This window comes from Panthera pardus, unplaced genomic scaffold (assembly GCF_024362965.1).
Source record: "Panthera pardus isolate Hobbes unplaced genomic scaffold, ASM2436296v1 HiC_scaffold_26, whole genome shotgun sequence".
NCBI classification, from domain to species: domain Eukaryota; kingdom Metazoa; phylum Chordata; class Mammalia; order Carnivora; family Felidae; genus Panthera; species Panthera pardus.
Window position 1 is genome coordinate 40912567 of NW_026526832.1, and position 143848 is coordinate 41056414.

The window sequence follows — 143848 nt, forward strand, 5'->3', positions numbered from 1 at the left end:
ATATAAACACAAACTGTGTTTTTTTCACAGTGAAGAGCAAAAACAGATACTATATCATACTGTACTTTTAGATGGATATTAGTGGATGTTAGCCATTCATACTGTAAAATAAATGTTTATCTTGAAAAAAAAAAAAGAATCAGGAGGAAAAATGCTAAACAGAGGAATGCCTGGTGATAAAAGCCCAGACTGAAGCCTCCTGGCCAGCAGAAAGACTGAAACTGAATGCTAATTAAAGCTCCATTTAAAGGGAGGATAAATTAACAGAGTGGTTACCATAGCAACGGAGGGAATCTAAGGATCAGTGTACCCGCATAAAAACAGGTAACATTGTGGTTGGTACACTTGGCGAGTGAATTTATCTTGACAGTTCACTGGACAGACTCTCACCTGATCACATATCACTCTGTCTGGGTAAGACTGGGCCACACAGGACCAATGCATTTTTCGCCAATTACATTAAGAAATAAACTAAAATAAAATGGTCAATATGTGTAAGACAGATTAATTTTGTTGGCCACCAATGGGCACTGAGATTTCCCAGGCAACCTCAGCCCAAAGATTCATTCACTTCACTGAACGTCAGTGACACCAGTAGGCCCTGGGGACTTGGGTGACCTTGCTCCTGACCAGCCTCCTTTACTTCCCAGATGCTGGGTCTCGGACGGCCCTGCTCAGGCCCCAGCAGTGGCTCAACCAGGGTAGCTTCAGCTATTACCTTTGCCTTAGTGGTCCTGTGGGTGGCACAGCCCCTCCTCTGTCTTTACCCAGGTGGTTCCCCAGGAATGCTGTTAACCACTCAGATACCCAACTCTTGTTTTTGTTTTTGTTTTTGTTTTTTTATAAAATAAGTCTATTTATGTGGTTACCTTTAAAAATTAGCATAAGAAACTATGGAGCCTAGTGGAAGAGGCTCTGGACTACACATCAGAAGCCTGAATCTTGGCTTGATTCTGCTACTTGATAAGCTGTGTGATCTTAAGAGACTTAACCTGTCTAAAGAAACCCTACAAAGGGGACAGCATGAGAAGAGATCAGTAATTTTCAACTTTTATTAAGCAGTGAAACTTCTACATTTTTTTGCTAAATGTAAAATCAGGCAGAAGCCCAATTTGAAAACGAAAGCAGGGTTGTTCTAACTTAAGCAAGGGGGATTGGGGCCCTAATACCAGAAGATGCAGACTTCCCTGGAAATCATGTGGTTCCTTGGGGCACTCGAGACACGGGCACCAGCTGCATGCAGTGCCCTATGATGATCAGTTAACTCAAAACCACGAGTGATAAATGGAGGTTTTCACACAAAGACACGTCAAGCACAAAAACCCTGGTTTCTGTAAAATGGAGGTGCCTCAGTTCTTGATGAAAGACGTAAAAAGACAAGAGTAAGCTGTGATCTGTGTGCGGAATAACCTAGATTCACATCCACAGTAGCAGCCCCCAATCACCCCAATTGATTGGCTGGCAGGTTGGTTCACTGATGCATTAAAGCAATCTCTGGTAAGGCCAAGTTTGAATGAAGGGACCAGGAAGGCCAGTGGAGAGGTGGGGAAGTATTTTTGCGTACACAGGCTGGCCACGGCTGTGCCACCACTCAGACAGCAAGCCCACACCACCACCAAGGTCCTGCTACTTCTCTGCTTCACACATTCCAGGTTTCACTTTTGCCTTTAATGGCTTTGCTTGGAGCATAAGAAACATGTGTGTAGCTGATCCACAAGGCCCCACCTCCCTCACGTCTCAGTGTCATTTACTGAAGATGCACAGGAGATGTGTCCTGCGGGTAGAAAACAGCTTCTCTTTGGCCTTCTGATAGGCTCTGCATACTTTCCCCATGTCTGCTCCAGTGGACTGAACATAATCCCCTTATGGTCCCTTCCTTCCAGCCTCTGGTGCCGTCCAGCCATCGGGAAGCCCAGTAAGACATCAGACGGAGGAGGAAAATTCGGGTAGGTTACTGTCCCCCTGCTCCCTCCCCTTGAAGTCCCCTCGGGCTGATTTGCCTCTCACCTAAGTTCATACCCTTCTCATTGTTGTCACCCTCAGCCTTTGGGGTGTAGGGGTGGGAGAAGGCCCCGGGTACTGCAATCACCCTGTGATTTCCCTATAGCCTGTCCATAACTTGGTAAATAATCATGTCATCAAACTCTCCCCTCCTTATTCTTTTTTTTAATACTTTAAAAAAAAATGTTTATTTGTTTGTTTTTGAGAGAAAGAAAGAGCATGTGCACGTGTGGGAGGAGGGGCAGAGAGAGAGGGAGACACAGAATCCGAAGCAGGCTCCAGGATCCGAGCTGTCAGCACAGAGCTGATGCAGGGCTCGAACCCATGAACCCTGAGATCATGACCTGAGCCAAAGTCTGAGCCACCCAGGTACCCCTCCCCTCCTATTCTAATGGTAAATAAGAGAGTAAGTAAATAGCCATCTCTAGCATAGTGCCCCCTAGTGACTGACCAACTGGCCCTCATGAGCATTGCTCTCCAAAACCTTTACCAAATTCTCACCTGCATGTTGCTTTCAGTCCAAAGTCCTCCTGAAGACCGTGGGGCTCCACCAAGCCACTAACCTTTTAGCTTAAAGGGCAAAACTGCCCTGGAAACGTATCCAATACGCACTGGGGGCAGGGGCAGGAAGTGCGAAAGCACACAGTGAGCTCCCAGGCTACAGAGGGAGCTGGCCACATGCTACAGACACTCACCAGTACCCCATATCAGATCTCGCTTGAGACGATTCTCTACCTGAGAACGGGGAGAAAACAAGAAAACACCGTCAGTCTGAGGCAGCCAGCTTGTGGCCATGATGAAATGCCCAAGGGAATGACACCCTTGAGCCACTGACTAAGGCCAGAAGCTGCTAACCTAACATCTGTGGGTGTGGAAGTGGGTGTGCCTGTAATCGTATGTAAACATAGGTGTGGAAGTGTATGCATGTGTGTATATGTGTTTCACATATGTACTTTCACACTGCTTTTGGGTTTTCTATAACTTACTACAAAAATCATTGCTAAATCGTTCACTGTCAACTTTTGGGTCAGCTCGAGCCAGACACGATAGACTCATTGGTGGTTTGATCAGAACGTATGAGTTGCCAACTTTGAAAGTAAAAAGTGGAGGCCTGGACGCCGAAGTGGGGAGGAGAGGGACAGGGTGGAAGGTCGGGTATGATCTGTACCGAATGTAAGATCAAGGCGCACGTGTCGTGGAATTTCCAGTGGCACCAACGGAGGAGAGAAGACAAAGAAACACTACGTTTGCCTCGAACAGAAGGGAGGAGAGTTGGTGAGGATCTTTTGCACACCTAGAAATCAACAGACAATGTTTAACGTGGTCTAATGTCCTGAAAACAAGGTAAATTGGTGCTTCTAACCTTTCATGTGAATGAGATGTTACTAAAACACAGACTCAGACTCTCTAGGTGGGTGGGGTTGGGAGGGTTCCCAGAGGATGCCAAGCTGGTCCAGGACTGTGAGGAAGCAAGGTCCCGACTGGCGTCAGCAGCAGCCGCAGGAGAGGGGTCTCAAGAACTGAACGGCCTCTAAGTCACACGCGGAACGTAAACTGAATCAGGGTATGTGTGTGTTGGCTTAGGTCTCTTTGAGTCTCGTTGATTTGATCTGACTGATACAAGTCAACGGTTTTTGCAAAGGACAGCGTATACATAGACAACGTGTGCATAATGTGGACGGGGTCTCTCCTCCAGAGAGGATGTTACAGAAAATGATGGTGATGATGATGATGGTACGGGTGCATGATTCTCGAGCAACGGAAAGGAGGTACAGTAGACGTTTCCATATTTTTCCCAAACCCCTTACCCTCACTGTCCTAGTCAAGTCTAGCTAGAGTCTGCTTGTGGTGAGGAGGCTCGAAAATGCAGGATTCCACAGCAGTGAACACAACATCCTTGTTCATCTGCAAATATCACAATGTTCTTATACAGCTTATTATAGCTTAAATACTAGCTTTTAAATAACTACTATTGAAATGTCAAGACATTATCAAAATAATTCTAAAGCGTCCACAAGTGTTTTAAAAATCCATTTCTACAGTGACATAAATTTAAATTTACCAAAAAAAATGAACAGTGATTTTCCTTATGAAGTGTTTATTTGCTTTAAAAATTAACCACAGATTCTTTAAATGACAAACATCCTCAGCATAGTTAAGATTCAGGTCAACTTAAATTTCACCCATATTCTCAGGAATATACATTAGCAATTACAAGCATATTCTCAGGGTCAGCCCCACAAAAACACTTTATAAAAAATTGAACCAGACATTCAGATGGAATTTCTGCAGATGCCAAACATTTGGAAGCATCTGAGTGATTGACTCCATTTTTCACTTTTCATCTAAATGTTTTTGCCTTTTGCAGAGTAGATATTACCATAGCATATATCAGTTTCTCAAAATTAAATGCATTTTAAAAGATGGAGGGAATTATAATCGCCAAAACCTACATGTGGGACTGTTCTTTGACAAAGCTGCTAACGTAAAGGTTCAAATAAAAGTCAAAACTGTAAAGAGCTCTTTTACTTCTTGTACATGCAGATTATACTAGAAAACAGCGGGACCCAGGCAAGGCTTTGGGATTGGCTTATTTTGTACCCACTGTATTCCATCAGTCTGATTTCAGTGTGCTGACAATGAAACAGCGGTAACAGCAGTCATGAGGTCTGAGACCTGCCCACTACTTCAGCATCTATTTGCTAGTTTTAGCAAAACAGATCCCTTGAAACTGTGTACTGCTAACACTCCAACTAGAAATGCCTTTCAAATGACAGCAATCGAGCCCAGGAGTGGCTGTGTCAACCTAGATCTTCATTGGATCGGCTATATCTTCAGGAACATTATGGTTATTGATAACATTTGATAACATTTGGTGAGGGCCCCATCTGAAGAAAGTCAGATATCAAAGATTCTAAATAATGACAATTACATTTACTTTCTGCTATATATACATTCAGCTTTTATTTTATAATATAAATGAGATATAATATCAATTATTAAAATGTGCAAGGTTTTGATCTTAGTAAAGTCATAGCAATTTGAAGACCCGAAAATAAAGTGCCCTTTTTAAAGATGGGATCTCTTGTCAAACTCAAATGTTCCCACTCTGTGGGGAGAAAATAATCACCCAATGCCATCTGCCAAAATCCTGTTGTACAAGATAGTGTTTACATTTTTGCTAGAACACTATTAGAATAGGCCCTTCTTACCCTACTCTGTTTAATGGGCGCTTTTATAAACAGGTACTAACAGTGACGTGTGAAATGACAACAGTATAATACATTGCGTTGCATACATAGCAGCAAGAGTCATTATCACAGCATTCGGCTTCTCAGGAAAACTTACCAAGAAAGTCAGGACGCCAGTGAAAGCGCATTACGCCCAACTCATGAACCAGGCGTCCACTAAGGATGGGGGGGGAAACCTGTTGGCCTTTCGACCCTTTGGATCTTAAAGCCTTCGAAAAGGATCCATCACAGGCACTGTAAGTACCATCTGACTGAGGTCGTTTGTTCATACAGAGGAGAACAGGGTCTTTTCTGAACACCCGAACGCGAGCTGAGTGGGGCCACAGCACACCAGTTACCAAGATTTGGGATCCACGTGATGGCAGAAGTTCCAAGAACTTAGGAAGACCTCTCTGTCTTCACTCCTCTCTGACACCCGGGTGTTGGAAATGTGCCACGTATGCCTGCCGGTCCCCTTCCCATCCGCACTGCCCTCCGCCCTGGGCTCACCGAGAGGCAGCAGCACCCACACGTTTGTCACCCCGATGACATGGAGTCTTAGAAGACACGGATTCTCCCTCTACAGCCTGCACATCTAGGAATGCAAACCAGCGGCAGCTGAATGTGTGAGCGAATCGAGGGTTCTCAGCACCCTCCTTGGCGGAGAATAGAGCTGCTTCTGTTTGACGTCCATTGAAACTCGGAGTTCTGTCAGAAACAGAGCTTCACCTGTGTCTGAGGGCTGCTGAGTGTCCTGAATCCACTTTGCCTACTGGATCGCACGGCGACAGTGGCAAAAACAGTCAAATGTTTCCGTGATCGTCAGAGGTTCTTACGAGTTCACATCCCTAACCAGCCATACATATATCACTTCACCCAGAAGCAGGTTGTGTTCTGCCTCACATTCCAGCAGTAACACCCCCCCCCCCCACTGGTGTGAGCCCTCACATGCTGCTCGGAGCCCTCACACTGGTGTAACCCCCTTCACTGGTGGGAGCCCTCACACTGGTGAGAATCCACACTCACTGGTGTGAACCCTTACCAGTGCTCTGAGATCTCACTACTCTGATCGCCAGGTCTGTGGAAAAGCATATTTTTCTTACTCACACCGATTCCAACCTACCTGTTGTGATAGAACGTGCTTGCTGAGGGGCACTTGGCTGGATGCTGACCAGGGGCACAGGTCTGGGTGACACGGGCCATCCCCAGCCTTGGCCTCCAGGCCTTAAATAATTTTAATTTAATTTAATCTAATCTAATCTAATTTAATTTAATTTAAATAACCTTCCCCCCAGGCCAGCTGCAGAGGACCCATGGGGACCTCCAGGCTCTTAGAAAGGGCAGAGCCTGAGCGACAGCACAAATAGACCCCTCCCCACCACTAACTTGAGGGAAATTAAGTTTTATTTCATGAAGCCAGTAAAATGTATGAATTGGTTGATAGAGTAGTTTTCTCACCCCCAAACAACTACGACTTGCTTTGAGAATACCTTTGGAATACAGCACTTTTATGGCACTTTGAGAGTGCCTACATGACAGCAGTCATTACATATGTCACTTTTGATCAGGATATTAGGTGCACAGAGAAAAAATACATGGAATGTGGGTACATTGGTGTGTTCCTCGGCATATATGACTCCATTTTGGTCATATATTCCCAGAGGCCATTTGGTCATGAATTTGAGATGGGCTGTTACCAAATAGGATGCTCTGTTTTCCCATGCTGGTGTAGGGTGTGGACGTTTAAATGCACTCCTGTCGTTGCCACCAGAAGGTGTGATACTGGAGCCTCAAATGGCAGGTAAGTGTCACTAAGCTTTAACACCTCTTCTCTAGCTGGCTTTCGTGACTAAACCAGCTCCAGGAACAGTCAAGGCCGTGCTCCCTTAAAGCCTCCCCGCTAATAGTCTCTTCCTCTTGGCCATGGGACAAGAAAACTGAGCAAGAGTAAGCCAGTCAAGTTATAGAGCACCCCAAGCCTTCATACAAGACCTTTGGCTCATCTCTTGTGGACTTGTACTGCAGTGTGGCTTTGCAGACGCAAAAACGTGCATCGGAAAATGAAAGGGGGGGGTGTGCTTCCTCTAGGTACGAGGGAAAGAATTTAGTAGAGGGCTGAATTGCATTCACCCAGAATAAATTGCTAGAGAGCACGCACACACCATAACTGACTAGAGATGACACTGGTTACACTTGCACCAGGAGGATAGGTCCTGTTAGAGATCTTGTCTTCCGAAATGCTTCATATGCTTTCTAGCACATTCCTAGCACACTAATAATGTATTCTATAGCAGCAATAATAGAACACATGACAGTTAAGCATTAAGTTACATTTCTTTATAGCACATAACGTTAGCCTTTATTAAAGATAATTGTTTTTCTATCTAATAAGATCTTAGATTGTTAAATGATCAACATAATAGTTCAATTCACGTAATAGTTCATTTAAAAACATGTGGTTAATATATATCTATTTTATCAGTTTTGAAGGCAGTTAACAGTCATCTCAAATAAATTTTATACCTTTTCAGGAAGAGAGAAAAGTCATTGTGTTGAAACATTGGAGCTTTTTACTGTTTATAAACTGAAAATGTAACTTGCCCCTCTCACAACATAGATCTACAATAAAAGTAGGTTAAACACAACTCTTCCCTCTCTTGTTAGTTTTCTTTCTACGATACAACATACTTTTGTCAAAAAGGAAACAAAACTAAATCAAACGTAGCAAGAGTTACTTTGCCAATGATGCTTAGAATACCGCGTTGCTGTCTTGTCTTTTGGCTCCTTCATGATGAAAAGTTGTTCACCTGCTGAAGTAGGGAATTAAATTATTTAATATGAATATATCACCTATTCTTGCACAGAAGCAAATGATAAAACTCATAGTGAATATTTCAGTGAATTGTCTTTAACTCTTTGTAGGAACACTGAATTTTTTGTTTTCAGACTATTTTTGGTAACGGTCATAGAATTTTACAGCTTCAGACTTCAGAGACCATCCAGTCCAACCACTTCATTTTACAGGAAAGAAGTAGAGAGACCAAGCCGTTTTTCAAATACAACTTCATATTTTCTTCTTCTTTTTTTTTTGTAATTTTGATGTTTTTATTTTATTGTTGAGAGAGAAAGTGGATGTGCACAAGTGAGGGAGGGGCAGAGGTGGGGTACAGAGGATCTGAAGCAGGTTCTGTGCTGACCTCAGAGAGCCCGAAGTGGGGCTCAAACTCAGGAACCAGGAGATCACAACCTGAGCTCAACCAACTGAGCCACCCAGGAACCTCACAGCTTAGCATTTTCGTGTAAATCAGTTTACATGTATTTTGCCTTAAACAGCACAATTAATTTAGCCAATCGGAATGTGTTAACAATGGCTATAATACCCATAATTCTGGTGAGTGAACTCCAAGGAGTTCTTACTGACAATACCAATAAAATTGAACAGTTCAGTAGACCTTATAAATCAGTGCACTTTTTTATTAAGTTGAGAAAGTCTGTAGAAGTGATTTATACAAAATCAGTGCTTCCTGGAGTCATTTCAGCACAGAGCTTTGCAGAAATGAATGAATTAAAACATGATTGTCTGATTCTTAATTGCCAGATCTCATGAAACTAAACACCAGCCAGGCACCAGTTCTCCTGCTGTGGTTTATGCACGTAAGTATCTACTGAGATGGGCTGAAGTGTTGGTGCATACGGTTGGGCAGTAGAATTGAGTCATTCAGGAAATCCATTTGTCCCATTGCAAACCACAAAGAAAAAAGGATAATATTAATTGCCAGCAAGGCCTCCTTGGTTGGATGGTCGGTTGGGGAGGGGGAAATAATCCTAACAGGAATTATTGAGAAAAATATTAATTTTAAAAATTAATTTTAAAATTATTTTTTATTTCTAGAAGTGTAGTCGACATATAATATTAGTTTCAGGTGCACAACACAGTGATTTAACAATGACATACATTAGAAAATGTTCACCTTGATAAGTGTAGCCACCATCACAATATAAAATCATTACAATATGATTGGCGGCATTTCCTGTGCTGTACCCTTTCATCCCCAGGACTTATTTATTTTATAACAGGAACTTGTACCTTTTAATTCTCTTCATTGATTTCACCTGATTTTGTAAAATAGTATTTAGAAGGAAAGAAGCTGTATAAATTTAAAATAATATGTGACTGAGCTAATTTCTTGGTTTTTTTACCACAGCATTTTTTTTTTTTTTTTTCCAAAAGCAGTTTTACACCAAATTATTTTACAACAGAGGCTTCACGCGCTCCTGCTGTTAGGCGGGTCTGGGCTCCTGCAGCCCGGGCCAGTGCTGAGTGCCCACAGAGGGAATTTTTGTCACTAGGCGGCGCTCCTGCAAGAGTCACCCCCACTCCAAGGGAAAGGCAACAGGGAAACAAAATCCCATTTCATCTGCCTAAGAACTGTTTGGTATGAGTTCTCTCTCTCTCTCTCTCTCTCTCTCTCTCTCTCTCTCTCTCCTCTCTCTCTCTCTCTCTCGTATATCTTAAAAGAAACGTTCACATTTTAGTCACAGTGCTTGCCAAAAAAACAACACCCTATTTCCTTTTAAAGAGAGAATATAAACACATCCCCCCAAGAGATGCGGGGGGGGGGGGGGTGGGGGGTGGGGGTGGGGTTTAAATGATCACATTTTAGTATCTTCTGCGTCTATTCTGTTTACCCGGGGCTCACTTGTGTTCCGGAGGAAACAGAGCTAGTGAAGGGAGACAGAGACAGAGACAGAGACACACGGAGACAGACAGAGACAGGGAGATAGTGACACAGAGACACACAGAGTGACAGAGACAGACAGAGAGCCAGAGAGAGCAGAGACACGGAGAGACATGGACACAGAGACAGAGAGACGTGCCCGGAGACCCGGACGCAGGCAGAGTTTTGGGGGGCCCGCCCCGCGACCCCCCAGGCCGGCCAGGGGTCCGCCCCCGGTGCCCCTCCGCCCCCCCTCCCCCCGCCCCGCGGCATCTGTGCGCAGCGTCCCAGGGCGCGGCCCCGCGGGTGGTGGGGGCCCTTAATCCCTGCGCGCCCTGCCTTCGGGTTCGTGCAGAGAACACCTTCCCGGTCGCATCGCCGACTTGGAGGGCGTCCAGCTCTTGCCCAGAAAGCGCCAATAAAATGGGAAAGCGCGCAATTGATTGATAATACATTTTACAAGAAAAATATTACATTGTTGAAGCCTCCCCAAAGCGCCTGCCTGTCCCCAAAGAACCCGAACTTTCGGAAGGACCTGGCCTGGGTGGGGGGGACGGTGCCCCGGGGGCTCCTGCGGGCGTGCGCGAGGGAGGGGGCGCGCGGCGCGGTCCCCCGAGGGAGGGTCCCGGCAGGTGCGAGGCGGGGAGGGGGCCCCGCGCGTCCCGCCAGGTGCACCCCGAGGTTCCTTGCCCCCGGGGCTGCCCCGCCTGGGACGGCGCAGGCCTGCGGGGTCCCGAGAGTGGAGCCCCCAAAGAGGGCAGACGCTAATCGACTTATTAAATGTGAGGCGATCAGGCAGCTCGTGTTTTAAGCCCAAGATCCACATTTAGACAAAAACAGAGCCGAGTTCCTGGTAAAGGCGTTTCTTCTCATCCTGTGACAAGTGACAGGAACGGAGGGGAACAGACTGGGGAGGGAGGGGGGCCGAGGGGCGGAGGAGGGGCGAGGGAGGGGCGGGGGAGAGGGGAGAGGCGGGGAGGGAGTGCAGGGTGGAGGGAGAGGGGCGGAGAGGGGCCTGGGGGGGGGGGGCCCGGACGGGGTGGGGAGACAGGAGGGGGCGGCAGGGAGGAGGGGGGGCGGGAGGGAGGGGGGTATCTGACGAAGATCCGCACGGGGGTTCGAACACTCGAGCAGCTTCTAATTAAAGACCCGCGCGGAGCCCTCGGGGACCCGCCTGACGTCGGCGCGAGGATAAGAGGCGGCGGGTCCAGCTCCCGGGGCGGCCGAGCCACCGCGTCTGCGCCCCGCGCGTCTGTGCGCTCCGCCCGCCAGGTCTGCGCGGGGCATGGAGTAGCGGGGCGCGGGGACACGCGCGGGGACAGACGCGGGGACAGGCGCGGGGACAGACGCCGGGACAGTCGCGGGGACAGACGCGGGGACAGGTAATCCGGCCGTGCTCCGACGCGCAGGTGGACTCCCGGGCGGCGCCGGCAGGTGTGGGCCGGGGGTTTCCCGAACCCGACCCTGCGGGCGGCTGGAGTGGGGGTCCCTGGACGGGGACTCCTCGTCGGGGTTCGGGGACGTCCGGCCGGGAGGAGGGGGCGACGCCACACAAAGGCGCCGCTGGGAACTCGGGCGCGGCCCCCACTCGCCGGAGGGCGCGGCGCTGCCCCAGCGGGAGGACCCCAGTCCACGGGCCGAGTCCTCCCAGGATCACCCCTCACTCCCCGCGGGCCGGGGTCCTCCCGGGGTCCTCCGGTCTCCCGTGGGCCGGGCCCTCCCGGGGTCCCCCCGTCTCCCGTGGGCCGAACCCTCCCGGGGTCCCCCTCGATCCCCTCGGGCCAGGCCCTCCTGGGGTCCCCCTGTCTCCCGTGGGCCGAACCCTCCCGAGGTCCCACTCGCTCCCCGCGAGCCGGGCCTTCCCGGGGTCCCTTCGTCTCCTGGTGGGCCGAGCCCTCCCGGGGTCCCCCTTGCTCCCTGCGGGCCGAGCCCTCCCGGGTCTATCCTCTCCCTCCCCCGCCCCCCCCCCCCCTCGGTCTCCCCACGGTCTCAGAGGTTAAGAAAGTTGGCCGATGTCTCCCGCAGCCAAGTGCGAGCGGAGGTGCTATTTCTCCCGAAAGTTGGGACGGCGGGGGCAGGACCCGGGGCGGGGGCGGCGCCCCGAGTCTCAGCTCCCGGCATCTCCGCGCCGGGGCCTCCGCGGGTCCCGGGGACACCGCGTCCCAGCCGCCGCCGCGGGCTCCCATCCGCTCGGGGTCCCGGGGGGGCCGCGGCCTCGGGCTCTGCCTGCCCCCCCAAACCCTCGCCGACTTTCTTTCCCGCCCCCGCCCCCCACGCCCTGCCCCTGCAGCGCGCGGATCTCCCTGCGGCCGAGCGAGCGAGCGCACGATGCGCGGGCCGGGACGCCCCCTGCTCCTGGGGCTGCTGCTGGTGCTGGGGGCGGCGGGGCCCGGGGTCGCTGCGCCCCGGGAGGCGGCCGACGGACAGACCCTGCTGCGGCTCATCGCGGAGATCCTGCAGGAGCTCCGGAAGGGCCAGGCGGGCGAGGCCAAGAGGCTGCAGCTCGCGGGCCGCAGGGAGGCCTCGGACTCCGCGCTGGACCCCGAGGAGCAGCGAGTGGGTGAGTGCGCTCCCGGGGTGTGCGCGGGGCCCGGAGGGCCCGGGGGTCCGGGGCGGGGCCCGGGGGGATCCGGGGCGGGGTCTGGGGGGGTCCCGGGAGCCCCGGGTGGGGGTGGGGACCTTCCGCACGTGTGCGGGTCCACCGCGTCTCCGGAGACACTGAGTCGTGTTTGCTGGGAAATACGGTCCTGGAGAAAACGTGTATTTTAACAGGATAAACCCATTTCTGTTGTTTGGGGGAAAACAACTAGACAATGTGTTTTCGTAAAGAGAAGCAAACGGGACTTGGGTGACCGACAGCCCTGCTCCGCTCCAGGCGCGGGACCTGTTGCCCAGGTCGGAGCTTGGCACAGAACTGTCATGTGTCACTTCGCAAATGGAAATACTTTCAGCAGAGCGCTTTCAACTGAGGCAGAAGTGCTGCGGAGCGGCCCCCCCGCACCCCCGCCAGAGGCACAGCCTTCCCAGAGTGCCTGCCCCGTGGGAAATTTCCAAAGAAAGCTTGCGAGCTTTTAATGCTTTCATGACACAATTAGGTCAAGTGTGATAAGGTCAGTTTGATAGAGGCTGACGTTCAGACCAAGTGGGCAGGGTCCGCAGGGAACGTTTCCCCGGACCAGGAGTATCTGTGAGAAAACAAAGTGCAACCACACGCCCTCCTAGCAAAAGTTACCACCCAGAGCGGACGAGTGAAAAAGCAGAAACCAAGCCTGGAATCAGAAAGAGTGTCAGTGGGGCACTGCCTGTTCCCCGGGTGAAAACTGACAGCTGTCTTTCCCCCGGAACTTTACCTTTTATCTTACAAACCGAGTAAATGGCTATTTCCATGCATGTACATCAGCCTTGGCAACAGGTGGTTTTGAAAGCATTTAGTCCTTTTCCTAAATAGATACCTAGAAAAAGAGAAGTTTCATGACATTGTTTTTGGTTGCTGTTTGAAGGACTGGGTTTTCGTTTTAGAACTTTGAGAGCTCATGGGATTTGATTCCCAAGCTCTCCAAAATGAGAATGTCTAAAGCGATTTGCTGCGGGAAACTAACCGCCACCCACACACATTTCTTCACCCTGTAACTTTGCGGTCACTGTCTTTTCCATCAGGGCAGAGATCAGACAAATAATATTGAAGCTTTGTGAACAGTTAATAGTTTATCTGGAGAAAAAACATGTCCCTGATTACAAGTCTTCACACAGCAATCAAGGGGGCTCCGATCAGCTTTATCTAGTGCAGGGTAACCTGCACTTTCCAGCAACTTTCCTCAACTTTCGCTTAGGTCACGTGACAAAAATGCTTCTCTCAAGCGATGCAATAATTACCTCCTTTCCCTTCAAACAGAAATCGTCCCTCGAGATCTGAGAATGAAGGACAAGTTCCTAAAACATCTCACAGGTAAGTGTCCTCACCCCTCCCCTGTGCCCCATCCCTGGCGCCCTGCGAGCCTCATGACATGCTTCTCCTTCCATGTTCCAGGTCCTCTTTATTTCAGTCCAAAGTGCAGCAAACACTTTCACAGACTGTACCACAACACCAGAGACTGCACCGTCCCTGCATGTAAGTGACAGCATCCGGACGGCTTTGGGAAAACCAGCACATGTAGATACGATTCTCATGTCCTTCTGTCTATACAGTCCCCTCCTTCTAAATCTCCTGTGTGCGAATATATTTCCCCCTCTTAACTGTGGAGTTAGGGCGAGCAGACCATAGAAGAAGGTAACTGCGTTCTGTAGCAGCTAGTGCCAAATGGAAAATTATTTACATTCGCTGGAATTAATCACCTCTTGGAACCGGCTGAGCTCTTCCATTCACATTCTTGTTTTGTATATGAACTCTGGCATGATGTCTGTGTTTGTGTCTACTCAGTATGACAAACGAGCTCTAAGAACGAGTTGCTCAGATGACTAGGGTGTAGTTCTGTGCCCTGGGGCATGAAGAATCTGTGTGGGGCCCCCTACCCTGACCAGAGACTTCCTTGTTTCCGTTAGGGATTATAACCTCATTATCTAAGGAAGGACTTCATCGCTGTTTCAAACTTCTGCTCTTCTGGCCGGCCTCTCGCTAACCCACAAATGCAGAGTTCGCGCCTCAATCTAGTGCTCAGCCGTAGCTTTCTGATCATTCGTCTGTAACAAAATGTATTCTATTTCTCCAAAAGTGGCTGCTAGTGCTCCTCACAAAACATAGAGTGATGACAAGTGACTTAGGAGCTAGTGACATCTTCGTTTGCAGGGACTGCACCTTGATTTCCTGTAAGGCTCACAGGAGGGAAGTGTGCACACACCAGGTGTCTTACTGGCTGCTTTCGGAGACTGTCCGACCAGACTTTCTTGCCCTGCCTTCAAAAGACAAAATGTAAACACATAAGCCACTTTACAGGCAGTGGAAGTTTTTTTCTGCTTAGGCAGCGAAGTTTGCCCCAACAACAGAGCTGCCAGTGTGGAGGTCCCCGTCTAGGCACGCGTGACGCGGCCAGTAAGGCCAGGAGCATCACCTGATGTGGGAGGCTCCCTGTTGAGGCGGCGGGTGACGCCGTGGGCCTCACGGGCTCAGCCGAGGCAAGCAGCACGCGGGCACGCAGCTCTGACTTACCTTTCCAGCCCTGTCTCAGCCCACCCATCGTCCAGGCCATTTGCAGCTGGCACGTGTTCTTTTCCCAGTTCTTTCCTCTGAAACGGCATCACCTTCTGTTTGAGAGTAGTTTAGTATTCCAGGGACCAGAAAACCTTCTCGTTTTTATTGTTTAAATGTGTGTATATTTTTATATTAAATCCCATCTTAAAATCACAGGGTCACAGGTTCTAAATTTGCAGATGGCCTCTGGGGCGGTCACTCCTGATCTTTCTTTCATTTATGGACGCACAAGCAGACGACCTGCTTCAGTTGCTTGCGCCCTGACACAGAGACGCCACCGCTTGACCTGAGGACACAGTGTGTGTCCACACCCACTGCCTCCTTTGGCTCAGAGCAACTCATCCGTTCTGCGAGGTGGCCGTCAGGGTTCGTCACAGCTCCTCTGGGAGGCGGGGGCGGGAGGCACGAAGCCCACAGACGCGTGCACTGGGCGAGCGGCTGCTTGTGCCGATGTGGCTTGCACCTCTCTCTGCCCACACAGAGCTGGAGAAACGAATCCTGGGAGGTCAGGACTGAAAGGAACCAGAGCCTTCTTACTCAAAGTGTGGTCCCGGGGTGGGGGGGGGCTCTTTGGAAGAGCAGAACATGAAGTTTCTCCAGACTGCACCCTCATAGGACCCCCAGATTATTTTAGGGTTGGAGAACATGTGGGTTGGTGGGAGGCGGGGGTGGTGGTCAACCTCATGGCCTCTAGATGTGCTGCAAACGGGAGCCCTTACCTTGAGCGCACACAACACTGCGTGCACGTGTGCTGTATTTGGGAGCACTGCATCGGAGACGACTTGGTGTGTGGGGGAAGAGGAAAAAAATGCCAGGAACCCAGATGCCCCAGCCTCCAGCTGTTAGACCTTTCTTTTTTTCCCCCTTTGAGCACAAACTATCGTGTCCTCTAAATATTTAAGAGCCGTATTTTTAGGGGTAGGTTAACCGCTTGTCCAACACGTTGTGTAAATTCATTGTTGTCAATTTACTTGTTTATCAGAATTTCAGTTAAGAGTATGAACTCCTCCATTTCTAAGTAGGATTTTGAGACTCTTGAGAATTTATAAACTGCTGTAGCTTTTCCACAGAACTTCAAGCTGAGGAAAGCCCTTTACGGCCATGGTCACTAAACCTCACTTGGTCCTTCTGAGGTAGCACCTATGGAATAATTTAATAGGAAATTAAGTGAGATATTATGGAAAATCAGCCTGTACTCAGAAATTAGCTCACTGCTTCCTTCTGTTATCCAGCCCAGGTCTTTCTGCTCTGTTACTTGAGTTTTGACCCACTGTCTTTAAGTAAGAGGGTTTTGTGTATGATGAACCCAGGTGGGGACCCAGCCTGCACATGCCCTGGAAGGAAGCTGCACAAAACCAAAGCCATTTTGAGGAGCTTGGGAGCCACCGCAGGAAGAAAATGGGCAGAAGACTCTGCATCTGGCCTCCCACACGGCTTCCCGTTCCATTCATCTCCTGCCCTGTGATGCTAAAGCCCCTGAAATACCATAAAAGATGAAATCAATGACTTAGAGCCCATGATTTCACATGACAGTCTCCGTATCACTTCCAGGGAATTCAAAATATTTAAAGAAATGGCTTTAGCAGCTGATATTCTTGTTAAAAAAAATGCTCTAAGGGTTGCTGACGTAACTGACAAGGGTCTGTGATTTATTTTCACTACAGACTATAAAAGATGTGCCAGGCTTCTTACCCGGCTGGCTGTCAGTCCTATGTGCTTGGAGGGATAAGGTAAGCCGACCACAGAGTCACTGGCACACACACCAAGGACCGGAGTCCGGTTTGCGATGTGAGAAATTCATGGGTGTTTAGAAACACCCCCCCTTTGGCCTAAGTAGCCTTACTTTGAGTCCAGTGACACTCAGAATATCTCCAAATAATGGCCATCAGTGTAAGGTACCCCGGCCACCTGCACACAGTACCCCAGGCAGCTGTTGCAAATTTTTCCCGTGAGGGCTCAGTTGGCAGAGTGTTAACTGGAAACAAAACCCATTAGTGGACTAGTTTCAGCACGTTAGTGCATAAAACAGGAGGCACATCTAAAATCATGCCTGTTCACTTTTCGGCTTTCACTCATTCACTTACACTCATAAATGAGTGTATGACTAACCATATCCATGCAACTTTTATAGACATTATCTGGCAAATGTTTGAGTTGGAGTCTATCATCATGCCAGTTAGCTTATAAGGAATAGCCAAGAATAACTATTCTCTTCATATGTTTCTTTCATAGGCTCCAACGGTAAAAATATAAATGCACATCAAGAGCTTATGAACTAAATTTTTTACCTTGGCCTCTTGAGGGCTGATGTGCGACCTGTAGCACCAGCGGTCAGCCACACAGATGGCTGAAAGGGCTTATTTTCCTGATGCAAATATCGTGGGTTTCAGTCGCAGAATCTTACATTCACCGTGTGTCTTGTGGGTGCTGGGCATTTCAGAAGCCAAGTCTACCCGCACCAGACATGCTTCTGGTCCTCACATGGCTGTTCCCAGACAATTTATCTGCTGTCCAGAAGCATTAATAAAAAGGGGGTAGGATACTGTGTTTGTCCAGGGTTACCCTCATTTGTCTCGTGTGAGGGGAGAGAAGTCCTGACGCTCGCTGTGGAAAAGCCGGTGGTGATAAGTTAACGTCCAGACAGTGCGGAGTGGCTGAGCCAAACCTGGGAGCCGGGACTGGCCAGGCAGGCACAGTCAGCCCCGTCCCCAGCACCACGTTGTCCCTGCCAAACACCCACGGTAACGAGAGGAGCAACATGGGGGTTGGGTGGAGCATGGGGTTGAGCGGGGGATTACGAGGCCACGTTTTGTGCTGGTTCACTGACACTTGTGTGGCACTTTGCACTTGGGGAGAAGGAAAAGCATGGTTTTGAATGCCAGAGCTGAGAAACGTCATGCCCTAACTTGACCTCAGCTTCACTTCCGTCTGAGTCCTATCTGGTTTCTTCCACTGCCCACAAGGCACACAGAAAAGGCTTCTTTTTAAAGCAGTGGATGGACTCTCCTGCCTCTGCAGGTGATATGCTCGGGAAGAGGATGTTGTTGTTCGTATTAGGCCTTGCTTCATAGTGAGACCACCAGTGTTTGCAGAGATGAGCCAGGCACGTCCTTGGAAAACAACTTCCATTCACTTAGGGGTAGGGAGACCAAATGCCCTGTGGCCGTCTAATCAGAAACATGCTCCCGGTCTCTACACCCATTAACTGTGCCCCCCCACAGTTGGTTGCTCCTAGAGGGGCAGCAGGGTGTCCTTACTAGAGCAAGAATGACTGTCGCGACCTAGGGAATGACGTGGGTGTGGAACTAGAACCGAGCGTGGTTCGACCCCTGCATCAGTCCCGGGATGGGCACGTCAGGGCTTTGGATACTCATGGCAACACCGAAAAGGGAGGGAGTCCTGGGGGGAGGAGATGTGGTCTCGGGAAAGGTGCTGATAGTTGATGCACTTCCCCACCCTGACCCACCGAGTCAGGGTCTGGCTGGATGGTGGGACAAGGGAGACGAGGATGGTGTGTGCCCACAGGTGTGATGCCCAAAGGCCACTGCGCCCACTGTCACACTTGTCACGGCTGTAACTGTGTTCATTTTGGTCAAGAAATGGGTAAAGTTGGAAAAACACAGACATTTCTGCTAACTATAATTTCCTAATATTTTTTAAAGATTAATTTCTGATAAATTCCAGAAGTTTTAAACTGCAAGAACAACGTTGGTCACAACAACGTAGACAGGCAGGGCCCTGCGGGTTGGGTGAGGACATCAGTGAGACACAGGAGGGCACTCGCAGGACACACACTCCTGGTCAACACAGCTGCTCTGGTGTGGAGGAAGCGGGGCTCAAACACCTGTCTTCTGCTGCCCTGGCAGCTGCACGGGATGGACACGGCTGCAGAACAGGGTTCCTCGTCCGGCTCCAGACCGAAGCCTTGTCTTCTCCAAGGCTGAGCCTGGAAGCAGCCAGTGTGTACGGGGTCCGAGCACAGGGACTCTTCACGTTTGTGAGCTGAGCACAAACCCCCTTGCCTCCTTCTTTCTGAAGCTCATTAACTAACTGATCCCCTCCAGCCAAAGGGAAACCACAGGCTCCCAGCCACTCTCCCTCATAGTCAGAGACCCACTCGAGACCCTCCCACACACACTTCATCACCTGGTGCTGCAGCTCAGGGAAGCTAGAACCCTGAGCTCTGGAGTGTTTCCAAAGAAATGTAGTTCTGAGCAACAAGGACCTAGTTCAGTCTACAAAATGCAGCCTACTTTCAGTAACCCTGAAGCTTACCATTATTTTTTAAATTAACGAATGATACACCAGTGGTTCGGGTATACTGCATGGAGTGCTAGAATAAAGAGTTTATTCTTGGTTATCGGTTTTGCAAATGCTCATGAAGATGGAAGCATGAAGGCCAATCGACCATGTCTCAGGACTGCCACCAACTGTCAATCGGTGTGGTGGCCCCAGTTACCGAGGACTTGACAACACACACATCAGGAGTAAGGACTGTCTTCAGACTTTAACAAGCGTTTGGTCGTATTTAGGGAGATTTTCACCCCTTAGCACAGTGAGCATGTAACAACTGTAGGACCCGGTTATTTTCCACAATAAATGGACTATGCTTTTTGGAACAGCGAAATATACATACATGCAGCCCTTGATCCCTTGTGTTTATAAACACATTATGTTACATAATTCAACATCTAGGTCTTCTAGAAGCGCTAAATGTGGATGGTTATATATGAAACCAAATGTTTTTCAGCTGTGAGCAGAGGGCAGAGGGACGGCAGCCCACGAACCATGAGAAGTGCCTTGGGAACCAACAGGGGACAGAACCTACTACCTTCACGAACACATCCCCTTGTGAACAAGAGATTTATTTTTGCAGACAGACTCTTCCATAATTCCTTTAACTTGAGTTGTGTATGTCGACACTGTTGGCAGATACGTATTCAGCAAATCAGCGTACCTGACGTTAATACTGGCCACTTGTGATTCTGGAGAAAAAGAAGGAAGGATCCACGTTTGATGAGCAGGGCTACAAAGTGACAGAAAAAGCAATTTCCTTTTCCTAATTAGGTGAAATCTCAAAGAATATTTCTTTAGAAACATAAACAGAATCCGAAACTATATTTTCATACAGCATATGGTATGATTTAATATTTTTATTACTTTTACAATTAAATTCCCAGAGTATTATTTGGAATTGCATGAAAACCCACAAAAAAACGTGTCACGTTTTGGAGACAGTGGAGTGTAAATCTGTGAACATACCAGGCTCATTTCATTTGTCCTTTGTACAATAAATGTAAGATAGTATCCAGATATTGTGCAATATGTAAATACTGTAAATGCTGAACCAAGTAATAAACAGTGTTTATTATAATGAAGTCTTAAAAGTGACTCTTCACCTCTGACGAGTTCACTGGTGGGAATTCATGATTTACAGACCTATGAAGAGATTGCAACACTGGCAAGAATGTCATGGAATACAAAAGCCACGAATACATGAAGTGGGAAGGCTATGGATTCTTGGAAGGGACAATTAAATTGACTTTTTTTTAAGGAGATGCTACTATGGAACGTGGCACGTCTTAAGATAGAGCCTGATATGGTGATGAGTATTTAATAAATATTTAAATAAGAATGCATTTCCCGCGTGACATGGTAATCATGAAAACACTAAGAGGTAACACTTCCGAGTGGCTCTAGATTTTTACAGGTGATCTATTTTGAACAAATGATTGCATCCAATTTAACACAACTGAAATCAGCAGGAGTTTCTCTGTTCACATGACTTCTCGCCTGGATACAGCCATAAGGACAAAGTAGACGTGAGTTGTGGGATGTGTCTGAGGTTCATATTTAAGATACGTATTCAAACGGTAAAGAAACAAACTATACGGATTCATTCATGATCACGAAGGCACAGAGTATGAAATTACTTTGAGATTATTCAGCAACTACTGACTGATGAGGGCAGAGTGTAACTCTGAAGTGCTCTTTCTTATTCCTATTTTCTAATGGTGGTGAATTACTTGATCTTTCCATCTCAATTCTTTACTTTTTAGGGTATCATCACCAATTTCTCAATACATGTAACCTTGAGAGGTTCCTACTTGTCTGAGGAAGTTTTCAGGTAGGACTCTCTTCGGGTGACTCCACAGGGAGGCGGACACACGTCCTGCCAGGGTGGTGGGAGAGGCGGCTTGCACATCCTCCAGGTGGGAGGAGACTCCAGGACTAAATGCCCCCCGCTCCGCCCCCGGCCCCTCAGGGCACCCTGATGGGGCACCTGTTCCTCTACACTCATTCTACTGCTGAGCAGTGATCCACTCAGACTTTGGGTGAAGACCGATTGGTGAGTGGTGTTTCTCCCAGGACTCCGGACCACCAGCTACGAGTCAGGGTAGAGGCCGGCCGTAGAGCAAGCTGTCATCCATCTAGCCATGCCACCCAGGAGGGCTCCAAGGAGCAGACGGTCTCACTCCGCAGGTGGTGGGGTCAGGCAAGGACATTTATGGCTGCAGGGGCCTCCTATTTCTTTCACAAACACTTTATCATAAGTGGAAGCAATATACTTATTTTTGTCATTTTACTTCCTAACACTGAAGATAAACACGCATAGATAGCATCACAGACCATCTGAAAGGGACAATAAAAGCACTGTTCTCTAATTCTTCACTTATCAATAAAAAAGCAGGCAGACTTCTATCTTAGTTGTATTTTTATAATCTCCCCAGTTTATTTTGAAAACAATCTTTTCTGCCACAAATCCATATGAATTTTAGATTAGTTACCTCAAAGTGCACAGAAGTTACCTGTATTTGTCTATAAATCAAACAACAAAGAAAGAATACTTAATGTATCAATATTTAAGCATTCCAACATAAAAGAACTTTTCCCAACTTTTTAATAATTTTTTCCCCACCTAAGCTCATCTACATTTGACATTTGGGTCACATAGCATTTAAAAGCAAAACCAGCACACAGTGTCTTTCCTTCTGGATGGAATTAAATTTCCAGAGGTAAAATGGTTCAAATGGAAAGAAGCTGACTTCCCTGTGAAATAAACCGGACAGACAGACAGACAAAAACTAGCAAGCATTAAAGGTTCTAGAGATGGACACCTAACTCTCTTTCCCACTTTCTACATCAACGGCGTGCACTGTGAGCTGGGGTGAGCTCCCACGGAAGGCCCGCTGGGCTGGTTGGGGGCCCTGGCGAGAAGGGGTCACGAGACAGCGGAGGGCATCGTCCCCGTCGGTGGTCCACAAACTCAGGGAGGAAGAGGCGGAGCTCGTGTGCCCACACGGCCCGAAGGGGATGCTGGAGGTCTCTGTGCTCTGGGGGTCATGTCCCACGATTTTTGTAACCGGGGCAAAGTGGGAGTTCAACTCGTCAGGAACGCTTCGTGTACCCCACAAACTGGATGAAACATTTCTATTTATTTGCCAAATACAGTAACTGATTTCCATCTACAAGCATTTAAGAAACAGGGTCAACCGAAGAAGCAGCTGCGGCCTCACTGTGGCTCCTGTGGGGCTCGCCGGGGGCCGGGGGCACGGGTGCGACATCAGCAGGCCTTCTCCAGGAAAGCTCTGCAGCACCTCACACACTGCTGGTAGACGGTCTCAAAGTCGGACTCGTTCCCCTGGAAGCACAGGGGGAAGAAGAAGTGAAAGCCGCATGACAAAACGCCCTTAGGAGAGTCTCATCTGGTGCGGCACACGGCCGGGCAGGGCAGGGCGTGCACAGGGGCTCATCTGTGTGCCACCGCCACACAGCAGCGTCACAACGGAAGGAGAGGTGTACTTACATAATAGGGGTCTTCAATAATAAGCTGTTTCTGTGGATCATAGCTCCCAAGGAGTTCAATTTTAGCTTTGCAGTTTTTAATGTGATTACTCTTTCTATTCAAGTCTCTGTAAAATTGAAACATGAACTTAGTTTTCTGATCTACGGTTTCAAGTTAAACAGGGACATCTGCTAGGGTTTTATGAAACGTCCGTATCAAACCCCAGCAAGAGTGACCTGATTTAGAAAGGAAACCAAACCCTCGGTCGACCCGAGTGACCCTCCATATGCCAGGGTTTCTGACTCAGGCGAGAGGGTTTGCAACAGCAGCACATTCTCACGAACACTTTGACGCACGATATGCGCTGCGAGCCGGGCAATACCCTGTGAAACACATGTTGGAACGATTAAATCAAAAAGCTCCTACTTCAGAGGCTAAACAAGGGTGGCAGAACGGACCTCAAAGAGCCACGTGAACCAAGTGCCCAAGGGCCGCAGATCCCACCTCAGGTGTCCCGACACATGCACCGGGTCTCCCTGTCTAGCCCCTGCTCCTGCGTTTACCCCTCCAGCCTCTGCCCAAGCTGCAGACACAGCTCTCCTGCCACCGCCTCCTCCGCTCCCACCGCGGCAAGAACAGCGGCGACTTTCCAGGCTGCATCTTGATCGTTCCTCCGTTTAGTCAGCAACCCCCACTGAGCACCTAGGATGAGTCAGACCCCGTGCTAGCGAGGGGGAGGCAGACCCCTACAGCAAGCGAGCGAGCTGGCCTGAAGCGTGGGCTCCGCCAGCTCCGCCCCTGCACTGGGTGCCCACCGACCCCCGGGACTGTACCAGGAGACAGACCGCAGGAAGTTTCGGCCGGACACCGCTGATACGGTCAGTACTGTGTCAGGTGAGAAAAATGAGAACAAATCGCCGAAAAACAAAAATAGAAACCATGTATCTCAGTGATGTTCCTGATTCATGGAGACAACAGTAAGGCTGTGAATCCTATCTGTCCGCCACATGTGGAATACCTGTGAATTCGCACGGACTTAAGGCAGCAGGTCCCCGAGGCCACACTGAGGCCACGTCGCAGCCCTCCCCTGTGCTGGCGAGTGCTGACGGCAGCAGGCGGGCTGCAGTCTTGGCTCTCAGCGTTATTAACACCTAGTCAGTAAAGCTGGCTGTGTGACGAGGGACGCAGTGCCCTGGGCTTACAACTGGGAGTTCTTCATACTCTCTTGGCTCATCTAACCTGCAGTGGCTTCAAATTTCTAATGTGCATTGTATTCACTTATTTTGGGCATGACCACATTGTATCATGTTGTTTGTTAGGTGTAATTCTGTGTTAGCACACGCAGCCCACACTAGGCCCTGCGTCCCGGGGGCAGGCGGCATGAACGTTTTCTCCTCAGCGTTCCCCAGCACCTGGCACTGTGCCAGGCGCACACATCTCAAGAAACACCGAATTCCTTGCTGCCCAAATGCATGCATGTCCCCTGGGGTTCAACAGACACGTAAGGAGATGGGGCACCGTGGAGACTGCGGCTCACGTGAGACCCACAACAGGCTCTGCTGAGCAAAGCTGAGCTCAAACCCCCCCAGCTTGGCCTGCGCCAGCTGTGAACCCGGGACCCACCCTCTCGGTGCCTCTCCAATTCGACGTGGAACGACGATGTGCAGGGCCCACAACGCACCACATCAGTTGGCCACTGTTACCTAATACCCCAGCCTGTCTGCTTCTGCTTTTCAATCAGTTAAGGCAATCAACAATTTAAACAGAGTGAAAAGTTTCCTCGTTGCTGAGTTTCCTCAGTCTTCCTTGCTGCAGGATGGGGGACAGCAGGTATGGGGAGGTTAAGAGGAGAAACACAGTGAAACACCCGTGGTCCAGGAATCACTACAGCGGTGACAGCTTTAGCTTTACCCCACCCTCTGGCAAAACCAGCAATGCCTGATGCGGACCAGGCTGTCCCTTATCTGAGGGCGCGTCTCTTGGTAAACACTCCGGGGAGACAATTCTCAGTTACCTTCTGGTCTCTTACTATTGTAAACAGGTAATTGTATATATTGTGACCATCACTTCTATGAAAACTTTACTAAAAAAGTCACTTTAGACAAATTATCTGACCTACTATTAAATCGACAGTTGAACAAAAATACCCTTAAAACATGAGATTACCTTAGATTGCTTTCATCCATACAAAGTATATAATCAAACGTGGCAAAGTCTTCCTTGGTAACCTAAAATTAAACAAGAAGTCAAAAAACAGTGTTTATAACAATCAAGTCTAGAGGATCCAAAGCAATACAAAAAAATTTTGCTGTGTTTGAATTTGGTACCCAATTAAGTTAAATAATTTAGGGTACTTTAAAGTTAGAGTTAACCTATTTTGTAATATTGTATCGCAAAGAAATTTTATACTATTAAGTTCCCTGGAATAATAGTAACATAGTATAATATGTAAACAAAGTTTATACTTCATCTGCGATTTCTTAGTGACAAAGTATAATTCACTTCGCATATTAAAATGTCCTACGTCCAACCCCCCTCAGTGTTTTACTCTATTTTTCCTTGTGCAGGAACGTAATATCCTAGGCCCCAGTGACAAACACCAAACTACAGAGATGGATGGCTGTCCCTGTGGGGCCCTGTGCAGGGCAGGTAACACGCCAGAGGAGATATAAACCAGGCCAGGCCGGGCAGAGAGTTCTGGGGGAGGGAGGAAGATATACGTTAAGTACCGTGTTCAGAGAAGAGTCCCTAAGAAGGAAATCTGTGAGTAACTGTATGTAGGACTCGGCTCTCCCGTGAGAACCCATGATCTGAGCAAGACACAAGAAAGGATGCCACTCGGTACTTTTACTGATACCTGAAAACTTACAAGTTTTCCAACATCACACTCTATCAACGGAAGCCCACTGCGATGTAAATGGGAAAATTATTTTAAGATTTTTAACTATTATAAATAATGATGCAATAAGAAAGAAAGGAACATAAACAGGTGTCAAAATGAAGGTGAGAATAATTTCTAAGAATGTAATTTCTCAATAATAATCTTCCTCTCTAAAAAAATCCTCTAAAATACAGGAGTACCAGGAAACTCAAAAAGAAGACATCAAAACCCTGGTTAAACAGAGCAATGATGCTATTTAACAGCCAGTGTAGCGAACGAATAATAAATATGCTCCTTATTCTGTTAAAAATGTAACTTTTGGCTGTTAGTATGCACTTGATTAGTTTCTGATACAGTGTGTCACTCAAGTGCTGAGGACTACAAGTTGTAAACATTCCCAAGGTACTATGTTATTTCACGTTCTATTAGAACAAATACTACACGCTATTTTCACAAAACAGTTTTATGAGAAATTTAATTTAGGATCAAATATTAACATTATTTTTAATTTTAGAATTATTGCAAGTGTAGATAAGACAGTCTTAGAACTGACATCTACCTATAAAATGCATACATGTTTAGATATTAAAATACTTGAGAAAGAATAAGAATAGCTATAATTAATATCTTATAAAAAGCCATTTGGGGCGCCTGGGTGGCTTGATCGGTTGAGCGTCCGACTTCGGCTCAGGTCATGGTCTCTCGGTCCGTGAGTTCGAGCCCCGCGTCGGGCTTTGTGCTGACAGCTCAGAGCCTGGAGCCTGTTTCAGATTCTGTGTCTCCTTCTCTCTCTGCCCTCCCCTGTTCATGCTCTGTCTCTCTCTGTCTCAAAAATAAATAAACGTTAAAAAAAAAATTTAAAAAAAAAAAGCCATTTGTGTGCTCCTGTGACGAGGTTTTGAGAGGCCAGAACCCCAAAAGGAGTCCCCGCCATGGGTTATGCGTGGCAATATTTACCACTGAATATTAAATATTTAATACCACTATTAAAAAATGAAAATGGTGAAGAGTGGCCCTATTCTGTATTTCTGCAAATCTCTGTAATGTCTGCTTCCTGGAGGACAGACAGGTTCTCCTCTGCGCGTCTGTTACCTGATGTGCAACATGCTGAGTGCGAGTGCACAGTGACCCCAGCCTCACACAACATAAAGGGAGTATTTTCACGGCCACTATAGATAACTGTGGATGCTCTGTGATACTAAAACTCAGTAGTGGTAGTTTCTTAAAGGTTACTTGCAATACAGAACATGGAAACATATCAGCAAATTTTTATTACTTTGTTCAAATCTACTGGTCAGTCTGACACCTTGAATGGACTCCTTAGCATGTCCATTTTTTTTTAAGTTTACTTATTTATTTTGAGAGAGACAGAGCACGAGTAGGGGAGGGGAAGAGAGAGAGGGGGACAGAGAATCTGAAGCAGGCTCCGCACTGTCAATGTGGAGCCCGATATGGGGCTCGAACTCACAAACCGTGAGATGGTGACCGGAACAGAAATCAAGAGACAGACACTTAAGCGCCTCAGCCACCCAGGCGCCCCTACGCATGTACCATTTTGACCTCATGGACACTTTGAGAATTTGAGGGCAGGGATTCTCAAAGAGGGGGGCAGATGGCAATGTCTGTGGACATCCTGATTGTTATGACGGAGAGGATAGGGGTGCTCCAGTATCTAGTGGGCAGAGACCAAGGACGCTGCTGAACATCCCAGACCACAGCCGTCAGTACCACCAAGGTGGAGAGCACACTCTAGATGCGGAGAAGCCTGGGCAAAGGGCCACTGCTGGAAAAGAGAAGCTCCAAGGACCAGGGAGCAGAGAAAAACTGGACAGAAGGGCCGACGACACAAAGACCCCAGAGAGCAGCGAACCTGACGCTCAGAAGCTTTCTTCTCAAACCATATGCCACATTCTTAAACGACTCATGGCAAAAAGCTACGAAGCCCCAGGGGGAGGCTGCAGCTACTCAGGGAGGTGGCAGCTGCCAAAGAGGGGCCCTCGGTGTACTCCTGGAAGGTTCCACAGAGGAGGGGACCAGTCCCTCACAGCCCAGGCCTCACAGGGGGGACCAGTCTACCACAGTCCAGGCCTCACAGCCCAGGCCTCACAGGGGGACCGGTCCGTCACAGCACAAACCTCACCGAGCCACGACCAGCCTGTGAGAAGGGTAGAAAACGGAGAAGATGACCTAAGAAACTTATGTTCAAAATACACGTAAGCTGAATCTCTGAAGAGAAAGCCGAGAAGAAAATGTAAAAAGAAAGTCACGAGAATTTTCCAAAACTAACAGAAACCACCACGAGGCAAATTCAAGAAGCATACTTTGGCTTACCATGGTAAAAGTGCTGGAAACAAAGAATCCATAAGGAAAAACCTGAAGACAGCAGAGGAAAATAGAGCAATTTCAAAAAACAGACACAACTGATTCGATGAATCCAGCCAAACCATTAAAGCAGAAACACTATCGATATTTGACCAACCTAGGAGAGCAGAGAAGGAAGGCACGCCGCCTGGCCCGTCTCAGGAGGCTACACAACCGGGACGTGTGTGCTGCTGGGTGTGCCCCCACCCAGGCCTTCCCCAGCAGAACCCTGTAGGTGCTCACCGTGGCATCGCCGACCTAGAAACGCCGCGAGCGCCCGTCCGCGGTGGGACGGACACGACCGCGGCACGACTGCGAACGGCCCCGAAGCGAGAGCAGGGGACGACCGGAGAACCTCCCAGAGAGCAAGGCCCACAGAAAGGGCACACGCTACAGGTCCCACGGCCACAGGCATAAAAGGTGGCAAGAATCTGAGCGGTGACCTCTGCAGTGGGGGGAGCGGCCCAGGCCCCGAGGACCACGGACGGCCACGCGCGGTCAGGGCTCTGCTGAGAAAAATGTCTAACAAACCAAACGTTTGTCTAAGAAACCAGACTAACCAGATGTGCGTTCACACACTCAAAAACAAACGAAGCACCCTAAATACATTTATTAAACCCAGGTGGAAAATATTGGGAAAACTAAAATTTTAAGCAATGTGACAGAATAGTTCTCACACAGATAGTGACAACCGCTAAAAGAAAGCCTGTAAACAATCACAAGATGCTAAAAGGTAACAAAGACCTGAGGGGATGCTAATTTGCAAAGCAAATCTTACCGGTGTTACCAACCAGAAAAAAAAAAATCCTTGAGAAAACTTTCTTAAAAGCACCAGGGAAAAATAAAAAAGCAAAACAAACAAACAAACAACAGATGATGTGTGAATATTATTCCTAAAACCAGCAATTACAATTCTCCTTTCAAAATTTAAAGTTTCTAGCTTTGTTTTTTAAGACATGTGTATTTAAATTCTTCATTTGTACCCCAAATTACATACTCGTATACAAAAAATAATCCAGTCTTAAAAAAAGAAAACATGAAAGTGTGACGGCCCATAATTATGAAGGACTTCGAAATCAGCAGGTTCTGTCAACCCTGGAGATTAGAAGGACATGTGGTACAAAAAATGTTTTCCTGGGGCGCCTGGGTGGTTCAGTCGGTTGAGCATCCAACTTCGGCTCAGGTCACGATCTCGCAGTTGACGAGTTCGAGCCCCAGGTAGGGCTCTGTGCTGATGGCTGGGAGCCTGCTTCAGATTCTGTGTCTCCCTCTCTCTCTCTGCCCCTCCCCTGTCATGCTCTCTCTCTGTCTCAAAAATAAATGAAAAACATTAAAAAAAAATGTTTCCTGTCCAATGAAAATTCCATTTAAGAAAACGTCAGGCCCTTAAGGAAGTTAACAACTTAAATAGTAAACTGTTAAATACACAGTCAGCTAAAAGCCAGAAATGAGCAGTTCACGGATTCCACAGTAAACTTATCTAAGCCAAAATAACGTGCATACCCCTGGCTTCTGAGACATCACTAATGCACCAGAAGTGTTTCTACGGCACTTTTGCGAATTTTCTGGCTCACACCTCTGTATGTTTTTATTAAAACAAACAAATAAGCCAATGATCAAATTCCTGTTCTACCACTTTGAAGCTGGGTGACCTTTGATAAGTATTTTCTCTCCAGAACTCAGGTTCTTTATCTGCAAAATGGGTTTACCAAAGACTCCCTTCCCTAACAAGGTAATGGAGAGGACAAAAATTGAGATGATCAAAATTAAAAATACAATGCTGTATGGCAAAGCAATTTGAAAAGCTTTAAGTAAAGACGTGATTTAGTATAACAATGATTAAAGAGTCTTTGTCCTGTCTTATACAAGGTTCTCCTTCAAACGCGAAGACTAAATTATGGCTCTCACACTGCCAGCCATACTTCTAAATACATATGTTTGACAAGTGATTTTCAAAACATTCAGTGGCTTCTCATTTTAAAGGCTGTGGACACAGCCTGTACATTTTGTTAGGTTGGACACAAAAAGAAGTTAGAAGATTTAGTCAGATGTTTTAAAAATCCAATGAATTCTCCATAAAATAATCATAGTGATAAAGTAGCTTCTCCACGTAACAATGTATGAAGCATTTTGTACCAGAAATGAAGCAGATCTCTTTAGCAACTAGTCCTTGTGTTGTGGAAGGTTCCAGAGCACACACCTGCAGCAGCCTGCTAGCGAGGGAGCACCACGAGCCTGCCCTGAGCCCTGACGGCTCACTGATGGTGTGGCATGGAACCCTCACAGTCTCCCCTGTGGTTATGCAAGAGTTCAGAACTGTGCAGCTCAGCTAGCCGCTTACCAGTTCCAGGGGGCTACCCAAATAAGTTAACACGTAAACTCCACTTCCTCTGTCACACTGGCCGTATTTCAAATGTACCCACAGCCTTTACTGGCTTCCACACCGTCTGAACGGACACAGGAGGGTTTACTGCCCAGCACTCCAGACTCTGAACCCAGGAGTCCAACCGCTGGGATCAGCACCACCCCACATTTCTAAGACACTTCACAGTAGAAAATACATTGTTGTATATGTTCTAGTACTTTATTCTAGCAACAAACTTGGAATGTAACCAGACTAGTCACCAGGAAGATCTCAGAAAATAAAAAGGAGATTCTAACTCCAGCCCTTAGGGAGGGCTCTCTCCAGTATCAATTGCGTGATGATACGTGTATTTTACTAAGTAAATTCCAAGATCACGCACATCTTTCAGAACTGTGGAGTCAGCAGCGAAACAAGAAGGACACACTGTGGCTACTTAAACGGGCCTCAAATAACTGCTCATTCACACGCCAGTGTGGTTAAGCCTCTCACAACTTCGCAAGTCACGGGACACCAGTAATAGAAATTAAATGAGAGCTCTGCTACCTGTCGTGCTTTATGGGCTGTGCTAATGCCATGATTTCTGAGGCAGCTCACAGCTCTTGGATCTGGTGACCGGCCCACGTTCCAGTCAGAAACAGCGCCGCTGTCAATGACCCACTGCAACACAGAACACACATGTGCACTTTCAAGTTCCGATACGGTACCTGGCGGGCAACGTGAGTCATGGGAATACCATGCTTCCTCATGCAGTTCTGCCCTCGATAGTCAGGAGGGTTCCCTATTTCATATGTGGATGTCGCTGCACTGTCTATCCTCCACTGCAGGAGAAAAAAAGAATTTTTTTCACAATTTTCTGCCCCAAAGGCATTCGGGTTGGCCTCTTTAAGACAGAGAATGGTACTTACGTTATCTGAAAGATTTTGCTCAGTTACAAGCTTTCTGAAAACTGCTTCTGCAATGGGTGATCGGCAGATGTTACCTTGAAAAGAGGGAGCGCAGAAAGTGGGCATCAGGTCTGATGCGAGGGCAGATGCTGGATCCCCGCAAGCACTTCACCCCGACACCCAGCAACGGCACCGCCCCCAGGAGCGACTGCTGAATGGCAGGACCTCTGGGGAACAGCCGGTCACTGTCCATCTGTCCAGGTGCTCAAAGTACAAATAGCCAAGATGTCAGAAAAACAATTACCGCCCAAATCATCGTTTTCCAGGTTGCTATCAGTAGCCCAGAGGTGAGTCGTGAAACCAATGAAGTGGGTTGCAAGGAGCCGACTTTAAAATGAAATACAGTAGCGTTAAAGGTACGGATATCCAAGTATATCGCACATAAGGAGGGATCCTGTTTCATAAGATACACAAACAAATGGATTCAGCCATAACGGCAGTTCAGCACAAGACTTCACTGCGCGGCCTGTGGCAGGGCCTGCCCCAGGGCCACGGAGCCGGCCGGCTGAAGCAAGGCCGCTGCCCTCCGGGCCAGCAAGTCTGCTCGGAACTTCCGACATCGGCTGCCAGCTCAGGGACCCCCAGGGCCACCCTCGCTTCAGAGCAGCCAGCTACAGACTCAGGGTCCCCACAAGTGCAATAATTCTCTAGGAGAACACGAAAAACTCAGGAAAATGCTAGACTTGGGATTATAGGTTTAGAACAAAAAGATTCAAGGCAGAACCAGCCAGAGTTAGAAAGCAGAGGGCAGATTCTGGAGGAGTTTCACACGTGAAGCTTTCTGGTCCTCGGGCACGTGTCAGTTTCTCGTCATCCGTGTGGGACAATACCCAGGGCACTAGGGCTTACTCACCAGAGCTCCAGTGCCAAGGGCTCACTGAGTGTCATTAAGTAGTCGTGACTGATGAAACTATGGGCCTGAAGCTGAACTCATTCTCTGGCCGCCCCCCACAAGTGCTCACACCCCCAACCAGACTCCCCCTCTCAGTATAAACTGCACAGGGACCTCCTGGAGTAGCAAAACACTATTACCGTAGGGAATTCCAAGAGGTTGTACGTTACCACCCAGGACCCGGGACAAAGGCCAGGGAGGGCCTAATTCCTTACTACACTGGGGGAAAAGATAAAAGACATAAAATCTACTCTCAAAATACTTCTACATGTGCCAAGCAATGTGTTACAGAAAACTCAGAGTTAGCTATAGCAAAAACAAGAAAACAAATGTGGACAGACAAGCAGTATACCACAGAAGCACAGGAAATTAAACATTCTAAAAGCATAAACAAGATAGTAAGAAATTTCTTACCAGGAAAAAAAAAAAAAAAAAAAAAAAAAAAAGGAAGATTGGAAGGGAGGAGAAAGACCTTTCTGGGCATTTAAGTTAAGGGTTGTATGAATAAGAGAGCAGTGAATGTGTGCTGGAGGGCCTGGTTACAAGGACCTTAACTGGGCCCGGGAGGTGGGCCCAGCAGGTCCAGTGGGAAGGAATGTCCAACAAACATACTCTGCACGTGTCCCACACAGGAGCCCAGTGCTGTGCAGGGCCTGAGGACAAAGGCTCTTCTCACAGTCAGGCAGACAACTGCAAGACACTCAGCCCACAGAGGCCAGCACGAAAACACTAGGACTAGACAGGAACTGAGTTAACGAAACACACACCACTTGACGCATATTAGAATCTTGGGGTTTGTGTTAAGCATGTAGAATTGGATCTTGTAGAGTGTTGTGAAACACAACTAATTCCCCATTACATGAAACCGACACTGACTTTACTACAATCTTCTTCAGTTTCCACATTAGTCTTCAATCTAGTAACGTACTTATAATATTTTTCCCCATAAAGATTGTGGTTTCCACAGCAGTGAAAAAAATCTGTCAACCACTCAACCATGAAGGGGAAGACAGGAATTGATCCCCAATGTCCTCTGTAAGCTAGTTTGTACTGTGAAGTTTTTCCTTTACACATTCTGAATTTTGTATAGTTTTTAAAACAAGTATCATCCCCACTACGTTAATTATTGTAAGGCTCTGATAGATGTGTAATTGTTTTACTTGTCCCCATGTACCCTGGGAATACTTCTAAAGAGCAACCACTCGATTCAATTTAAGACAACCCTTGTTATTTTGAAACTCTAGAACAGATGCTTACAATCTCACATCTAAAGACATAATTAAGACTAGTCTCACCCCTTTACAAATAATTATTAAACAGCTTAGTTTCCCCACAGGACAAAACCTAGGGTTATTTACTGCCTTAAAGTTAAGGCATATTCACCCAAAATTACTTTTTTTCCACAGAGAGTTCTATTTACAGCAAGGTATGAATAAGTATAGATGGGAAAAAATTACTACTACAAAAATTAGAAGTCATACTACTTATAAAATCAGCAGAATCCTGCTTCCTTGTAACTTGCTCTCTTTATTTCAAAAGTTGATATCACCAATTATTTAAAAACAGAGCTCATGAGTAAAACACAGTAATGCAGGTTTCATCTATGGAAAAGTTCTAAAAACTTAAAATGTCATCTTCAGATTTCTTTGGAAAAAAGATCTGTGAAGTCTCAAGTTTTGTTGGTTTTTTTTTTTTTCCCCAAATTAGGCAGATAATTCATACTTGTACTGCACACCTTTATTTCAAGGACTGAGACTCACAAAAGAAAAAAATGAAATTCTCCAAGGGTAGGGGCTGTGTCTCTTACCTTGAGCCACACCCCCCACAGTGTACAGCACAAATGAAGTATCAATAAATGTCAATTAATTGTTTGAAAGAGGTAATCTGGCACCACTAATGTTATCATTTGCAACCACACTGGCTGTGGCACAAACACCAGTGCCTTCGACAGTAAGGCACCATCTCTACCGCATAAAACACTCAACCATCTTTCCAAACTAAGCGCTGCAGTTCTTTCTTGCCATTAGCTTTACCAGTGAAAACATCTGACAGTTCTCTCTACACTTCAGTGTGAAAAGAGCCTTCCAATTAAATGCTTTGAAGGAATACATTTTTTACATTTCAAAAACACACCATTCTTATTGCTCTAAGTACAGGCCATCATGGGAAAAGGCCTTCATCAGGCCCTCAAGTCTGCCCAGAACTTGACCCCTCCCCCGCCCCCACCCGTGAGGCCCTCTCTGGTCCAGCACACGCCCCTCTGCACCCCTGGCCTCACCCCTCTCCAGTGTAATCTCAACACAGCAGCTGAACACTTCTTTCCAAGTGTCCCTCTGCTCAATGGCTTAATCCTCCAGTGGCCTGTGTCCTTCAGAGTAAGCCCACGTCCTCACAGGCCTCACCAGATCTGTCCTGTGTAGGCCCTAAAACAGCATCTAAAAACTAGGATTCATTGCTCATCACCTTTATTATGTATGGCTCCCGGAGCCAAGAATAATTTTCACCTTTTTAAACAGTTAAAAAAACTCAAAAGTAGAATACCTTGTGACATGAGAAAATTACATGGAATTCAAATTGCAGTGTCCATAAAGTTATACTGGAACACAGCCAAATGTTATTGCTTATGTATTTTCTAGGTCTGCTTGTGAAAAGTACCAAATATTTACTTTCTGGCTCTTCACATAAGGGGTTCACAGACTCCTGCCCCCGAGCACTCATTTTATGTAAGGAATTCGCTTTCCTATGCATCCAGAATGGTTCTAGTTATGTATTCATGGAGGCATTCAAATTACCTTCAAGAGCCTTCAGGTACAGAGGAAGGTCTGGCTGAAAAGGCTCCTGGGTCTCCAGGCCAGTGTTTCCCTGCCAATATGAACGGGACCAGCACTCTCACCGCAAAACTGTCCACCCACTTTCTCCTGGGCCCAGGACACTTTTCCAAAGATCCAAGGCTTGTGTTCTCACCTCTTCCAAGTCTTTGCCCAAATGTCACCTTATAGATGAGGCCATCCCTGACCCAGGCTTGCAGAGTGGGCCGGGCAGGTGAGAGGGGTCATGGCAGAGAAAGGACCTCGCTTGGAGAGTGGGCTGGGCACGGGAGGGGACCCGGCTAGGAGAGCGGGCCCAGCAGGTGCGCGGCGCGGAGAAAAAGCCCCGGGGCGCTCCATCCCACCCTCCCCGCCCTCCTCCCGACCGCCGTCCCTGGCCCAGCGACGCAGCCCAAACGGCACGAGACCCACCCCGACCCTTCGGGAAAGCCAGAATGGGGCTAGATCCCGTCGGCTCACCCAGACACACGAACAGCACAGACTTGGACACCGGCTCGGCCATCTTCCCGCGCTCACACCCAGGCGCCCACTGAGCGCGTAGGGACTTCTCCTGCGCAACGCAGGCGCACCTCGAGCGTCCCGCCCTCCGCGCCTGCGCAGTACTGCCTCCCTGGGCAAGGGTCCGGGCCGTGCGCCTGCGCAGTACGGAGGCGGAGGGCGGAGCGTCACTGGAGGACAGAAGAGGTTCCGCGGCGAGGGGGCGGTGTGGGGGCGGGGTCCGGGGGGGGAGGTCAGGAGGCGGAGGAGGGGCCTCAGGGAGGAGGACGGGCTTTGAGCGGAGGGGCGGAGTGGGGGGGGGGCGGGGCCGTGAGTCACCTGGAAGGGGGAGGGTCCCAGTGGGGGCTGATTGAGGTCCCGGGCTCTGCGCACGGATCACCTCGGGGTGGGGGAGGGCGCCCGGAGCGCATGGTGAGGGTGCGCGGACGACTGACCGATGCTAGAGGGGTCCTGAGCGGGTGCCCGAGGGTCTGCGGAGTGTAAGGGTCCCCGCGGGGCGGGTCAGGCCTCTCCCTCCTTGGCTTCAGGTGAACGACCCCCCAAACCTGGGCTCCCTCCCCAGACCTGGCTCCACCGCCCCAGACCTGCCCCCCCTAGACCTGGGCCTCCCCTCAGACCTGGGCCTGCCCCCAGACCTGCCCACCCCCAGACTTGGGCCCCCCCAGACCTGGGCCGCGCGGCCCAAACGCGAGGCCCGCGATCAGGGGTTGAGCGGAGTCCGCTCGGGACCAGGGAGCACTCCCCGGGCCCCCGAGACACCTGCCTCGCCCTGACCCCCAGTGCTCAGGTCACACACAACCGTCTGCCTGGCGACAGGGCCGTGGGCTGGGGGGGCCCAACTGTAAGAGACTGGACGCCTTAGAAGCCGCCCTGGGAGGGACGCGGTGAAGTCAGAAATCCCGTGACCGCGCCGTGCTTTCGTCGGGGGTGTATGTGGCGGGTGCTTCGTCCTGGCAAAAGTGGAGTGTTCACCTGCCCCTTACCTGTGTCAGGTGTGCACCTGGCCAGGCGGTCCCCGCCCCGGGAGGCGGGGCCGAGCCAAGGGCGCTCTTCCTCTTCCTGGGGAGGTGTCGGCCGCTCGAGGGGCGCCGGAGGACCAGGCTCTGGGGTCACAAGTGAGTACAGGTGTGGGTGACGCCGCCGAGCCGCACCTAGAGTCGGGACCACCCCACCTCTACCCTTTAGAAAGTTTGGCTACAGAGGGTCAAAGGTTGGGGAAGAGGGCGGGAGAAAGGAGGGCGTCCGGGGATTTTGCTGTTGCGTATTATCAACAGGTCATTCCGCAAACTGTCAAAAATTAACCAATTCTGTAGACTCGTCCACAGGTGTTTCCGTACACAGAAAAGCTCTTGCTAAGTTTTAATTTTAGCTACTGTAATTCATTTTATGTTATTTGGAATTATCTAATGTTTGAAAAGCACTTATTACTCTTTTTCGTCCCAATTTGTTTCAATAAGTGACTCTCTAGAGCCGTGCGGTGCTGTGGGTGTGAGGTGAGCTTGACTGGTGGGGGCAGGAAGTCAGCAGGGCGCCCTGGGTCCCCTGTGAGGTTCCAGGCCCTGCATGTGACCACTTGGCCCTCCCTGCGATCAGCCAAGCCAAGCCGTTTGGGGCACCTCCTGTGGTAAGGGGATCTCTGAGCAGAGAGTCGGGTGGATAGCTCCCTAGCTCTGGGGGCACCGGATGCCTGCGGGGCTCCCTGCCGCGGTGGGCTTTCCTATTTAAACAAGTGTGACTGTGCTCTGAACGGGTAGGTGACCACAGGGAAATGACATGTACCTGCTGGCCTGAAACATACGTGTTTCACTTCAACAAATGTTTCAGTGTTGTCACTGCTGCCAGAAGGGCTGAGTTGGAAAGAATGACACAGACCTGGGCGCCTTGCCCCCAGGGAGTAATCTGATGGGCCCAGACAGTTCTACTGGTAGGAGAGAAGGTTTTCAGGTTTTGTTCTGCTTACAGAACATGCACGTCCTGCATTCTTGTTCTCAGGAATGTTTTTATTGAGATGTGGGAGATGCCTAGTTAATAATAAGTTAGAAGATATGTATTACATGCACAATGGAGAAATCACAGGTCTCCGGGTGCCCTTTCCTTCCTTGTGTGGGCCTGCTCTTGGAACACCTGTGGAGTGCCTTACTTCTGAGGTGTCTGCAAATTACTATGTTGAAGGTTAGAATAATCAAATAAGTTATAGCTTCCATCCTGTTGATCTTGTTTAAATTAAGGAGAATTGGTTGTTGGTTTACTAACGTCCTATTTATTTTTTTAAGTTTATTTATTTTGAGAGAAAGTGTGTGTGTATGTGCACCAGTGGAGGAGGGGCAGAGAGAGAGAGGGAGAGAGAGAATCCCAAGCAGGACCCGAACCACCTGATGCTGGGCTCAAACTCATGAACCATGAGATCATGACTTGAGCAGAAACCAAGAGCTGGAGGCTTAGCCGACCTAGCCACCCAGGCGCCCTTACCGACATTCTAATTAAACAAAAGTTTCTGTAAAATGAGAAAATACTAACCTCATCTTTTGTAAGATTAAAAAATAATAATCTTTCCTCATCAAGAATGATGTGATGCTTTTATTCCACTTAGGAAGCATTTACTCTCAGGAGAGCTCTCACTCTTTGGAAATAGGATGCGGGGCTTCAAAAGGAAAGCTGGTATGGGTCCAAGGGAAATGGGGCTGGCTGTGTTGCTGGAATGACTGCTGGTCACAGAAGGCCTTCTGCATATTGCCTTGTTTGACATCGTCGTATGCAACTTAAAACCTAAGCACGCTGAATTTTCTATTTTGGGAAGAGTCCATTTTTTTTCACCAAATGATCAGACCAGAGTGGCATGTGTAGTCCTGCTCTGGATGAGGATCACTTTTTAGTTTGAGAAAAGATAAAAGTGAGTGTACATCAAGGGTTTCCTAAAGCTGAAGGTTAAGTGCTCACCGCTCCCTACCCTTTGTCTCCCATCTGCAGCCTGTGGTTGGGGAGGAGAAAGGAAGCTTAGGGTACACTAATGTTCGGGGTTCAAATGCTCAATTTGGTTTAAAGTTTGGACTGCAAGGCTGCTGATGTGAGCAGAGAGACCGGTTTTGATTTCTGGAACTGACAAGTTTTGTCCCTTGAGTCAAAGGAAGAAATTAAACCAAGGCCACATAAAGATAAGAATCAGTTGAAGAAACAATGACCGGCCTTAGTTGTCTGGCGGTGGCTTTCAAGACCACAGTGTTCTAACAAAGCTTCCAAGCTCAGGTCATTATGTCAAAGCCCTTTAAAAAATTACTTGGTTGCGTGAAGGTTTTTTTTTTTTTTTTTTGCAAAGATTTAATCAATTTATTCTATATATTTCCTTTACAGCTTTCTACTTACTTTGATTTTGGTTGGGGTTTTATCAATTCAGTGAATTAACCTTTATTTCATGTTAGTTATAAGGCTTAATAATTTGGTTAATATCTAATTAATGGACATTTGGAAAACCATTTCTAAACTTGTAAACTTTTCCTATAGGTACCTCTTTCATAGTCCAGAGTCCATTGGAGAAAATATTTTAGTGGACGCTGGCTGATATGAAGGAAAGTTGGGAAACCCTGGTCCTGAGTCCAGGGCGGGGGTGGAAATGCTTGAAAGTGGTCAGTTTCTAAGTTACTCTAAGCAGGGGTCTCAGAATTCTGTTTTGCAGGGATCCAGCCCCTAGTTTATGGCCCATGATCAATATGGAAATTATTTCCACAGCTTAAGCTTGTTTCAAGCTTTTGAAGTTTCCAAAGTAAACATTTTCTCCCCAGTATCTTAGAAACTCTTAATTAAAAAAAAAAAATTATCTTAGTATAGACATTTTCAAATATTTTAATCACTTTTTTTAAAGCTTATTTATTTAGAAAGAGCATGTGCACAGGAGGGGCAGAGAGAGAAACAGAGACAGAGACAGAGAGAGGGAGAGAGAAGATCCCAAGCAGACGCTGTGCTGTCAGTGTGGAGCCCGACTTGGGGCTTGAACCCATGAACTGTGAGGTTGTCACCTGAGCTGAAATCAAGAGTCAGACGTTTAACCAACAAGCCACCCAGGTGCCCCTTAATCACTTTTCCAAGAACATTTTAATCTAAATTTCTTAGCTTGAGGTGTGGCAGCCAGTCACTCTTAGGAGGAAACTCAAATATTCATGGAGAGTTTGCTTTGGCTTGGGATTCAGGAGACAAGACTTTTGTGCATGTCCAGTCGAAAGGCTTCTTTAGCAATGAATGACCTGTATCGTTATACCTTTAGTGGTATAATAAGGCCAACATTCTGACCAGACCATGCTCTCTCTATACCTTATGGCACAGCAGAGGAAAAGTGGGTGAGCCATGAGTTGATGCTGAGGACAGGAACTAAGATTTATATCTAAGTTGTTATTATTATTTGTTGGCTCTGACAGAGAAATTCACTATATTTAACTATGACTAAGCAATATGATTTTATCAGCAATTTAATAGGATCTGTGCTATTAAAACAAATTAACCATTGTCTTCCATAGTTCAGCCAAACACGAAGGCATCCTGACCAAGACCAGGCCTGTCAACCCCTGGTTCATGGCTACGAGGGCTCACAGACCACACTGCATCTGAATTCCCAAGTCTGATAGCCCCCTTCCCGTGTTTACAAAAAAGGCTGCGACCTTTGCCCACAGCAGGATGTTTGCAATAGCAGCTCTCAACTGTGGAATTTGCTTATTTGACTGGTTTAATTCTGCTTGCTTGATAGGGTTCACAGCAGAAAGTCTTCTGGGGGTAAGATTTATGTACTATTTACTATGTTTTAGTTGCATGTGTCAGAAAATCTGATCCAAATTGGCCTTAGCAGAAAAGGAAAACATACTGGTCCAAGTGACTGAACAGTCCAGAGCTGCTGTGGCTTTAGCTGTTGCCCAGTCCTAGGCTCCAGCAGGGCCAGCAGAGCCCAGATTCTATCTGCAACTCTGGTCAAGTGCCCTTCTGTGTGGCTTTGCTCTCAGGCTCTCCCCTTGTGGTGATAAAATGTTGTAGCAGGTCCACATGGAAGCGCCTGGGAGAGGGGAGTTGTGCAGCTACGCACGAGCACTTGGTGAGATGCAGATAGCAGATCAGCTTTGGTTTGAAGCTCTGATGTGGCAGGAGATTTGTTCTGACTTTCAGACTTGGGTCACCTGCTCAGTGCAGGATCAGTGAAACAGACAAACCGTGACGGTTCTGAAATAAGACACATAGATGTTCAGCAGCAGAAGGAACACATTTCTGCCATAGGTTACCGATCGATTTCAGTAAGTTGTATGGAGAATCGAGACATATGAACAAGGCACTGTAGGGTGCAGAGGTCAGTGACATATGCTGCTTCTGCCCTGGAAGGATTGTAGTTTAGTGGTGGAAAAATGAAAAGGTGAGAACATGAAGCGGGAAGAAAACCAGTTGGGTGGGCGTAAGCCTCAAATCACAAACTCGAGCGCCGAAATGGGAACATGTATCACGAGCCTTCATTTTCTACCAGGCGTGGCTATCTTCGTTCTCTCTGGTGGCAGTCACGTTTTAGAGTGGCCCCAGGTCTGGGCTACCACTGCCCACTCATTTAGCTTTTGGTGTTCAGTTACTACTAATCCCGAAGACGCTGCTACGCTGGCCCTTGCTGCATTCGAAAGGCTCTGACAGTCCAGTCTGCTGGAGCATTGCCCAGGTTCCTCCTAGGAGCAGAACTGCCCGCCCACGCCTTCTGGGTCAGCAGGACCTTGGTGCGGGAGCCACGTCGGCCCTGCGCATGCACGGAGCTGGGGCACTCTGCCCACTGGTCTCGTGGCGTCAGCCCTCCTTGGGGTTCCTTCTCTTTTCTCATCCCCCCGTTCTTTAGAGGACCTGGAGAGGACGGACCTGGAGAGGACTGCTTTAGGGTGCTACACCATCAGCCTGTCCCTTGCTTCCCTCTGGCCCCCTCTCTCATAAGGTCTGGGAAATGCCACAGAGGTTGAGAGGCAGGGAAATTTTGCTATTACTTAGCACATTTTCCTCTAAACCCATTGTATTTTGTATGCAAGTGAACTGTGTCTAGTCCTCACAGGGATTTGACCTTCAGTTCCCAAAAGCCACACAAATACTTTATCATTTAACACATATTTATTGGGCACTTAGCTATATGTCGTTGTGGCATGTGCTGGAGATATTACAGTTAATAAAATAAAATAGTCAATGTGCTTACCCCATGGGGCTCACATTGTAGTGAAGGGTATGTACAAGAAAGATCAGGTAGATAGGTGGGTGTGTAGGTAGGTAGGCAGACAGACAGACAAACAGATGGTAGATACAGACAGATAGACATAATTGATTGACAGATAAATAGAATAGATATGGTTGCAGACAGATATATACGGTTAACAGACAAAGCAGTGATATGGGCCATGGTGCAGACTAAATATGATGGGAAAACTTTGAGGGGTGTAAGCAGTGGGGGACTGCTATCTTAGCTATTAGACGGAACATTTTTTTTGCAGAAATTACCATAGGGGCTCAAGACTAGGAACAGAGAAAGCAACCAGGAGACTTTGAATAGACACAAGAATTTATATTCTTTGGGCCAGGCTGCTTGTAGGGAGGAGTGAGATATAATCAGATCTTGAGCATATGTTGAGGTTTATATTCTGATAGGGTGTGCCAGTGGATTGGTGTGGCTGTGAGAGTGACAGAGAAGTCACAGTTAGGCCAGGTTTTGAGTGTGAGCTCCCGGAGAGATAAAGCCTGCCTGGAGAGAAGGCTCAGGGAGAAGGTGAGGAGAAGGGAGGGCATCACAGGCAGCTTTGTATAATTTGAACTGCTTACTTGACACTTCATGCCAAGATGGAGAAAGTAATTGATATCGTGAGTCTGGAATTTAGGGGAAGGTTAAAGAGTAGATAAAACCTGGAGATTGTCAGAGATAAGTGGTGCTTACAGTTACAGGACCTGAGATCTGAGTGTAAATGGAAAAGGATGGGGCCAGGGGGACAAGAGGGTCTTGGCGTCAGGGGATCAAGGCAGCGCTAACAGCCTTGGTGGCTGCTGAGTCCTTGTGAGGCCACCGAACCAGATGTGGGGGCAGGTGTGTTCCTGTGCTCTTCAGCTCATGGACTGGTTTGTGTGAGCCACAGTGGAGAGGCTCTGCCTGCCACCTCAGGAAGGGACAGTCCCTCCAGGACAGCAGGAGATAGGAGGCTACCCTGCTGATCCAGAGCAAGCACTGTAACCCTGCTCAAATGGCATGCCCACAAGATCAGCCTGGTGACGGGTTAGTCATTCGAAGGGGTATGCAGAATGGTTTCACTTAGAAGCAGCGTTTTAAACTTGGTCTTGAAGAATGAGTTGTATTTCAAGAGGTCAGAGGTTGGCACTGTTTTTCCTTAAGGGGCCAGATAGCACATGTTATTAGGCTTTGTGGGCCAAGAAACAAAATTGAGGACATATGTAGACACTCATATAAGAGAGAAAACAAACTACCACAATTTTTTAATTGATTAAAACAGAAATAGAATAATTGAGAAGTTGTTTTTTTTGTTTTTTTTTTTTGTAATACAAATCTTGTGATGAGACAAATGTGATTCTCTTTATGGGAGAACATTTTGCTACTTGAGATTCGAAGTTAGTGTTACTTATCATGAAAATAAATCACAAATGTTCAACTGTTATGCTGACTATGATGCAATTTTACCTGTAACATCTTTGAAAATGTGTTTTCACACATAATATTATTATTGTGTTTTAATTTTTTCAGACTTTAAAAATGTAAACGCTGGCAGTGCCTGGGTGGCCTGGTCGGTTAAATGTCCGACTCCTGATTTCAGCTCAGGTCACGATCTCACAGTTGAGAGGTGGAGCCCTGTGTCTGGCCCCTTACTGGGCCTTGAACCTGCTCAAGATTCTCTCTCCCGCTCTCTCTGTCCTTACCCAACTTGTGCTCACACATGCGTGGGTGCTCTCTCTCTCTCTCTCTCTCTCTCTCTCTCTCTCTCTCTCTCTCACACACACACACACACACACACACACACACAATATTAAAAATGTAAACACTGTTCTTAACTCCTAGGCCATAGGTGAACAGGTGGTGGCTGGACTTGGCCCAGGGCCATGGCTTGCCGACCCCTGTGGGGTCCCTCATCAATTTACTGCCCCTTACCTCCCAGGGTGTCCTTCAGTGTGGGCTCTGGGATCCTTAACAGAGCTCCTTAAAGTATTACTCCTTTAAAGCGGGCACAGTGATGAGCTTCCTCAGTACAGGGTGCAGGTGGAATGTGACAGGAGGGACAGGCAGGCGTCAGCCATGTGCCAAGAGGACCCGGGTGGATCCTACCCGCCCTCCCACAGGCCCAGGAGAGGACCCCTCTAGGACCAGGAAGCCTGGGCCCGGCCAGATACTCCCCCCTTGGCCCCTCCACTCAGAAACCAGATCTCCTCAGCTCTTTCTGGCGGCCAGACTTCCACGGCTGGCCCGTGCCACCAGCTGCTGACTGCTTGTACCCCAGAGGGTGGCCCAGCAGCCCCCGAACAGGCCCAGCCTGGGGGAACATGGCCCCTCTGCCACCTGCAGGCACCACATCCTCTCCAAAGAGGTGCGCACCTCTTCCAAACTGGTCCTTAGTGAGGGCTGTCTCAGCCTAGGGTGCCATCCAGAATGGATAATTCTCACAGCCGACCTCCCTCTCAACCAGCTCTGCGCATTCCACCTCCTGCTTGGACCCAGGCTCTGCACCCGCTCTAGGTGAGCAGGGCGGGGGTGTTATAGCTGTGAAAGACAGCAGAGCTAGGCAAGTGACGGAAGCACAGGATAGGACCCTAGCACCTTGAATTGTTCCAAGATGTACACTGATGGGTGTTGTCGGCATAGAGAAGATAGATCTTTTTTGTTTGAGAAAGAACGTGCATGCTCTCGAGTGGGGGATAGGGGATGAGAGAGAGATCCTAAGCCCAGCTTGGGGGGTTGATCTCAGGACCATGAGAGCATGACCTGAGCTGGTCAAGAGTTGGACGCCCTAAGCGACTGAGCCACTCAGGTGCCCCGAGAAGAGGCATCTTTTTAAAGGTTTTAACATTTCATGAAAAAGCAAAACACTGCTTTGCTTTTTTTGGAAGGACTTGCAAATAGTGTATTATAAATACTATTTAATCAAAGAAGTAAGAATGTTAACATATAGTATGGTATTTGATAGCATTTTTACCCATGTTTCCACCTCTCCGAACTAGCTAAGTGATTAGAATATACGTATATAAAACAAGTCAAATCTAGTCCTAAGTTAGAAAATGAAAATTACAAATACTTCTCCCCCATCTTTCTTCTTCAAAATTTAGAATTAATTTTTAAAATGTAATAATTGGGTAATATTAGCTGCAATAAAAAGCCTCCATATCTCAATTACCTAACACAGTAAGAGCCACTTCCCCAGCACGTAATAGTCTAGTGTGGATATTCCAGGTGGCGGACAGCTTTCCCCAGGCGGTGACCCAGCTGGTGACCCAGGGGACCCAGGGGACCCATCCTTCCCCCCTGTGGCTGTGCCATCAAAGTCCTCTTCAGCCAGCCAGTGATGGGAAAGAGAGGGTGGAGAAAGCAATACGTCTCAGCTGTCGTGGCATAGAAGTGACACACGTCACCTTCTCTGGGCACCTGCCTCTCGGGGACAGTGCTCCCTGTAACACAGGAAGCACACATGTGTGTGGGCAACCAGCTGTCCAGACACAAAACCAATAAAGCCAAACCCTCTGTATGCAATTCATTCAACCCATGAAGAGTAAGGTTGTGAGGCCTCATCTTAGATACCAGCAGAAATTAGGAACTCAAATACTTTGTCTAGTTATAATGCAAATTACAGTCAATGCATGTACCTTATGAACAGAGGAAGTTGTATTAGTCAATTTCGTAGTTATACTCCTGTTTGCTGACTCACATACCTTCTTAGCAACCAAAATGGAAATGAAGTCACTCCTATCTCAGTATATGCTCACCAATCATGGCTTTTAAAAGCTATCAATTGCATCAATACTGTACTGGAAATTTGGAAAGTTGGAAATGCCCTTTTCTTGATCACTGTGGAATAAATATCAAAAAACAATCGTATGTCATTATTGTGTCGCCTGAAGTCATGGCTTATAGAACCACCTCCATAACATGTACTTTAAAGGGCCAAATGTTGGGGTGCCTGGGTGGCTCAGTTGGTTAAGCATCTGACTGTGGCTTAGGTCATGCTCTTGTGGTTTGTGAGATTGAGCCCTGCATTGGTCTCTGCCCTGACAGCATGAAGCCTGCTTGGGATTCTCTCTCCCTTTCTCTCTGCACCCCCTCTGTCTCAAAATAAATTAAAAAAACATTTAAAAAATAAAATCAATGAATGAATAATTAAAAAATATTAGGTTCTTCATATTCTATACCAATATAACTTTGAGATGGGTCAAATATTTAGTATAAAATATAAGCTGTGCCTGTATAGTTCTTTTTTTTAAATTAAAGCCTTTAGTCACAATAGTAGTTAAAAAGATGATAACAGTAGAAAGCCCAGAGACATGTTCCCATATAAATAAAAACAAATGCTGAAAAATAATAATTGTTTTAAAAAGCAAGCAGAGATACAGATTTGCGGCGTGAGCACAATTATAGACTAAAGAATATGATGCCAGAAAAACAGGCAAAGAATATGAACGGAAAATGTGCAAAACAGGACATGTAAACAAACTAAAGAAAAATTCACTGGCATTCAGATGAATTCAAATGAAATTTGTCACCCTGTTTTTCTGACGTATGGCCTTTGCCTTTACCAGTGTCCCCCATGACAGTGGACGTTTTTTATGGTAATACCCAGTGATCTAAACCTAGGTGGTATTTTTCAGAGGCAATTTATAAAGTAATATAAGCTAACAAATTATGGGTTGTTTTTATTCATCGATTCCCAACCCCTAAGACTCTACCCTAAGATAACTGTCATCCAACAGTAGTATCTCTGAAAGCTAAAAATGGAAATAATCTACATATTTGGCAATAGGAATCAATTGAAGCATACACTGAAATGCAGACAGTAGTATTGGGGGATATTAACAGCAGGGGTGGCTTTTCCCCCAACATTTGCATATGTATACTTTTTCCATTATGTTTACAATGTGTTTATGCCATGATTTCTGATCATATAAAAATATAGAAGTTTTTTGTCATACTTGGTTGGGCCTTTTGTACTATGAATTTGAAAAGTAAGTCTCCCATAATTTCTGGTTCTCTTATCTGGTTTGATTTCTGGCATTTCAAACTGTTGATGAATTTGGAGTTTATCCCCATGTAGCATGAAGCTGTGGATGAATTTTCATTGCTTCCCCTCCCCCCCGCCCCGGCAAAAGATCACTATTTATTGTGTAACACAGCTTTTCTACATTGATTTAATATGTTATCTTTATCATCAAGGTATTTTATATATTTGGGTCAATTTCTGAATTTTCTATTTTGTAAAATTGATTTTTCTGCCTATATTTGCATCTACTATCAAGTAAATTATTGACACTTTATTTTATTTTTAATTAATTAATTTATTTTTTTAATTTTTTTTTTAACGTTTATTTATTTTTGAGACAGAGAGAGACAGAGCATGAACGGGGAAGGGGCAGAGAAAGAGGGAGACATAGAATCGGAAGCAGGCTCCAGGCTCTGAGCCATCAGCCCAGAGCCTGACGCCGGGCTCGAACTCACGGACCGCGAGATTGTGACCTGAGCTGAAGTCGGACGCTTAACCGACTGAGCCACCCAGGCGCCCCTATTTTTAATTTATTTTTAACGTTTGTTTATTTTTGAGAGAGAGAGGCAGAGTGTGAGTGGGGGAGGGACAGAGAGAGAGAGGGAGACACAGAATCCGAAGCAGGTTCCAGGCTCTGAGCTGTCCGCATAGAGCCCGATGTGGGGATTGAACTCACGAACTGTGAGATCATGACCTGAGCCAAAGTCGGACGCCCAACCGACTGAGCCACCAGGCGCCCCAAAGCTTTATGATATGTTGTGGCTTTGGCAGAGCTTGTCCCCTCATTATTCTTCTTTTAAATACTTTCCCTATACTTTCTTGCTTATTTTTCCATATGAAATCGAGCATTTCATTTAATTAAAGATACTTGTAAAACTTAAAAGAGAAGATGAATTTGATTTCATTAAGACAAAAAGTAGAAAAACATAAGAAAATTCCAAAGACAAGTGCCAAACAGCGAATCAATATTTGTAACTCATGTTCCAGAAAAAGGTTAATTCCTTTACTTTATAAATGAATAAGAAACAGAGAAATACCCCCCAACAGGACACTATGGAGAAGACTTGATGGAAATGGAAAGATGTGTAACATCACTCATCACAAAAGAACAAATTAAAGTACACTAAGAGCTTCATGCCAGAGAGAGTGGTGCTGGCACTGCCACTGACTGTAAACCCTAGAAATTAGGCAAACACGCCGAGTGTCTGCTTTCACATATTGGGTGATGGGCGAGTGTGCCCAAGGTCCCAGAGAGGAGGGGAACCCCGCGATTGCCCCTTTTCCTGTACTTTCTCTTCTCTTGCTGAATGGAGGAGACAACGGAGTTTGGGGAAGCCATGCATCTGAACTGGCAAGGCAGCCTCACAGAGGGGAGTGGGCCCGAGAGATCTGCTGGAGGACCCATGAACCCTTGGCGAGTCCCAAACCCTACGTTTACGTGTAAAACTTTCAAGATGGCGCCAAGAACAGCTACCAGGAAGCTGTGAGGTGAACTGTTTTCAGTTCAGTGAGGGTTGTGGGATAACAGTTCTCACCGTCTGCTCATTAAGCCCTGAGCACACTGGGGAGCAAGCCCAAAGAATCACACCACACTTGGAGGGCTCACATCAAAACGACTGTACACGCACCGAAGCAAAACACAGAAGCAGGCCTTGGAAAGATTGATATGCAGGTCAGTCCCTGCATGGCCTACTGCTAAGGGCATCAACTCTGTTTAAGGAAGACAACAAAATCCAGACATTCAATGTGGTGATATTCACAATATCTAGCAACCATCAAATTTTACCAGAAATAGAAAACAGGAAAATCTAACCCATAGCAAGAGAAAAATCTGTCAAAAACAGATCTGGAAAGGCCAGAGATGATGCAATTATCAGATAAGGATAAAAAAAGTACCTTTTAAAATATGCTCAAGTATTTAAAGAACAACATAAACATAATGAGAACAGAAATGGAAAGAATAAAAACAACCAAATGGAACTTTCAGAGCTGAAAACAATCTCTGAAATGAAAATTTCATCCGATGGCCTGAATAGCAGACTTTACATTGAAGCCTCTTGGCTTCTTTGGCTCTTCTGATTCCTTTCCCTGTGATAAAGAGATGGTCTATCCCCACATACTTCAGGTCTGGGAGGATTATCTGCACACTTGTTGGAACAAGTACATGCTTGCTTGCATGAGTTTATGAACACCCAGGCAAGCCTGACAGGTAGAATGCTGTACAAACACATTGGAGTAACCACTCAGTTCCTGAGTCTCTTAGGATTTTCCTAATAAGGACAATCTATACAGACAGTTCAACATTTTTGACAAAAGTATGCAGATACAGTAAAGTTCATATTTTTTATTTTGGACAGTTGCAATAAATTATATATTTTTTATTATGCGCAGTTATAAATTACATCTTTTGTTAATTCTTTAAATTTTAATATTTTTAAATTAACATTGGGGTAAATTAAGAATTACACAGAGAAGGTATATAATTGAGAGATTGGACCATATTTTGTTTAAGATCCTTTAGAATCCCATGATTTTATAATTTCTGGGATTTTGAGAGTTTAGGGTTTCCCAATCTCAGAATGAATTTAATTTATCAGGAAAATAGAGATGAGACAATAATTTCAGGATTTCCAATTCATTTTATTTGTCTGGAAGGATACAATTTATTAATGCTCAATTGTGCATGAGAAAAAATGAAATTATAATAATTTTCTAACTTGTATGTGCTAGATTTTTTCATTAAAATCTCTTTTTTTAATCTTTCAGTGAATAATCCCATACCTTCCAATCTGAAATCGGAAGCAAAAAAGGCGGCTAAAATTCTAAGAGAATTCACAGAAATAACTTCCAGAAATGGACCTGATAAGATCATTCCTGGTAAATAAAATATATACCATTCATTTCTAAAGTTGTTTTGTTGTTTAAGTTACTTGGTGCACTTCCTGACCCCAGGCAGTGGACCCCCTAAGAGCAGCAAGCCCACAGAGTAGTGTTTCCCTCCTTCTCTGGGGGACCTCCACACCTCCCTTTGCCTTCTGCCTTTGTGGAGGCGGCCTCTCCTGCCTCCCCTTCATGGTGTCCACTTTGGTTTTCCCCCAGCTCTCCTGTTCTTGTCCTCAGTTTCTGAGGCCTTGTAAGTTTATCCTGCAAACTCACTAGCTAATCTCTTAAATAAATTTTAATTTTGGGTTTTCTCTTTCTAGATAAGATATTTACATTTTATAGGGGTTTAACAAGACATTAATCAATAATTCCCAACACAGCTACATATCATATTCCTTGGCTCATTAAAATACAGTGCTTAAAGTTCCTGCAAACCTGCTGAATCAGACCCTGGGAGCGGTGTGGCAGGAATGCGCATTTTTAACAATGCTTCCCATGTGATTCTAATGCGAGGCTGACCACATAAGACCTGAGTCTAGAGATGACCTTTTGGGAGCCACTACCTGTCCATTGCCACTAGCACTTATCTCTACAGGGTGTTTCATGGACTACTCGTCTTTGCCACGAGGCAAAGAAGGTCCACATGCCGACTACCTTGGGCAGTGCTGCAGACTAATTTCCCTCTTAACCACCACGACTCTGATCCAGGATGACAAAGACTACTTGATTTTTTTTAACTACTTTAACTTCTTAAGTCAGATGTTTAAAGTTATTTAGCAGAATTTTAAATATTAAAAACTTTTAAATTTGTTATAATAATAATAATAATAATAATAATAATTATTATTATTATTATTATTGTTATTTTGGCCCAGCCACCACTTCCATCATAGGAAAACAGTGCTTCTTGGAGCCTGGCTACTCAAAGTGCCGCTGGACATCACCTGGGGGCGCGTTAGAACCGCAGGACCTCAAGGTCCCACTTAAACCTAGTGAGTCAGAATCTGCATTTTTTACAAGATCTCCAGTGATCTATATGTACACACAGGTTTGAGAAGGACTACTTTAGGACTTGAAGAAAATTCAATCAGAAAAACTGAATTTTCAGTAGCAGTATTCTGAAGCAGGAGATAGAAGACATTTCTTGATATATATCAGCATCTGCCTATGTGGCCCGCTAGCCCGATTTATGGAAAAACTGGATTTCCTAACACAGAAACATCTGAGTATGGATTACCTCTCATGGATTTTGTGCAGTGAAATTCCATCATGACTTTCTTCTGCCTGCAAAGACCACCTGACTCCCTTTCAGTGAGTTTAGCTGGGAAAGTGAAAACCAGTTTACGTGGCAGCCTGGGTAAGAGCTGACTCTCAGGTGTGCAGGCTGTGTGTGGTGGGGAGGAGAGGGCCCCAGGGGCTGCCAGAGAGCCAAGCCTCTCCTTTCCTAGAGCCTTCCCTAGGATGGGGGGGGGGGGCATTATGTTTAAATTAACACTAGGGTGATCTATTATATAGTGGAGGATAAAATCTACAAAAAACAATTTAAAACAAAGCATCTAGACTGTAGACCTTAGTGGTACGAGGTCACACTCGGGTGTGAGGGGCCTGAGATCCGTACAAGGACATTTAGAGGGTGAATCTGTACTCAGTGCATCTCTGCCATCCATGAAAAGCTACTTGGCAAATCAGTTAGGCATTACTGGTATTTTAGTGTTCCTGAATTTGGGTAGAAAATCTATAAAAACAAACCTGATACTTAAAATATGTTCATCTGCTTTTGCTCTATCTAAATAGAGGCAATCCTGACCATACACACATCGAGAGTGGAGTCGAGGTGTGGACAAAGATGTTCTACCAAAGTGGGGTTGTAAAAATAAACCTATGTGATATACAATACAGCTTTCAACCGCATTACAATATACTTATAACGTTTTGAAATACAAAAAGGAGGCACTGGATGCCTGGGATGAGCACTGGGTGTTGTATGTAACTGATGAATAACTAAATTCTCCTCCTGAAACCAATATTGCTCTGTTAAAAAAAAAAAAAAGGGACATTGGGGTCCAAGGGTAATTTCAAATGTTGAGGCTTCCCTTGTTATTTGAAGGATATGCTGTTTTGTGAATAAATCCACAGAAAAGGGAGGCACAGTGTTTACTAGGCACATATATTAATAACTCATTTTATGTGATGAACTTCCCTGAAATGTGAATAAAGCAGTGGTTTCTAAATTGAGTTATATTCTCAGTACACTAGTAGTTATGTGTTACTCGAATACTCAAATAGATCATTTTACAAAGTTAAAAGTCTTTTAAAGTGGCAAAATCACTTGGTTTTTCTGTGTTTCAATCCAGATTTTCATATTAGTAAAAGGTGAACTAACTGTATGGATTTCAGATCAAAGTTCCACAGTTTGCAGCAGTTTCTCCTTAGTACTTAGTACAGTATGGATCTTTATATTATGAGTTGTGTTCTCAACTAATTGAAATCTCCAAATTATTTGTCCTGCTGGTAGATGTCACTGAAAAATCTCATCTGTATATCTCATTTATCACAGCGGTTGCAGGATGGTTGAGCACTTGTGACGTTAGGTGTAACATTGGAAACATACAAGGAAGGAGGTGGGGCAGGGAGGCCCAGGTGCACGTGCTGCGTAACCGAGTGTTTTTCAGCTCACATGTCCCACTAAGGCTCATACTGAGAGCCCTGGGTCCTGCCGAGGAGACTGCTGTGTGTACTGAATCTGCTCAACCCCTGAACATCTATCCAGGAAAGTCCATTAAAAATGCTCACCTGCTCGTTATCTTTAATTTTGCAGCCCATGTAATTGCTAAAGCCAAGGGCCTTGCGATATTGTCTGTGATAAAGGCTGGATTTCTAGTAACTGCTAGAGGAGGCAGTGGGGTCGTGCTGGCGCGTCTTCCCGATGGAAGTAAGTTGACTGTTTTCGCTTTGAACACAACTCACAGGAGCGTGGTAGGTTTCTTCATCCTTCTTTGTTCAGCCCTTGGCTAAGAATCAGAAACAACCAAGTTCTCTTCTCAAGCACTACCCACGTTTTCACGGGTAGACTTCCCAGCAGTACAACCAGCCCAAGTAGAAGCACATTCAAAGGCACTTCCCTTCTGTGGGCTCAAAGTCTGTGAGATGTTCCCACAGTGGTGACAGATAGCTCTCTGTGAAGGTGGAGATCTGTCAACCTCTGGGGTCTCAGAATCTCAGGAGGACTTTTCTACTGGGCTTTTCTGCTGTTCTTATTTCCCCTGTATTTCTCACTTCTGAGTCCAGATGCTCAGTCCACAGAGGGTAATTTAAATTTTTTTCTTAACGTTTATTTTTGAGACAGAGAATGAACGGGGGAGGGTCAGAGAGAGAGAGAGGGAGACACAGAATCCGAAACAGGCTCCAGGCTCTGAGCTGTCAGCACAGAGCCCGACACGGGGCTTGAACTCACGAACCGCGAGATCATGACCTGAGCCGAAGTCGGACGCTTAACCGACTGAGCCACCCAGGTGCCCCTCACAGATCGTAATTTAAAAGCTGCCCAAATGAAATAGCAGATTCCCTGGGGCACCTGGGTGGCTCAGTCAGCTGAGTGTCTGACTTCAGCTCAGGTCATGATCTCACAGCTCTTGAGTTCGAGCCCCATGTCGGGCTCTGTGCTGTCAGCTCGGAGCCTGGAGCCTGCTTCCGATTCTGTGTCTCCCTCTCTCTGCCCCTCCCCTTCTCATGCTCTCTCTCCCTCTCTCTCAAAAATAAATAACATTAAAAAACAAAACAAAAACAAAAGAGAAGCAGCAAATTCCCCAGATCCTGGCCAGATGGGCAGTCTTCAAACAGCGACAGCTCCTAACATAGGAAATGGAAAACAACTTTGGGGTTATATGACGCTAATTTCTGTAATACAAACTCCCCTAAGCCTGGGTAGATTAGTTCTAAATATATTCAAGCAATATCCTGTTACCTAGAACACAAATCAGGTTAGGAAACTAATAAGCATCTGCAGAAAGGACTTTATCTAGGCTCTCCCACCCTCCCCCCATCAGATTAATTTTCTCCCTAATTCAAATGGAATTACTGTACTAAGTTTTAAAATGTAAGGAAATTTATCTTGTTAAAATCTTAATAATCTTGAACAGATAGCCTATTTCTTGTGCTACTATGCAAAAAAAGACCAGTTTTTGCCCTCAGAGATTTACAATAGAAACGGTTTATTATTGTGTTACCCTTAGAAGTGATTATGATAAACTTTTTTGAATCCTTTCGCTCTGTTCTATCTATGATAGAACTCTAACTAAAAACTAGAATTACAGCTCAATTATTTTGTAAAACGTTATACAAATGTTGATAGTTACAATCAGATATGTTTAGTAGGTGAGGGTTCAGTAGTTTGGTGTTATGCACGTTTGTAGAGAAAGATCAGGGGGCATGAATTTGTGAGTCTGTGGGACTCAATGTCTAATACCTTTCAAATATTTTTAACTTAAAGTTATACAGGCTTATTAAAGAACATTTGAAAACACAGGGGAAAATACCAAAGTCTCATTATTTTAAAAGAAATGCTATTTGTTCACATTTTAGCATTTTCCTTCCCATATGTGTGTGCCAAGCAGTTTTAATGTTAGAGTAACGTTTGCTTCTTTGTGTTTGTTAGAGTGGTCTGCACCGTCAGCCATCGGCATAGCTGGGCTTGGTGGAGGGTTTGAAATAGGAATTGAGGTAAGTGTGTGAAAACACAACTGCGACTTACTACGTGAAGCTTGAGAGAGTATCTACTGTTCTCATTTCACCATCGATGGAATATATTTTATTCCATGTATTTCCCTTTCTGGATGGATCCCCGCTGATAACATTCTAATGTTTACCGGTATCTTTCATCGAGAGTGGCATTTTGCTGGGTCCATCTTTAGCATGTCTGGGGAGCAGGAATGTCTCAAAGCGGATGAACTGTACTTGGCCCCTTGTGACTTGCTCATTGCAAAGCTGCTAACCTCTGCAGCGGGTTGTCGAACAAGCCAGAGCTTAGATCCTGGGCTTGCCTGGCTTAATACAGTGTATCTTCATGGGTGGCAAAATCCAGTTGTGTTATATCTTCAGATTGCTTCAGATGCTTGGAGTAAAGACTGCCTTTGCATGGTTTCATGTTGTGACTTGGTTCCTGATGACCATGGCCTCTCAGGCAGGCCCTGAGCACACCTGTTTGCAGAGGTCTGTTACTTAGAGATTACCTTCTGCATGATGCTGATCTTTCATCCATTGCGGTATTGCTAAGTCATGGGCAAATTGAATCTCCTAATATTCTCAAATCACTTTCTTCTCAAGTTCTGGCCAGTTTTGTCCTGAGCCATCTTTTTATGCATTTTCTCTGTGGCCACAGTTTTAAATTCCCTTGGCCTCATTAGACACGGGCCTTTCCACCACTCTTATTTCACCTTTATGTGACCTTCTTTACTCCCTGTTCCATTAATCTGTATTATAAAAAGAGATATATATTTTAGCTTTCCCTATCGTAACTGCCTTTTTGTTGGATATTCAACCAGACCAAAGCCATACAAAGCATCGCCCTGTGTGGGCAGTACATTTTCATCCCTGCCTGCACCTCCTTGCCGACAGGCGGTGCTCTCTGCATGGATGATGCTCAGCTGGTGGTGTGAGTGCCCCCCCTCCCCACCCCCACCTCATCACCCCTCTCCCTCCATTGGAAGCTGGGTGGTGCTCTGGGCCTCAAACAGCATTTGTTTCCAAGCTGATGAGAGATGAAGTAAGGGTGACTGCAGGAAGTTTAGCATATGAAAAACTGAAAATGTGAAAATGGGACTCCCCGTGATGGCTCCTTGGAATATCCAGTTTTAGGCATGTTAACAGCCTTGAAAACAAGTGTAGTAACGTGTAATCCTATCATTAGCACGTGAAATAGAAAGATTCAAAGTCAACATTTTATAGAGATATACTCGATTATCTTCCAAAGGCAGTGTGGGGTAGTGGTTGGGCTGTAAGAGCAGAGACTGTACCAGACCCGGGAGCACCTGCAGCCCTGTGCACTGAGCGGCCCTCTTCTCCCAGGATCTGCGATTTTTTACTTGTAAAATAGAGGCAACAGTAGCCTTCCCTCTTGGCTTATTAAGTGAGTGCATTTAGAGTGGCATAAACTATTATAATTTTTATTGTGAATGTCCTCTTTACCTTTGCAATACTTACTTGTGCTTGTGATTTATAGAAACTTTTGATCTTACCCTCATGGCATATAGAAGAAATTAACCCTGGACTTTCATTTAACTAACATACATGGAGGAAAATCATTAGCTTTTTAAAATGCCTATTTCAAGTAGAGATTAGAGGAATTGCCTAGGGGTTAGAAAGACTGGCTTTATACTTCTTAAACACAACCTGACTTTGCCTCCCTGAGGCCCACAGATGTGTCCCAGAGGGTAATCATAATGTGCAAGCAGTCAGTTCCTTTTCAACGTTGGCAAGAAGTCTTGTGCTTCTCCACAGAGCATTCTCAGACTTTATCATGAGCGGGAGTTTTCTGCTGCTGCTCTCACAGAGCTCTCCGGCCCACTTCGAGTGAGCGAGGAAGCAGAGGTTCCCTTGATACAGCAGCTCTTGTGAAGCAGGACCGTTCTTGTCAGCAGCGGCCCTGGCTTCCAGTAAAAAGGCAGCAGACCTGTGGCCAATGGCGAGCCAGATAGACACCCTCAGTTACGGAGAGAAATTAGTCCCCAACCACCTAGGGCTGATTCAGGTTCCTCTTCTGGCATTCTTCTTTCCAGCAGCAGGTTCCCAACTTGACAGAATGTTCCACACAGGTGTTACCCTGTTGGTTTTCTTATCTGGACCTTAATGTAGATTGTGAGTACCTTGAGGGCATAGATGTTCTCTCTTCATGCCTAGTCCTCAGATTGGCCAAGTATTGAGCACAAAGTAGAAACCCAGAGTGAGTCTCAATTTCTTTATCTTAAGTTTTCAAGGACACAGAGAGCACTCACATAATCAATTTATGCTAGTAAATACTTGTTGAATAATGTAATTATCTGCCATTCCATTTTAGAATGGACGAACAATAGCAGTTAAGATTTTTGTAAAACTTTTGCATATATTCTTATGGAATCAGTTCCATCCCATAGCCATGGAGAACGGTTATCACTGCTCTCATTTCGCACATGAAAGAACTGGGTGATGTGAGTTCCCCAGCAGGAGGTAGCCAGACAGTGACAGACGGGCCATTCAAATGGAGGGTTCTGGCCCTGAAACCACTCAGCAGGCTGTTTGTGGCATTGGGTGCAGTGTTTCTTAGCGGTCCTGGTGTTCAAGCCTCTGTCCATAGGTAGAAGGACTATGTGTTCTTGGTTCCATGGATAATCAGGTGAGAAGTCAGCCCTGGGTCTCATCACTTGTAGTACCCTGTCTGTTCCTGACTGTGACTTCTGTCTACATAATTTCCCATGGATTTTAGGCCAGGTAGGCAGGGCACACGTGAGTATATTCAATATACGGAGACATTAAGCATCTTGCCTAAGATCACACAGCTAGGGTATGGTTGTCCTTGGTTGGGTTCACTAGATGTAGAGCCTGAGACAGGGCTTGGGGTACATGTGATTTCTTGAGCAAATGTTCTCAGGGCTGAAACCATAAGGGACTAAGGAAGCAGGACAGAGAAAGGGTAGAGTTGGAGCAAGGGATGATCCCAGGTAAACTCAACCTGGTCTGACAACAGCAGAAGGCAAACCACATAACAGCCTTGCTAAGCCTCGAGGCGAGCAGGGTGGCGTCTGGGCACCACCACTCTTTCTGTCCGCGGGCAGCAGGTGGTGTGCCTCTGGTACAGGGCTGAGGGAGCCAACGGCACCAACCACAGCAGGTGGAGCCAGAGCAGATCTCTTGCATCCAGGACACTCTGTGATCTCTCAGCCCACCACGCTGCCTCCTGTAGGCGATAACATCTTTAGTACATGTGAAATATGAATGTGATCTGCAGGAACTTTAGATTTATGCTCTGTTTTGGAATCCAGACCAGGTTAAGGTTCTGAAGGTATATGAAGTTAGGGATTAGGTCATCTTCTGACAGGATCTGGTGGCCTTCCTTAGCTCAGACATTAGTTAACACTAAGATTATAGTACTGATTCAAGTATGTAAACTACAGAGAATTTCCAATGTTTTATAATTCACACACAATTCATTAAAAACAAAAACGATCTGAAAGTCAATGGTCTAAGGAAAGATAATGCAAAGACTTGGTTTAAAGACTATTAGTATTTTCTTTTCAGGACAGTCGTAACAAAGCCCAAAGCTCTGAAAACACCCATATATGGATCACTCAACTGTGTGTTATAGCAAAGGCCAGAGTTCACCATGGGCCAACTCTGATCAGTCTTGCTTTCACCCAATAGTGTGATTTGAGAGAAATGATTTAGCTTTTCCAGAGAGAGTTTGGATGAGCTCTTTTACTTTAATAATGAGGAGGGTGTCCAGGTGTAAGCTAAGGAAAAATTACTGTTAGAGGCTAGGCTCAACTTCTGAGCCCACTAAAGTCAATGTGCAGAGAAGGGCCCAGTGGTGTAAGGGGTGGAAGGTGTCTTGGCATGCAGAATGTCAACACTCGGTTTGAATGTTGAGGCTGAGGGCTGTGTCCCAGAGGGCTTTGTCCCCTGAGGGCTGTGTCCCCAGAGAGCTGTGTCCCCTGAGGGCTGTGTCCCCCCCCCCCCAGAGCTATGTTCCTGGAGGGCTGTGTCCCCCCCAGGGCTGTGTCCCCCCAGGGCTGTGTCCCCAGAGGGCTGTGTCCCCCAGAGGGCTCTGTCCCCCAGGGGGCTGTTCTCCCAGAGGGCTTTGTCCCTGGAAGGCTGTGTCCCCCAAGGGCTGTGTCCCCTGAGGGCTCTCTGTATTTCTGGGCTCTCATGGGGCTTGCATACAGCTCCGGCAAACTTGAAAACCAAATGCCGTCCTTGTAGGCATGTCTTGAGCTGTCTCACGTTCTAATTTTTGCCCTTAGAGAACTAACTCTGTAGGAGGCACTAACTAATGGTTAACTAGTTTCCTTCTGGCATTTCGAATTCTGAAGCCAAAAAGAAAGCGGACGTGCAGTTTACTGGTGGTAGGCATGTGGCCTTGCCAGGGATTTCAGGGTGCAAACGTCATTGAGAACCCTTGACCTTCTGCCCTCACTGTTAGCTGTGTGGTCTTTGCTTGGCTTTCTTGATGTGTTTAGTTTAAAAGAGGACTTTCGATCTTTCTGTTCTACCTATGTTTGATGTGTTCTGGCTATCACTGTGACAGTCCTCTTAACCTTACTAGACCTTTGTTGTCACCTGCATTACCAGCTTGTCGGGTGGACCGGGGAGGTTTGTATGGAGCCCCACAGCACATGGTCAGGGGTGTCTGCCACACTGACCTGTGCAAATGTCCCTTGTGTGAATCCTCAGCTCAAAACAACAATGACCCTTCCTTCATATGCTTTCATTGTCTACATTGAAATTCTTGCTGCATTATATGGTGTATATTTGAGTTCTAATCAACATGTATTTTAAATGATATTTAGACAATTATTCTTAAATGAATGGGCTTTTTTTATTTTCAGGTATCAGATTTGGTAATAATTTTGAATTATGACAGAGCAGTAGAAGCTTTTGCAAAAGGTGGTAACCTGACACTTGGAGGGAATTTTACTGTGGCAGTTGGGCCCCTGGGAAGGTGAGTACTGCAACATAGTTTCTGAACAGCTGTTGGAGAGTAATGGCTTAAAAACTATACAGTTTTGCATTAGGAGGAACTTTGAATTGAAATGAAACTGATTCATGATTTACATATGTCCCAGAGGGTTTGAGGCTCTTTAGAAGTAAGAAATAGAAAACATAGGCAGTGTGATAAAATGAGAAAATTTAAAACTAGAACACACAAAAGGAAACTAAATATTTCAGAAATGAAGGCCATCGTATCTACTGGAATTGAACATAAAATGTACCTTTCAGCTTTGAAGGAGCCAGGTCAAATTGAATTAACTGATAAAAGACAGTATCGATCAAGAAAGAAAACAAAACTTGTCTTCAAACTAGTGAAAACTTAAAATGAAAGTGTCTCACTGGCGTGATGTTTACAGTATATATGCTGCATTTTCCCTCTCGGTTAACAAACAACTATTCTGGGGTCAACTGAGCAATTTAGAAATTCTGAAAGCTCAGACTGTTTACAAAAGCTAACACAGTACAATCCTCTGAAAACGTTTCTAAATTCCATGAAAATAGTCAGTGTAAAAAGAACCCACAGTCTTTAGGACTCTTGAAATGTACGTTGCTGTTTTAAGAAAGGAAGACAAGGTTGGTAATTATCAGCTTTCCATGAATTGGGTACAAGGTGGTCCTCTGTATTACCACATCATTTTTTAATGGTTTTAAATAACAAGTCCTTCCCCTGCCCTGTCCTTGCTCTAGACCACTCTAAACACATCTAGCTCAGGCCAATAGGAAGTAATGAATGAAAACAAGTGGCCTGAGATTAGAACGATGTCACTCTTTGGAGGGAGAAGTGCAGGGCTGTTCAGATAGTCGTCTTTAGGATCTATCCTCTTGCGAGTCTGGTTCTCTCCTGCAAAACCTTGTGTTTCACAGGAATTTGGAAGGAAATGTTGCCCTACGGAGCTCCGCTGCCGTCTTCACGTACTGCAAATCTAGAGGACTCTTTGCTGGCGTATCTCTAGAAGGCAGTTGTTTGATTGAAAGGAAAGAAACTAATCGAAAGTAAGTGCAAGCCAAATAATTTTAATTTGAGGAAAGTGTGATGAGAAAAATAGTACGTCATAGATTCACATAGTTCTTTGGAGTTTACAGAGTAATTTCGTATATTCTTTTTTTAAGAACATATTTTAAGAATATGCAACATTTGACTCTAACTATTTCTTTATTTAAAGATTCAATATAAAGCAATATGTACTTAGACAAAATCTAGAAAATACACACAAAAAATTGTAAGGAAGGAAAAAAATCCCATTCTACCCCTTTGAGATTAACACTGCTCAGTTTGCTTTATTGCCCGACAATGTTTTCCTAAGCATAAATTCCCTTGTTTTGCCACATATGATTGTAATCATAATAGATAGAATTGTAAATCCTTTTTTCCATCCAGCATTGCAAGAATCATAAGTGTAAGTTAATGGCTACATAATATTGTATTAGTTGGCTGTATCATATTCAGTATATTTTTCAAACATCTGTAAAAGTACCTAAGTTACAACTTGTAGGTCAATCAAAATATTCCTCATTGTGAGAGGCTGTCTATTATGATTCTCTGCCTTTGTTGTTTTTCCATAAAACGGAGATCAATTTTGATTTTTAAAAAACGGATTTAGAAGTATTTTGACAGGTGGAGAAGAACTTGTACTTTAAACTGGCATCTGGCTAAGTTTTCCCCAAACTGCTTCTCTACATCACCACTAAAACATGTCTGGCTTCTCAGAGGAAGATAAAAGGTTGACTGACAAGAGAAACTTCCTTCAGAACATGGCAGGCAGAGATCCCACTAGCTGGGAGCTTGGCAGGAGCCGACAGTGCTGTGTGGTTACAGCAGAGGAACCCCTGCCCCCCAACCTCATCTGCCTGCTTTCCAGGGAAAATCTGCACAAAATTTACTGTTCACTCAAGAGTTTGTTAGCACCCTGGGGCACCTGGCTGGCTCAGTTGAACAGCCAACTTTGGCTCAGGTCATGATCTCATGGTCCGTGGGTTCGAGCCCCGCGCTGGGCTCTGTGCTGACAGCTCAGAGCCTGGAGTCTGCTTTGGATTCTGTGTCTCCCTCTCTCTCTCTGTCCCTTCCCCACTTGCACTCTGTCTCTCTCTGTCTCTCAAGAAATAAACATTAAACAAAATTTTTAAAGAGTTAATAAGCACATGTGACAATATTCAGTGTAAGCCACAGAAACTGGAAAATAGGAGGAGTGGGGAAAAATAAAGATTTGCAGAGCTCTGTGTCTTATAAAGTCAAGAGAGATGTTTCTACTTCTCGTTTTTGAAGGATTCTTTTAGAAACTTCTGATTTCAGGCCTTCAGAAGACTTTCTCACTAAAGTTCATGTAAATCTGGATAAACTAAACAAACATACTTCTTAATTAATTGCAGGGCTTCCAAGCATGTAAGGCAAATCTTTATATAGTTTTGATGCAAATAAACAGTTTTAAAGGAATTACAAAGCCGTATTTGTTGGCCCCATTTTTGTAAGAAACTTAAAAAATAAAAGCCTGTAAAAATGTATATGCTTGTAGGTATATTTGCAGAAGCGTAGATGTATTTGCATACATGTGTTTATATAGATGTGTTTGTATATGTGATTTGATTTTTATATTATTGGAGAAAGAGTATGTGTATCAGACTATTTATGGTGATTGGCTCTACAGATGATCTTGGGGGAGTGAATTTAGGGGCTTAACGGGTTATAGCTTGTAGTTAGTGTTGGAAAAATAGTATATATGAAGTATTAGATGTGAGTTTATCCCTACACACAGGTATGTGTCCTACTTTTAGCTCTAGGAAAGCTCTATGTCTATAAATGTTCTTAATCTGATATTCCTTATTAGGTTTTATTGTCAAGACATCCGAGCTTATGACATTTTATTTGGAGACATGCCGCGGCCTGCTCAAGCGGAAGATCTCTATGAGATTCTCGATTCCTTTACTGAAAAGTATGAAAATGAAGGACAGCGAATCAACGCAAGAAAAGCAGCAAAGCAACAGAGGAAGCCTGCTGTAATGCGTGGTTTTTTTGTGTGTCTCTTAGCAGTCGCAGGAAATAGCATATTCTGCCCTTGAAGTCAGGTTCCTGATAACCGACTCCACTTCCCTTATACTGTCATTTGCGTAAAGTCCTTGTGAAAATGGCATACACCTGTGATGTGTCACCTGTACAAACCTCGAGGAGAAACATAGGTTGTTTTCCATACTTGCATCTCTGAGGAGAGGACTTTGTACCAGTAGCCGTGCTAACGGTAGCTGCTGACACACAGGTCTCAGGCCTCCGAGCATCGATCGTGCGCACCAAGTTCCACGACACCCTTCGGAGTCGCTTGATCCCCATCACAGGGCACGAAAGCCGCCACAGCAAGCCTACGTTGTCACGGCCTCCCAGGGGCTGCCGAGCCAGTCACCAGGTGGCTGTGCCCGCGTAGGTTGTCAGCGGTGCCTGGATGAGGCGAGGTACAGAAGGGCACCCACTGCCAACCCCTGCATGTGGCGTCCCTTTCAACTGAGCGTGGCCCGAAGCACACTACCTGTGCTCGCGTAGGGTGCTTCGTTAATAAGTGCATGGGGGAAGATAGGCCACATACATTCTCCAGAAGAGAAAAGCCTCACATGCTCCATGATAATAAAGTATTTTAAAATTATGTGCATGTTTTTGTCCCTCCCAGGCTAAAGAATTACCTCCGAAACCATTGTCAAGACCACAGCAGTCATCTGCACAAGTCCCGCTGAACTCTGGCTCCCAAAGTAAATATTTTTGTCGTAATTCAAATATGATTATAATTAACAGTTGTTAAACTTTAGTATCAAATAGAAGTAAAATGTGTTGAAGAGAAAAATAAATGCTCAGACTCCTCTAAATACAAAGGTATTCTCATGACTGTAACTTGTGAAAGCTTCTTCTCATTCAGAAGAGGCTTTCTCTAATTTACAAAGATTTATCTTTAAAAATTTTCTCATTTATTTTGTCATTTCTTCCAAAGACTGCTATCCTGCTGGTTTGAAATAGGAACAAAATAAGCCATTTTTCTTGTATACTCATAGATTTATATTCTGAATATTGATCTAAGCCATATATTCTTAGGAGCTCAGGATTTCATAAGGCTGGTTTTAAACTAGACTAAATGTTTAAAGCACCAGGCTCTGGCCTCCATCCCTCTTTCCATTCATCGTTTGTATGACAGTCACTCTTGGAATTCTGCTCTATGGGCACAGAGGGTAACAGTACCTAGCAATATGGTAAAGGAGGTGATGTTTCATATAATGATCCACTATTATTCAAGAGCATTGTGCAGCGGCTTTTGTGAGTACAAAGATGAATCTACCTTACATCCTGTCCGTGAAGAACTTTCAGTCTGGTACAGGAGGTGTCACATGGGGAGAAGTAACTGCCATCACCGGAAGGAAGCATGTGATAAGGTCTGGGAGGAGGAGTACAAGTGTCAAAGGCTCTAGAGGGCGGGAGGATGGCCCCTCCTTCAGGCTCTGTATCCACCGGCCCTTCACCTGCGGACCCACACGCAGTCTCCGCCCTCATGCTGGCTCCTGGCTGTGCCGTTAGCTTGCCTACACGTCCCCTCCCTGGAAGACACTCAGGAACCAAACCTGTCCTTCATTACCCACTCTTACTGTGTGACCTGGCTGTTCCTCTGTCTCCTGGGATGCCGTATTCTTCTTTCAAGAGGGATGGTCTATTTCTGATTCATGTTCAGGTGATTAGTTTGTGTACACTCACATTTCCAGTGAGTAACAGGACGTGGGCACTGGAATCTATTTTTATTTCAAAGCTGAGTGATTGCATAAAATTTGACCTCTGTAGTTATGTCTTAAAATACATGATGTTTCTGAAGTTTCCTCACTAGGAAAATACATGTCTGTAAGCTGCATGTGTAAAAACCTTATGAGGGCACCTAGGTGGCTCCGTCAGCCAAGCCTCTGACTTGATTTCTGCCCAGGTCGCCATCTTGCAGTTCTTGGGCGCAAGCCCTGCGTCAGGCTCTGCACTGACAGCATGGAGCCCGCTTGGGATTCTGTCTGTCTCCTCTGTCTCTGCCCCTCCCCTGTTCTCTCTTGCTCTCTCTCTCTCTCTCAAAAATAAATAACTAAACATTAAAAAAATTAAATCTCAGGGCACCTACCTGGGTGGCTCAGTCAGTTAAACATCTGACTCTTGGTTGTGGCTCAGGTCGTGATCTCACAATTGGTGAGTTCAAGCCCTGCATCAGGCTCTGCACTGACAGCGTGGAGCCTGCTTGGGATTCTCTCTCCTTCTCTCTGCCCCTCCCCTGCTCATGCTGTCTCTCACTCAAAAACAAATAAATATTTTTTTTAATAAAATTAAATCTGACCTATAAAAAATAAGTTTTTTATTAAAAAACAGAATCTTAATTCTTAATTACACATCTTCACATATATAATTTTATATAAATGCATAACAGATGGTTTTTGATGCATTATTTTCTTTTTCTTTTATGAGTTGCTGCCTTTCCTTCATTTCACCTCCTAACTCACATGGTGCCCTCTCCCATACTCATTTCAGGAAATCTATGTTGACAACATGCGGTATAGACATCTGCATTTCTCTCCACATGTATCTTTCTTTGATAGTCCTACTCACAGGCACATGTATAAGAACATATATACACATGGAAAGAATATTTTGTCTCGTAAAAATGCTGCCATATTATACATGTTTTACTCTATCTTGCTTGTGGGTTTTATTTATTTTGCTGAAAAACACCTCATGGAAACATCTGAATCAACTGGTGCAGCTCTAATTCATTCTTTTTAATGGCCTTTTAATATTCCACGGGGCAAAAAACATATTTATTCAGCTGCTCTCCTACTGATAGGTATTAACATTATTTCAGTTTTTTTCCCATGCCAACCATCTCCACAATTTACATCTTTGTAAATTTGTGTGTCTACATATTGGTACTTTCATTTATTTCTTTATTTATTTTTGGAGATAATTACCAGGAATGGATATAGTAAGTCAAAGGACATATTTTTTAAATTTCAACAGATTAGGTAGATTGTTTTTTAAGTTTTTACTACTACAGAGTCTCATCAGCCATTGCCCACTGTATACACTTCCCAGCATGCACACTCCCCACTGTATACACTTCCCAGCGTGCACTCTCCCCACTGTATACACTTCCCAGCATGCACTCTCCCCACTGTATACACTTCCCAGCATGCACTCTCCCCACTGTATACACTTCCCAGCATGCACTCTCCCCACTGTATACACTTCCCAGCATGCACTCTCCCCACTGTATACAGTGCCCACCACATATACATATACTGCCCACCATAAGCACTCTCCCACTTGTAGCTCTCTGCATCATATATGTTCCTCACCACTGTTAGTGTTAGAGTATTTGCATGTGTTAGGGTTGGTTATATCTCCTTTTTATTTGGATTGTGTTGCCCCTGTCAGTTAGTGACTTAAGGATTTCTTGATATAATTGCTGGAGTTTTGTCTTTTATCTTTTCTGAAAACTTTCTTCATTTCATTGGTCGATTTTTTTCTATTGGAGTATTTGTTGCCTTTTCCATTTGTAGAAGCACTTTGTACATTGAGGACTTTGTCATTTGGGCTACAGTTTTTTTTTTCTACATGAATCATTTGTCTGTTGGTCTTGTTTTTCATGCAGACTTAGTCCCCCCTTATCCATGAGGGCTAAGTTCCATGATCCCCGTGGATGCCTGCAACCATGGATAGTACTGAACCTCATATAAACTATGTTTTTTTCCTATACATACATACCTGTGATCAAGTTTACTTTATAAATTAGGCACAGTAAGAGATTAGCAATAGTAAAATAGAAAAATTACAATGACGTGCTATAATAAAGGTCCTATGAATGTGGTTTCTCTGTCTCTTAAAATATCTTGTACTTTTCTCCCCCTTCTTGTGATGATGGGAGGTGATGAGATGCCCACATGAGACGCAGTGAGGTGATTGACACAGTTGTGAGGTGGCATTAGGCTTCTTCTGACCTTCCGACAGTAAATCAGAAGGAGGATGAGCCACTTCTGGGCTGTGGTTAACCGCAGGCAATTGTGAAACAGGAAAACTGTGGATAAGGGGGTCTGCAGTATGCAATGTGCAATTCCAAAAAATAATGCTATGAACTTAGAGTAATTCTATGACTTGGGATATTAATCACAATAACATATAAATTAACTAATTTGGCATGTTTATGATAATCTTTCCATTTTATGCTTTCCATTTGCTGAGGCATTTTTCCGTCATTCCTAAGATTTCATAGTGTCTGTGCCTTTCTTGTTAAATTTATTCCTAAGTACTTTATAATTTTGGTTTGCTGGGTGAATGGAATGTACTTTCCCATTTCTATTTTGGAGTGCTTATTTTTATGTTGAGAAAGTCCTAATTTGCATGTATTTTGTCCTATATCTGATCACTACCCAAAATCTCTTATTTCTAGTCAGTTTTCAAAATTAGATTCTTTTGGAATATTTATACCCTCTTCCCCGTGCTGCCGATGTTTATTTCTATATTCTTATGTCATAAGCTTCTTAGGCCGCAGCCTACATATTGTACTTGTATCCTCAGGGTACCCGACACTGCCTAGGGTATGAGAGCAACAGTGTGAGAGATACACTGTCCGGCTCGAGACATGTTCCTTCCGAAAGCCATTTCCGTTCACAACGGGACGCACAGGCCATCCTCCCCTGGCCTTCCTGAGGGTTTTTGTTCCACACCTGAGTAAGAAAAGTAACCCCTAAGTCATCCAAATCATACCGTGCTACATTGTCTCCAAAATGTAAGAATGGTGATGTAATCTGAAATATAGATACTGACGTAGTTAGTGAGTGACTGAGGAGTAGCAAGTCGAGTCGTTTGGACAGTGGTTCTTGTTTCTCTGCTTTCCACAAAACTGAAGAGGGACGATGGGATTGTCGTGTTAGCTTATGTAACAACAGTAATTAGTATTATCACTATATATTGCTTATTTTAAGAATCACGTAGCTATCTATCACCAAAACAGAAAGTTATAGAAGTATCTTATTATCTTATAAATATTTTATTATTATGTTTTAATTACAGATAACCATGTGATTTTTTTGACCTCTCTCTCAGAAGGAACATCAAATAATTCTGTTACATTGCTGTAAAATGTATCCTTCTAGCCCTCTCTAGTTTTTATAAGAACCAGCCTTCATAGCACCTATACATTTAAAAAGGAATATTAAAATACAACTTGACGTTGAACCTCTGTCATTCTAGAAATAAGAAATAGTCATCCTGCTTAATGAGCTAAAGTCTCATCCATCTATCGAGCTGTGTTTCAAATAAAAATTTACTTTCCTGTTTAGTAAGTTAACAAATTTATAATATATTTAAGATTTTGGTCAATTGTGTACCAGTAACAATAATAACTCGATCTGTAAGAAATTATTTAACAGTCTTGTGCTTACTTAAAATAAAATTAAAAAATAAATTTCTGTACAAATTTTTTGTTGTAGAAACTGTTACATAAAATATAATATTAATATATTAGTATAAAATCTTTGGGACAGGGTGCCTGGGTGTCTCAGTCGGTTAAGCATCCGACTTCAGCTCAGGTCATGGTCTCGCAGTTTGAGTTCAAGCCCTGCGTCGGGCTCTGTGCTGACAGCATGGAGCCTGCTTCCGATTCTGTGTCTCCCTCTCTCTCTGCCCCTCCCATGCTCATGCTCTGTCTCTCTCTTGCCTCTCAATAGTAAATAAATGTTAAAAAAAAAAAAAAAGTTAAAATCTGTGGGACAAAGGGAATGGAAATATGACTAAAATGTTAAAATGAGCATTACATAATTTCTGACTATCTGCAAAAGCTTGGTGCTTTTTTCACCGAATTCTTAATTTTGGCTCAGGTCATGATCTCACGCTTTGTGAGATCGAGCCCCACATTGGGCTCTGTGCTGACAGTACAGAGCCTGCTTAGGACTCTCTCTCTCCCTCTCTCTCTGCCCCTCCCCCACTCATGCTTGCTCTTTCTCTGTCTCAAATTTTTAAAAAAACTTTGTTTTTTAAACTCACGATGGTGAGTACAGATACAGTATTAATGATGTGTATTTTTACTGTGATATTTATATTCTGTTATCCCAAAAAGGAGAGATGTAATTATTTAATTTAAATAATTGATATTGAAATATGCTACAAAGCATGCCCTTTAGAACTTTTAGGCTTATATTGAGCAATTTTAGGTGTTAATTTAAAAATATACAAGTGAATACATGCTGCTTAAAAATTATTTGAGGAGTCAAGCAAACAAGAATGTTTAAAATCACTGGTTTGGGGATTACAAACTTTTTTGAATTCAGGTATTTTATGATTGCTCTGGAAAACAGATGTGTGTGCATTTTCCATGAACATACATGTCCAAGGTCGTGAGTTGTAGTGCTTCTGATCATGTGCATATCACGTATTTACTCCCTGCCTATGCTCAGTGTATTTCCTGGGTTTATTCAGGCTCCTCTTGATTTAAAGGGTGATAAAATAATGAGAGTTCTATCACTGAGCAATTTAAAGTATTTGCTTTGTTGTGCTCGCTTCAGCAGCACATATACTAAAGTATTTGCTTTGCAAGGGCAAGATTAGGCATTCTTGGCTATTTTATATATGCTAATATTTTATGTTATTTATCTTTTTTAATATATGTGAATAAGTTTTCTAATTTTTTTTTTTTTTGCAGGTAATGGAAACAAATATAAGCTGTACCCTGAACTTTCCAGCTATCAGGAGAGAGTTGGTAAATAAAATATCTACATGTTAAAAATTACTCATATTGATCTTATAATCACAAACTTTCTAATTAATCTGGCAGGTTATAAAAATCTCTAGGGAGGCGTACATCACTTCTTTAACTTACAGGATATGCACGTTATTCTGAAAAGTCCCTCATTTAAACAATGCTGTGGCTTTGCTCACTTACTTGCTTGTCATCTGAGATTAGCAGCGTGGTGGGGAACCCAGGAGGACAGTCACCTGGTGTGACGCACCTGGCTCAGGAGGGAGCTGGCTCCAGGGCCCACGGGCTGGTCGGAGGCTGAACTACAGGATCTTGTAGAACCTTGTCAGGAAAGAAAGACAAAGTTTGCTCGTTGTGAGTTACAGCTTTGTCATCATCACATTTGCTCTGGGTTTTAGCCCCATGAATATTTTTATGTTTTTAAGGATTTTTAACATTTTTCGTGTTCAGATATTTTGCCATTATTGGGAGCTACTTCATAAAACTCATTAGGATTTGCTGTGATAAAAATAGTCCCTCAACCTGTCTTACTTTGATCTTTAGAAACTGTTCTTTGAAAGAAGTAAGGAATTATTTAGAAACGTGAACGGGACACACAGTGAAGGCAGAGGTTAACCAGCTGTAAAATAGCCTATTTTTCACATCATCTTGTATCACTGGAATCACAGAACCATATACTCCTGGGTAAGCAAACTACCTGGGCATTATCTGTGTGGTGGAAACAGATTGGCAAGGTAACTAAGTACCCATTTAACAAAAAATTATAAAGATATTTCAAAAATGTCTCTTAAGCAGAGTTCCTTGAACAGAAGTCAACCTTTTCCTGCTAGATTAGATTTTCTGACTTTCCTCTTTCTTCCAGCCTGGTTTCAGTTGTTTGGAGCCCAGTTCTGGCCATCCTTTCCCAGGTAATTCCCTTCAGGGAGTGGATGCAGAGGCCTGTGTTCAGAGCCAGTCTGATGGCCTGGGCTTGACTTTGGGAGAGTGCTGTGCTGTGGTCTCAGGCATAGTGAAAAAACCCTGACAGGTTTTAAAAAATGTATTTTGTTCTTGAAAATGTGATTTACAGCCATGGTAGAGATTACTGAGAGTGTTAAATGTGACCTTTGGACACATCCTTCAGAAGCAAAAGGGGTCAACATATAAATGTTTATGCCCAAGTAGCATAAACATCTAAGACTTTATATTGTGGTCTTTTACTTTTAAAGACTGTTAGAATTAGACCCATACTTAGGTATCGTGCAATTAAAGGGGTTCTTACATTTGAGGTCAACAGACAAGCTGAGTTGCTTGGGGAGGGGGGCCCAGCAGGGACGCTGAGGGACAAGGGATGACAGACGCTGTAGACTTAGCAAGGGGTGCTTAGTAAGGTGACAGTGGGGACTGCAGCCCTTTCCTAGATTTCTCTAGAGCTCACGCCCATAGCCCAGGTGCCTAGAGAATGTTAGAAATACCCCCCAAAAGGCACGGAGGGAAGTGTCAAGTTATAAGAAACAAAACCCTGAGTGGGCTCTGGAAGGAGACTCAGACTTGAATTCGATACTTTCATCACCGGCCCGTGGTTGGTTGGTTGGTGGGATTTTGCTTTTATATTTGAGGGTAGGATGAGTTAAGGTGTACAAACAGTGGGCACTAGGTTAGTATTAATTTATTTTGTCCTTTCTCCAAATAAAAGTTTTTGAAGAAAAAAAAATGAAAGGGAAGGCTTAAAGTCTATTTTTAAAATAAAACTTACTTCACATTATTGTGTGTTTAAAAAACAGCCGTGAAACCAGTTAAACTCTTGCCCAGGACCTTCTCACATCCTGGCAGAGCATTCCTGGAGAGAAAAGTCACAATGCACAGGCCTGAGCTGAGGTTCAAGCCCATTCCCCAGGACACCCAGGCCCCCTCTTAGCCTGTCCCGTGCCCACCGACAAGCTGTAGTTCTGCACGGGCTGCCGGGCATAGCAGTAGTTTCCAAGCTGCACGTACGTCTGTTTCGCACCCTTTGGAGGCTCCGGCTACATGCCGCTTGGGCCTGACACGGAGACAACCGGGAAGGTCCACAGTCTCTGCAACAGGCTGTGTCCTTCGACGTCGGTATCCATTGCCTGCCTCCTATCCGCCCGGTAGTTTGCAGTGACAATCTGGGCCCACCCATTGCAGCGGCCACCCTGTGCTGCGTGGATGGCCAGGAGCGCCCCGGAACTAAGTCTCTGGATGCCAGTAGCACCCCCCCGAGTCGTGACAACCACAAATGCCCAGACATTACCTTTTGAGAACTGCATGTCTGGTGACCTCACCTAGTGGCCTCATCTGCCTCACTCACCACTGACTCTGACTCTTCTCCAGAGACCATGGTCCCCAAAGTGACAGACCCCACACCTGGCCTGAGGCGATGTGGGTGTGAGAGTCAAATCAGCCACGCAATTCCTCACCACATTAAATGTGTCACAAAACCAAAGATGTGTTCTCCTACTTCTGCCTGCCTTGAAATGGACCTTCCAAAGGCTGAGATTCCTCTCCTGAATTATGTCTGGGGCCAGATGTATCTATTGGCTGCATACGGGTTACATTATGCAGACTTCCATCGGAAAGCCACTGGGAGTAACTGGTGAAGTCCTGTAGACCCAGTCTTGCTAATTAGGAGCCTCAGGGCAGCTGCCAATCACTCAAGCTGATTGCAATCTGTTTCCTGTTAAGGGTAGTCCTGATTTGGGAGAGAAAAATAAGCTGTATTTGAATTAAACTTGAATTATGATGAAAATGACTAATTGTTTCAAAGAGCCTCCATATTTCTTAAACACGGGAATATAAAACTTGAAGGCATATAACTCAGAAGAAAATGCATCCGTGAATTCCAGATATTTTAGCAATTGGTGGGGTCTGTTTCCAAGGTCCCCAGAGGGCTCTCCCTTCCTGGAAGGACATACCTCCTTTCAGAGAAAAGGCTCGCCTATTTTTAAAATAAATGATTTTGTGGGCATTAAAATTTTCCTCATGGAAATTATCCCTAATATATCAGTAAAGAAGAACTTTAAGTCATGTTGATTGAAGAAAAAACTAACAGGTTACAGCATTGAATGGCCTGTGGACAGTCACCTCCAGGGAGCGCCTGCCTCCCCCCCGCCCGCCATCTTGGCCCAGCCTCTGTTTGCATGTGCAGGAATTTCCCAGCAACTGCTTGAACTGCCGACTCTCCTAGGGCACACCGTGTCTGCCTATCCGGGGCACATTCTTCTCTAGATGTGCCAGCAATCTCAATGTACCAACCTCCTCAAACCCCACAGCCCTGCCTTGTTCTCCGCTGCATCTCAGAACCACCTGCCTTGCCCTTCTCCACCTGTTCCACCACCACTTTGTCTTTAGTTCATTTGGAAACTGCAGTCCAGAGGAAAGTGGACAACACCTGAGTGAGAGGGCAGGGACTGAACTAAGTCCGCCGTCCTCTTTTCATTTAGTTCATAATATCTTTCTTCCTCTAAGCATTCATCGTGAAATATTTTCCTAAGACTGGTAAAAACCAGTTCTGTTATCAGTGATTACCCAGGACCATCATCCAACATTCTTATCATTTGGAGAGTCCTGATAACTCAGTGATGCAGAAAAATATGCCAATCCTCCCTGAAAATTTGCCTAACAAAAGTAAAATGCCCTGATAAATCCAAGTTCAGTCTGTTGAAAACAATTTAATACTTTCGTGGCTGCTGAGTACCTTGGGGTATGATGTCAATGGTGCTTATGAGTAGCTGGGGACAGACTTCTGGGATTCAGATCTCAGCTCCCTGGACAAGTTGCCTAACACCTTCCACCTCAGTTTCATGTTCTGCAAGGTGGGGATGACGGTGGCTGCCTCGCTGGAGATGAGGCCTAGAGGGGCACGTGTCTTGTGCTGTTACAGTGCCCGACTCTGTGAACAGGAGGCCGCTCGTATGATATACTCAGGGCTGTTGCCTGTTACCACTGTGATCCTCTTTTAATGCATTTCTACTTTTTGTACCTCGTGCCACAAACACACACCTGTATGGCTGCTAAGATGGCTATGACTTCCAGAACATTCCTGACGTTTCCTAGCACTCTTTTTGCTTGCTTCTTTGTATTATCAGATGTGTCTGACAAGGAGAAAGGAGGAATTACTTGAGGGTTTTCTTTCATTGTTTGCTTAATAGAGGTTGAGCTTTATGTATGGAGGTGATAAACGTAATTATTGATAAGAAACTGATTTTCAGAATGATTTTTTTCTCCAACGTTAACCTACATTCCACTAATCTAATGATGAAGAGGCCTGACACAAGGACTTGCTGTGTGTCCCACATCCATGCAGCCTCTCAGTCACTTGTCACTTGTCACGTAGGCGGTAATGACCAATGTGTGTTGGCTGCCGCACGCACTGGCTTTGAGGATATGCAGGTAAAACATCACCATTTTACTCTTCTGTGACATACTTTTAACTTCTTCCTTAAAGTGGACAGACGAAAAGTTAATACAGTAAGAACCTACAAATATGCAGAACATGTCTGTATTATAGAGAGAACTAATGCCAGTAATATCTGTAATGTAATTATATTAGTTGTTATTAGGGTTATTTCTCTGGGAGAACTCGAAGAACCGCATGCCACATGCTTTACAGGAAGAAGTGTGGCCCCATCTTGTGTGAGCTACAAATTCAGTGTTTCAGTCAATGCGGCTTAATTAAAGTGCTGATTACTTTTATTTCTTACTGACAGGCCAAATTGGGTTTATTTTTTATTGTAATAGTATAGGTTGAAATAAGGAACTGGTTTGTAGAATTCGGTTATGTATGTTTTCAGTGTATCCGCACTAAGATGCACTTAACAAGCATCTAATTGCCTAATAAGTGCACAAAATACGCGAAATAGAAATATAACAATTCCAAGGAGATGACTACACAGAAAGTATGTTTCTTTTTATTTCTTATGACGCTCTACAGTTTCTAATATTTAATGTCTTTTCCTCATATTAACTCCTCAATTCTCAAGGTATTTTTTCCTAATACAAAAGATTCTACACATTGTGTCGAAGCTCTTGTGCGTGTGCAGACACACTTCTTGCTGTGCTGATTTGAGTTTATCTCTGTTTTGAGAAAAAGGATATAGTAAGCACAGAAATGAAAACAGCCGTGAAGCCTATGGGGAAATGTGCTGAATCGGCAAAATTTGCATGTCAGCTGGAACCCTCAAAACCAAGGCTACACAGCATGATTTTTCTTTTTAACATTTTATTTTATTTTATTTTCATCATGATAAGTCTAATCTCGACCCCTTTTTTCCCCCATCCCTCTACCCACATCTGCTCTGGTGACTGTCAGTTTGTTCTGTATAGTTAAGAGTCTATTTCTTGGTTCTCCCTCCCTCTCTCTCTCTCTTTTTTCTTTCTTTGCACATTTGTTTTGTTTCTTAAATTCCACATATGAGTGAGATCATATGGTATTTGTCTTTCTCTGACTTATTTCGCTTAGTATTATACTCTCTAGCTCTGTCCTGGAGTATGGTTTTCCAGTCAAATCATGAGCATAGATGTCTAACAGCTACAGTTCAAGGAAGCCATAATGGTTGCTCTGTTAAAAAGGGGGAAATGTGGGGCATCTGGGTGGCTCTTTTGCTTGAGTATCTGACTCTTGATTTTGCCTCAGGTCATGATCCCAGGGTTGTGGGATTGAACCCTGCTTGAGATTCTCTCTCTCTTTCTTCCTCTCCCTCTCCCTCTGTCCCTATCTGCAGCAGCACCCCCCCCCCCATAAAATAAAAAAATAAATAAATAAAAGGGGGAAAATGTAAATACAGTTGACCTTTGAAAAATGGAGGGTCGGGGGTTAGGCGCACCAAAGCCCATATAGTTGAAAATCCACATAAAACTTTTGACTTCCCCAAAACTTAACTATTAATAGCCTATCATCGGCCAGAAGCCTTGCCAAAAGCATAAGTAGTAGATTAACACATATTTTGTATGTTATAAGTATCATATGTTGTATTCTTATAATAAACTAAGCTAGATAAAAGAAAATGTTATTAAGAAAGCAAGGAAAATACATTTACAGGGCCATGCTGTTTATCAAAAAGTCCACATGTCTGTGCACCTGTGCAGTTCAAACCCGTGTTATTCCACAGTCGGCTCGTAGTATTACCTTACAGGTTATTCAAAATGCAAACAATTATAACCACAGATATTTGCTAAATACATAGTTAACTATATAATAACATACAGTTTGACTTGTGTGGATTTAGGAAATGTTATCACCAAACATTTGCTCTTTTCAAAGAAGGAAATCATACAGACCACATGCTGTGAATTCTGCCAGAACATCAAGTCCTAAAAAAAAGTTAACTTATATCTTAGATACACACTCTTCTCAGGGTTTCCCATTAAAAATGTGAATAATTTAAATAATTTTGTTTGTTTGTTTGTTTTAGGCAATTTGAATCAACCCATAGAAGTGACAGCACTATATTCTTTTGAAGGACAACAGCCAGGGGATTTGAATTTTCAAGCTGGAGACAGAATCACGGTTATATCAAAAACAGATTCTCATTTTGATTGGTGGGAAGGGAAGCTTCGAGGTCAAACTGGCATTTTTCCAGCCAACTATGTTACCATGAATTAAAGTTTATATTGTTTTCTTCTTTGAGAATTACAAAACATTTATTTCCACACTGATAGGATTTACTATCCAGTTAAGCAATGTTTAATATATACTTTAAAAATACTTCTCTTTATTCCATAAACTTTTATCCAGTATATAAAAAATTTTTTCTATCAATAAGTGGTTAACTTACATATCTTTAAATACTTTGTACTAATTTTATAATACACTATTTAATAGTTAATATCATCCATTCATCAAGGTCACAGCCCTTTTGTGTTAATTATCAAACATCAATAAACATATGAGCGGCTATGTATACGGTAATTGCCATTATAATTTGAGAATCTTAAAGGTCGGAGCATGAATACCAGTTCATGTTATTTCTATTTGCAAAGTGAGCAGAGAAGAAGAAATTAGCTTAACGAGGGTATTAAGTAATCCTTCTAGTTGTAGATATGAACTAGATATATGAATCCTGAAAAATGATCTTTATCTCTTCAAAAATTGCATATATGTGTATTGAAAGCAGAAACCTCCTATTGCAAAGAAGTTCAGCCATTCTGCATTCCACAAAGATGACATTAACTTTTCTTCTGTGCGAGGTTATGTTTGTGCATTTCTGGAAGAAGAATCAACTTATGGTGACATGGCCCAGTTGTTCCTAAATAAATGTTTTTTAAATGATAAGTTAATGACTTGATTTTGGTTTCTTTACTTTCTCTGTGTAAAGTTAGAGGCCCTGACGTTTGCCTGAAGGTTAAATAAAACCCACCAGTGTGATTGGCTGCCTAACTTGTTTTCTTTTTGGCTTTACTGATATATACTTAACAAACACAATTATAAAATATTTAAAGGCTACAATGTGATGATACGTATACATACATATACACTAGGGAAGGGTTACCAATGAGTTAATTGACACACCCGTCATTTCACAAGTTTTTCTGTTGTTGTTTTGTTTCCTTCTTTGTTTGGTTTGGTGAGAACACTGAAGTTGTCCTCTCTTAGTAAATCCCGATTATACTGTATTATACTGTATTATCAAGCATGGTCGACATGCTGTACGTGAGATCCCTGGAACTTATTCCTCCCATAGCTGGGAGTTTGTATGCTTTACCAATATCTCCTAATTTTCCCCATCTCCCAGCCCCTGGTAGCCACCTCTCTACTCTCTGTTTCTATGAGTTTGGCTTTTTTAGATTTCCATGCAAGTGAGATCATGCGGTATTTGTCTTTTTCTGACTGATTTATTTCACTTAGTATAGTGCCCTCAAGGTCCATCCATAATTTCGCAGATTCCAGGATTTTGTTCTATATGTGTGTCTCACATTTTCTTTATCCTTTCAGCCATTAATAGACACTTAAGGTTTTCTATATATAATAACATGTCATCTGTAAACAGTGACAATTGTGTTTGCCCTTTCTAATGTGGCTGCCTTTTTATTCATTCCATAACTGGAAGCCTGTATTTCTCACTCCCCTTCATGTCCCTTTATTTCTTTTTCTTTCCTAATTACACTTCTAGGACTTCCTATACTATGTTGAACAGAAGTGGCAAGAGTGAGGATCCTTGTTTGTTCCTCATCCTAGAGGAAAAGCGTTTGGATTTTCACTGTTGAGTATGATGATAGCTGTTGCTGGTTATATGTGTGCATATTGTCTAATCTCCACATAGTTTTGAATTTTCCAAGTTTTTTTTTTCTTGTGATTTCTTGTGACTGTATTCAGAAAAGATTGCTTGATATAATTTCAGTCTTTTGAAATTAGGATTTGCTTCGTGGCCTGACGTGTGATCTGTCCTGCAGAATGTTGCATGCCCACGTGAGCACAATGTGTATCCTGCTGCCGTAGGATGGAATGTTCTGCATGTGTCTGTGGGTCCACCCGGTCTGACGTGTAGCCTGGGTCCAGGGTTTCCTCACCGATTTTCTGTCTAGATAATCCACCCACTGTTGGAAGTGGGGGATTGAAGTCTCCACCACCACCACCCATCCGGACTATATTGCTGTCTATTTCTCCCTTTAAGTCTGTCAATGTCTGCTTTATATAAAACCTTTTTAAAAATTTTTTTGTTTATTTTTGAGAGAGTGAGAGAGGCAAAGCTTGAGCAGCGGAGGGGCAGAGAGAGAGAGAGAGGGAGACACAGAATCTGAAGCAGGTTCCAGGCTCTGAGCTATCAGCACAGAGCCACACTCAGGGCTTGAACCCACAGACTGCGAGATCATGACCTGAGCTGAAGTTGGCCACTTAACCGACTGAGCCACCCAGGCGCCCCTACATTTATTCATTTTTGAGAGACAGAGAGAGATAGAGTGTGAACAGGGGAGGGGCAGAGAGAGAGGGAGACACGAATCTGAAGCAGGCTCCAGGCTCCGAGTTGTCAGCACAGAGCCCAACGTGGGGCTCGAATTCACAGACAGTGAGATCATGACCTGAGCTGAAGTCGGACGTTCAACTGACTGAGCCACCCAGGCACCCCACTTATGTGCGTTTTTTAAAGTCCGTTCAGTCACCTTATGTCTTTTGATTGATGAATTTAGTCTATTCACATTTGAAATAATGTTTTAATGTTATGGATGTACTATTACCATTTTGTTCATCATTTTGGGACTGTTTTGTAGTTCTTTTGTTTCTTTCTCTTCTTTTGCCTTCCCCTTTAAGATGATGGTTTTCTTTGGGGCTCCTGGGTGGCTCAGTCGGTTGAGTGTCTGACTCTTGGTTTCGGCTCAGGTCATGATCTTACGTTTCTTGAGTTCAAGCCCCATATTGGGCTCTACCACTGATAGTGTGGAGCTTTCTTGGGATTCTCTCTCTCCCTCTCTCTGCACCTACCCCCCTGGTGCTGTCTCTGTCTCTCAAAATAAATAAATAAACTTATAAAAAAAAAGATGATGGTTTTCTTCATGGGTAGTATGTTTGGGTCCTTTCTCTTTGTCTTTGTGCATTTACTATAGGTTCTGCTTGTGGTTTACCTCAAGGCTTACACACAACTTCTTAGCGTCACAACCATCCATTGCAAGCTGATAACAAATTAACTCTGAATGCATATAGAAGCTTTTTTACAACCCCCCCGTTTTGTTTTTGATGTCACAATTTACATCTTTTTACATCGCATATCCATGAAAAATTATTGTATTTATAGTTATTAATACTTTTGTCCTTTAATGCTTATACTAGAGTTCTGTGACTTTCCCCACCACTATTACAATATTAGAATATTCTGAATTTAACTATATATTTACCTTTACCAGTGAGTTGTATTCTTTCATATGTTTTCCTGTTATTAATTAGTGCCCTTTAATTTCACGTTGAGGAACTCCCTTAAAATTTTTTTTTAACCTTTTATTTAATTTTGAGACAGGGAGAGACAGAGCATGAACAGGGGAGGGTCAGAGAGAGGGAGACACAGAATCTGAAACAGGCTCCAGGCTCTGAGTGGTCAGCACAGAGCCCGATGCGGGGCTCGAACTCACGGACCGCGAGATCATGACCCGAGCCGAAGTCGGCCGCTCAACCGACTGAGCCACCCAGGCGCCCCATGAAGAACTCCCTTTAATATTTCCTATTAGGCTGTTTAAATGCTGATTAATTCCTTCAGCTTTTGTCTTTCTGGAAAGCTCTTTCTCTCTCCTTCAGTTCTGAAGGACAACTTTGCCAGATGCTATATTCTAGGTTAGCAGATTTTTTTTTTCCTGTCAGCACCTTGAATATTCCACTCTGAAAATGCCCTTCTGGCCTACAACATTTCCGGTAGAAAATTCACTGATAATCAGGGGTTTTCCTTCTATCTCACAGTTTGCTTTTCTCTTACTACTTTTAAGATTCTGTCCTTGCATTTAATTTCTGGCAATTTAATCAGAAAGTGTCTCAGTGTGGGACTCTAGATGCGTCGCCTTTGGAACTCTGTGTACGTGTTTCTTTCTTCAGGTGAGGGAAGTTTTCAGCCGCCATTGTTTGAATAAGCATTCTGTCCCTTTTCTTCTCTCTTCTTCCTGGAACCCTCTAATTCATCCATTGGCCTAGTTGATGGTGTCCCATAGATCCTTAATCTGTCTTCACTCTTTTTCATTCTTTTTCTTTTTCTTCTTCTGATTGGAAATTCTGTCGCCCTGCTCTCGAATTTGCTGATTCTTACTTCTGCTTTATCTAGTCTGCTATGAAACTCCTCTATTGAATTTCTCAGTTTGATTACTGTATTCTTTGATGAGGAGAACAAAGGCGAAAGAAATGTAAGTAAAATGAAAGTTCCTTACAATTTGCAGCCCTCATATGTCTTAACTGACTGAGCCACCTAGGTGCCCCAATATTATACTATATGTTAACTAACTAGAGTTTAAATAAAAACTTGAAACTACAACAACAACAAAAAAAGATAAGGTGCAGAATTTCAGCACTTTGACACTACAGGAGAAAACTAAATGGAAAACTTGGAATTGAAAAATAAGCCAAGAAGACAATAGTAGAATTAATAGTAATTTTGACACAGCAAAAAGAGAATCACTCTTCTGAAGGTCAGAAACAAATATTCGTCAAAAGCACAGGAGAGACCTGTCTGTGTGCTCATGTCCCACAGCACACCAACTGGATGACAAGAATTGAGGGTTTAAATGTGACGGGACTGGCGATACTTCTCACCGCTTTCTTTGCAGGTTTTCACAGCTGGTTTTTGTTGTTCGTTGTTTATTTCCACATGCAAGCTTTACCGTCAATTTGACTGTCTTCAGAAAAAAAAAAAAGACATGACATATTGTTTTAGTGGCGTTGTGTTAAATTCTTACATCGACATGGGGAAAATTGGTACCCTTATGATGCTCAGTTGCCCTAAGTGAGGGCAGAGGATGCCTCTCCATTCGTTCCAGGCTAATGTGGTTATTTTAGGGACGTTTCAAAGTGCTCTCATATGTAACTTGCAAATCTCTTGTTAATTTTACATCCTGGCCTCGATCATCACTGTGGATATTTAAATTTGTCACCTACCTACCTTAGTTACAGCACCTGCACTGCTCCTGCAAAGAGCCCTGACGGGGAGACCGAGTCTTGTCTAGCTGTCTGCTTCCAGTGCCCAGCACAGCACTCTGTTGTTGAATGAGCTTCTGTTTCTCACTGAGTAGAAAACAGAGAGAAAGCAGAGAGAATGGGAGTGTGCCAAGGTTTCCATGCTCTTACAAAGACCTAGAATCTAAAACACATTCTTCTGATTCTATAGTCTACATTCAATAGAATTAAATCAAAATCCTCCAACTCTGAACATGTTTTACATTTTAGACTTCACTAAAAGTCAACTTTTGTAAAAAGATACACATTTTTCTCATCCAAAATTCTCATGAGCATTTTTTAGATTTTACCCACAATTTGGAAACTTTACCAAGGGCTTCCGTTAGTATTAAAAATACTTGGGGTGCCTGGGCAGCTCAGTCGGTTAAGCAACCGACTCTTGATCTCAGCTCAGGTCTTGATCTCAGGGTTGTGAGTTTGAGCCCCACACAGGGTGTGGAACCTACTAAAAAAAACTTCGAAGACAACCCACAACAACCTAGAGACACCTTGCGAATTTTCCTTTGCCATCTGTGGTACAAAACATACGTTTCCCACATGCTCACTCTTACATTTCAGCATTCCCAATTTCCTACTTATTTTTTTTTTTTAATTTTTTTTTTCAACGTTTTTAATTTATTTTTGGGACAGAGAGAGACAGAGCATGAACGGGGGAGGGTCAGAGAGAGAGGGAGACACAGAATCGGAAACAGGCTCCAGGCTCCGAGCCATCAGCCCAGAGCCTGACGTGGGGCTTGAACTCACGGACCGCGAGATCGTGACCTGGCTGAAGTCGGACGCTTAACCGACTGCGCCACCCAGGCGCCCCAGCTACTTATTTGATCACTAAAACAATCTAAGTTCCCATTCAGCTGGTTAGGACATTTGAGAGGCAGCACTGCATGCTGTCCGTCAGAACTGCAGACATTTACAAAGATTGTAATACATCTTGGCGACTACCTCCTAAATGTTTCCAGTATCAACAGGCCAATTCTTTTTGTAGAACCGGCTTAATTTTGTTTAAATGTGGTTTGCCTCACTGCTTCTAGGAAAGTTAAAATGAGGCCATAGGATTTCCTGAAAACATCTCCAACAAAGCGACGGACTCACATAAGCGATCGGGTGGGAGAGAGACAGCAGGCAGGTTCAAATGAGGACCCAGATGTTCTACCCTCTGCTCTGCACGAGAGCTCCAGTCAGTGACGTGTTTTCCACCCAAAAGTCAGATCACTCTGCCTAAAACCGGGCACGTTTTATATCTGACTGTCATGGAATTTACTAGATGGCTACCCTTCCCAAGAGTTTGAAGTGTGAATATTGGCCTTAGTTCAGGTCCCTCACTTCCTTTGACATGGTTCCTTGGGCAGATAGTGGACTCTGGAGAGTTAGCCCACCACATATAGGGTTTGGCAAATTACTCACTACGACAGTTTGGAAATTCATTCTGCCTCTCCTGAAAATACCTGTTTTTCAGGATTGTATGGCGTTGCTCGTGAGCAAAGAGGCCAAGTGACTGGCACTTTGTGTGTATTCAATGAGTATTAATTTCCTATTCTTCCCTGGAACACTGGACATTTCACTCAGCTACTGTGGGTGCACACTGTTTTCCATGCAAAGGCAATACACAGATTTTTTAAAGTTAAATAATCCTCACGTTGTATAATGAAAAGTCTTGCACTTGCAGCCCTTGGGTGCCTCAATTGGTTCAGCATCTGACTCTTGATGCTCTCCTAGTTCGTGAGTTTGAGCCCCGCATCAGGCTCTGTCCTGACAGTGCAGAGGCTGCTTGGGATTCTCTCTTTCCCTTCTCACTCTGACCCTACCCTGCTTGCTCTCTCTCTCAAAATAAATAAATAAACTTAAAAAAAAACAGAAAAAAAAAAAACCTTGCACTTACCAACAGAAGGTAGTGCCTTAATAAAAGCAACTCGTACCTTCCAGAACCTCCCCTGCAATCAGATTTGCCCTAATGTAATGATAAAAATGTAATGCAGTCTGCAATATCTCCTACTTGGATATAACAACTCATTTCCTGCCCCCCCCCCCCAAAAAAAATAAAAATAAACAAATTTTACAGGCTACAAAGAAAATCCAGCCCATTCTTTAAAATAAAATGAGATAGTAACAAATGTACCACACTGATGCAAGGTTTTAAAAGCAGGGAAAGTTGGGGGGCGACTGCGTGGCTCAGTCGGTTAAGCATCTGACTTCAGCTCAGATCATGATCTCACAGTTCGTGGGATCGAACCCTGCGTCAGGCTCTGTGCTGACAACTCTGTGTCTCCCTCTCTCTCTGCCCCTCCTCTTCTCATGCTCTGTGTCTCTCTCTCTCAAAAATAAACATTAAAAATTTTTTTTAAAAAGTAAGAAAAGCTGGTGGGAGAGATGAAGGGGGATTTGGAAACTATTAGCTTAAATTTTTCTGTAAGCCTAAAACTGCTTGAAAATAAAGTGTTAGTTAAAAAAATAAAATGAAATCAAGCCATTTGATCTTATTATTTAAACTACTTATAAATAAAATTTTAATAGTTGAAGAAAAACATAATTTCCATTTTTATAGGGCAGTATTAGCCCATGTGTTCAAGATCAAGCATCACCATATTTATGTCATGTAATTTAAACTGTTCAGGAAAAGCACAAGTTACAGACTGACGTTCTCCGGTGCCTCCCAGAGGTGCCTATAATCGCTTCCGGGAGAGAGCCAGGATCTTTCTCATCTTTTTTGTGAGCAAGAGCTCCTAAAGGGCACACAAACAAAAGCATATATTTTGGAAGGATGTCCAATTCCATGTGGGGTTGGATCATGGAACTTCTGAGTCTCAGTAAATTGTTATCATAGCCACCTCGCCAGGCTTGGGGAGGGCTAAAAGAGCTGACAAACATGAACAGTCTGGACACCTCCAACAAGAGCGGAAGCAGGAAAGAATTGGAAGTGCTGCTCCTTCCTCCTGGGCCTCTGTCCATCCAAACCCATGCACATGGCGTCTCCCTGGGTCACCACTTCTAAGGTCCAACCTGTACAGCTTTACAACCAATGCAATGTTGGGTCCGAGGTAGGGGAAAAGTGTTTGAAACACTTTGAAAGACTATTTCCCACAAGCACAGAGAAGATGAAAATGGTGATGAGTGTCTGGTTTTTAGTCACACGCATAAAGAATTTTCAACTGGAGGTTACCAGTGAAACCATCTATTAGCCAACTGATCACTACACGGGTTGGGGAGAAATGCACTCAGCAAACAGAGTGGCGATTTTGGTCATTTCTGTGAAGATGGGTGGTCCAGTCTTCTTCCTAAATGATACAGTGGGTGCCTGTCCTGTGGAGATTCTTCTAGAACGAGAGAGGGACTGGTAGTTACGACTGTAAGCTTTAGGGGCACCTGGGTGGCTCAGTCGGTTGTGGGATCAAGCCCGTGTTGGGCTCCCCACTCAGTGCAGAGCCTGTTTAAGATTTTCCCTCTTTTTCTGTCTCTCTCCCTCTGCCCTTCTCTCCTGTGCTCATGCTCCCTCCCCCCACCCCACCCCCCCAAAAAAAAGAAAGAAAAAGCAAGTTCTGGACCCAGGCTCCAAGACTGTGTGACTTTGAAGATTTTACTCAGTTTCCTCATCACTGATGATCACATAAAACACTTAGAACAGTGCCCAGCAAGTTAAGAGCTCATGGATATTAGTTCAAAGAATATTAGCAATTACTAGTCTATTTCTTTGCCACCAGAAGAATTCCCAACGCACTGGCTTAACCAACTTTTTCAACCATTCACTTGTACTGATCGTTCAGAGAAAGTATATCAAACAGGGAAGAAGCAATTTTACTCTGTTCCGAAGCGTGTTGCCATATGTATGCAGGAGGTGGCTCAGCTTCCACAATGCAGGCAGGGCTGTTTCCTCTCTGGTCACAACACCTCCTCAGGATACAATTCTGCAAGCCTGAGTCCTCCCAGGCTCTCTCCTGCAGGCTCCTCCCCGGACCTGTGTCGGCAGCTGCACCTGCCCGGAGACTCTGGTTGGTTACAGCTGCAAGAGGAGAGGGCTCTCATGGTGAACAGGGTGGTCGGGTTTTCTCCGCTCTTTGGCAGTTTCCCTCATCGACGAGTCAAATGGAAACAAATCCCAAGGAGGACTCGCTTTGTTTGCGGAAAAACTTTTCTGAGCACTTCTGTAACTTGGTATCTCGAGTCCTGGGGATACTGGAGTGAATGGAGTTATCCCAGCGGATAGCGGAAGCATAGTTCCTAGGAGATAAAAGATGGACAACTACAACCATTTTAGATAGTAATAAATGCTACAAAGAAAAAACTGAGTTCTGGGATGGGGCAAGAGTGCTATTCAGGGGGTCCAGAGGTCTCTGTGAGGTGAAGATACTCAAGTGAGAAACAGGGAAGAGAGGTTGGTACTGGAGAGGTGCACACGAAAGGTCTCCTGAGCTGAAGCACCAGCGGACACCAAGCCCCCGAGCAGGATGAGGACGGGGAGCAGACTGCCCCGTGTGACCGTCACACAGGGCGGCTCGGGATGGGAGCGTGTTACAGAAAGAGCGCTGACCACAGGGTGTGGGCTGGTCCCACCCTCCTGCCTTCTCATCAGAGGAAAGCCTGGGAGGGTTTTAAGCAAGGTGTAAAATGACCCAACGTAATGTTCAAGTAGAGTATTTTGGCTATTACGTGGAAAAAAAAGTGCAAGAGGGCAGATGTGTGGCCGAGAGGCTGGAAGGAAGGAGGAGAGAGCTGGTTTCCCAGGGGCTCGGAGGAGGAGATCCTGCCCCACTGGCTGTGGGCCGAACAGCCCACAGGGAGGTGGGAGGAGGGAGGAGGTGGGATGTCCTCTGGGCTTGGCCCTGGCTGCTGCCTGACCCTTCCAGATGGGAAGGCCTGGTGAGGGACAGGGGCAGAGCCAGGACACCCCCCCCACCCCTCCTCTTTACATCTGGGATGTGAGGACAGGAGCCTCCAATGAGGTGGGGAAAACTGGAGGCTAGGGGTAGATTTGGGGGATAACTGCTGTGTAGGTTGTGAGCACCGACAAGAAAATAGGCCAGGAGAGCACTTGATACGCCCTGGAGGAGAGCTTACAGGACAGGGAGTGGAGACCAAGAGGGAGAGGTCAGAGGACAAGGGTGTTTCTGGACCAGAGGGGATGGCTCAGTGGGGTGAAGGCGTTTCTCAGACGAGGAGAAAGGTTCCAAGCGCAGGCTCCAAAGCCCTTAGCAGGGTGAGGGGGCTGGTGTGCTGGTGGGTGGGTGGGTTTGCTGAGGAGGGGCCCTGAGGGGGCAGGTGCCTGCGAACAAACACCGCAGAATCAGGCCCCCAGCCTGAGCCCCGCCCCTGCCAGGCGTCGGCTGTGCGTCGGGGCCACCCAGGTGGGCAGGTGCCCACCAGCAGGAGCGGCCGAGCAGTCCTCACCTGTGAAAATGAGGGAGAATAAGCGACAATTTGGAAAACATCACAATACTGAATTTTAAAAATCAGAGTACGAAGCAGTGACAGTACGATTCCACTTTCCTTGAAGAAAGCACGTGTGACAGAAAAAGAACCGCTGAGGGCTTTGACCCGGACCGTTCGTTGCCCTGTGTCGGCTGGAAGTCGATATTATATTAACAGAGGAGTTATTTAAACACAGAATTCTGACCAGCTGCCCACGACCACGTGTGGGGCCGGGCCTCCGGTCCCTACTAGCGGGCATGGTGATGGGGACGCGACCTCACCAGCCCCGGAGCTGCAGGGGCGGCGGGGTGTCCCCAGTGTGTGACCTGCGGGGCCGGGTCTGCGAGGTCTCGGGTTGGTAAGGACGCAGCCACCGGCCGCCCTTCCGGCCTCCCTGACCACCCAGACGGACGCCCCTTGGAAAAGCTGCGGGCGCCCGGGGTCCTAGCCCCCAGAGCAGGCCCCAGGCCGCAGGCCCAGTCCCGATCCCTCCCCTCCGCCAGGCCCCGACCCCTGGCGTGGAGGACGGAGGGCCCGGGCCTGGCTGTCCCTGAGGGCGGCACCTGTCCCCTCCAGAGCCAGCAGCCCCTCTCCCCGCACCCCTACCTGTGCGGGGTGGCACCTGTCCTGCACCTGCCGCTGAGCCCCGTCCCAGCAGAGCTGCTTCCCAGGCTCGGGGAGCACCACGGCCCGTCCCTGGCAGGAGCAGGAGGCCAGATGCGCAGGCGTTGCAGGGTGGGGGGTGGAGGGTGGGGGGCTCTCCTCGGTCCTGTCTCAGGACCAAGGGCCCAGCGTCTTGGAAAAGGCTCCAAATTTGCGGCTGGGAAGAGCTGCTGCAGGGTGGGCAGGGGCGGGTTCCGAACAGGGGTCCGTGAGACAGAAGGTTCCGAACTCGCGTCGGTGAGGAAGGAGGTTCAAGCACTGTCGTTCTGCCCGGCGGTCTGGGTTCTATGCCGTGTGAGGCGCAGACAGGACGCGCAGCTCAGTCAAGCCTCAGAGGCCACGCCCCACACCGGGTTTTGGGGGAAAGGCGCTGTCCGCCTTCAGAACCCACCTCCCGCCTCCTCTTCCAGAGTTTTCTCCTGTCTCAGTCCTTCTTTGGCAGATTTTCTTTGCCTCCGTGCTCTTTCTGACCGCACAGGCCTGCCCTGTGACGCTCGTGTCATTGCACACCCAGCACACTCTTGCAAAGAAACGCCTTCTGAAGTGGTGAAAATGCGTGCTTAAATAATTTTGCGGGGCGCCTGGTGGCTCAGTCGGTTGAGTGTCCGACTTCGGCTCAGGCCGTGATCTCGAGGTTCATGGGTTCCAGCCCTGAGTCGGGCTCTGTGCTGACAGCTCAGAGCCTGGAGCCTGCTTCGAATTCTCTGTCTCCCTCTCTCTGCCCCTCCCCTGCTCAATGCTCTCTCTCTCTCTCTCTCTCTCAAAAATAAACACTAAAAAATTAAAAATAAACGAAAATAATTTTACCACTGCAAGTAACAGCAAATAACAGAAGACATGGGAATATTGGATTCAATGTATCAGAATTTCTTTTTCTTGAATGACAAGAAGTGGGGGTAGGAAATCCAGAGAGGGCGGGCATGTCACTGATGGCATCAGAAACCCTGGAGCATTCTCTCTGGCTGCACGCGCAGAGCTTACTGTCACGGGGCATTCACGCATTCATCCCTCCATCATCAACACACATGCACTTAGTAACCACCACGTGTCAAGCACTGTTTTGGGTCCCTGGGGCTACAAAGTGGACAAAGAAATTTCTTCATGGAGCTTCACTCTTCCCAGGAAAGATATACAATAAATGAACATAAAAATATTCAAATAATGTTTAAAATGGAAACTATAATATAAATAAATAAATACAAATATAAAATAAACAAATATAAAACATACATACAATAAACAAATGTAAAACTACAACTACAGTATATCAACTTCTGACAAGGGCTGTGGAGCAGCGGTGAGGCCACGAGGCACAGCCCGTGGAGGGCGTCTGGCCCCTGGACACACTGTTCACATAAATGCAAGTTTCTCCCAAGTTTTCTCCTGGGTTTTGTCGTCTCTCCTCTGCCCTTTCTGACCCTCTTCCCCGGCAACCGCTCATCTGCTCTCTGTCACCACGGAAAACTTTCACATTTTCTATAATTTTAATAAACAGACTCATTAGTATGAGCTCTGTTGGATCTGGCCTCTAGAGTCAGCATAATTTCTTTCCAGATTCACCCACCAGTAGCTCCTGCTGTTTCACTGCGAGCGCTGCGTGTGCCCTGCTGTGCGGTTGCCCCGAAACTCTTACCCTTTTGCCATAAACATGCTTTCCTAGTTTTTGGCTGTAACAGAACCAAACAAACGGTGCCATAGACATTTTTGTACAGGTGCTTTGCATGGGCATGTCCATTATTTCTCTTGAGTCGGTGGGCAGGGACAGAGGTGGCCACAGGGCAGCTGGTGAGGCCCCCGCACCTCGCAGGTCACAGTTTCCACCACCCAGAGGCTTGCGGTTTGGTGCCACGTACTTTTAACTTCATTGCTTCCGCTCCCATTGTTTCCCTAGTGACCCATCAAGCTGACCATCTTGCATGTGTTTGTCTGCCGTTCATTTATCTGCTTCAGTGAATTTTCCAACTCAGTTTCCCCCATTTTTATTTTGGCTTGCCTATTGTTATTGAGTTCTGCGACATCTTTCTATGTTTTGGATAAAATCAGGTATAACATTTTCAATTATTTTCTCCCAGTCTGTGGCTTACGCTTTCGTTCTCTTCACAGTGTATTTCAGAGAGCAGATGTTTTAATTTTTATGATATGTCCACTTCATCAATTTTTCTTTTGTGAAACTGAGGGTTGATGGGGGGTGGGAGGGAGGGCAGGGTGGGAGGGAGGGCAGGGTGGGTGATGGGTATTGAGGAGGGCACCTTTTGGGATGAGCACTGGGTGTTGTATGGAAACCAATTTGACAGTAAATTTCATATATTAAAAAATAAAAAAATAAAAAATAAAAAAAAAAATAAAAAAAAAATTTTTTTCTTTTGTGAATCTGAGAAGTCTTTGCCTAACCTCAGCCTCAGAGAGTTTCTCTGATGCTTTCTTGCAGCATTTTATAGTTTTGGATTTTACATTTAGGTCGATGATCCATTTGCGAACATTTTTGTGCATAGCGAGAATGGAAGGGGCAAAATTCTTGTGGCTTTTTTGTTTGCTTGTTTGTTTTCTGTGTTGATTCTTTTCCTTGTGTTACAGTAGGAACTCACTGGGCTCCCTAGACCCAAGGGCTGCCTTTCCAACAGCTCTGAAGATCTTCTGAGCAAACTCCCTGCGTGCATTCCCTGTCTCCCTGTCTCTTCCCCTTGAGCTCGCAGTAAATGCCACCTCCTTGCTTGACCATACTTCTTACACTTCTTCATTTTTCCATCCTTGGTCTCATCAGACTGTAGTTTGAATAATTTATTCAGTCATATCCTTCTGTTTCCGATTCATCTTCAGTTGTGGCCAATCTGCTGCTTAATGCACTATCAAGTTTTAAATTTTAACTCTCACAGTTTTTATTTATTGAAGTTTTACTGGCTTGATTTCCAAATGTGCTTCCTTTCTTTCTTATCTCATCCTTGCTTCTGCTTTATTTGTGTGACCATGATTATTGTATATCTTAATGTCTGATGACTCCTATGCCCGAAGTCCTTGCAAGTCTGGGTCTTTGCTTTGTTCAATTCCTTGCTGTTTCTTATTTGTAATGCCTTGTGTCTGTGCTGCTTTTGTGTGTTTTTTTTTTTTTTTCAATAGGAAATGGATCAAATTCCTGGCAATTGTATTTATGTCTTGGCTTCAAGTGGCAGACCTCCAGAGAGAATTTGTTTCTGCTAATGGCCTGGGGGCTTTCATGGCCCAGAAGTACTTCCCACTAATCGGCCCCATTGAGGAGTTTGGACCACACAGGTACCACAAGCCTACACCCCACGCCTGTCTGTGTGACCAAAGTGCCCTTTCTCTTCTGTGTACAGACCTAATTTCCCATTTATCCTTACAGGGAATGCAGAACTTCACGGAGTTCCGAGTAATTCGGGGTCTCCTGCAAGCCTCCTGCCCCACAGGCCTGGCTCTGTCTCCCGTGTTTTGCTGACTGTTCACCGCTCACACTGGAGTCTGACTTGGGCCTGGGTGGCCCGCGTGGCCCACCCAGGAGGATCCCTCACCCTGTACTCCTCCTTTGTGCCCCGTCACCATTGCCTCCACAGCACTCCTGCTTCTCCTCTATTTTCTGGTTCACGAGGTCACCAAGAGTTTGAAGCTTGACTTACTGTTGGAAATGGAGTCTTTTAAAATGTTTTTCATTTGTTTTCATCTTTAAGTTTCCTGAGGTGCCTCACCGTGATGCTGCCTCTGGGTTTGTTACCATTTTGGAGGTGAACTTATTTTTCCTCTGCTTATTTTCTGATTTCTGTACCCATTCATGCTTCATCTTCTCTGGTATCTCACCATCTCTTACTTAAGATTTCACTTTTCTGCTTCATGACTATCTTTTACTATAGCAATTATTTCCTTGATTTTTGTGATTGATAAAATGTTTAGTTGCAATACCAACCTATCAGAAACAATTTTGGATATTACTTAGTTTTGCAGTTTCCTCCCTCCGTCCCCCCTTCCTTCCTTCCTCTCTTCCTTCCTCCTTCCTCTCTTCCTTCCTCCTTCCTGCCTTCTTTCCTTCCTCCTTCCTTCCTCCCTCCCTCCCTCCTTCCTTCTTTCCTTCCTTCCTTCCTCTCTTCCTTCCTTCTCTTCTTCCTTCCTTCTCTCCTTCCTTCCTTCTCTGCTTCCTTCCTTCCTTCCTTTCTTCCTTCCTTCTCTCCTTCCTTCCTTCCTTCCTTCCTTCCTTCCTTCCTTCCTTCTCTCCTTCCTTCCTTCTCTCCTTCCTTCCTTCCTTCCTTCCTTCCTTCCTTCCTTCCTTCTCTCCTTCCTTCCTTCCTTCCTTCTCTCCTTCCTTCCTTCCTTCCTTCCTTCTCTCCTTCCTTCCTTCCTTCCTTCCTTCCTTCCTTCTCTCCTTCCTTCCTTCCTTCCTTCCTTCATCCCTCCCTTCCTTCCTTCTTTGTTATGGTTTTCCATTTTCTTCTATGTTCCTAATCACTGAATGAGTGGGATGGCATAGGCCAGTGTTCTCGAGAGTTTCCTGTGAGGTGAAAGGAGCTGTTCCTTACGTGGTTTGTACTCTGCAGAGACTCGCTCTTTTCTTCTGTCACAGAAAGACACTGCTTTCTGCATATGTGGTTGGTCTCTGACTCCTTGTGCACACCCATCATTTCTGCCATGTGAAATGAGCTGGTAAAGGGTTCGGTGCTCAGCAAGCCTCCCCAGTGGCCCCTGTCTAACTTTTACTCCTCACCATCAAGAAGTGGGTCTGGTGGTTCCTCCACACCTGCCTCCAAGTTCTCTCTCCTCACTGTGGCTTCTCCCCACAGAGCTGTGTCTGACCTCAGTTCTGTCTGACATTCCCTAGAATTCATATGGAGACTGAAGATTACACCTGCCCCCTTGTTTGTTGAAAATGGAGTTTTCATCAGGTTTTAAAAATGCATTGCCCTTGTGGCTTTTCAGTGATCTCCCAGGGAGAGGGGGAATCCTCACTTATTCAGTTACCTTCAATTTGGAAGTCTGGACTGACATGTTCAAATGTTAAGGTGGCAGTATTTTCATTTGAAATAGAATAAATATACAAATGTTGCATCAAACACATTGTTTCATAAATTGTATTAGTTAGGATAAGGCAAAAGGTAGTCTTTTTGTAAAAATCTATGTTGTGCAGACTCTACAAAATATAGACATGAGCGCTTACAAATATAAATATTTCAAAACTTCAGTAACTAAATTTTGGGTAGTAGGAATAAAACCAAATAAAAAACTGTATTATTTAAGTTTCATTTCCATGCACACCCTGAGATATGTATCATGATGTGAAGGACAAATTCTGGATGTGAGTAGTTTTCATCTAAACAGTATCTATCTATAATTTCACAATTATAAAAATCCACTAACTTTTGGATACACAGAGATGTCCTTGCCACTGGAAGTAGGCTGGATATTTACAATGAGAGTAAACGTAAGAGTTTACCAATTATGGTAAGAGCAGAGGACTACATTATCAGCTTTATAGAAAGTCACATAAAATGTTTCAAATTTGGACTTCATAAATATTTTCTCAAACCAGGTGGCAGTAGTGAGTGAAAAATAGGTCTTTCCTGCTCTCTTTCTGGACTTTGTGAAATAGATGAATACAGCAAGAGAACAATCCATTGCTCTAGAAGGCTTTTAGAGATAGAAGTATTTTTTTAAAATACTTTCTTGATTTTGATTATAAACTAATGAGAATTTAATAACGAGAAGAGGTAAAATAATTGTGATTTTTCAAACACATGAGTTGGTATTTGGAGAATGACTTAACATCAAAACCAAAAAAATTAAATTCTCTTCTGAAATGATTGATGTTTGAGAAATAGTACTTAGGAGATCTAGACACCCACTTTTAAGAAAATACGGCAAATATCTGTGATTCATTGATTCTTAAAGCTAGCATTACAGGAGAAAGATGCTGTTAGTGTGACAGAGTGTTTACAGAGATTCCACAAAAAATGGATTGTACAGATTGCATAGATCAATCTGGAAGTCAGGTTCAGTGTTTGATGGATCTTCTCTAGGCCACAAAACAATGCTACATACAGTCAGTAAAACATTGTTGATTTAATTTCACTTAAGTTAAATTTGGGAGGCTTATAAAATAAACACAATCTGAGAAGTGCAATGCTACCCTGTAATATAAATACTACGGAAAATTAGAATAACAATTGGCCTTCCTAGGCCTATGTCTACTCAAAATTTTCATTAGCATGTTGGGTTTCACTATAAATGTCTTGATTATCATATTCTTAGATTAAGCAAATGTGGCAGGGATCACAAATATTTAAAGTGACATTTCAGTCTTCGAATGTCTTTCCAAACTAGAGGACAAGGCCAAACCTATTATGATTTAATTCAACCAGGGGAAAAATAAGCCAGAATTTTCTCCCCTCCCCACAGCCCACTCCCCAGATTGAATAAATTGCAGCAGCAAAGGGATAGTTTAAAAAAGCAAACATGGTGGTTTAGGAATTTCCAAACCCTCAGGTCACAGTCAGTCGTCAGTGAAATATCTATTTTAGGCAAAGGAAAGAAAATGGTTTTGTGTTGGGTGGGGATTAGCCAAAGGGCAGAGTAAGACGCTCAGCATAATTTTCTCTCCAAAAAGCAATGAAGACGCTTGACAGGATGATCACAAGCGACCATTTCTGAACTCTGAAAATTAACCAAAAGCATAAGACAAGCTGAGGAGGATTTATTCAAGGAAAACCACTGAACCTTGGTAAAAGCAGAGGATTTCTGTGTTTGCATGTAGTGATGCCCTTGCCACCCCTCCCCCCCAGCCCGAGCCTCCCCCCCCTCCTCTCCCCTCCGACCTGCACCACTGGAGCCCACAGAAAAACCTGGAGTCCAGAGCCACACTGAAAACAGTCTGAGAAGGTCGCACCCCAGCTGCCTGAGGCTAGGACAATGGTGGGAACAACAGACAAGTCCCACCCGCCAAAGGGAGATCTTTGGGCTGACACAGGACTTGATAAGCCCCACGCGTTCCTGCAGAGCTGAAAGTCTGCGTGTATCCACCCCCACAAAGTGCACTTCTCTCCTCTTGTGCAAGCCCGTCCCTTCTGTCTCTGCAGGAGCTGGGAACGAGGGTGTTTACATGACCAAAGAGACAGACCACATGGATTAAAGTGTCTGTGGTGACTTAGGTATTTCTGGGGTGCAACCAGGGAAAGGGGGGACGGGTCCAACTTGGGACGGTCTGGAGTTAGACTCTGTGCCCGAGTCTAGTCCCTGCTCAGAGTATTTTCAGAACTGCCTCCACATCACACAAGACCCCAGAGGGACAGCAGAGGTGCCAACACTCACTTCTCCAGAGCGGTTTGCACCACATTCCCCAGAGGTCTTTGGAAAGCCACCATGCAAATAAAACCTCACTTTAAACAGTACCAAAGAACATGAACGTGACTTAAAATGAGCAGAAAGCCACACAGTGCATTCACTGTCTTACGAGAGAATGGTGTATGTGAGCCGAAGGGTTGGGAAGAGAAGGAGTTGGCCGGAGGGTGCAAAGGTAACAGAGAAATTTTTAAAATAGAATACAACACGAGTACCACATTCTAGTTGGTAAATTTGCTGTTTGGTGGTGTCGGATAGCTATTAAGAAACGACTTTATGTGCATACGGAGGTTGAACAAGCAGGAAAATACACTGCGAATATGAGAGTCATGATTCTCATCCTTAGAAAAAGAAGTTACAAGTACAGGCCAGGGTACGACAAGAGTAAACCCAAGTCTTGGATTAAAATCAGAGGCATCAATATGAATTCATGGCTTTTAAATATGCATAGGGACAGTTAAATGCAGGAATGTGTGTACCATGGGTTAGTCAGTCCACACACCTGATTACAAGGGGGACAATATAACCTTAGTGTAGAGAAACCCAGCACATGGTACATTAGCTAACACCCTCAATGAGAAGATATTGAGGGACAGTGTCCATAGGCACCCTCTTCTCATGAAAGATGTGGAGACACTGAGGGACGGTTAACAGGGAGAGACCAGGGCGGTGCGGCAACTAGAGGCCATGTGGGACCCGCACCTGGGTCTTGGAACAGTGATGACAACCACAAAAAATATGAAATCCATATAAAGTCTGTAATTCACTTACTAGTTTAGATAAGTGTACTACGGTCACATAACATACTAACATGAGAGGAATGTGGATATACGGGATATCTATGTATTATTTTTGTAAATTTCCTAGAAGCCTAAAACTATTTCAAAGTAAAAAACACAAAATTGCATTAGAATTTTTTTCCTACAGTTTTTTTTAAAGGTTTGCATGTTTAAGAGCTGCTTGAATATGCCTTTCGGGCCTGAGTCTCTGTCATTCTTAGGGGTCATGGCTAAATGCTGTACTTGGCTGGGTCGCTGTTGTGTTTGGCTTTTCTGTATGTTTTATATGCACATTTACATTACTTCATAATTGTGTTTTTATTATCATAACAGTGAAAACAAAGCTGCCTCTCTTCAGATATACATTCTGCGGGCACGTCAAGCCAAGGATGGAAGGTGGAGACAGCAGACTTTGCTGGAGGCAAGGGGCCCTTCTCTCTGGGTTTCGCAAGGGCCACCTGAAGGTTATATGCAGCCCTTAGGCTGTTGGCTCATCAAATATTAGACAATATTTCTGGGAAATCTACCTAGATTTTGACATAAGTTTGAAGGAAAAGGAAGTCGGTCTTGAGTGATTTTTTTCTTTTCTTGACCTGGTCCAAGCCATGCTGTGAACACACTGTTCCTTGCTCAGGGGATCCTGCCGGTCCGAATCTCCAGACTTCATCTGGAGTCACATACGAGAAGTCACATATGAGAAGCTGGCATTCCTCGTTGGTCAAGGCCCACACTCATGTAAGTTCTGTGGGGCCAGTGTACATGCTGATAGGCTGATCTCTTCGTCGGAGGCCTCAAAACTTCCTGTAGGTCACAGAGTAAGTCAATGGACTTGTGTCATGAAGAAAGTGGATTAAATAACCCAAGTGAAACAACAAACGAAAGTTTAAAACTCCTGTGATTATATTAGCTAAAAATGCAATGTTTTACCTTAACATGCAAAAATGTCTACACTTTCACGTAAGTCAAAAGTATGACGCGTGTTTTGGGCTCCGTGGCTTACCAGGCACTTTTAAAACCGTTCCCTTCCATAGCGCTTACAGCTGAACGAGTGCAGTGCTGTTGTGCGACTCCTGGTGGTGAGGAAGCCGTGTTCACACACCGCCTGACCTCACGCCACCAGCCAGTGCACAGCCAGAGCTGCAGGACAGGCCGCTGTGCTGTCCAGAGCCACGCGGGGGCGCAGAGAAGGGTCAGCGGGGACACCCGGGACCTGCTCTTCTCAGCAGGGATTATCAGCCATATCCCGCCAGGGGCCGGGTTACCGGACCCCTTCCGGGGCCTGCGTTTCAAGTGACTGGAGTCTATGCATGTACACTGTAAGTCAACATGACATACTGTCATCAGACAAATCCCACATCTGGAGCGTGAGTGCTGGGTTGCATGCCGGCCCCGCCACCTGCCAGCTCCAAGATTCATCTAGACGACTGGCCATCTTTGAGTCCGGTTTCTCATCCGCAAAGTAGGTACAAGATGAGATAACGAACATAAAAAAATCCCACTGAGTGCTGGGCACACAGGAAATGCTCAAAAGCATCGCTGAAGTATTATTACTATTGCCCTTGTCACAGAAAATGTCCAGCTTGCGCTGGTGATCACCTTTGCCCAACATGCTTCAACACAGCAGGTTGTTCGACTCCAGTCACCAGGGGACACAGAGTGTTGTATTCAGCTTTTCTGCCTTCCAGCATCCCGGAACATGGGAGGGGGACCCCCTGGAACGTCACACAGAGTTGGCATTTCAGGAAACCGTGCAGCCAGCATTCTAACTGCAGCTCCCGTCACACGTTTAATGAGGACAGGCCACGAGCTCAGTCCTTGGAGGGCCTCACTCTAACTTAGCTAACCTCTAATGCGCACTGCATTTTCCGTGCCGGCTTCCGCCTCGCGTCTCCCACCAGACAGCAGTTGCTCCCTGCGGGGACGGAAGCTGTGTCGCGCTGTTCTCTAAGCTCAACGTACCAGCTGATGAGCAGTAGTGAATGCCAGTTAGTAACTGGGTGTTGGGTAAGTTTTGCAGTTCCCATGTGAAGATTTTACACCTACATTATGTATTAAGATCCCTTCCTCCGAGAATTTAATACAGGAATCTGTTATGTGAAATGCAGATTCGATCATCCATCGTTCAGTCGACATGTGCTTATTGAACGTCTACTGTATTCCAGACAGCATTCGAGGCAGAGAATAGAGGAGACGAGCATTCCTGCCAGTGTGTGTTGGTGTGAGGGTTACTGAGGAAATGACTGGAAGCCGTATCTCTGGTGCAAAACAGAAGTTGCTTGCTTTCCTGTAATTTACCAAGGCCTAGAAAAATAGACAAGAAGGCGTTAGGGGCAATATTTGGTGGAACTACCTCTTGGTGATGCCATACCATGAAATAAAAGTGAAACTCATCTTTTTTTAATCACTTAGGTCTTAGCTTCCATGAAAGACCCTCTCCTTGCTGCCCTGGACACCTGGAGGGCAGGCGTCTCCCACAGCCAAAGCGCAAACCTGCTAGATGGCGGGCGTCCTTATGTCTGTCTCTCTCCCAGGACTGGGCTCCTGGTGCCAAGGCTATGCCCATTCTCCACTCTCTCCTCAGTGCACAAGTCAGGTCAGCAACCAGCCCAACTGAACTGAACCGACTGGGCAGCTTGCTCACATCCTTGCAAAAAAGTCAACAACCAACTTAATGAAGGCTGAAAAAGACATTAACATATGGAGCATCTTTGAGCCCCTCAAAGACAACCAACAGGCTGGCAAGGCTCAATTTTACTTGGTGTTTTGGATTTTTACTTCCCTAACTATTCTAAACTGATATTGCTTTATTCCCAGAATAAGCACATGCAGAGAAAGAATCCCTTCCTCTACAGACTCAGCTGCTCTGCAATGTACCTGTCCATGCAAACACAGCCTCCACCTGAACTGATTTTCCTAATTACATGCAAGTAATCTAAACAAAAAAGCAAAGAATGTGGGCAAGGATAACGTTGAAAATAAACTTTAAACGCTAGGAATGCAGGGGACCCTGAGAATGGTGGGGGGAGTGAGTGTAACATCTCCGTTTTAACGTACTAACCTGGTAGGGCCCAGGCAACAGGGAGTTTATGCTGCAGACATGAAATTAAGGATGCAGCAAAGCAATGAGATAAACTGATTTTATTCTAACATAGTTAATGAATTTTATTTTTTATTTATTTTTTAAATTTTTCCCTAATGTTTGGTTATTTTTGAGAAACAGAGAGACAGAGCACAAGTGGGGGAGGGGCAGAGAGAGAGGGAGACACAGAATCCAAAACAGGCTCCAGGCCCTGAGCTGTTAGCACAGAGCCCGACGCCGGGCTCGAGCTCACAGACCGCGAGGTCATGACCTGAGCTGAAGTCGGACGCTCAATTGACTGAGCCACCAGGAGCCCCGTTAATGAATTTTAGAGTATGTGAACTTAGAAAAATAGAGCTATGTTGGCTGTACATGTAATAACATTTAACTTTTGCGAAACCTAAAGTTCAGGGTTGTATTTCTTCCATTCTGATAGTGTTATTTTGTTCACAGCCATACTAACATTTTACCTTTCAGTATTGAGAAACTGAGATATTCCTCAGCCATTAGAATTTTGATTATAGCAGCAAAATAACAGCACGCAAGGGTGCCTGTGATACACTGTTCAGGTGAAGTCGAGGACCCACACCCCATGTGCACTGCGGCCAAAGCTGAGTAAGCTGTGTGCATCTTCAGAAACTGGAAGGAACGTGGAGGTGGAAATATTTCGTATGTTAGGGTGCTGAGGTTGTGCAACGAGACTTTTTTTGGTCTAACATTTTATATCACGTCTTATTTTCTTAGTAACGTTAAGAACTAGTATAAGAATTCAAGTACAAATTAATTTTTTCCCAAAGAGTAAATATAAACTTAACCATGGTATCGCTGCTTCTTGCTTTGTTCTGGCTTACCTTTGCCAAACTAGCTGCAATTTCTCTCTTAGCACCACCAAGGAGATTATAATTATACTGTAAATCCTGAAAAAGAGACCTTCTCATGAAATTGTACTGGTGACCCCTTAGAAACAAGGTCAGTGCATTACAGTGTGGACGGGTTAGTGTTACGTAAGTCCTACAACAAAGTTAACTTAGAAGTCCACACATCAGTCCACACACCAAGAGAATAACTTTCCTGGAGCACGTGTTAACAGATAACCTTTTATTTTAAATCTTTAAAAGCAGTTGTCTTTCACCCCGTAGAAGTAACAGCAAATGTCACGGGAGTTGTTTGCCTCTCCCTGGTTTTGTATGATGGACTGAAAAAGGAACTCTTGCCTGGACCCTCTTCCGAAACTAGCAACGCCCACTGCCCGGGCCAGACCTGCGGCTGCAGCACTTAGGTGGTGCCCAATGGACCAGGTTCTTCGTTTTCAACAATACTTGAAGGGTTTCTTAGATACGGGACTTTTACAAGTTTAGTTGGAAAAGATTGAGTTCATGATATATGCCTGCAGGCACAAACCACATAATTCTAGGAACAAAGTGATTAAAATCCCTAACTTCTGCTTCCTAGGAGATTATGATGGTTTCACTAAGGTGCCTGTGTTCTGCTAAATGAAATACATTTTCAGTTTAGACCCTGAGAAGCAGCCACTGAAGAAGATGCCCTCTCCACCCACCTCCTCAGTGAGCACAGCTGACTACGCAGAGGTCACACGCCTGCCAGGTGGGTTATGGACGGGTCATGGGCCAATTCTACTGTGGTTGGTGACAAGGGATTTGAAATAAGAACCAACAAAACCATAGCACAGAGAAGTCCACAAAAGTCAGACTTTGGGCCCAGAAAGAAATCTACCCTGGACAAGTTATTTCTCTGCTGCTGACCATGTTGCCTTTGCTGCAGCCCAAGCTCCCGGAAAAGAGCAAAGATAAGGCACCTGCCTCGTATCCCAAGGAAGAGCTGCCTGGTCGGACTCCTTCCCCACATTCTCACGGGAGGCTCAGCCCTTGTTCACCCACGACAAGGACAAACGCACATCCCCCAGGTCCTGGTTCTTTGTCCCATGAACATTAGGCTGAACTGCTTTCTCTCCGCTGACCTGCAGACCCAGTGCTTGTTGAACCAGACTTTGCCTGAGATTCTCCCTTCCCCCAGGCCCTGACCTTCCGCCCTCCTTTGAGTGTGGGAAGAGGAACAACGCCCCGGCCACTTCCCTGGGGAATGGTGACCTCGAGACACAATACCCTCTGACCAACGCTCCCCCCCCCCCCAAAGGATCATCCGTGGCCCGCCCAGCTGTTCCCAGCCTGTTCCTTCCTCCTCAGGGCGGAGGAGCCCTCCTGTGCCTGACCTGAGATGTTCAAAGTCTCCGGTCCAGAGGACCTTCCCTCTTGCTGTAAAGTCTCTTCTTTGTGAAGTAAGCTTCTCAAAGCCCGTCCTTACCTGCGTTGGGGTTTGTTTTATTTTTGTTTTGTACATTTGTGACATTCTGTTTGACTAAATTGGTTGACAATCACACAAATTCCTTAACCACAATGAGGAATGAATGCATGATGGAGGCTCACTGTCTATAAGGCGGCAGGTATGTGGACCGGGGACCCTCCCGCACAGAACTCACAAAGACGCTGGAAACAAATAAAGCCAACAAATCATTTGAAAATGTGTGGATGATCAGGGCGCCTGGGGGCTCAGTCGGCTGAGCGTCCGACTTTGGCTCAGGTCATGATCTCGTGGTTTGTGAGTTTGAGCTCCGCATCGGGCTCTGTGCTGACAGCTCGGAGCCTGGAGCCTGCTTCCGATTCTGTGTCTCCCTCTCTCTCTCTGTTCCTCTCTCTCTCTCAAAAATAAGTATTAATTTTTTTTATGGCTTAGCATATGGAAATACTGTGAGCCTTGGAAGTCTGATCTGCAAGAACAGGTAAGTCTCAACTGGCTAAAGGGGAGTGTTAAATCTTGGTGCCCGGAAGTATGGATTTCATTATAGAGGCAGGAGGTGGAAATAGTTTTTGTAAATTCAGGCCCTCGAAAGGTGACGACTGTAGCACTTGGAAAGGAGACCAGCCTTGCTGAAGTGCACACCTGTCTCTGGTGGAGGGAAGCAGGCTGAAAGAGAAGAAATCCCACAATGCTTCACCCTGTGGTTTTAGTTCACTCGCCTCTGTGGCCCCCAAGCCCCAGTTCTAAAGGGCAAGCCTGGGACCAAGCACAGCAAACACATGTCCTCTTTGGGACAAAGGGCTGTAAATATGGCCTGGGTTTAGTGTCACTTGGGCCAAGGTCCAGAGCTTCAGGACTTTACATGATTCTTGGCAGAATGGTTGGGGAGTGGCGGTCGTGGAAGGGCGACGGGGCAGAGGCTGCAGTGGAAACCCCAACTCCCAGTGGATGGATCCCTGAAGGCAAGGGTGAGGGAGGGGGAAGGACCCAAGCAGCAGGAAGAAGGGGCACATTTGCTTAAATATGGGACTTGGAGAGCAGCCCTCTCTGGGAAGTGCCGGGTGCCCATTAGCAAGGGGATCTCGAGGGGAGAGCTGGGTCTGCAAATCAAAGGCCAGGAAGACACTTGCACTGACCCGAAGTAAAGTCCAGAAGAAGAGAGAGAGGCAGGTCCTGGGGAAGGCTCTGTGCTGGACTGAGCACAGGACCGCGGTGTGAGTGGTCAGCCAAGGAGGGAAAAGCCAGGAAGATTTGGTGAAATGAAATCTAGGAGAGAAAAATAGTCAAAATGAGAGCACCAGTGGTGTGACCAGCTGCCACCGGGGTGTCAAATAAAGCAAAGACAGAGGGGAGGTCACTGGCGTGGAAGTCGTTGAGAGTCTTGCCAACTGCTGTCCCAAGGGTGAGTTGAGGGCAGGGTGAGGGATCCCACAGGGGAAGCAGGGAAGAGCCAGCTCTGAAGGTGACGAAGGGAAGTCAAAAGCAGTGGACACGGAAGCGGGAGGCCTTTCTGCAGGGGTCGAGACTGCCGGGCGGGGGGCACAATCGAGGGATGGGGGCCCTGGGGGGCGGCTCGTCTGGACAGTCCGGCTGCTGCCCCGGGAGGCAAGATGCGCAGGTGTGGAGTGTGCGAGGCGGGGGCTGTCCTCGCTACCCGACTTCTGTTCTCTCAAAAAAGAATCAGCACCATGTCTGGTGAGATGTGGGGGCTGAGAAAGAAGGGCAGTGGTTGGTGGCTGTGGAGACTGGACGGCAGTTTTAGGGAAGTGGACGCAGCTGCCAGTGGCAGTCTGAGACTGAGTCCCCAGTGGGCGGCGGGGGAGGCCCCCAGGGTGAGGGGCCTGGCAGGGCAGTGAGGCTGGGGTCCCTGCATCCGGGAGCGCCAGTCCTGAGCCAACAGGAAGCATCTAGGTGATTAATGTGGAGCTCTGAGGTGTGCAGCGTAGTCATGTGACCTGATCCAGTTAGGAGGTGAAGTTTGGTGAGTGGCTATTTGCTAAGCCCCCCTGCAGCCCCCCTGCTGGGGCCAGCTTCTGCTCAGAGAACCTTAGAGGTATGCAAAGAGCAAGTGTGGGTGAGGTGCCAGGCCTGCTGTGGGGCTGGAGACAAGCCAGCCTCCAAAGCTCAGGGGAGAGGAGGGAAGGGGTTAGAGAAGAGCTGCTGAGAGAGACAGAGAGGCCCCACGTTTCTCTCACCCAGCACAAGGGTGGTTCAAGTCCTCAAGCCCTGAATGGGCATTAGTTTCTAAAAGCTAATAACCATCTCGATATCCCCTGGCTAAATATAGGGATGTGAACCCCGAGAAATAATCTAGAGGGAGAGTGAAATGTAATAAAAGGTACTCATTTCAGTATGAATTCTCACACTACGACCTACGTCCAGTGATGGCAGTGAGTGTAAGAGAAATGCGCAAAGTCACTCTTTGCAACGTTGAGCAATCATCCCAACAAAGCGCTAACATTGTGGGAACACATCATACCACCTATACGGTGTATTGAGTGAAGGCTTGCCCTGTCAGAGTATTTTCTCTAAGTAACGATTAAGGTGAGGTAAACATGATCTATACGTATGAACAAGGACCGGATCGGGCATGGAGATACAACCAAATGTTTGGGGCAGAGAGAAGGTCGGCCAAAAGAGGAATTTTGAGTTTGGTTCTTTTTCACATTATCGTTTCGGCATTAGATGTTGTCTCTAGTTGGTTAAAGGTGCACATAATCAGCAGGGTGTCACAGCCGTGCTGTCCCGTGAATATCTACACAGGCATGTGTGTGTCTGTGTCTACACTGCACGGGCTTCTCCCTTTGAAAACCGATCGTTGTGAATCCATTGAGACACAAGTGCCAGGCTCCTGACCCTCGAGGAGCTGCTCTTCTGTCCATCTTCAGTCTCTGAACCGACAGAGAGAGTCACCGTCTATGCTGCCCTGTCTTTTGTTCCTGCTGTGCACCCAGAGCCAATCAAAATACCCACAGGGTCCCAGCGAAGAACTAATTTCTACTGATTCTGTTATTCGTTAAACATAGGTTATGAGCTAGTAAGTGAAAATACATTTTAAGTCTTGGTGATTTTTTCAAACCAACCTTCTCCTCGGGCTCATGGTATGTTATTAGTTATGGGAAAATGTCTATATGGGCCACAGAAGGGCCAAGACTGTGTAAAATTGGAAGGTTAAAAATACTTTCTAAAATAGTCCTCTCTTTCTTTGCCTCCCCCAAAGCTAGAAAATTTTAGGAGTCAGATGTTTTCTGAAGGGAAATAATGTCCCTGGGAGCACTGTTTATAATTCCGAGTAGCAGAGCTGAGCCTCTGTGGCCTATTTATAGTCACTCTGAGCTCTGGGTGGAGGACGGTGTCCTGAAAGGGGCTTCTGGAGGCAGCCAGGAAGGTGTGAGCCTCCAGGCCTTGGGAGGTATGGTGAAGGCTTTAAACGTTTTGCAGAGGCAGAAAACGCTGGTGTGTCGATGTGTTGCCGTGGAACACAGTCTGGGGGGTGAGGGGCAGAGAGATCTGCCTGTGATATGGTCAAGGAAGTGAAGGTCACAGTGGCTTTCCAGGGCCAAAGAGCAGCCAGTCCCAAGGAGCAGTCTCAGTCCCTGTTACTGAGAAACAGAGTGTTCAGGCCGGTTGGTGAAGGCTACATGAGAGCCAGACTACAGTATGAAGACCCCGGGGTCCTAGAAGTTGAGGACATGCACCCCCCTCCACCCCGGGGGGCTCTCTCTCCAGAAAGACCACCGGGTGTCCACAGAGAACACCAGAGCTGTCCACTCTCCTGCACGGCTGGGCTGGCGAGAACAGTGCAGCCAGTTCAGGAAGTTGTACCCCCATTTCTCAAAGTGAAACGTACCAACCTAATGACCAACAGTTGACCCCTAGATATCTCCCTGGGAAGATGGAAGACTGTCATCTGATACTAGGTAGGGTATGCCTGCGAGCACAAAAATACTTATCTCAGCTTTGTTCACATTGGCCCCAATTTGGAAACAACCCCGGGGGGGGGGGGGGGTCTTGGATGGACACACTGTGTCATACATACATCTGATGGTAATGATGGTGTGTGGGAGAATGTTACCACCAGGACACCCTCCCTGGTCTGAATACCAGATCTGTAACAATTTGGTTAGAATGGAAACATTGCTAACAGTGTTCAAATAGCCTGAGGCCCTTGGTGTGGGACAAGCCCAGATACAGGATTCAGAGAGGCTGGCCAAGAAGCAGCGAGGCAGCAAGGAGGCCTCGGGAAAGACTCTTGATGGTTTTGAACACCAGGTTTCTTCACAGGTGTGTGAAGTACCTGTGTACTTTTGTATGAAGTACCCAAAAAACGTAGGTATGTAATTGATACTCAATAAATACCTCTGCTTTCCTTCTTAGTTCTCTTGCTGAGAAAGCAGTGCCACGTTTCCTTTGTTTATTCCCTACCAATGACTGCAACAGTTACATTCTCTCCAACTTAATTCTCTGGGTAAGGGAGCTGGTCCTTCCAGCCTGTGGCCCTGCTTCCAGAGAGGCTCACAGGGCTGGGTGCTCTCTGTATCGGCTCAAGGAGCTTGGTTCTGGTTGTTGCAGACGGTTAGGGATGGGGTTTTGAGGGGAGGGAGATAGAAGCAGGTGCGAATAGAGGAGAGAAACTGGCTGCCACCTGGCCATACAGAAAGTGACAGCAAATCTCCAGGTTGTGGGGAGGATGTCAGAGGACCCTTGGTCCCACCGCTGGCCTTCGACCTGCCATTGCGAAGGTTCTGCTGGTCTGGGAGATTATGCCCCATGATGAAGTAAGCACATGCACTCTTTAAAAGCTTTACATTTTATTTTGAATTGTGATTGAAACACACGATGTGAAATTTACCACCTCAAACTTTTATAAGTGTGCCGTTGAGGGTGCTAAGTACACCTCCGCTGTTCTGCAACACATCCTAGAGTTTCGTCTTACAAAACTGAAACCCAGCGTCCACCAAACACTAAGCTGCCCTCTCCTCCCCAGCCCTGGGCAATCACCTTTCTGCTCTGGGTTTCTGTGACGTTTGACTCCCTGACACTCCTCATCTGAATGGGATCACCAGCATTTGTCCTTTTGTGACGGGCTTATTTTACTTCGCAGACCATCCTTGAAGTTTATCAACGTTGTACCATGTGTCAGAACTTCCTTCTTCGTGTTTAAGCTGAACAATAGTCCGTTGTATGTTCAGACTGCGTCTTCTTTATCTATTCCTCTGTCAGTGGACCTTGAACTTGCTTTCACCTCTTGGCTATTGTGACTTCGGCCGCAGTGAACGCATGGGAGTTCAGTGTCTTGGGGCTCCTGCTTTGCGTTCTTTTGGGTATAAACCTGGAAGGGGGATGCTGGGTCGTGTGGTGTTTCTCTTTTTAACGACCTGAGGAACCTGCGTACTGTTTTCCACAGTGGCCGGGGTAATTTACAATCCCACCAGCAGTGTAAATGGTTCTGATTTCTCCACATCTTTGCCACCACTTGTTCTTTTCTATTCTTCTGATCGTCATTACCCTAAAGACTAGGAAATGACCTCTCGATGTGGGTTTTAGTTGCGTTTCTCTAATGATTCGTGATGTTGAGCACACTTCCCTGTAGTTATTGGCCACTGTGTATCTTCTTTGGAGAAATGTCTATTTGAGTCCTGTGCTTATATTTAACCAGGTTATTTGTCTTGTTGTTGTTGCTGCTGAAGCACAGTACTTTTGAAGACCATTAAAACCCATTTACCTTAGATGCATATGCCTACAGTCTGTCATCTGGTATTCACGAGTACACACGCGTGTAAAAAGAGAGAGAGGAACCTCATGTTGCGGTTTCGTTTTATTCAGTGTTTTTCAACCTCAGCACTGCTGACATTTTGAACTGAGTAATTCTCTGTCGTGCAAGCTGTGCACTGCAGCACGTCTGTCCTCTGCCCGCTGGAGGCCGCGTCGTGACAAGTGTGTCTGCGGACCCTGGCACCGGCTCGGGAGTGAGGGCAGTGCACCCTGGCCGGGAGTCACTGACCCAGTCACACGAGGAGCCAATGGCCCTGTGGTAGGGGCCGTGCCACTGCGATCGCTCCTCTGGACGTTGCCTAGCACGATAGAGACTTTCTTAGGCCAGCGACGCCCCACTCGGAGGGGAGGCTTCGTGCGAGAAAGTCAGAAGCAAGGCAGTACCAGGGATGCTTTTGAAGGTTGTCCGTTGGCTACACTTTGGGTACAAATGGCTCGGAAGGAAAATTCTGATACTGTGGAGGAATTTAAGCTTTGTTTTTACCTAAAAAATCTTATCAGCAAATGGTTTGGAGCCAACGGGGAGATACAATTTGTTCGTAGAACAGCCGGTTTAGTATTATTTCCATTACATTTGACATGTGTACTGTATTCTAAGATTATAAAAATAAAATCTCTCTCTAGACTACCTATAAATATTCTTAGAAAAAATAAACTCTGTATGTAATTGCTCTTGAATTTTGGCACACACAAATACTCTCTAAAACTGAAAACACAAACGCTTTTTAAAATTTTTCCCTGGTGCCCACTTTAACAAATTAAGTCTATTGTTTACCAGAAAACTTTTTAACACAAATGCCATGTCTTCTTACTTGCCTTAATTATTAAAGCAAATACCAGACGAGCCATTCTCACTTGGCCTCCAAGATACTGCAGTATTATTATCGTGTATTCTATAGCACATACGTGTTGTGCAGTGTGTAGCATACACACATGACTCTATTACTTTCATAGGTAGACTTGGAAATATGCAATAGTATTAATGAAAAAATAGTGTTTCTTCCAAGGCTTTATAGGAAGTAACAAGGGATTGAGATTACATTGTGTATTAGTATTTTATACGTTGCTTTTTTAGATTTTTAGTAATTCCCCATTTTTTCCCACTTTGAAATCATTTCTCATAGTTACACATATAGATTATTTCCAGGCTTTGCTGTTTGGTGCATCAAGGTCACGTACAACTGTGGGTTTATGATTTTCTTGTGGCACCCCACTCGGCCAGAGAAAATGCTGAAATACTAAGTCAGAGGTTATATTTTGAAACTTCTGATAAGTATTAACCAACCATTTAACAAAGTCATACAAATGTGTTCAACATCAGCAGACACATATGTATTTCCAGTAAGATAGGTTTTCAAAAAAATGACAGAGGAATGCTGCTAATAGAATTATGTGGGGGTGGATATAAAGGTGGGTATATTTTTGTTCATAAAAATGACTCCGACAAACAAAGTAGTTGAAATAGCCAATATCCATGTGTTCCTCAGAGACTTTTTAGATTTTCCGACAGAAAGCTAATAATTTATTCATAAAATAACACTAATGTTTTTGTCTTGCACAATTTTTCTTATTCATGCAAGTGAGATTTTTTCTTAGTAGCTATTATTACTGTAGACTAGAAAATAGGGCAATGTTTTCAAAATCTTGTTATCTTTGGTATGTTGGTTACAGAATTCCATATGCCGTAACATATTCTTATCTAATCAAAAATAAAAGCTCACTTGTTTTTTTAATGTAATTTATTTAAATTTTTTTAAGTAGGCTTTATGCCCAGTGTAGAGCCCAGCGTGGGGCTTGAACCCATGACCCTGAGATCAAAACCTCAGCCTAGATCAAGAGTTGGACATTTAACTGACTGAACCACCCAGATACCCCTCTTGAAATTTTTTTAAATTAAAAACGATTATTGAGGTATAGTTGACATAGCATTATATTAGTTCCAGTGGACAGTTTAATGATTTGATATTTGTAAACATTGCAAAAGATCTTCACAGTACATCTAGTTATTTATTACCTTACATAATCACAAAAATTTTTGTTTTCTTGTGACTTATATTGTTTTTGTATTTAGTTTATTCACATAACTTTGTTAATCTTCATTTTTATAATTTCTAACCGGTCTCTTTTTTAAAACATTTTTTAATGTTTTTATTATTTATTTTTGAGAGAGAGACAGAGCACGAGAAGGGGAGGGGCAGAGAGAGAAGGAGACACAGAATCCCAAGCAGGCTCCAGGCTCTGAGCTGTCAGCACGGAGCCCGTCATGGGGCTCAAAGCCACTAACCATGAGATCAGACCTGAGCGGAAGTCGGACGCTTAACTGACTGAGCCACTCAGGCACCACTTAAACTGGTCTTTTCTTATTGACCTCATTGGTGATTTTTTATTGTGATGGAATTGAAATAACTCTGAGAACAGTGTAAGGAGCTCTCACCTACCTCTCACCCTTTTACATCAGTTGCTTGCATTTTCTCCTTTTGTTTATTATTTCAGTAACTTTATATATTTTCATATATGTGCTTATTATTGTTTCTGAACTTTTGAGAGTAAGTTGAAGATATTGGGTCACTTCATACCTACATACTTTGGTGGATATTTTTTAAAAGTGAGAACTCAGAGTGGAGGACTATATTTGTTACCTAATGCTATATAATGGATTACTCCAAAGCTTTGTGGACTAAAACAACAAACATTTCTGTGCTTTAGGAATCCAGGGACGACATAGCTGGCTGCTTCTGCCCCCAACGCTTGTGCAAATCTGCAGTAGTCTCATCAGGCAGGGATGTGGTCTCATCTGAAGGCTTGGCTGTGGTCTGCTTTCATGCTCACTCTGAGGTTGCTGGCCAGGTCTGCTTCCACTGGGGCTGCTGGATTGAGGGCCTTGGTGTCTTTGGCTTTTGGATATTGCCAGTGGCCCCTCTCGGCGTCTTGACCTACTGGCATCTCCAGAGGTTGGCTCACAGCATGATGTCTGGCCTTCATCAGAGCAAGCAAGAGAACAGGAGAGCCAAGCAATGTGGAACCCAGAACCCTGCTGCAGCCTCAGCTTGGAAGGAGCCTGCCCTCACTCATGCACATTCTGCTTATTAGAAGCACGGCACTGGGTTTAGCCCACTCTAATGAGAGTTTGCACAAAGGCATGAATACCAGGACCCGGGATCACCGGGGGGCCATCTCAGCGGCTGCCTGCCACAGGAAACATTCAGTCAGTTCCGACCACCGATCTCCAGTGAGCTTCTAATAAAGCTTAATAATTGCCCTTGAGAGCTGAAGGCTACCACACACCCAAGTCAGCTTGACCGTGTGTGCTTATATTACAAAAAGCAACAAAACAAAACCCAGTAATACTTTCAAGTATCTACGATAGAAACATGTTTCTACTGGTTAGTTATTTGACTGGAGTATTAGTTCTTCTTTAGAATAGTTTGCATTCAGCTTCCTGGAGCCTCCAGAACACAAAGCACATGCATACCAGTGTCTCTTCCAGAAACAAGAACAGTGAGGCAGTGATAAATAAGAAATAGTGAAGTAATTTGCACATTTTCTTTGAAAGATGTAACATCTTGTTTGTTTTCCTGTCAAGGAAATTCCTGTTAGGGAATTCTTGAGTAAGACCCGGTGGGCTGTTCCTGTACCTGAATTGCTCTTAGGCGAGTGAAGGAAAGGAGGAATGTTTACCCATGACCGCCCCGCAGGGTTGCAGGTGTGCACAGAGGACCACACGGAGACAGAATTACAGAGGTCACAGGCATGGGTTCGGCATGCTGGGCCCCTCTGGACCTGACTCCTGCTTGCTCCTGCCACCATGCCTCTCCTCACGCACTCCTGGCACGCTGCTGTAGGGAACTATGTGTGGCTCTCAAGTTCTAGTATTTTCTGCCTTAGCCCTTACTAGCCCAGCACCCAGTTTTGAATGAATCAATGTACTGATTCTTCTTTTTGGGTCAAACATTGTTCTAGGCATCTCACCAGGCAACACATTTAATCCATGCATTGGCCCTAACAGGTAATAGTGTTATTTTCTGTTACCTAGAAGAGACTGAACTTTGGGAAAGTATGTCCAAGCTCTGGAACTGAGTGTGGGCGGAAGGGGGCTGTGATTCTTCCCATTCAAGTCCAGCTGTTTCCTGATGGACCTGCTCTGTTTTGAGCTCTTAATAAGCCAAGGGCACTGAGAGAGCACAGACCGTCGGCAAGTTTCTTCTTTGAATCAAGATCATCTTTTTGTAACTTTTATTGCCAGAGAAATATCTGAGGCCTTTGTCAGATCGAAATGTTGATGTTAAAGGTGTGTCTGTTTTTCTGGAATACACTGCATTTAGGAATTTATGACTCAGTAATGAAAACTTCATCTGGCATAGCCCGAGGCGTTTGAGCTCCCAGACCAAGAAAGATTTGTTTTCCCACAGCTGACACAACCTGGCTTGATCATGGTTTAGAGGAACGCAACACCCCAAAAAAGGACCCTAGCATTTTGGAGAATTTCGTTTACATGACACTAACCCCCAAATGACCTTAAATTCTAAATAAAAGTTCCAAGGGCAATTTGTATAAGAAGCTTGTTTAAAAAAAATAAATTATATGACAGGTTTATTATATATATTACAAACTGGACTGGTGAGCATTTTACTCAACATTTAAAAATCTTTAATTAAGACATTGCAGTACATAAAGCTTACATAACAAAATCTACCAAAAATCTTTAAAATCCAAACATGTTTCTGAAAGAAAGCATGGTGCCGCGTAAGTTTACACGCTGAGGCTGTCAGGGCGGTTCCGCTGTGCTGGGATGCGTGATACTCTCTTTCATTGTCTCATTGTTTTGCTTACACAACAGTCGCCGCTCACAGGAACTTTCAAAGTGCCATGTCCTGTGGCGTTTGGCAAGTGAGGTCTGTTTAACAGAAGGTGTCAATAAAGCCAAGGTCATGATATCCAAAAATAACCAACACTGCATATTTTAGTTAGTGTTTTCTATGCCCTTTGCTTGAATCCACCCTCCTGGGGTCTCGAGTCTGGCAAACGGCACCCCCCTTTTTCCAAAAGAAGAAATAAGCAGCCTGAGGCAGGCAACTGGCTGCTGTTCACGCGGATCAGAAGAGGAAGAGCAGAGAGCCTGTCATGCTGTTCGTTCGTTCGTTCGTTCGTTCGTTCCACAAGTTGGGGAGTGCTGAGTGCGCCAGAGCATTGCACCTGAAATCATTGGCATTAACAACCCAACAGGCCCTAGGTCGCGAGGGTTGTCTGCTGACATTGAATGTTCTTTCTTGGGAGTCTCAGAATTTCACCTTGTTTTGTTTCTAGACATTTCCAAACAGATCATTTGAAAGATCAAGGAAGTTTGTATTCATTGGGAATGAAAAGCCTGATGCACTTAGGCAAAGCTGGGTGTCAGAGCACAGCTTTTGTGACCATCCCTGGTAGCCTCACTGGGCCGCACGGAGGAGAAACTGCCCCGTGACCCCAGAGGGCCTGGACCGGCCTGTGCGCTGAGCCCCCCGCTGACCTTCTGCAGCTCCTGGCCAGGCGCAGGAAGAGTGGAGCCCCAGCCACCTGCTGGGGTGGAGACAAGGCAGGGCTGCTTCCACGGCCGCGCCGAAGGCACTGCTCGGTCTCCAGTGGAGTGTCTGTCTTCTGAGCAGAGGCTTCAGCTGGGGAGGGAGCACAGAGCAGTGTAAACCCCAGTGGGGCTGCACCGACAGGGGTGAACGGCAGGCCTTCCGCTGGGTCTGCTTTCCAGTTGTAGCCATTTCTTTAACTGTTGCCTCAATATATGCAGCAGTTGGTACTTGGGGCTTCTGAAAGTTACTCTCCAGGCACCGTGTCCATCCATCTACTGTGTACATTTTCTTTCTCTCTCTGTCCTAGAGGCTGCAAGCAGAAATGGAAATGAAGTCAGGTCTGAGGGGTCACAGGTTTCCCTTGGTTCCCTGGCAAGGGATGGGACTCAGCAAGCTCACGGCCCTAGTAATGGGATTCAGCTCTAGACGGAAGAACAGGGGGGCGGGACGCAATCATCGTCTTGCCAAGGGCACACCCCCAGCCGCTCAAGTGCCTTGTTTGACCCTTTTTTGCATGGCTCACTGTGTGTGTGTGCACATGTGTGCGGGTATGCGTGTACATGCACGTATTCACACGTGTGCACACACAGGTGTGTACCTGTGTGTTCGTGTGCACACACGAGCATGCATATTTGTGTGTGCCTTGCACAAGTGTGCACACGTGTGTCTGTGCTTGCACGTGTCCACATGTGTGGGTGCGTGCATATGCACATGTCTCTGCGTGTGTATGCGTGTGTTGTGTGCGTGTAAGTGTGCCGCATTTGGTGATTTGGTCTCCAGAAATCTGACAAGAGTTTGTCTTTTCTTTTCTATATTTTTATGTGGGTATGTATGTTTTAATTTCTTAACACGGACATTTTGCAGTTATCTGGGTCACTCCTTCCAGGGAGGGTTTAATTGCTTCACATCTGGAATATCTCAAGTTCGTCCTTCTTGGATTCAGTGTCGTGAGGGCTCTTCCCCAGGGTCTGTTCAAGTGTCTGGGGCCAGCATGATGCTCTCCAGTCACGTGGCTTCAGGCGAGTTCCGGCTCAGTGAACTTAAGCTCCTGTGCTTCAGGCTTTTTCTCTTACCTCTGTTTGCACTTCATTCCCCCTACTGCCTTCCCACCACCTCTGTATCGCGGTGCCCCGAGATTCCATTCGGCTCATTTCTTTTGGGCGGTGGAAATCAAGGGCATGGGGTTGGTCAGCCGGAGCTCTGGTGCCGTCTCCATTGATTATTTGCCAAGTTAAAGCTGTGTTCCCGCAAGCAGCTTCCTTTATGTGGTCTTGGATTTCTCAACAGTTAAATTTTTACATATATTAATAACTGTAATTACAGAGTGGTTTAAAGTTCAAACAAGACACCCTGTATCAGCCCATTTTGTAAACATTAAAGCTCAGATCCTGCTATTATCTGGTTATAAAACCCTCCACTCCTTGACTTCCTTGGTTGCTGCATGAGATATCGCATTAATTCCATCCTTTCTATTTTTTAAAAAAGTCATTATGTTGAACATGTGACATTGGTCACATTTGACTATTTTTACCTATGAGAGTGGCAATTTCATACAATTTAAAAACATATCAAAGTGATACATTGGCTGAAACTCTAAACAGAGCCAGTAGATGAACAATAGCCCATGAACGCTATTTGTGTCGCATTTTGCTAGGGGCTTAATTACTTGAGAATAATCACACCTGCTGGTTTGTGTTCATGTCTTTTTCACCAGGAGGTAGTTTCCCTTAAAAGTCTGGTGATTCTTCATTTTCTGTTCACACTTAACAGTGTCCCATCAGAGGGGCACCTAGGTGGCTCAGTTGGTTGGGCGTCCAACTTCGGCTCAGGTCATGACCTCGCGGTCTGTGAGTTCGAGCCCCGCTTCGGGCTCTATGCTGATAGCTTGGAGCCTGGAGCCTGCTTTGGATTCTGTGTCTCCCTCTCTCTCTGCTCCAACCCCACTCACGCTCTGTCTCTCTCTCAAAAATAAATAAACGCTAAAAAACAAAAACAAACAAACAAAAAAAAACACAGTGTCCCATCAGAAAGGTGAATGGAATCTTTGTAGTGACAAAGTAAGGCTTGTTCTGGGGTTTCTTTGGGGTAATTTGACAGGGAGTCAATCTTTACGCTGGAGATTTCCTGAACACTGGAAAGTGGGGTCTTTGGTCTAGACTACGTCCTTTTCTGGAAGAAAAAGCTCCTCCCCTCGCTGGATAGCAGGTGCTCGCTTGCTGGTGTTTTAAATGCCGTCTATGTTCTCCTCTGTGCTAGGGTCCTGGAATGTCACTGCCTGGGCTTCTGTGCCTCGTCTCCACTGGCCTCTGACATCTACAGACTGTGGCTTCCTTTATTTGGTCGTTCTGTTCTATACACTGATGGTTTCTTGAGAGGGAAGGGTGACTGACATATGTGAGCACTGGTCTGTCATTAACTCGGAAGGCTTTTTCTTCTAATAGCAAAGCTTGAAGAAAAGGGTTAAAAATATTCAGTGACTCAACTTTCTGTGGCAATATGAACATCTTAAGGCACTAATTTACTGAGTTTCCTGAAAGTGATGATAAGGGAATAATTAATTATTCAATCTCTGCTTTGTTTTAAACATATCATGCAGGTTTGTGTGGTATTTAACACTCAAAAAGCGCAGATCACATTTTGATGTTTTCTTTGAAGGAGCCACTTAACTACTTTTCAATGCCATAAAGTGCCACCGAATCTTTATTTGAGAAAAAAAATGGACTCTTTTTCTCTATACAAATGAAGATATTGTACTTTGAAAAAAGCTATTCGGGAATTCTTATATCTTTCTTGGTTTTCTTGAAGTTTTTGGATAAGAGAAAACGACCAGATACTTACCATATCGTTCCTATTTAACGTCTCGCTGGGGCAGGAAAGTGATGGAGCTCTGTCAGCGGGAAACAGGAGAGAGGGTAACTCTCACTGCTGCCCTTACACAGAGGAGGAAGGTGAGCTTTGGAAATATCTTTCAGTGGCTAAATTGAAACCAGAACCTAATCTTCTATTTAATAATTTAATATTCTTTCTCTCATACCATGTGGTAACTCTGCATACTGTATGGTGTGCCAGTGGCTCTGAGGGCTCTGGACGGCCACCGCCCACAGGGGCTGGCAGACGGGTGTGCACTGTGATTTCACTGCACTCCTGCCTGGGCCTGGGTCCTTCCCCTGCAGTCTCCAGGAGCCCCCTGGTGGCCGGGATCCCAGCGCAAAGGCAGGTGCTCAAGGTTCCCAGTAGGACCCCTCCTCTTCGTCAGACTCACTCACCTCCAACAAACTGGCTCCCAGAGAAAGGTAATATTTGGATATTTGAGAGGCTGGATGCCTCTCTCATCACCGGAGTCAGTGGTTTTCAACACGTGTTGAGGGAACTTGAAGAAGCTTCATAAACTATTAATTTTATATTTAAATTCTGTCTAAATAGTTTAACCACTATGTCCTCCATTCTGAGGCATAGTTTTTCATGTTTCCATATTTCTGAAGTCAGGACACATCTTACAACTGATGCTCTGCACTTACTATGATGTGGTCTCTTATTGTTCTGAAAAACCTAAGTTTATCGGTGATGAAGTTTCAGTTAATAGGGTCTCGGAATCAAGAACATCCAGGTTGTAATCATTAGCCATTCCACAATGTTTAAATGCAAGAGGATTATATATTTTTGTGTAAATTAAATCGTATCTAGCAGAAGGTCCCACATATCAAGATGTGGGAAATCCCGGTTCACAGCGGTTCCTCGATTCTGTGAGAGCACTGGACGTGTGTGTGACCTTCAAGCCGGCAGGATCCACTTCTGCCAGCCCTCCTGACATTGTCCTCTTTCTTGTGCTATGCCTGCCCGGCGGTGCCTCTTTGGTTGGGCGCTGCCCCTGGTCTTGTGGGAGGGATATTCCTTGCAAGACTCCACAGCAGTCAGATGCTGGCCCCGCAGCCACGCGAACCCATCTGGGAAATGGCATTTGACAAGGGCTTAGACTGCGGGGAGTCTTGATACGAACTCCCCTCTCCTGACAAACTCCACCTCAAGACCTTCCTTTGGCTTTCCCAGTAGACAGTCCAGCTTAATGCTTTAGATTATTCTGGGTCTTCCCAGGAAGGACCTTGGTGAGAGTCATACAAGCAAATTGCTTTTTCCCACATAACTCTCCCCAAATCTGTTTGTGTGTGTGTGTGTGTGTGTGTGTGACAGAGAGAGAGAGAGAGAGAGAGAGAGAGAGAGAGAGAGAGAGAGAGCCCCAATCTACAGAAATATATCTTGGCCTTTAGGAAATGGGGTGGAGAATGGGAAAGGAGATGTTTTATTCTTTCCTGTGCAAATCACACACACAGATTGTGAATTAGTAATTTCTCTAATAATTCAGTCTGTAACACTAGGCATTTAAAATTGTAATAGCTTTAAAATTTGTGTGTTTTGAGATTTAGCATCAATGAAATCATCAAATGTTGTCAATTAAACCCTTATATTTCTGCAGGCCATGGAATATATTTCCTCACCATCTCTATGTACATATTTGCTGCTGAATAGGAATTGTAGACAATTTTTATTTTGACTACAATCCCCTGGCAACCACCAATCACTTTACTGTTTCCATAGTTTAGGCTTTTCAAGAATCTCATGTAGTTGGAGTTATATAGTATGTGGCCTTCTCAGATTGTCTTGTTTTACTTAGGAATATACATTTGCAGATACTCCACATCTTTTTGTGAATTGGTAACATGTTTTATAACTGAGAGATGTTCAGTTGCATGGATGTACCACACTTTGTTTATCCATTCAACTATTGATGACAATTTCATTGCTTCTGTTCAGAGATTATGAATAAAGCTCCTCTAAACATTTGTCTGTAGGTTTTGTGTGGACATAACTTTTTAACTCAATTGGTTAAATATGAGCACAATGACTGAATTCTATGATAAAACTATTCTAGCTTTGTGAGAAGCCACCAACTGTCTTCATGGTGGTTGCACCACATTGTGTCCCCACCTGCGTTGAGGAGAGTTCCTGCTGGGCCACGCCCTCACCAGCACCTGCTGTTGTCAGCATTCTGGACTTTGGTCATTCTAACAGTGTGTAGTGCTATCTCATTGCTGTCTGAATTTGTATTTCCCTGGTGACAGCTGATGTTGATTATCTTTTCACAAACTCATTTTTCATCTGCACACTTTTGCGTATCTTGCAGATTTCTGTTCAGGTTTCTGCCCACTTAAAATTGGGTTGTTTGTTTAGTTATTGTTGTTTTAAGGGTTCTTTGTATATAGATACAGATCCTTTCTTAGATATGTTTTGCAAATATTTTCTCCCGTTCCATGGCTTGTCTTTTCATTCTCTTAATAGTATTCTCAAGTCAGAAGTTTTTAATTTTATTTTTATATTTAAGTAAATCATAAAATTTTAAATTTTGGAAAAGTCTCCAATATTAGAACTCTAAACTATAAAACTTTAATTTTCATTCTAAAGTGTGTGGGCCTTTATTCTATTTATTTATCAAGAACTATAAGACATTTCATTTGGGGGTCTTCATACAGTGGGAGATGTGACATTGACATCAGGATATTAGGTACTATCACAAATGTCACACAGACTTTTTTTCACCACTAAACAAATATCAGTGAAAGGTAACTGGAACTTAATCCAGAACTTGTTTAAAGTTACCATGACAAACTTCTCTTTTGCTGCACAAGGTTTCCTAAAGCAATTTCACGGGGGAGAGCCACTGCCTGTTAAGGCGGTTCATGGCCTCTGTTAAGTCTAACTATTGGGAAGTTTTCCTTGTGTGGTGGCATTGAAGCTGGACGCCCTGTGACAGGCATCCGTGCTTCCATAATATGACCATGTGACCTTTCTACATGACCACACTTTAAGTCTCTGGGTGGCTACATGCTTCTGCAAGAAAAGTGTCATTTTTATGCTCCTGATAAGTTGAATATTCCGCTGCAGTATTAAGTTCCATTCCAGTGTGGAAATGTGTTGAAATCAGATTTAAACCACGGAGCTTAAAGTTTAACTTGTTGATGTGTAGCTATTTCCAGATTTTGACTGCAGTGTTAAAAACCACCAGTCATATTTTGGGGGAATATTATATTAGAAATGAATCTTTGTTTTGAAACTGATAAAAAAATGGAAAGGAAAATTTCACCATCCTGTCTAAATATTCCAGTGGAGGGAAGATTCCTTACAGCATGTGAGGAAACAGTCTCTTCCAAACTTTCTCAGCATTAAAAAAAAGTTTAGTGTCCTTGCAAAAAGTAAGCTTTGATCTACTTCTTTGACTAGTCAAAGGCTATAACTAATATATCCCAGGACAGCATTGTGAACAACACCTACCCTACCTCCATGAAATCCTATTTGTTAAAGATTTTGAAAAGCCAAAGTATAAAGGAAACGTATCAGATTTAGTGGCCAGGGGGGTTTCCTTTCATTAAAATCCCACTGTTGCAAGGCAGTAAATTATGTACCATTATTGCTTTAGTTTAAAATAAGCTGTTTTTTTCTCTGTGCAGTTTTGTGATTTTTAGAACATGGATTTCATGGGGGCGACTGGTTGGCTCAGTCGGTTGAGCATCCGACTTCGGCTCAAGTCATGATCTCACAGTTTGTGAGTTTGAGCTCCGCGTCGGGCTCTGTGCCGACAGCTCAGAGTCTGGAGCCTGTTTCAGATTCTGTGTCTCCCTCTCTGTCTGCTCCTCCCCTGCTTGCGCTCTGCTTCTGTCTCTCAAAAATGAATAAATGTTAAAAAAATTAAAAATAATAACGTGGATTTCATGGTCATTAGTGTCAAGTTACAAGCTCAGTGGAACAGGAAAGAAAATGACAAATATGGTGTACAACTACCAGCAAGTGAGACTCATGCCTGCAAGATGTGAGAAGCAAGCCAGCCCAAACAGGGTGTGGGAGAGCAGGAAAAAGGACCAGTGGCTTGTGATATTTCGGCCTTGAGGGTATTACACATGTCAGTACTTCTATCTTCGCAGACCTCATCACGGCCTCATGGACTGGAGCTCCTGGCACACGCTCACGGGACAATTGGGGAGATGGTCACGAAACTGAAGGATCAAGGTTAAGGGAGCCAGCACGGAGCACACTCACATCTCAAGGAGGGTTCCTGCCCACCCACGGACACTTCTTGTCCTGTCTAAAAGGTGGTGTGCAGCTAGGCACTTCTTTGAAAGAGTGACTCTACGATTAGCAAACTATAGCTCTATGTCAACATAATTACATTTCATTCTGGGGAAATGCCCATTGTAAATTAAGATGGACTTTATACACATATACTAATTTGGTGGGTATTTGATATTCAGAATCACTTTGGCCGTTTAAATTAATTAGACGTGTGTGCTGACTTGAAAATAGATGATCTAGGGGCGCCTGGGTGGCTCAGTCGGTTAAGCTGCTGACTTCGGCTCAGGTCATGATCTCGCGGTCCATGAGTTCGAGCCCTGCATCAGGCTCTGTGCTGATTCTGTCTCGGATTCTGTGTCTCCTTCTCTCTGACCCTCTCCCATTCATGCTCTGTCTCTCTCTGTCTCAAAAATAAATAAATGTTAAAAAAAATTTAAAAAAAGAAAATAGATGATCTGTAATAGACTCAGTCGTTCTTGTTTGTAGTATTATCCCTGCTCACGTTCACATGTGTGTGTGTTCTCTCTCTGTCTCTCAAAATAAAAAAAAATACGCATTAAAAGAAACAACAAGAAGAACACACGCCACTCTGAGAAAGTCTGAAACAGAATCACTGATGCTCCAACACCCACTCCGTCTAGTCCTGCCCCATACACTTGTTTAGTCATTCCGACTTCAACACACAGCACACGCTTCCACTTGCTCAGGGGGGAAACTGGTAAGTTGTCACCGTCCCTCCTTTCTGCATCTTCCATATCTAGTCTACAAGAAAGTCCTTTGTCTCCTCATCTGAAGACTCACCCGAATATGATCTCACTGTGTCCACGCAACAGCCACCGCCCCTTGTCATCTGGACTATTGCAACTGTTTCCCAACAGGTCCTTGCCTTTCCTTGTATGTAAGGTCTATTCTCCCTCAAAACGCCCACTCTGCCTAAGCATTTTCCCCAGACCTTTACATGGCTGCCCCCTGCATCATTCATATTTTGCCTCAGGTATGCTTCCTAAAACAAAACTCCTGACTGACTCTAGATTAAATAACACGAGAATACCATCACTCCATTTCCCCACATCACTCATTGCCCCATTGCTTTGTTTTATTTCATACAGAATGATCACAAAATCCTTATCTACTTGGACATTATTTCTTATGCTCTACTTATCATCTGCTTCAATTTAAAAATTTCCTGCATTCTCTTGAACATAAATTTTATGCTGAGGGAAGCATTCCCTAATACTTACTTTAGGCTGAACCATGAGAGCTACTCTGCCCAAGGCTGATTTCCTGCCAGCTGGCCTCCTGCAAAGCCTCACGATGATAGCCAAGTATTCAAGAGCAGGTAGGGGGATTGTTTGGCGAGTCAGGTCACATCAAATAAGCCACCACTACAAGGCCGGGTCCTCATGCCCTGACCACAACAAGAGAGGGGCCACTGCTCTCTTAATCCTGCAGCTTCGGGAGCTGGGCCCCTTCCTGGATTTCACTGCTACTCCCTGTGCTGCACACCTGCGCACGGGCTGCCGCTGTGAGGTGGTGAATTTCCCGCAGAGCCCTGGATGCACCTGTTAGCTTGACAAGGTCTGCACTTCCGTTGAGATGCAGTATCACATGACGATTTTGCAGCCACTCTACGACCATACTAAATTATTTTTATTTGTTTGGTTGTTTTCACCCCGAAGTTCCCCATTAGGAATCCTTCTCTATTCTTAGTGACCATAGGAGTAAATGGGAAATAGTAGGTCTGTGATGAGTATTTGTGAAATAAAAAAAGGATGAGAGACAAAGTATGGGGAGAGAACATTGTTACGGCTTTTGCCTTTTCATTTTCCTTTGTGTATAAATAAGAGAAAATGAAACTATGTAAAACAGTACTTGAAAATTATTATATATACTTTTTAATATACAAACTTTTTCTAACATATTATTGAGTAAAGAAAGTATATTCAAGCATATTCAGCTATATCTGCAGTATAAATGCATTAAGGTAAAGTGCGACATCTATCATCTATCTATCTATCTATCCATCTATCATTTATCTATCGATCATCTATCATCTATCTATAATCTATCTATAATCAATTTATCTATTATCTATCTATCTATCTATCTATATCTAATATCTATCCTTTATCTACACACACATGCACACACATCTGTAAGAGTGTTACCCCAATCTAATAGGGGTGTTTTTGAATGGTGAGATTTTAGGTGAGCTTTTCTTTCTTTGTATTTGATTGAAATTGTTTGGCCCTTTGCAATAATATGCAAAATGTCATTTAAAAAGAAAAGTTATTTCCAAGTTGTTCCTCTGGTATGGCAGAGAAAACTTCAAACAGACTAAACATCCTGTAGAAACCTCAAATTCTGAACATAATACGTAAGTCAACTACTTGAAAGCTCAGAATAATTAAAAATGCCCGCAGAGTTTCAGAGCAGCAAAATATATCAGAGGTTATTGGCACCAGGTAAGTTTCCCATTTTTCTGGTTTGATCTAAGGAAAGGCCATGAACATAGTATGGTGCAGAGTGCCTAAAATTTCATTAGAAATCTCATTGTCCTTCTGGCCTGAGGAAGGTCTCAGGCTAGAAACAGCCACTGGGAAGTGAAGGTGAATCCAGGAGAAAATAAAGTTAGAGAGGCAGGCCCTGGTTTGGTGATAACCTCAGCCCAAGTCTCTGGTTTGCATGTGTGGGAAGTTCAGTGCAGGTAGGTCTAAGAAACTAAATTGATGCTCGAGTCACTGTCCACTGCAGTTGAGAACAAGTTTGTAATTTGAGTCAAATCAACTTGTTAACCTGCTAAATTAAGAAAAAAAAACCCAACACTGTTTGGATTATAACAGAATCTAATCTCCCCAGCATAATATTCCAATGCCCAGGATACGCACCAAAATTACTCAAAATAGAAGGAGCATGGAAAATGAATCCATTATCAAAGAAAAAAGGTAACCCAGAAAAGGTCAATATCAAGCTGATGAAGAGATTGGAAGGATAGGGACTGTGAAGTCGTTACTCTATACTCAGTGAGGCAAAGGAAATTAAGCTCATGACAAATGAAAAATATGAAATCTCAGTAGAGAAACAGAAAATATGAACAAAAACCAAGTGGAAATTTTATAATCAAATATACAATACATGAAAGAAAAAATTCACTGGATGTATGTACTAAAGTAGCAGAATGAAAATAATAGATTAGAGTCAGATAACTTGAAGACACACAAATAGAAATTATCCAATATGAAGAAGAAATAAAGGGAAAAAATGATAAAAATGTGACTAGATGGTGGACAGTAACAAACATAAAATTCATGTTTGAAGTTTCAGAATGACAGAAAAGAGAATGAACAACAATATTCAAACAAATAATTGGAAACTTCTCAAATTTGGTGAAAGACAAATTCACAGATTCAAGAATTTCAGCAAACCACAACTGAGATAAATACAAAGACATTACTAGGCATATCATAAGAAACTGCTGAAAATCAAAGATAAAGAGAAAACTACCAGAGAAAAATAGCACATTATGTACACATAACAGTGGTTCAGAATAACTATGGACTGTTCATCAGAAACTAGCTAGGCTAGAAGACCATGGAATAGCATGTTTAAGGTTCTAAAAGAAAGAAAAGTCCATCTGTAATTCTATATTCAACGAAGATATCCTTTAAGAATGAAGAATTAGGAATAAGATATATTTTGATAAAAGTACACTAAGAATTCATTGTCAACCAATCCAAATTACAATAAAATAGAATTTTCTTAGAATTCCCAAAGTAAACCATGATCTCTCATGCCACTTAAGATTTATTCATTTATTAAATAGTCATGGAAACCTTCTTATGGGCCAGGCAGTGTGCTAAGTTCCGGAGATAAATGTCTTTCTCTTTGCTAATTACATCGGCCTCCTGACAAACATCTATTCATCTCTTAGGTTTCAGCTCGAGCAGTGCTTTCTTGCTGAACCCTTTACGGATTACCTTTTAACAGCTAGAATGAAACTAATCAGCAGACTTCTTGTTTCCTGCCAGGATTTCCAATCAGGTTGGTAGAGCCATGCAATTAAATAAGAACGGAGGCCAAGTATCACATTTAAGGAAAGCCTTCAACGTGAAAGACAAAGGCCAAATAAAAAAGAAACAGAAAAGGTTCACCACCCAGAGCTCACAGTGCTGCTGTAGCCTCTGCGCCCACTCCACACAGACATGGCAAAAACGTCCAGCCCTACTGAGACTGAGGAGTCTCTGGTCACTGTTTTCTAGAAGTGTGCTGGAAAGGAGGGCAACAATCCCACACGCAACAACAGCGCTCCTGTCAGAAATTAGCCCACGGGACCAGTCCAAGGAGGGGTGCAGAGATTCAGCACAGTGAAGCGAGGCTTGAATCAACATTCTTGCAAGAGCAGGTGTCTGAGGGACAGGCGCACTCAGGGCACTTACAGAAGGTGGTTTATCGCCCAGAATGCAAGTCCCTCCCCCGGTTCCTCATTGTTGATACCGCAGAGGGTACAGTCTTACCTGGACGTCGCCCGTGCCGATGTAAGGCAACAACTAGTCTGCTTGGAACAAGTGTACATTCCCTGAGGTGATGCAGAGCCTTTCGGTCCCTCCTCCCTCTGTTCTTTGGCGCGTGCTCATTGTGAAGCCTGTGCAAATACGTCCATGAAAAGGAGAGGGGAAGAAGAACCAGAAAGTGAAGTGTCTAAAGGTTTGGGATATTGCGGCGGTTGTGGGGGGTTCATACATATTTCCAATAGGTTGTAAACTTATTGTTAATTAGAAAGCACAGATTTTACTTGTTATTTCTGAAGATGAATCATCTCCCTTACTTCTTACAATCCTAATCTCCATGAATACAGAACTGGCTGTCTTCACAAAGAACCATAAGGACCCTGGTGTCCTTGACCACGTAATGAAGAAACTGGACCTCAGTTCTGAGGGCGGCTAGATTTCCAAGAATTTCTTGATCTTATTGGCAGCTTGGCCATAGCTTGCCATGACTCCTTTACAACGTCTACCCCTATCCGGAAGTAAATCTGAGGGGAACTCTTGGGTCTGGCCTCCAGAAAGAGAGAGAGAGAAAAAAAGAAAGGCCTCCCCTTTCCTTCAAAACAGTCTCCCAGTCATCATCTCTTCTTCACATCATACACATACCCTGAGCCCAGAGCGTCCATTGCCTCACGCAGGCCAGATCTTGCTGGTAATAAATAAAGCGCGCGCACAGCGCGCGCGCGCGCACACACACACACACACACACACACACACGAAATAACAAAGAAAACACAATAGTTAGGAGGAAAAAATTGAAAGGAAAATGTTCTGTAACATTCTAAGAGATTGGAATGCATATTCCCTCACTGAAACAATAATAGAATGTTTTCTGTTTTGTTTTGTTTTTTTAAGAAACAAAGGGAAAAGGGGCACAAGACATTTTGATACAATATCTGTTTTTTTTTTTAAATACAGAGGCTAAAAAAACCCATGAGAGTATAATATTAGATTCTCTTGTACAATAGAGTGACCCAACTCCTCCGTACATCTGGTGCTCATCATAGCAAGTGTATTTCCCACTGTATGCTAACTAACTGGAATTTAAATAGAAACTTTTAAAAATAAACATAAGAAAATTTTCAAAAAGTAGGAACCCAGACACAAAGAAATGGACAATGTGAACATTGGATAAGGATAAGGGAATTAAATAATTTGCCAAGAATATCCAGTAATGGCAACTAGAATAGAGATAATAGGTAATAAAATAACCAAAGAAATAAAGAAATATAATCTCTCAGAATGAACAATTTCAAAATTGGCGTGTCTTAGTATCCTGTGTAATGAATGAAAAGGGCAACACCAGGGTGTTATCACCAACTATCAGAATATCTGGCAAAATAAAATCGCCCTAAAAGTTCAAAGAGAGAAAGAAAAGAAAAGGGGAACAAAACATCATGTACAAACACAGGAGAGTCATCCAAATGACAAAAAAAAAAAAAAAAAAAATCTCAATAGTAACGTTAGAATCCAGAAGTTAGTTCAGAGTTTTAGGAGAAAGTCATTTTCAACCTAGGTTAATTACCCACATCATACTAAATTTCTAGTCAAGTGAGAAGTAAGAATAAACCCAGTTTTAAATATGTAGGGTTTTCTTAGAACGCTACTGAATTTTTTATTTCAGCGACAGTTGGAGTGAGCCACAAAAAAAGCAAGATGAGATTCAGCACACAAGTGTCCAGTGCCAGAAGGAGGGGGAGGAGGCTCTCGGTACCATCACCTGGGGAGCAAAAAGTCAAAGTCGTTGCTGGAACTTGCCAGCTATATTTGGGAGGTTTTTAAGGTAGGAAATAGACATATACCTTGAAGAACTGGTTTTGAACATTAAGAAATATTTTGATGGGCAAATAGATCAGTTGGAGCATTTGTGAAAGAAACTGTAGTTTAATAGAAAAGTTAGGCAATGAAAATTAAGAAAGTATTTAAGAAAAACAGTGTTATGAGAAAGTAAATGTAATCACATTACATTTGGCTTAGCAGTCAATGAGTAGTATAATAAAAAAGTATAATTAATAGTCATAGTAATATAAACACATGTTATTGGTGCCACAAAATGGTAACTTAACAATCTTGAGAAGACATAAAGAGAACAGGAGAGAGGAACATCTCTCTGCCAGAACAAAAAGACGATAGGTAATATTTTATAATGATAAATCAAGAAGGAGTACTCCAAGCATAGTATTTAAAAAGTAGGGGGAAAAAAGCCAGAATATAATAGTAAAAATGAGGAAAGTGGTTGCCTCTCGAATGGGGGTTGGAACGTGCATGTAAAGGTGGTTCAAAGGACTCCTATATATCATAATAAACCCTGTGGTTCTCTTTGATGGTTTACTGTGGACATGTAATATTTTGATTGGAAAAGATCTTTTCCTTTGGAAGAATTGTTTGTGATGGGTGAAGTACCCTTTGAAAAGTCAGATAAAGGAGTTCGGAACTATAATCTTCATTTAGCTCCAAGATAATCTTTATTTGTTGAATATTTGGAGTTAAAAATATAATAAAGTATACACTGGTCATATCCTAATTCACAAAAAAATAATTTTTAAAATTTAGTGAAGAAACACAATTTACACAAATTAACTCAAGTGGATCAAAGACCCAAATTTAAGACCTAAAGTATAAAATCTTGAGACAAAAATAGAGTGAAAGCTTCATGACATTGGATTTGGCTGTGATTTCTTAGACACCAAAGGCATAGGCAACAAAAGAAAAATAGCCAAATTGAACTTTATGAAAATTAAAAGAAATTGTATATTAAGGGGCGCCTGAGTGGCTTGGTCCCTTGATTGTCCAACTCTTTTATTTCGGCTCAGGTCATGATCTCAGGGTCCTGGAATTGAGCCCTGCATTGGGCTCTGTGTTGAGTGTGGAGCCTGATTAAGATTGTCTCTCTTTCCCTCTGCCCCTCTCTCCCACTCTCTCTCTCTCTCACAAAGAAAAAAAAAAAAAGAAAAAGGAAATTGTGCATCAATAGAACTATCAACAGTAAAAAATCAACCCACGGAATGGAAGAATATATTTGTGAATCATGTATCCGATAAGGGATTGATATATAGAACATATTCTAAAAATTCCTAAAACTCATCAACATAAGAAAACTTGATTAAAAAATGGTCAGATGACTTGAAAAGATATTTCTTTATAGAAGATATGCAGATGGTCAACAGACACATTAAACAGTAGCCAACATCACTCGTCATCAGGGAAATGCAAATCCAAGCTGCAGTGAGCTAACACGTCACACACAAGATGGCTACAGTTAAAACCAACAACACCAACAGAAAACGAAACAAGTGATGACGATGTGCAGAAATTGGAACTGGAGAAATCGTGCACTGTTGGTGGAAATGTAAAATCACTCAGCTGTGTTTGGTGGCCCCTCAAAAACAATAAATATGGAATTAGCACTCGATCCAGCAATTCCACTTCTGGGTGTAAACCCAAAATAATTGAAACCAGAGTCTCAAAGTGATGTTTGTGCGGCCACGTTCACAGCAGCGTTAAAATCGCTAACATGGGGAAGCAGCCTAGGTGTCCAGCGGCAGATGCGTGGATAAACAAAACATGCTACATACATATGATGGAATATTCTTCAGTCATCGAAAGGACAAAATTTGATGCCTGCTCCAACATGGATGTACTTTGAGGATGTTACCCTCAGTGAAATAAGCCAGTCACAAGAAGACAAATATGTATGATTTTGCACTATGAGGTACCTAGAACGATTAAATTCATAGAGATAGAAAAGTAGAACAGTGGTTGCCAGGGGATGGCAGAGGGAAAGAACAGTGAGTTATTGCCTATCAGGGACAGAGTTTCCGTTTTGTAAGATGAGAACAGTTCTGGAGATGGATATAGTTATTCTCGGAAAGAACCGACATGAGAGGTTTAGAGCTAATGTACACTGTATAGGATTACTCCCACTGCTATTGATTTAGAATTCCTGTGAAGATTAAATTCAGAAATAAGATTGATGGCGATGTTCCATTTGTTGAAATGTCTGCTTTTTTAGGCTGTGGCTGGGCTTACAAAAACTCTTGTTTTCTATTTAAGTCTGTAATATCTATGTTATTACTTAAAAATTTGAAGTTCAGTAGCCAAGAAGCAATTATTTCTTCTTATACTCTTTATAGTTAATAGTTACACAATATAGCAACTCAGGAGTAACCCTTAGCTTGGATTTCACAGCTAAGATAACACATGCTATGTGCTAACCTGTTCTTCGTGTCTTACAGATATTATCTCATTTTGTCCTCATTGTAACCCGTTTACTTGTTATTCTTCCTTTACAGATGAAGGTGGGCTTATAGTATTCCAAGTAATTTAGCATTGAGCAGAAGAGCTGGAGTTTAAACCCAGTTTAGATAGTTTAAACTAGGCTAAAACCTGACCTTGAACTCCATATTCTCCACGTCAATTCTCATCTTTCGAACCCAGGGCTTTGAGGTGCTGACTTGACCAAGGTGTGATATTAGCAAAGCGCCAACCATGTGCAGAGGCTGCGAGAACTTTCCATGTGCTGAATGGAGGGAACTGGAGACGCTGATTTAAATGGCATGCCAAATCCCCGTCATCAGCAAGAGCTGGAGCTGGCATGTGGAGGCCAGAGACGTGGTGCTGGAGCTGGCACACATGGCCGCAGGCTCACCTGCATTCAGACTGGCATACTTATATCTTGTGGGCTTCGGTCCAAAATACACTTGAGTGAGAATTCACCTGGGTAAGACGGAGCCATGATCTTGCACTTTTTTACACTTAAATGGTAGGACCAAGGTCACCTCAAATTAATCGACAGACTTTCCGTGTGTGCGAGGTAATGTGCACTGTGTGGGGCAAGGACGCGTTGTCATTTACATGTCTGTCCCCAGAATTTAGTGTGCTCCTTATTAGTATTAGTTCACGAAAACCAGCTAAAGAGAATTAAAACAAATAGTTCACCATTACATATTCACAAAAGAAAAAGGTTTCCAAGACAAAAAAGTCAACTAAAAATTGATCTAGAAGGAAAAGGTGGGTGGCACTTTTCTTCTTCAACCATGACCAGCATTAGATTTGGAGTTCTGTGTTTGCATGCAGGTGGTCTTTCTGTGTCTGGTTCTTACTCTGGGACTCACGGCCTTGACTCCATTGCAGCAATAGCCTTGCTTCTGGGGATCTTTCTGGATATTGGCCTCCATGAAAAGTTCACTCCTGTGTAAGAACCAATAGAAAGTAATTAACTAGATTGTAAGTTGTATTTTGTGTGGCTATTTAATTGTTATAGCCTATTTCTTCTTCTGTTTGGCCAACTGAAATAATCCTGGTCCACGGAATAAACACCAAAATAATCCCAGTTCATGGAATAAAACACTGAACATTTTAGCAGGTATTGGGTTAGTTTTATGACTTTTCTGATACAGGTTGAACTTCCATTATTTACCTTCTGCACCTGCTTTTACGTAATGTCTGCTTCTCTAATTAATAACCCCTGATGGTTAACTTTACGTGCTAACTTGATGAGGCCAAGAGGCACCCAGTTTAACATTATTCCTGGGTGTGTCTGTGAGGGTGTTTCCGGATGAGATTGGCACTCAAATCTGTGAACTAAGTAAAGCAGAAAGCTCTCTTCAGTGGGTATAATCCAATGTGTTAGGGGCCTGGATAGAAGGGAAAGCAGAGGAAGGAGGAATTTTCCCTTTTGCTTCCTGACCTCCCAGATGTGGCAGGGCAGGGAGTCCCCTTGAACAGGGACCCCCATCTGAAAAGTAATTACCGTCAGCATTTGGCAGGATTTCTTCCAGACTATACTTTGTATTCTATTTTGTCTCATGCTTTTTTGCTTCACCTTATGTTATGAACACTTCCTATACATCAAAAATATTAGCAATATTTATTGGCTAAATCAAATATCATTTAATAAGAACATAATTTATTTAAGCCACTTCTTTATTTGGGGGGAGCCTGTAATAACTTTGCTTCTTCACTTTCTTTTTGCTATATATCTTCATATAAATATGTGTAAGCAAATCTGATCATTTAATTTGGATTGATATTGTGAGGTGGATTTAGTAACCCAAAGAACATAAACATTTTAATAGTTCATATTTATGTTGCTGCTTTGTTTTCAGATGCATCGCACCGGTGGACAGTTCATCATTAAACTGTTGACAGTATTGCTTTCTCATTTTTAAAAACTCATAAATATTATTCTCATTTTTATTAATTTTTTTATAACTAGATATGTTCTATATATCTGCTTAGATTTATAACATTTAAGGATTATTCTTAATTATAAGTACCTGACTTGGAGGTTACTGTCTGGAACATTTAACCTGGAGATACTTCAAGGGAATTATAGCCACTTGTGCCAAGTTGTGTGTCTCCTTCACTTTGGTGTTCATGTGAGTTATCAGCACCATCTAGCAGGGTTTATCTTATCCAGCCTGTCACTGGAGCCACTGTGTGTAACCTGGCTCTCCCAGCCATCTCCGGGGGGAGACTTCCCAGCATTTGGCCAAGTGATGGCCTCGAGAGTTATGGAAACAAGCAGACTTGTAGTATATGATCACAAGTCTCTTCCCTTGTATCAGGTAAGGAGTATAGTTAAATTCTGAATTCATAGATCTCCAAACATTGACTCAGAGGGAAAGTAGCTTGATAGAAGGAGCGAGTGTATTTTTATAGACCCAATAGCAACACCCTGGGCCACCATAAGTCATTGACTTGACATTCATTAATCAAAGAATTCTTTAGGGTGTATGATTTAATCTTTCCAACTGTCAGATCCTGGAGATGATACGGGGTATGGTAAGTTATAGGTATCTTTAGGGCTTTAGAGAGCCCCTAAATTACCATAGAAACAAAATTACTCCTGCTATTGGATTCTAGGTAATTAGAATGATACAGTCATCCCCCTTATCTGAGGGACAATGGTCCTATCTAATACATACAGTGGATTCCTGAAACCATGGCTAGTAGCAAACCTTATGCATATTCTGTTTTCCCTACACATACACATTTATAGTGAAGTTATTATTTATAAATCAGGCACAGTAAGAGATTACCTCCTGAATTACTTTGACCCTATTACAAGTGTGGTAAGATTCCAAGATTTCCAGTATATCCTTTTGTATGAATGAGTTTGTTGGTTGTTGGTGTGAAAAAAACCACGAAGCATTCAACAGCTGGGAGGCAGGACTAATCCCATCGGGTAATTCCTGTTTTCCTCTGGTGTCCGCCGCTCCTCTCAGTTTCCACCTTTCGAACTCCGGGATGGTTGCATGTTGCTGAAGCTGATGTAGAGTGCCTGAGCAGAGGTAACAGGGCCTCAGTTTCCCCAGTTCAAACCTTTTTGGGCCCTTTACGGCTTGTTCTGCAAATCCACTTCCTTCAGCTTCTTGTCTTCTCTCCAGCATGCATTATGCAAATCTCTTTGGGAAATTGCAATGACTCTAATAAATCAGTAATTTCCCAAGTAGCATTTTAGTTCCCACCAACATCAGAAAGTCTCTATTCTTCCAAATTTGGCCCATGGCGTGACAGTTCCCAAACATATTAACCATCCTTGTAGGTTTTCACTGTAAGACCAGTGGCTAATTTAGCGGCTTGCATAACAGCTGGGAATTCTGGCCCTTGTGCTGACTTTATGTCGAGGAGTGCATAGCCCCCCTAAAGCCTCATGGAGACTGACTACTGCACTATGTCCTTCTCTTTACCTGTGTTTCTCACAAAAGACCCACCACTGAACACTGTCAAGTCAGCGCTGGGACCAGGAACGTCAGAGGAGCCAGACCAAGGGCTCAGATCTCCCTTCAGGGCTACGAGGGGGTCAGGATCTGGCAATATCACGCTGGGTTCAAAAGGAAGCACCAGGCTGACCGCAGACCTGTTCATAGCTGGTCTGGAGCTGCATGACGAGTGTTGTCTTATGAACATGTCAATTAGAAGTAGCCCCCTGTGGCATGTGTAAGTTAAACATCCCAGGGCTGAAGCCGGAGGCTTTGTGGGCAGAGGGACAGCTGCCTTCAGCCCCTGAGCACCCAACAGAATCTAGTAACACAGAGAAGTGAGCTGTGGTTGTGCACACACCTGCAGCCTGAGAGGGTTAGTGGCTCTCTTGTCCTTGCAGCGGGAGAGAGGTTTACCAGAGTCAGGCACTCCCAACACAGGGGGAACAATTACACATTTCCACCCACTGTTTACTTCACATTCCAGGTATGTTTATCTATCAGCTCCAAAACTACGCAAGGTGTTACATAGAACAACTTGTCAAATATTGTTTGTGTTCCTGACCCAAGAGGCAATCCTAGACCCTAGAATGTAGCATGGGGAAGTGAAAATGCTCAGACAATCTGGAAAAGCATCCTAACACCATCTCCTGGCAGCTGCTACCTGGCCTGGGGGAAAGCTTGCCCAAATCACTAGGGCCCCAGTGTTCTTGGTGCAGGACGGGGATAACTTGTACCCCTGCTGTGGGGTTGCCTTGAGGCAACAAAGGTATCAGCACAGAGCACATCCCAAAATGTGTATTAGTTTTTCAACAAGTGGGGGCTGTTGTTAGAGCGGAGTAAGTGAACAGAAGCTAGATTTAACAATTCCACTGAGTCAAGACTGTGACCGTCTTCTGCAGGCACATTTGAAATTTAAATATCACTGGCAACATCATATCAAGAGTTTTCAATAATTTCTGTTGCAAAAGAATGTTTTAAATGTGGGAAACAACCCTCTCACCCAAACACAAAATAAACGAAGCTGTCAAGGATTTCTCGTGCAGTAAGAGTTTGAAGCACTGAATTCATAAACTGCACTATTTTATATGTTTTCTTTTTGTACTTCAGTCTGTCTACTATGGACAAAAATGGAATAGCAATGTTTTAGGAAATCCACTAGATGTAGTTACTGAGTAACCTTGCTATGCAGTGAATATAAAATGATATTTGTCTTTAAGAAAGACAACCCCTGCTGTTGGACTTATTTTTAGCAAAACAGAAGACACAGGAACTTGATGAACTAGAAATAGAACTCTAATGAGTAATGTAGATAATACTCAAATTCTGATTGTATCCAGCTCATATCTAGAAGAAGAGCCTTGTAGAATCAGAGCCATGAAAAGAACAAAACTGTTTTCATCTAACACCACCTAGAAGAGACAAGTTTGCGGGAAAGCACAGAAGGGTGCTGTGGAGTTCAGAATTGCCAGCTCACTATTTCTGACCTTTCAACGTCTAGAGTCAAGCATGCTTTTCGAAGTCCTCTTAGCCATTTTTTTTTTAAATTTAAGTTTATTTATTTATTTTGAGAGAGACAGAGACAGTGTGAGTGGGGAAGGGGCAGAGAGAGAGGGAGAGAGAGAGAGAGAGAGAGAGAGAGAGAGAGAATCCCAAGCAGGCTCCATGCTGTCAGTGCAGAGCCCGATGGGGTCTTGAATTCCTGAAACCGTGAGATCATGACCTGAGCTGAAACGGACAGTTGGACACTTAACCAACTGAGCTACCCAGGCACCCCTCAAAGTCCTCTTAGCCATTTAAATAGATATCCTTTATACTCGTCGTCAAATAATTCTAGAAATTTTAGGTAGGAAGACTTGTGAGGAAAATCTTTCAACTCTCTCCTTTAACAGAAGGCCAAGGGATTTGCCAAAGTCCTATAATTATTTAGAGACAAAGCTTGGTCTGCAAGCCATGTACAATCTTTCACGCAACTCTTTGGCAGAGGTCTCTCTTCTCATTCTCTAAGTTCTAGGCCATTAATGATGTTAACCAAAACTCAGTTAGAGGACTCTTATTTATATAAGAGCAAAGAAGAGAAGGATAAGTAAATACTCTAACTTTCTGCTGAAAGAGACGATCTCTGGGGACTCTGGCACAGTCTCCCTTCAGTTAAGAAATCTCTTTTACACACAGCAAGTCACAGCAACCCGTGCTCATTTGATATTTTCCGGCTCTTGGTTACACTTGGGCACAGGCTGTGTGAGTCGGCCCGGAGTCGAAACTCCTTCCAGAATTGTGTCTTGTGCTCCTGTCTACATCCTATAAGATCCATAGTCTGTCATCTCTCCCGCACCTGACTCTACAATAGGCTCAGGATATGAATGTAAGTAAGACGTGGTCCCTGACCTCACAGGGGTTAGAATTCCATGCACTCAGTGAACAGTTATTGGCTTGAAGTAATTTAATTTCATCTTTGGACATTTTCTCACAAGACAGTAGAGTGGTTGAGAGAGACTTCTCTGGAGTCGGACCTCCTGGGGCTTAAATTCTGGTTCTTCCACTTCCTGTCAGTGCTACTTTGGGCATGTCCTGTATGGTCTCAGCTTCAGGTGTCTAGTAACTTTCAACAGCTTGTGGGCATTTTCCAAGTGCTGTACTTCTGTTTACTCACTTCATCTTTGTGTCAGCTCTTTGAGGTAGGGGGTATTGTTATCCCCACCTTACAGATGAAGAAACTGAGGCTCCAAGGTTTTGAGCAAATAAAAGGGGCAGAGTCTGAATGCTCTATGCTTCTAACCGCTGTTACACGGCCTTGAAGTAGAGAGCAGAAAGCAGCAACAGGTGACTGTGGGCACGAAGTGAAATGACTCACAGTAAACGTTCAGTGATACTTGTGCTGAGAGTAATTGTCAGATGTCGATGCTTCTCAGTCACTGGAAATTTCCTACGAAATCCTTCATCCATCCTGCAGGAGGCTTAGATCCTAACAGTTCACCTTGGTTTGGACCATCTTTCTTCAGAATGCTTCCTCTCTGCTCATTGCCTAATCTCGTGGTGTCCTATTTCTGTCATAGTGCTAAATGGCATGGAAAGTTCCCGGACATTCTCCAAAGGGAACTGTCAGAGTTGACACTTGCTAAATGATATATTTCTGCTCAGAACAAAATAAGGGCTGGGCTTCTTACTCACGATGCGTTGCAATCACAAATGTTGCTGGCAGAGGCAGAAGGGGCCTGTGTGCTCACAAAGGCACATTTTTGTGGCTCATTGAAACAGGATATTTCATTTCATACTAAAATTGCCTATTCTCCAAAGAAGCGTCCCACAGACTTTTTCTTTCTTACTGCAATAAACACCTGTTTTCACACTTCCTTGGCCTGTGGTAAAACTGTTTTGTACTATGAGTGTTCAGGCTTTGATCTGCTGGGATGGCCTTCTCTGAGGCACCTCACTTCACCCACCTATGCTCCAGGTGTCCTGGTCTTGGTGGCCCAGGCAGGCTGTGTCCCTGGTGGCTGTAAGTCCTCCTGATTTCTGGCCACAGTCAACCTTGTGAAACTAAAGGCAAAACAAGGTATTTTCCCCACAGCAATTGTTTTTAAGTTTGTTTTTCAAAAGTGGCAATAGTTACAAAATATTGCTCAGGGCTAGTGCCTAGGTGTCAAACAAATGCCACCAGACCTGTGCCGTTAGAGAACAACTTCCCCTGGAAAGCATTAATGAATGTGGCCAATGTCTTTCTCTGAATTTATTCACTGAAATAATGGTAACTGTGTGAAAGCAGAGCTGATGTGCATCATTAGCTACAACCAAAAGGTACTACTATGTGGCAAGCCCTATGCTAAGCAGCTTTCAGCCCACACCTCATTCGGTCTGAAAAACAACCGGATCTTTCACTTCACCAGTGAGAGCCGAGAGGGTCTCTGGCGCTTACCTAGGTCCACACAAGAGAGGCACAGCCGTGCCAGCAAAGCCTGTGTTAACCACCTCTGCCCTGGCAAAGGCAAACATAGAGAACCAACAGAGGTTCTCTATGGTTAATAAAACTGGCAGAGGTATGGAGGGACAATAAAAAAAAAAAAACCAGCCTTATCCCTCCCCCCACCCCCACCCAGGCTGCTGACCATGTAGATTCTTCAGATTGGCTTTCCAAGACTTTTTAAAAACCTGTTTATATGCTTTTCACCTTTGGAGGTTTATATCTCAACATGCGAACACCAGTTCTGATCATGTATTCAACCATCCATTTATTCATTCCTCCATTCATTTCTCAAACTTTTCTTGTGTCCCACGCCAAATGGCGTCCTGGGTGTGGGCATCGCAGACATGAGCGAGCAGTGGACGTCCCCCGTCTGAGCCACCGTTGCCTGGGCCACCTCCTGATTCTGCACATCTTCCCTCCTGCAGCTCCCTACTGGGGTCACCCTGTTGACAGCTCTAGACTCTGGTGGTCTACTTCCTTGACTGTGCTTTCTTCTGCCTTCTACTGGATAACTTTTACTTATTTTATCTCCTTCTTCTCAGCTGGGGGTTCCCTTAGGAAACTGTCCATGACTGCCTCCTCACTCTTACCTCAGTTTACATGTGTACCTTTCTTGGAACCAACCTTCACCACAACACACCCCGAATGAGGCTGTGATTGCCTCCCTGGTTGACTGTCCCCCACTGCAGAGACTGTGTCTTCTTGAGCAGACAGAGCTTGAGTACTTAGTGGAGCTCATGGAATGTAGTGAAAACCAAATACCTGGTTATTGAATGAATGTTTAGGTTCTCATCTGTGTCCCGATTGCTGGCCTTCCTGAAGCTTGCTTGTTCAACTCTAATTTCTGTGACCTATTAAATTTCCCTCCAATCTCTTTTCCCGCACCACTCTACCTCTCTTTCTTTCTCTCTCTCCAACCCTTCCCATCCAAATCCTGACTTTATCACTTACCAGATCTGTGATGTAAGGCAAGTTGCTTCTCTGAGCCTCCTATTCTCACTTATGAGATGGGAACCATAAGAGCACCTAACTCATAAGCATCACTGTCAGGGTGAATGAGGCCAGGCACATGGAACACTCACCAAGTAGCCTAAGGCAGGCACTAGTACGTGTTAGCTCCAATTATAAGGCTACTATCTTGGAAGAATCCAAATTAAGAACTATTTGGGGATTCCAGGTGAGGAATGTAGCTCTAGTGAACTACATTTACTTTCTACTGAAAAGCAGTCCTCCAAACTTCAGAAAATGGTCTTCTTCAGAAAACCCAAGCCCATGACTCCAGAGGAATTTGCATGGAGCAAGAGACCCAGAGAAGCCCCTGCTTGTTCAGTCCTGTTACCAAATGAATCCTTGCACCAGTGGGGTGAAGCTGCCATGGCCTGGATCACCTTGCTTCTGCTGGAACGTCTTTTACCCACAGACCTCTCAATGGTGCTGAATATTTTGAAATCTACAAAATACTTTAGGAATAGTATGACCAAATAATTTGTTGTCTAAACCAGGAGACTTTAGAAAGTGAAAGAGGCCACACGGATAATTACACTTAAGACAACAGATATAAATGGGGACTCTCTGGGCAAACCAGCTTGTATGATCTTACCTTCAGCTGCCAGCTTTCTGTCTTGGTGAAAAGACGTCATACCTCCTCATGCCCAAGTGATTTCTCCTCAAGTAAACTACACTCAGCTGTTAGATTTTTTTTCTCTTATCACTAATCTTCCAGTTTACAAGACACACCAATCAGGATTACCAAATTTAATTATTGGGAATGATAAAGGCGAGATAATGCTTTGCCAACACATTAATTAGCTACTCAATAAGCACAAGCAAAATTTGTTCTAGTCACCAGGTAGCAAGCAAACAGAACTTTGCGTGGAAAGTAGTGTCCACTTCCATATAGTGAATACTCACCACTGCATTCATGGCAGGGATACCTGAGCGCTGATTCAACTCTACCACTTTGTCACTGAAAATGTTAATATATTTGAAAAATGTTTAAGTTTATTTCTTTATTTTGAGGGAGAGAGGGAGAGAGACCGTGCGTGTGCACACCAGTGGGGGAGGGGCAGAGAGAGAAGGAGAGTCCCAAGCAGTCTCTGTGCTGTCAGCTCAGAGTCTGATGCAGGGCTTGATCTCCCAAACTGTGAGATCATGACCTGAGCCAAAATCAATAGTCAGATGCTTAACCAATGGAGCCACCTAGGCGCTCCTGTATTTGAAATTTTTTGCAGCCTTGGGCACTAGCCTTCAGGGTAGACACAGGCTGTCTGTCGGCCAATGGGGGGAGATGCTGGTCCTAAATTGCAGCAGACCTTGCCGTGTGTCTCCCAGTCTGTCCCAGCAGGGTTCAGAGCTGAGTGACCATGGTATTTCAGTTTCCTGACTCTAAGTGGCAGGATTGTCCTGTGTTGGTGACTCTCAAACCTGGGTGCTTATTTGAATCTATTGGGGGAGTTTCAAAGAACATGCTGAATCAGAAACCCAGATCTGGAATTTGTTTTTTAAAAAATAAACTCATTGGTAATTAATGATTAGCTTATTTTGGAATCATCAACTAGACAATATCAGAGTTCTGATTCAGTCCTAAAATGTTGGAATTCCTGACAGGACAAGTAAGCAATAGAGAAAATATCAGGATATCTGAGGTAGAAATAGATATTCTTCCCCTTTACAGTATTATAAATAAGTAGAAATTGTTCCCAGAAGCCTGACTTGTACCAGATACTTCAGGACTTAAAATTACCTCTCAGGTTTGAAATAATTCCATGGCAGCAAATTTTAAAGATGGTGGCATCCAGTGGAAAGTATGGGCGAGAAGAGGAGACTTTTGCTGCCCAGTAAGGCTCTACCAAGGTTATGTGAACCATGACAATTCACATCTAAACTATCATATAAACAAAACAGTTTAGGGAAGGTATAGTGAACAGAAGATTGGGATTTCAGATTTTTGGAAATCCTTGTCTGACACTCCAACAATTCCTTAGACACCATGTTCTTACCTTCAGTCTAACAGCAATTAGGTCGTTAGACTGGCTAAGAATGTGTTCAAATACTTTGAGGACTTTGCTGTTGACTACTCTTATGGTAGGAGAAACATGCATATAAAGTAGCTTCTTTGCAAGAAAACCATTAGTTAATACTCAGGAGAAGTTTTCTTGGTTGTGTTAGTTTTAGCAATTTCAAAAGTATGTGAATGACAGAACAATAGAACCCTAGACTAGATTATACCAGGAACGTGTGTGTGTGTGTGTGTGTGTGTGAAATACGGAAGCACATGCCAGGAAAGTAGCTCAAAATAGCTCAAAGTAGAATAGTGGATCAGGAAAAGCTAAGTTATTTTTTTTAAACCTTATACATATTTAATTAAAATGGAATAGGCATAAACCAAAAAGAAAAAAAAAATAGGATAAAGAGTCACTACCATTTTGTTTGCTTCCATTGTGCCATGATTTTTTTTAAGTTTATTTAATTTTGAGAGAGAGAGAGAGAGAGAGAGTGCGCATAAGCGGGGGAGGGGCAGAGAGGCAGACAGAGAATCTGAAGTAGGCTCCAGGCTCTGAGCTGTCCACACAGAGACTGACTCAGAGCTCAAACCCATGAGCCATGAGACCTGAGCCAAAGTTGGACACTAACCAACTGAGCCACCCAGGCACCCGTCCTCGACTGTGCCATGATTTTTAAACCTCAGGAATGGTGTGATCCATCAGGCTTTTCATAATGCTTGGTGCCATCCATTTAATAATATAAAATGGATATTGTAGTTGAATAATATATTCAAAGATAAAAGTAGGCATGGTTGTAATAGTAACTATAGTCTCAGATGTTGACCATATGTTTGCAGTTTGAGAGTCCTTCAACCCAATGACATTGTACCCACCAACTTCACAGATGCTGTGTTCTGTGAGAAGACCGATTCTGGCTGCCGAACTATCTTTCACTATGGGTGTTATCTTTCCATTTTTATTTTTATTATTTTTTAAATGTTTATTTATTTTTGAGAGACAGAGCATGAGCAGGGGAGGGGCCGAGAGAGAAGGAGATACAGAATCCGAAGCAGGTTCCAGGTTCTGAGCTGTCAGCACAGAGCTCGACATGGAGCTCGAACTCACGAACCCTGAGATAGTGACCCGAACCAAAGTCGGATGCTTAACAGACTGAGCCACCCAGATGCTCCATCTTTCCATTTTTAAAGATAAAGCCAACATGTCCAGTACTACCTTCACACAAGGTGATTGTCCGTTCAGAGAGCCTGTCCTGGAATCTGTTTGGAGGGCCTGTCCTGGAACATCCTGGACAGTCAGTAATCTTCTCTCAAAGGCCTTGTGCTTCATCATGCTCCAGCCTCTGCACAGTTTTCCAAGCTGATCTGGAGTACGTGGTCTCCAAATCTCAGACCAACCAATCAGGCAGGAGATTTTGCCTGGACCAGCTGAACAAATACACCATTATTACTGATATTATTACTGATTTAAGCCTGAGCCTAATTTCTCCATCTTGGTCCTTACACAAAATGACTTCCCCAAACCCATGCTTAACTTATGCTCCACAAAGTCCAACATCGTTGCCAGTTATGGGAGCCACCACATTCCTGCTGGAAGGTCTTGCTACCAGCTGCCCCTGATCTGATGCTCCAAGGACCAAGGCTCTATTTGCAGGGATTTCTTCTTCATTAAAACTCAGGCCCACGTACCAAGAGAGCTCCAGTTGCGTTCGGTAAAGAGATTTCCCTCTTGGAGACGGGAGCAGAAGCTTCAGATGAAATTGCTGGTTTGGCAGCATTTGCAGAAAAGGCAGCTTGAGCCCGAATTACTTTGCCTACTTTCAGGTCTTCAAGAGATGGCTACAGAGACATTTTTGCAGGACTTTTCTAGGCCCCAAGGACCTGCTCTCTGCCACCACCTCCCAGTAGCTGGTGCAGACTTCCATGAGCAGATGAGAGAAGAGCCACACCTATTGTTGGTTTTGAAAAAAATCTTTCGAACTTACTGGAAGTAATTCGAGAAAACCAGAACTTGAAGACATTAATTACAGGTATACACTGTGTGAGTCCAAATGTTCAGTTCTTGGAATTTAAAATAATTCACTACACTTACAATTAAATTAATTAATTAATTAATAATAATTAAGTCTATATGTATTAAGTGTTAAATGAATATTTGATATTTTTAAAAAGTACACCATAGTTTATTTCAATTGTGTGGATATAGCATAAACATGGCAATAACCTAAATGTTTATTAGAAGGTTGGGTGGTAAACATGGGTCAAATCCTTAGTAGAATGGAGTACATCCATTAAAATACAACAAAATGGATTTATATTTATGTATAATAGAAACATTTAAATAACATACTTTAAGTTAAAAATCAGGCTACAGAACATCTTTTATGGTATAATCTCATTTTTATTTAATTATACATTCTATCTAAGCTCATAAAGAGATCTAGAAATTTATTCTCTAAAATGTTTGTGATGTTTGCCCCTGGAGAAAAATCACCACTGCATCTGAATAAATTGACTGTCTCAAACTTTACAGTATGTTACAATGGGCACATGTTTCATAAACACACTCAAGGGTCTGATCTCATGCACAAAAGACTGTGACACAGGTTGTGCCTCTCTGCTGAGGCCACGGCCACAGGAGCTGAGTTTACATGTATGCTTGCAAGATGATGCTGGCTGTCATGGAGAGCTGTACAATGGGATGTCTACTGATTCAGCCGCTTTTAGGTAGCATCTCCTGGGTCTGGAATAACTCAGGGAGTCAGTACAAGGAGTGGACTAGTATGTAACCCATGAACCTGTATCCAGGTTGGCAGCCTGGGAAAGGGAAGACAGCACCAAGGCTCCCTTTCGTGTCACCAGAGCTGCCTGACTGCCTTCTTATGGCTTGTAAAGCAGCTGTTACTTCCTATTTTACAGTGAGCCAAAGAGAGGAAGACAGATTCAGAGGCTCATATGGAAAGCATCCTTGGCCCATGTATGTTGGACTAGTGTGAACAGGGTCTCTGAGATGAACAGGTATCTTCTGACATTTGAGGTGAGTCACCTGCATATAGGTATATGCAGGTATATAGGTCATATCTTGCCTTATGTGCTTGAGTATTTCGACTTAAAATTCCCATAGTGTGACCCACCAAAGACTTAATTTACAGAGCGTTTCAAAACCACATTGTTACAGTTGTCTGTTAGAATACTTTCAATGAAAATGACCACCTAGCATTTATTTTATGGGAAATTACACTTTCATGCTTATAAATGCAAGTATCTTAAATGATAGTTCTCATGGTTGCAAATCCTCATAGGAAAAATATGTGCTGTAGGAGTGAAAACTTTACAAGCTGATTTGAAAATAGTTTGGCAGCTGGTATACAATTTCAACATAGCTTTAATCAAAAAATATGTTCTAACAAATTGGCAGGAAAACTTGAAGAGAGTAAGTCCCACAAACACGATGATCTGACCACAGTGCTTCAGTTCCTGTTGCTGGGAATTTCCCTCAAAGAAACAAGCAACAGTGTCAGAAGTCCTTTTGTCCACCTGAAGAAACAGGATAGCACAGTTTATGAGGCTTTGTTAGTTTGGCTTTCCTGGATTCAGCCATTTGATGGTCTCCAGCATTTCTATGTGCTGTTTTTATGTTGCATTAAATGGAATTTTTTCCATGCTTTTATGCATGTTTTTGTTTATATAGGAGTGGACATATCACACCTCTGACTCCAGGGTTGCTGGCTCAGAGATTCTCCACCTACCTGGGAATGAGTTCATTCTTCCGGCAACTCTGTACTTCCCAAACCTATAATTACACAACTTAGAGTCATGTACAACCTTGGACCTGTAAGGGATGATCTATGTATTCTATTCTCATCCCAGCTTGTCACAGATACATGAAATAGGGCCCCAGAAAAGTCCTGAGTGTGCTCAGGTTTCCAGAGCCAAATCAGCAGTAGGGAAAACCAGAGACTGGGTTTCAGCTCCCAAGCCTGCAGTTTTCTTGGGTGGTTTCTTTTGTCATTGTTAGATCTCATTTTGACAGCTCATGTTTTTTTCTCTGTTCACCCAGTACAGCCGGAGGCTATTTAAAATGGATTCGTAGTAAAAGTCATTCGAGATGATGCAAAATGAGAGAGACAAACGTGTACCCTGCTAAAGGGTTTTTCCCAAAACACTTCTAGCCCTATAACGATATTTGAAGTCTTGGTCTCCTCTTCTCTTCTCTATGTCCATCCACCATGTTTGTCCTTTAGAGGCATAGCTGGGGGATGAAGAGCCCAAGCTCTATACACCTCTGTCTTCCCTTCACATGGGCAGTTGATTTGTACTAATCAAAAAAACATGCAGATATATATTTATCTCTTTTGAGTTTACAACATTATGGTAATTTCTCTTCATTAGACCAATGTTTATATGATTTACAGCAATTGCCTTTAGCTCTGAGAACACTTTTCAGACACCCAAGCAAACATCAAAGAATCTGACTGTAATTCTACACTCAGTCAGCAGTAAATGCCCTGTTCCTATGTGTCCACAATGATGTATTTTGATGAGAATAAAGGTACACCATTTCAGATATCCTTCAGTTTCCAAATCACCACTGACCTACATTTAAGTGACTATGGATGCTCTTTCTTCTGTTAATAAGCTTCCTATCCTTATGTGTTAGATATAGAATGGGGGAAATTAGAAGTGGTAAACAGATTTAACAACTGTGATACTGGATGAAGCGGCCCAGATTTCAAATCCTGGAAGTATTTCCCTGAACTGATGGTTGATAACCTCCAGAAACCAAACACTGGGTTCGAAGTAAGTCTACCATTGAACTCTTCATCCACATGTGACAGGCGGGGTGGTTCATTCTGCCACTTTTTAAAATGCTCCAATAGGGCATACCTCTGCACGTCTTTAGCGCCTCCAGTATACTCAGGAATATATGTCCGATTCGCTTATGGGCTCATTAGGATACTTCTCCCCAAATAAACTGGGACATAACTCTCCGCTCCTTAGATGTGGGCTGTGTATGATGACCTTTTTCAACAACTGTACAAAAAGGGGGAAAAGATTAACTTTACAGTGAAGAAACCTGAAAAAAAATGACCTCATCCAGGTGATACAGGTTAACACCAACACAATGTCATGTTGATCGAATGCACATGTGATGAAAATGGCACTTTACCCAACCACATAATCCCAGTCTAGTAATGAAAACTAGGCATATGGATTCCAAGTAAGTGACATTGTACAAAATACCTGACCGTCATCCTCAAAACCACTGAGGTCATAAAAACAAGAAAAGTCTGAGAAACAGTCACAGCCAAGAGGAACTTAGGAAGACATTAGTACTGTGTAAGTTGATACTCTGAAATGAGGACTTTAAGGAAAAAATAAGCAAATCTGAATAAAATATGAATGTTAATAATAATGTATCAACATTAGTTCATTAATTGTGATAAATATACCACACTGATGTAAGATTTTATAATAAAGACAAACTGGATATTGAGTATATGAAAACGTTCTGCATTATTTGCACAGTCATCTATAAATCTAAAATTGTTCCACAATAAAGATTTTGTTAAAAGTTCATCACACGCATTTATTGACCATAATACACTTATTCGAAAAGCAACTTTGGGGGTGACAGCAGGCAGACACTAGAGCCTTTGCTACCAAGGGTGCCGTAGTCTTCACCAACA

The 143848-nt window shown here is 44.4% G+C and overlaps 3 protein-coding genes and 1 pseudogene across 6 annotated transcripts; 2 read left to right on the forward strand and 2 right to left on the reverse strand.

Annotated features, from left to right (window-relative positions):
- The first annotated feature begins 12013 nt into the window (after positions 1–12013).
- ALKAL2 (ALK and LTK ligand 2) lies at positions 12014–20508 on the forward strand. Of its 2 annotated transcripts, XM_019435821.2 has the most exons (5): positions 12026–12509; positions 13842–13895; positions 13977–14057; positions 16799–16864; positions 19885–20508. In XM_019435821.2, exons 1-4 carry the CDS (start codon positions 12278–12280, stop codon positions 16861–16863), a joined length of 432 nt encoding a protein of 143 aa, XP_019291366.1. In that variant the 5' UTR covers positions 12026–12277; the 3' UTR covers position 16864; positions 19885–20508. The 2 variants fall into 2 exon arrangements, with proteins under 2 accessions (XP_019291367.1, XP_019291366.1); XM_019435822.2 differs by lacking the exon at positions 13977–14057 and having other exon boundaries at positions 12014–12509.
- A 1334-nt stretch (positions 20509–21842) lies between these two features.
- Positions 21843–35859, reverse strand: ACP1 (acid phosphatase 1). 3 transcript variants are annotated; one of them, XM_019435830.2, is made up of 6 exons: positions 35651–35831; positions 31433–31506; positions 31232–31345; positions 25087–25148; positions 22942–23047; positions 21843–22776 (listed from the first exon to the last, which is right to left on the reverse strand). In XM_019435830.2, the coding sequence occupies exons 1-6, from the start codon at positions 35691–35693 to the stop codon at positions 22699–22701; spliced, it is 477 nt and encodes a 158-aa protein (XP_019291375.1). In that variant the 5' UTR covers positions 35694–35831; the 3' UTR covers positions 21843–22698. The 3 variants fall into 3 exon arrangements, with proteins under 3 accessions (XP_019291375.1, XP_019291372.1, XP_053747186.1); XM_019435827.2 differs by lacking the exon at positions 31232–31345 and adding an exon at positions 31071–31184 and having other exon boundaries at positions 35651–35816; XM_053891211.1 differs by lacking the exons at positions 21843–22776; positions 22942–23047 and having other exon boundaries at positions 25082–25148; positions 31071–31345; positions 35651–35859.
- A 492-nt stretch (positions 35860–36351) lies between these two features.
- SH3YL1 (SH3 and SYLF domain containing 1) lies at positions 36352–76554 on the forward strand. The gene is made up of 10 exons (XM_053891209.1): positions 36352–36804; positions 49684–49794; positions 52619–52732; positions 54455–54519; positions 59376–59488; positions 60403–60531; positions 62361–62529; positions 63189–63267; positions 69225–69281; positions 75695–76554. Exons 1-10 carry the CDS (start codon positions 36621–36623, stop codon positions 75883–75885), a joined length of 1212 nt encoding a protein of 403 aa, XP_053747184.1. The 5' UTR covers positions 36352–36620; the 3' UTR covers positions 75886–76554.
- Positions 76555–138834: 62280 nt separating this feature from the next.
- Positions 138835–140009, reverse strand: LOC109258728 (syntenin-1-like; annotated as a pseudogene).
- Between the last annotated feature and the right edge of the window lie 3839 nt (positions 140010–143848).

What these genes read in the sequence shown, in the direction of transcription:
- ALKAL2 (XM_019435821.2), top strand. Translation starts at nt 12,278, where the DNA reads ATGCGCGGGCCGGGACGCCCCCTGCTCCTGGGGCTGCTGCTGGTGCTG. An exon ending in CCCCGAGGAGCAGCGAGTGG is followed by an intron (nt 12,510 to 13,841) that starts GTGAGTGCGCTC and finishes CCCTTCAAACAG; the next exon opens with AAATCGTCCCTCGAGATCTG. An exon ending in AGACTGCACCGTCCCTGCAT is followed by an intron (nt 14,058 to 16,798) that starts GTAAGTGACAGC and finishes TTTTCACTACAG; the next exon opens with ACTATAAAAGATGTGCCAGG.
- ACP1 (XM_019435830.2), bottom strand. Translation starts at nt 35,693, where the DNA reads ATGGCCGAGCCGGTGTCCAAGTCTGTGCTGTTCGTGTGTCTGG. An exon ending in TGTGCTGTTCGTGTGTCTGG is followed by an intron (nt 31,507 to 35,650) that starts GTGAGCCGACGG and finishes CCTCTTTTCAAG; the next exon opens with GTAACATCTGCCGATCACCC. An exon ending in TTATTGAAGACCCCTATTAT is followed by an intron (nt 22,777 to 22,941) that starts GTAAGTACACCT and finishes CTGTGCTTCCAG; the next exon opens with GGGAACGAGTCCGACTTTGA.
- SH3YL1 (XM_053891209.1), top strand. Translation starts at nt 36,621, where the DNA reads ATGTGGCGGGTGCTTCGTCCTGGCAAAAGTGGAGTGTTCACCTGCCCC. An exon ending in ACCAGGCTCTGGGGTCACAA is followed by an intron (nt 36,805 to 49,683) that starts GTGAGTACAGGT and finishes TTAATCTTTCAG; the next exon opens with TGAATAATCCCATACCTTCC. An exon ending in GCAGTTGGGCCCCTGGGAAG is followed by an intron (nt 59,489 to 60,402) that starts GTGAGTACTGCA and finishes TGTGTTTCACAG; the next exon opens with GAATTTGGAAGGAAATGTTG.